The 115,367-nt window shown below is 35.2% G+C and overlaps 5 protein-coding genes and 2 long non-coding RNA genes across 9 annotated transcripts; 2 read left to right on the top strand and 5 right to left on the bottom strand.

The window, feature by feature from the left end:
* Positions 1-10,909: 10,909 nt before the first annotated feature.
* Positions 10,910-20,404, bottom strand: LOC126824277 (uncharacterized). Its single transcript, XM_050553475.2, has 7 exons — positions 19,956-20,404; positions 19,287-19,518; positions 18,287-19,194; positions 17,459-17,693; positions 16,728-17,064; positions 11,277-11,295; positions 10,910-10,954 (listed from the first exon to the last, which is right to left on the bottom strand). Exons 1-7 carry the CDS (start codon positions 20,271-20,273, stop codon positions 10,910-10,912), a joined length of 2,094 nt encoding a protein of 697 aa, XP_050409432.2. The 5' UTR covers positions 20,274-20,404.
* A 1,737-nt stretch (positions 20,405-22,141) lies between these two features.
* LOC130013090 (uncharacterized) lies at positions 22,142-32,274 on the bottom strand. The gene is made up of 3 exons (XR_008788430.1): positions 31,902-32,274; positions 27,007-27,103; positions 22,142-22,306 (listed from the first exon to the last, which is right to left on the bottom strand). It is a non-coding gene; the product is annotated as an uncharacterized LOC130013090 (long non-coding RNA).
* Positions 32,275-38,031: 5,757 nt separating this feature from the next.
* Positions 38,032-51,742, top strand: LOC126825708 (vacuolar protein sorting-associated protein 33A). 2 transcript variants are annotated; one of them, XM_050555466.2, is made up of 16 exons: positions 38,032-38,157; positions 38,608-38,673; positions 39,766-39,893; positions 40,585-40,669; positions 40,849-40,953; positions 41,645-41,761; positions 42,300-42,474; positions 43,173-43,357; positions 43,835-43,925; positions 44,304-44,378; positions 44,930-45,009; positions 45,492-45,578; positions 46,494-46,625; positions 47,155-47,323; positions 48,103-48,225; positions 50,436-51,742. In XM_050555466.2, the coding sequence occupies exons 1-16, from the start codon at positions 38,044-38,046 to the stop codon at positions 50,537-50,539; spliced, it is 1,836 nt and encodes a 611-aa protein (XP_050411423.1). In that variant the 5' UTR covers positions 38,032-38,043; the 3' UTR covers positions 50,540-51,742. The 2 variants fall into 2 exon arrangements, with proteins under 2 accessions (XP_050411423.1, XP_050411424.1); XM_050555467.2 differs by lacking the exon at positions 50,436-51,742 and adding an exon at positions 49,151-49,480.
* A 95-nt stretch (positions 51,743-51,837) lies between these two features.
* LOC126825709 (DNA-directed RNA polymerase II subunit RPB11-a) lies at positions 51,838-55,722 on the bottom strand. The gene is made up of 4 exons (XM_050555468.2): positions 55,609-55,722; positions 54,212-54,301; positions 53,457-53,631; positions 51,838-52,163 (listed from the first exon to the last, which is right to left on the bottom strand). The coding sequence occupies exons 1-4, from the start codon at positions 55,659-55,661 to the stop codon at positions 52,128-52,130; spliced, it is 354 nt and encodes a 117-aa protein (XP_050411425.1). The 5' UTR covers positions 55,662-55,722; the 3' UTR covers positions 51,838-52,127.
* Positions 55,723-55,982: 260 nt separating this feature from the next.
* LOC126825707 (uncharacterized) lies at positions 55,983-79,196 on the top strand. 2 transcript variants are annotated; one of them, XM_050555465.1, is made up of 12 exons: positions 55,983-56,035; positions 59,493-60,369; positions 62,217-62,418; positions 64,301-64,507; positions 65,214-65,353; positions 66,363-66,561; positions 67,876-68,214; positions 69,153-69,382; positions 70,426-70,549; positions 71,590-71,772; positions 72,253-72,425; positions 73,556-79,196. In XM_050555465.1, exons 2-12 carry the CDS (start codon positions 59,557-59,559, stop codon positions 73,718-73,720), a joined length of 2,775 nt encoding a protein of 924 aa, XP_050411422.1. In that variant the 5' UTR covers positions 55,983-56,035; positions 59,493-59,556; the 3' UTR covers positions 73,721-79,196. The 2 variants fall into 2 exon arrangements, with proteins under 2 accessions (XP_050411422.1, XP_050411421.1); XM_050555464.1 differs by having other exon boundaries at positions 65,214-65,443.
* Positions 79,197-80,887: 1,691 nt separating this feature from the next.
* Positions 80,888-91,413, bottom strand: LOC126824304 (uncharacterized). The gene is made up of 6 exons (XR_007681520.1): positions 91,163-91,413; positions 86,528-86,714; positions 85,215-85,315; positions 84,332-84,419; positions 81,356-81,494; positions 80,888-80,988 (listed from the first exon to the last, which is right to left on the bottom strand). It is a non-coding gene; the product is annotated as an uncharacterized LOC126824304 (long non-coding RNA).
* Positions 91,414-92,790: 1,377 nt separating this feature from the next.
* LOC126824589 (atrial natriuretic peptide receptor 1) lies at positions 92,791-103,634 on the bottom strand (the record flags this gene model as incomplete). The annotated part of the gene is made up of 8 exons (XM_050553839.2): positions 92,791-94,223; positions 96,434-96,525; positions 97,390-97,488; positions 99,359-99,533; positions 99,981-100,049; positions 101,164-101,287; positions 101,780-101,926; positions 103,531-103,634. Coding segments are annotated over 8 exons (867 nt in total), but the record flags the coding sequence as incomplete, so codon positions are not given.
* Positions 103,635-115,367: the final 11,733 nt, after the last annotated feature.

Here is a 115,367-nt window from a genome sequence, read left to right as displayed (position 1 = left end):
ATTATACACATGAGAGGACGAATAGGCCCGTTGATAGTAAACCAAAACATACAGTCCGAAAGATGAACGGCGCGTGTTTGTAATTCTTTATATCGGTATTGATGTACTAGGTTTTTAACACTGTGAAGCTATTCTTATAAAATTATAGTTAGGACTAAGTGTTCCGAGTAGTATAGGATAGGGATATAAAAGGACATAATAGCGTAAACGTGATTTAGACATTTCTTATATTTGATTTGAAGAATGTAGAGCAGGTATTAAAGGGGATTATATAACTATCATAAATATGTATTTAGAGCTTAGAGCTGATGCTATTGCCTATTAAGAAACATAAAAATTCTAGCTAGAGTAGAATAAGAAAGTACCGGAGGCGGAATGTGGTCGACATCTTCGTATTTTGTCACCATTTTCTTCTAAAGATATAAATGTTGGCAGTCTTTTCTCTTGGTAACTCATAATTGCTGCAATGATTTAAGAATGATGTAAGATTCAATAAGAATCATAGATTAGGCTAAGTATAAAATTTTGACCCTGAGTCTGATTAGTCTGATTCGGATGTTTTGAGAAGAGCTAGAGTAGAAAAGTAGAAGAAGGGGGCTACAAATTACAAAAGTAGAGTAGACTACCATTTTTTTCACCATTGGCATTTCAATAATTCAGTTTTACTTTTACCAAATACGACCGACATCGTGTTGGCAGTCTAAATTGAAATTTAATTATGAAATGTTAGTGGTTACACAAGTGTGTTTCCCTGGTCACAGACTCACAGCTTGGGTGGTCTGTTGTTGTCACTCTGAACCAGACACACAACAGTCAACACCAGCTTCTGCTGAGCACTGAGTTGAATGAGTTGACTGAGTGTAGCCGCAGACGACTAACGTACTATGCACTTTGACTTAGGCCGTGATGACAATTATTAACATTGCATGCATACTTTACAATAAATTTGTGTTTTAAGTGTAAACAGTCAAAAAGTACCATTTAATTTGATGTAGCAAAATCAAAAATGTTTACGAAAAGAGATTATTGTTGAAAATGGCGGCTTTAGCCTTGACGTCGAAGTACACTCTATGTGCACAACATATGATGACGTCATGAGATTTTTATTTGTCCAAATAATTGATTTGGATCCTCGGAGTTTAACGCGATTGACATTTTTTTCCAATAAGATAAGTCATATTTATGTAGTCTATTGGGTAATGATATATAGTAAAACGATATAATATCTGTGATTTTTAAAATTCTCTTGATGCGGTCGGTTACTTGTTTCTAACATTATCATTAGATTTTTATGAAATTTTAATAACGTGTTTCGCTTGGTAAATTAAGACGCCTTGTTGATTGATTTGCGACGATAGAATGATCTTGATAACACACAAAGGGCGGTAATTGAGTTCAGTAACAGTAGATCTTTATGGAATTTTAACAGTTGTTTAGCCTTTAAACGTAAGATGTCTTTTGATATTGGGTTTATTTCTGAAGATAACTTTATAGCGTTTTTACTCGTTTGTGACAAAACCTTGTTACCATGACAGTTTGGTCGTGTCTATCTTATATGAGATTTAGGATTGATTTTCGGAGATTTCTGAGTATAATTTCCAGAGTTGTCCCCTTTGATTACAAAACCTTACTGATAGTTCATTTGAATAATTTCTACACCCCAGGCAAGTGAAGAATTGCGAAACCATGTTAAAACTCTGAAGGTCCCACGTAAAAAGATTTATCACTTTGACATTTTAATATTGTTTTTTGTTAGGGAAAGCGCTTGTTGGCATTGAACAAGTTCCGACATTTACTTTTCTTGCTTTAAGAAAGATTGTTAATATCCAAGAGGTCCCAATTATGATTGAAACTTTATTAAGGAAGAGAAGATATCTATTTATTGTGAACAATTAAGCTACTCCTAGCGTTATTCCCTGTTAACATTTTGGACAGAAATGATTTGTATCAATCGTTTCCAGCTTATTACAAACTTCCCGGTGGGCACCTACGTCTTATACGCATTCATTGTCACTGGAAACGTTTGTGTTCAATTTTGTTTTTTCGTGTTTCTTTCATTTGTGAATTATTTCACTATTTAATATTTAGACTTATATTTAGTTAGTAGCTCAGACACTGTAGTAGGGCTTTTCAACGTGGTTTGCACTTGACTGGCGCAGAGGGCATGACAAAGGAAAGCGTCTAGTTGCTCAGATGGGACAAAAACCGGTTAAATACTATTCCGTGCTCAAGATGGCTTCAGACATGCTATTTGATTTTTAGAGATTTGGAGGTTTTCATTGAGAGAATATATATGCTACAATCAACGAAAAAGGGATCTGTAGAGGTAAGTTAGACCATGGATGTCGCTGGTGTATGTATATATGCTCAAGATGGCCCCAGATGCCATTTGATTTTTAGAGACTTGTTTTTCATTGAGAGAATAAACAATCAACGAAAGGGGATTTGTAGAGGTAAGTTAGACTGGTGTGTGTATATATATATACTCTTCAAAAAAAAGTAGGGGATATTGAAATGCAAATACCTATGCAGGTTATGATATGATAAATAGTCATGGACATTTGACATGCTTTGAGAGTATGTTCTCACAGATGAAGAACTTATCACCCCAACAGAACCACTGAGCTGCACATGCGACATGCAATAGCGCCATACACGTGGGAGGGGTTCATTGTCAAATTTGACACTTCAAGGAAGAGTTGATGAAAACTGCCGCGTGCTGGTTTATCTATCCATGTTTGCTTTCCTATCGGTTCTTGCATAAGATTTACTGTTTAGCGTATCTGTGCTTTAGTGTGTTACGTTTAATATGATCGGGAGACGTTTTCGTCGACGTCAACGTCAACCGACAACACTGCAAGAATTGGCCGTGGCACTGCAAAAGGAGTGGGTCAGATTGTCCCAAATCGTGATTGGACGGCTGATTAGGACCATGCCACGACAAATTGCTGAATGTCTGAGGATTGGTGGAGCAATTACTCATTATTAAGACAAAAATCAAGAACGTCCATTTTCACTTTTGACAGTGTATCTGTTTGCGAGTGAAATGGGGTCGTCAGATAAGCCGCCCATATGAACTGTTTATGTTCATGTGTAGGCAATTGGCCTGTTATTAACATGCACTGGTTACCTCTAATAAAAACAGCAGTGCCTTTCCGCAGTTTTGTATTGTTTCTGAATATCCCTACTTTTTTTGAAGAGTATATATACTATTCAAAAAAAGTAGGGGATATTTGATTTTTAAGTGTTATTAAAGTCACCTAATGAAACTGACGAAGAAACAAATGACAAAATGAAATGAAGTTCACATTCATCGATTTATTCCAAATGATCGTTAGACTAAGTAAGGCACAGACTGACCATTATAAGGGTAAAATGTTACCCGGGGTCAAACAGCAAAAAAATAGCAAAACTTTACATCTTACTGACCATGATATGTGTTAGCCATTAGGGACTGCAACTAGTAGGAGTACCCATGATGAAAAATGGGAAAACTTCCATGAGCTGAGATTAGGAATATCAAGCCTAAATCCCCAAAATATAATTATTATAACAATTATAAATAAAATTACAACAATCCAGAATAAGACATGATTTTAATGCATGTTAATATGTCTGGTAGCATGATTTACCCAAATCCACCAATATTTCAACGTATATAATAATAATTTATATCTATATTTGATAATATTATACTGTTCTTTATTCCAAATTGTCATTTTAATTTAAAATCATAATGTTTCTGTTTCAAAAATGCAATTTCGTGCAATACACGAGTTATGTCCCTTGGTTACTACTTCAAAACTTGCTTGGTAATTCGCATTTTGAGGGGCATTTTTGACACAAAAATGCTACGATTTTCAATTAAAAATAGCATAAAAAACGGTATATTAATTATTATCAAATATCGATTATTGTGATATGATTAAAATAATGGTGCATTTGGTTACAACTTCCAAACTTGCTTGGAAATCACATTTTTAGGGGCATTTCGACACAAAAATGTTACGATTGTAAACAATCTGATTAAAACACAGATCTTATTTTGTTTCGTTTTTTATAGTTCAAAATTTCATTTTACTTGTCTTTACTATATGAGGATCTGGAAGAGAGGTTATAACTCGCGTTCTGGATGATGTGAGGGATTAACCAATGAAACGATCTGTTACAAAGCGTTTTTGGCATGAGGTGCACATGCTGATTGGTTAATCAAATATCTGATGTCACTTGTATGACCTCCTGATGCGACCTTTCACTACTGGTCAGATCTTCATGCAGTAGAGGCCAAAAAAAGTATAAAAAAAAAACGAAACGAAATATAGATCTGGGCCCTTATTCACGAAAACTTAAACTAAGTTACAATCGAAATTTTAAGAAATACTGCAACTTCATTGGATATATGCAAATTGATTTTACTGGTCAGCCAATCGAATTGCAGTATTTCTTAAAATTTCGATTGTATCTTATACTATTCAAAAAAAGTAGGGGATATTTGATTTTTAAGTGTTATTAAAGTCACCTAATGAAACTGACGAAGAAACAAATGACAAAATGAAATGAAGTTCACATTCATCGATTTATTCCAAATGATCGTTAGACTAAGTAAGGCACAGACTGACCATTATAAGGGTAAAATGTTACCCGGGGTCAAACAGCAAAGTTACCACAGCATCACAACCAAGTCAGTAACGGGTAAATCCTCCTCTGTTTGCCAAACAAGCATTGATCCGACGTGGCATACTCCTAATGAGACGTCTAAGGTCATTTTGGTCCAGATTGTCCCATTCCTGTTGCAACGCAGCAGCAAGTTCTTGGACATTGGCAGGACGTTGTTGACGTTGACGTAACCTCTGTCCAAGCATGTCCCAGACATGCTCGATGGGGGGGAGGTCGGGACTCAGTGCTGGCCAAGGTAATGTGGTGATGTTCTGTTGTTGGAGGTAACCTGTAACGATCCTGACCCTGTGACATCTTGCGTTGTCATCCTGGAAGATGAAACGGCGGCCATGACGTCGTGCGAACGGCACAACATGGACTGCCAAGATGTTGTCCCGGTAGTACTTGCCTGTAACACGCCCTGCAACAACATGTAAAGCCGTTCTTCCAGCAACAGTGATGCCTCCCCACACCATAACAGAACCACCCCCAAATCGATCATGTCTGATGACGTTAACGTCTTGGAAGCGCTCGTTTCGACGACGCCACACCCTCCTACGTTTGTCCAAAAAATCAACAGTGAACCTTGACTCATCTGAAAACATCACATTGCTTCAGCGTCGATTATCCCAGTGTTGACGATCCCTACACCAACGACGTCTTGCCTGAATGTGATGATCTCTCAAACAAGGGATCACGCGAGGACGTCGGGCGCGAAGGTGACCCCTATGCAGTCGATTCCGAATCGTCTGGCCACTCACTCTCACACCAGTGTCTGTTTGAAGACGATCGCTGATCTGATTTGCTGTGATGACACGATTTCTCAAGGCCAAGGTACGGATAAATCGATCCTGGGCTTGAGTTGTCGCCCTTGGTCGACCTGAGCGTGGTCTGTCCTGTACAGATTGTGTATCACGGTATCTGGACCATAGCCTGCTTATGACAGACTGAGAAACATTCATCGTCCGCGCCACAACCGCCTGTGTTGTGCCGATCTGTAGCATGCCAAGGGCACGTAACCTTTCATTTTGGGTAAGCCGACGCATATCAAAATTTGTTTTCTGGTCACTAAAACAATTAAACTGATCTTTCCACCCTGGAATTCAATGCCACAATGAATGTAACATTCAAAGTCAGAGTCGTGCAAATCTTGGGTTGGACCCCCATGATGATCCCAAGCATCACCTGCATTCCATGCGGTAGCTATTGGTGCGTTTGGGCGTCACATGTAACTGGAAATGTTTCTTCTGTTAGGTTCTATAGTGACTTTTTTCGTAGTCATTTGCATATTTTAGTATTATGCCCCCAAAATCAAATATCCCCTACTTTTTTTGAATAGTATATATATTACTAGAACTGAGATAATGCGTAAACCTATCAATCTTCTATGAACAATGAAAGCTCTCACATTAGAACGTAAAAGGTTTCTATGCTGCAGTGTAAGACCTGTGTTACTTATAAACAATTGTCGATGTGTATTATATACACTCCGAAAAAACCCCACCACGGAATTGAATTATTAACAATGCTTTATTATAACAAATAATAACAACCATAAAATTATACAATCTAGGAATACCTTTAAAATAAATTGAACAATATTATTATATAAAATATGGAATCTACATAACAATTATTATAAAATAAAAATGTTTTAGTATGTTAGAGCCAGCCCATTCTTTTTTAATCGTCTTCTTTCTTATTGGTTGAACGATTGTCATTGCATGCAAATTAGAACAGTGGCTCGATCTTGGGCATAGGCGTAGTGCCAGTTAGTCCAAATATTGTATTTATTACATGTGTAATAATGTCATCTTAAAATAATATTAGCTATCACATTTAGGCAGCTTTTCATTAAAATAAAACCTCCATAGAACGACGGGGACCACATAAATACGAATGAGTTCGTATTCTGTTCAAAGCTCCAGTTTGCATTTAGAACGCACACTGGGTGAGGTATTTATGGTGGACAATTTCCATCCCGTCGTTTAATTTCATCAACGGCCACGATTCCTGCTCTATCGTTTCTTTCAGCTTTTATACCGATTCGGAAGGAAGATGACGCTGGTGGTATTAAGGCGTTAGCTACTGTCCAATCATTACTAATGCTAATTGTACGAATCCAGTAAAAACAGTTTGAATATGAATTATTGTTGAATTCTACAATAGTACAAACTGATAGCGTATGTGAGTACGCTGGGTTGATCTTGTATTTAAACGAAAGGCATTTGGGGACAGTAGAATTGATCTCTGGAGAAAGAAGCACTGTTTTCGTTCCTGGTTGTTTATTTGTACCATCAGCTTCTAGATGATGATCTACAAAAATAAAACAACCGTTAAAATACATGTCTACACCATTGTTTTGGTAGTCTGATTCAGGGTAAATCTGACCATAATTTGTACTTTTTGGACAATAGCCACTCTAAAATGTAACCAGATTGATTTATTTAACATTTAATAAAGAAAATGAAATCAAAATATCAATGGTCGATAATCTATCGGTTTTGATTCAAAAATGGTGTCAAAAGATTACAGGTGGCGCTGGCTTGTTTTTACCATGTCCCGTTATATCGTCTGCATAGGATACGGAATTGGACCATCTTTGGACTGATATTTAACTTTCATAATTGTGTACTTTGAAAGGAAATACAAACCCCCGCCAATTACGACACAATACTTTTTAAAATACTTCATTTGAACCAACAGAGATAGAGCGACCAGCTTGGTGGAAACAAAGAAATTTGAAATTACCCTGTTCTCCGGATCTGGCTATATTAGAATCCAAAGGGCTTATTTTGATTTGCCAATCACCGGAATCATCGTTTGATTGTTGATAGTTACACAAGTTTCCACCATCAAAATTACAAGTCAGCTTTGTTACACCTAAAATGAAACGACTGAATTAGTAATAGGGAGTACAGGAAAATCGAACAGAACCCCGGCAGACAAACTCGTGGATATGACACGTAAAGTGCGGATATTGCAAGCAATGAACAATAAGAGAGAGAGAGAGAGATAGAGAGAGAGAGAGAGAGTCTAACGTCCACTCGACACAAACTAGATAAATTCGGGACTAACATATGGTTTAATTTTATTTCAATAATTCGCTTGCGCGTAGGAAAGTGGGAGGAAAGCGGAGGACTCGGAGAAAACCCACGAGGTTAGACAGGCGACCCTACTCCTTGTCACGTATAACCGGGGATTCGAAACCACGCCAGTTGACTCAATGACAGGCTTTATGATACAGCGCGCACGTGCTAACCATTCAGCCATCCAACCCCCCGAACAATAAGAGTACTTTTAAGTCAATTGAAGGGCGATACAAGACGGACTAGTTATAGCACCGGAATCCACAAAGAAGAGGACGACAGAAATCAACATTGGCAAACAAAATTAACGTGCAAAAATGAGTTTTAGAAAGAATTAAGAAGACATACCTAAACAACGTGAAGTAGTTATATGTATCTCATCAATCGCTATTCCATTATTACTCCTCTTTACTGATTGAACAACAAATAACAGTTGTTGTATATCATTATCCAAATCAACTTCAGATAATCTCCAACCAGTAGATATACCATTAAACTGCACCAAAAGAACACCCGATGCATTCAATCGCTGGCCAATAACTTTCAAAATGGCGTCACTTCCGCTATGGAAGTTGAACCAGAAAGTCAAGCAACTGTCAGTTAATAAGTTCAATATGGGTGATGAAAGTGTAGCCGAGTTTCCGATTTCTTCATATGGTACATAACCGTACATATAATATCCTGTACAGAAAAAGAAAACAAATTAAACATTTATTCATTGGCTCGATGAACGTTTGTATGTTGTCCCCACTCTGTTACTAACTTACTAATAACACCAAATTCAACAATAATTTAAATGTTAAAAAATGATAAAGAACCAGGTGACCATGTGCTAAAAAGTATAAGAAATGTCTGAATATTAACTTAACATAACGCTGTGGACCCATTACACATGTACATTCGTTTGGTGTTTGAGGGGTACATGCAACTAAATTCGTCTACTGAAATTGCATATTTTAATACTGGTCAGGATGGAACGTTCTTGGTGTTTTTTTGTAGGGCTTAATCTGTACAATAAGCTATTTTACCTGCTTGGTTTTTCAATGAAACATCAGTTGAAGGTCTAGATGGATAATTTGATCCTCCCGATCTTCTTGTCCACATTAGAGTTGTGTTCGATTGATCTGTATATCCACAAACTGCGACTGTCTCAAAATCACAATCAACACTGGACTCTGAAACAAGGAAGGGCAAATTTAAATCGACGTTTGGAAATACGTTAGTGTTTGTATCTTTAAGAAGCCGTTGCTACCTTTCGGTGGACAAAACTTATAAACTAGAGCTCAGAATAGATCTTCCGAATTATACGGGAAGCCTAATGCAGTTCGCTCAAGATCATCTCCTGGTTGCAACCGACACAAACTTGTATTCAGCTATGCAAACTACAAAAACGTGGGTGTACTTATTTCCAATATGTACGATAAATCCATACATGTAATGATCTCTTAGATAATAACTTTTTTCACCCAGGAACCTTCGAGTTATAACGTTGTTGTGGTTGTTTAAAAATGTTTTTGGATTTGAGAGAGAGAGAAATGGGGGTTTAACGTCCACTCGACACAAACTAGGTCATTTCGGGACTAACACATGGTTCAATTTTATTTCAATCATTCGCTTGGCGTAAGGTTCTTTAGCAGTGGGAGGAAACCGGAGGACCCGGAGAAAACCCACGAGGTTGGACAAGCGATCCTACTCCTTGTCACGTACAACCGGGGAATTTTGGATTTGAATACGGTGTCTTAATTATTGATTCGAAAAAAACCGACACAACGGAGCATGTTTAAGGTAATCTGGAAATAATGCCTTTGGTGTCTCAACTTACGTGGAGTCTGTATTGTTTGTTTTATCCAATCTATATAATGATCAACTCTAGTATAAACACCAGGTTTGTTCATTTCTCCACAGCCTTCACCCCAACTAGTTATACCCACCAACTGCCAGTTATCATCACCTGTACGACACATCAATGGTCCACCACTATCACCCTGTAACAATAATTATACATGTTCACATACATTATCTTTCACAAGAATAAAAATCGGGATCGTCGTTGAAGGGAAATAGTCATTTTAGCCAATGTACATATAACGATCATACTTTCGCATACATCACCGTATCTCTAAATATTCAGATAGCTTCAATATTTCACAGAAATGGTAACAGGATACCAGAGTCTTCGTTGTTATGAAGATGCCAAGGCATATTAGGTATTGCACCAAAAACCGTAAGTAGGAATTGTCACGACTATTAGTGTATTCTTGACAAAGGAAAGAATGCAGGTCTGGCTGTAAAATGAACACGTGTAGCATGCAATTCATCTGTTAAAGATCTCGGTAGCCTCAATAATGGGAGCATTTGTGATGTAGGTGTATAACATTGGAAAAAGATTCCGATAATTCAAGCCCATAGTTGATATTGGCCGACCGATCAACTAGAAATTTAAGGGAGGAATACGAGGAAGCTTTCTGAAACATTGTGAACAATAAATCATTACAACCGGTTTACCGATATGTAGGAAATGAAATGGGGCTTAAAGAACTACGTTTTCTGCAACAACAGGACTGCTTAATTTTAACTGTCGACGAGTACAAGGGTAGACCCACACTAATCATTGATAGGGATGACACCAGTGCGGATTAATGAGCTTGCAATATTAACTGTTTTCCTTGTGCAAATTAATTCTAGAACATTTGTTTTAAGTATTAGAAAAATAAATAAATGTGCTTGAAGTATATATGGATAAAACATATTTCCTATTAAGTGGAAATGGATATAAAAAATGAGTAAAGGCATCATTCTGCCCGGACCAGTAAAAGCAACAACATCTTATGTAATCAATGATTACAGCCATCTAATACAGAGGTATAAGTAGGCATTCACAAACAGATTAGGGTGGTATCTTGATGTTTCGTCCTATCCGATTTTAAGCCGATGGTAGCGACACCACGATTCTCACCTTGCAAGCATCAATGATCCCAGTTTCATATCCAGCACAGATCATAAAATCTTTAAGTTTTTGAGGATAAATAGCTTTGCATTTAGACTGTGGCCACAGTTTAATCTTGGCGTGGTGTAGATTTTCGGACGTTACCTGTAGATGAACATCTGCGAAAAGAAATAAAAAAAATATGTCTGATAGCCAAAATATTTCTCTCTGTGACATCTCACACAGAGGCGTTGGTAGAGTTTGTGAGGCGTTTTTTGTCATTCTGTTGTTCCGACATTAATATTTTATTGATAATGTTTTAATATATAAATGCAGTAGCACAAAAGTTCCGCTAGTTAATTCATCTTTCTGCAGAAGAAACTGGTTATAATTTCTCATACTCACCAGTTTTAGTAACACTGATTAAATTCAACTCAATATTTTCTCTATTGGAGCAAGGGACACACTCGAAATGGATTCATAGCGCTTGGGGATTTATTTTGTTTTTCTTAGTTGCTGCCTATCTAGTATAGAAATACTTTTTTTGTATTTACATCTGTAATAACATGTGTGCAACAAAACGCCCGAAACGAATTGGTAGAGACACTGGTGTTCAGGTTTTTACTTAATATGAGGCTTTATGTTCCACAGAAATAAATTGCAACCTTTATTTTGCCAAAGTTTGAGATTAACATGAACACAAAAGTTTTTAATAAAATAAACGTAACTTACTCTGTGTATGATTAACTCCCCAGCCAGCTATATAACATGGTAAAGATGACGACCAACTGTGTAGACGTGTCGGAAGACATAGTGGTCGTATATTATCAGTAAATACTATAGGTTTCTGCAATCTTAATAAAGCTATATCAGCCCGGTAGATGAAGTTGTGATCTGGATGAACAAGAATTTCGAATACTTTTATTTTCTGCGCACCAACACCTGTCTGATTCAAGTTCACGAGACCAACCGAAACGGATGTTGTTTGAGGGGAATGAGAAATCCTGTAAAAGAAAGTACTATAGAAAATATTGATTTTAACTGATATCCCCAAGACTAAGTATTTAAACTTTTCCTATTTAAATGCTGTACACAAAATGATGCCTCGTGGATTCTAAATAATGGTAATTCAAAATAGTGATAATGTACGTAGGACTGGCTTCCAGTCTAAGGAAATACTCGTTATGTCTTGATACTGTACTAATGTGATCCGTGTATATCTTTTTGTCATCAACTTCTCCGAGTAGCAAGCATGAGATCGTCAGCGGGATTTTATATAATTGCTGTCACCTCAGACGTGTAAATTTCTGACATTATCTGCGATTTAGAGCAAGTAAAATGTGACGATTGTACATAGCAACAACTTTCAATAGTAAAGGTGAATTCCATTATTCTGTCAGTAACAAACAATCAACCAGTGGCATATTTTCGACTACACCTGGACAGTAAATCACACTCTCGCAAAAGTTAGAGTCCTAACCGTTGTATGATAATGTAGGAACTTAAATAAAACGAAACGAAGAATTGCATACATGCCGTGGACATTAATATTGGTTTAAAAAAATAGATTCATCTTACCCTTGAACACAATGTCCGGCAGTAAGTATCCACAGATCAGCTACAATTGTTCCACCACAGATAAGGTTTTTACCCGAATATATGGCTGCAACCCACGGCCATTCACCTCTAACTGACTGACTTCCACCAACAATGAACGCTTGTGGTAGGTTCGTTGGTTTCATACCACAAACTGAAACAATGCAAAAGGTATGGAATCCTTTAGATTTCATAAGATACGAATTATTATGCGCAAAGGAGGGGATACCGATGGGTTTCCATATCTTTGAATTAATAACGTATGATTTGACTCGATCTCTGTGCCCCACTATTCCAAAATCGTAGCCATCAATAAATTGGAGAAACTCCCTATTCCCAGCACATATCTTACTTCAGCAATATCTTCAATGAAATGTTAGATAGGATTCTTATAATTTTATACATTACTTACTGCGATCTTCACAGGACAGGGTAACTGTACTCTTGCTCATACACGTGGTACTGGAAAGAAAATTGGTATGAAATTTATAACGTGCACAAACCATGCAACGAAACAGAATAACTGAAAAAGTACACCTGTATTTAAACTTGTGTCCTTTAAAAACTGTCCTTACCTTAGCTTAAATTTAGAATGAAAATTCACGCCGTCATCAGAAAGCTGTTGGTTAGGTACAGCGAAAGTGACATCAGTTGAAGGAGCCGCTCCAATACTCAGATGGCCGCTGAAATATACGATTAACAGATGTTAGATAGTATTCACCGAAGATCCTAGACCCCCCCCCCCTTAAATTATTCCAAAATGATCCATACCTAATCAATAGCATTATTAATGTGATCATACTTACGGACATCCGGCAGATGTACAAGCATAGTGGGCAAACTCTGTACTCAAGTTTCCTTTATTACACACAGGAAACCATTTCCCAGATTTCATCACCAGTAGATGGCCACTTGCAGATACAGAGGCTGTAATTTAAAAATAAAATTAAATAGAAAATCCACTTGTTTAATATTTGTATAGTTTTCCATATAGGAAGTCCACTATATTTATTAATGTAGCAACGGTGACTCAGTGAGTAAGGCGTTGGCTAACTAATTGACCGTCAAGGGTTGCCCCTTGTCAGTGGTGCAGGACGGAGGGATTGTACACCTATGTGCAAGTAAACGCACCATTGACAGTCGCAATTTAAAGATACATTATGGGAGATTAGATAATGTAAAGGGAATGTGCCGAAAATTTCAGTCAAATTGATCCACTCTGAACCGAGAATTTAGCGATTTTATTTTGGGCCTAGCCTCGATCACCATTACAAAAGTCGGTACGATAAAATACATAGTCTCGATTATCCATTTATTGATTTAATCAGGAATGAGCGTTGATCAGCAGATCGGATCCTAATCCAAGAAATATCGCAAGGTAGCGATGACATCGAGAGTTGATTATGGTCTGGATAAGTTAATTAATGACTAATTAATAATTTAGATAACATTTCAGGCCTAAAGAAAGACCTGCAATAGGAAGATTTAGCTCTTGAATAATGTATGTTTAATATTTGTGTAGTTTCCCAAATAGGAAGTGCACTTATATTTATTAATGTAGCAACGGGGGCTCAGTGAGTAAGGCGTTGGCTCACTAATTGACCGTCCGGTGTTAGCCAAGAACGTTCCCTGGATTTTCCAGCGTGGTTACCCCTTGTCAATGGTGCAAGACGGAGGGCCTGACAAGGAACAGTCTCTAGTCGTTTGGGTACGACGAAAAAACGAGGCCCCTTGTACACCTACACATGCAAGTAAACGAACCATCGACAGTCACAATTTAAGCAATTTAATATAGTTACCATAATATTTCTATACTGGCTTAATTATTTCCATTGTGTATTATTATACTTACTGCACCCGTCCTCATCTTCAGCATCTGTACACTGTGGTATACCATCACATTTCTGATATTCTGGTAAACACGACCCATCAAAACAACTTACTTCATTAGACTTACATAAAGCTATAGATTAGAGATAAAATCACTATAAATATTATATTGTAAATGTAACAAGGTATACAATACATATACTTTGCACTAAAATAAATCCCAGTAAAACGATGTAAATCTTACCCACTTATATTTACAGTTAGCCTTGTTAAAACAAATTTAGATCTAAAACATTTTACTGTTATTAACAATAAAAAAGGAGGAAATATGTTTGGGTTTGTAAATGATATTTATCAAAAAAAAAAAAAAAAAATGTTTGTAATAAATACCACACAAGTTTTCATCTTCGTTATCTAAACAATCTTTTTCTCCATCACAAAGCCATTCTTTAGGTATACACACTCCACTGCTACTACAAGGTACCCAGTCAAAGGAACAGGTTAACGACACTGAAACTACAGAGAGATAATATTGGGGGTATTATCAGCCGTTCATGATAGACTGAATATTGTATTCTATACAAATACACGGCATTGATAAACAGCGTTAAACAATTTTATTTAGATACTTGAAATAGGTCAAATAAAAGGGAAAAAAGAAGAAAATAATGGTATATTTCTTTCTTACAGTTTGTATATTTATAAAGATCCTGGAGCCCCTGCTGAGCAGAAGTGCATCACAATAAAATAGTGATTTATTATGACGATCCCTGCTATATCATTATTTAATTTATATAAATCGCCTCTATTTACTTAAGTTTGATTAATTTGCTGGACTATAACTCTGAGCAGAAGTGCACCACAATAAAACAGTGATTTATTACATGACTATTCCTACTATGTCATTATTTAGTTTATATAAATTGTCTCTGTTTGCTTAAATTTCATTAATTCGCTGGTCTATAACTCCGAAGATTGTGATTAAATATGATAATTATTGATATTAATTTGCTTGATTGAATACCCACAAATTCGCGCTATTTTGTTCAGATTATTTCTGTTGATTGTGTTTCATAACCAGGACATACTCAAAATCAAGTATTTCGTCGAGCAAATCCTTCAAACTTGGCGCATTCTTAATTTTTACATTAATTTCATTCAGTATGCAATTCAAACCAAATGTTATTTTCCTTTATTCAACGTGATTGTATTATACATTGTCAAACTAGCACAGATAAAATTCGCTGAAGCTGTTGACATTTAGACAATTGGGGAGGGTTAAGATTTTCAGTACAGATTAACATCAGAAACATTTTACATTTATATCCATAAGATTAGCAAACTGTGATGTCACACTTACCATTCTGAGATTCCTCAAAAGTATAAATCAGTTTAAACCCCATTTTAGTAACGATTCTATCACTATTAAATTTGACATATAGATCACTTCCAGAAGATGTGATATTTGCTGGAATCGTCCCACCACAGTAAGTACCAATTGGTGTGCCGACTGGTAACGAACCATCATATATAGAAATATGGTCCCATTCACACGATTCCTGATATTCTAAATCCAAGGTTGAGAACACCAGACGTATAACCTGTAATAGTTACAATACGACATGGGTGTTGATTTATTCCTATTAATATTACGTCATATTAATATTCGACAGAGACATTAATTCATCTCCATTAAAGGGGCATTATGTAAGATTTAGATAAAGATTTTGCCGTTCTAGCTTTAATAGTTCGAAAATAGTTAAAGCAAAATGAATATATTGAAAATCTCATTCAAATTACTTTGTTCTGAGCGAAGGTATCAGATGTTTTGACAATATGTGGCATAGATTTTTTATTATCGTAACAATGGTAATTGTTATTTGAGACTTAGCAACGCTTCGTCATTTTTAAATTAAATCATTAAATGACGACCGTTTTCTAATCCGTTTAAATCTCCGCCATCCGATGCTCTGGGTTGATTATAGGCTTGTCATGGGAACAAATGTCTAAATAGTAGTTTATATAACTTTTGAAGCCAAAATAAAGACTTGCAATAGGCAGATTTAGCTCTTTTATAATGCATCTTTAATATTAAAATCGTGTAAGGATATTCTGGACATCATGTTTTGAAGCTTGATAGATATTGCGAACATTGATGTCAATACCTTCAAGTCTCTTGGACAGACATTGATACCATTCCATGAGAAACCCGAATTCATCGCACGACAAATTATTATTATGCAATGGAGAAATATCATTAATCAGTTATAAATAATTCTTAAAACACTCAACAAACCTTGTCCAGATCAGCTTGAATAACCCACTGACAATCCAAATTATTAGCATAGTGTCCTGTATAGTACCCAGGTGAGACAATCTGTCCAGATGATGTTTTCTTTGCCATTGGAACGCCAGAACACGCTACTGCCATAATATCTGCTGTAGTTGAAACTGGTACCAAGGTTGTTGATAAAGCTGCTTTTTGTTGTATCGTTGTTGTTGGAGGTGGTGTCGTTCTTGTTGTTGAAGGTGATATCGTTGTTGTTTTTGAAAGTGGTGTCGTTGTTGTTGTTAAAGGTGGCATCGTTGTTGTTGGTGGCGGTATCGTTGTTGTGGTTGCAGTTGGTAACGTTGATGTTGTCGTGGAAGATGGAATCTGTTTTGTTGCTGCAAGTGGTAGCGTTGTTGATGTTTTTGTTGAAGGCGGTATCGATGTTGTTGTTGGAGGTGGTATCGGTGTTGTTGTTGGAGATGGTATCGTTGTTGTTGTTGGAGGTGGTATCGTTGTTGTTGAAGGTGGTATCGGTGTTATTGTTGGAGGAAGTATCGTTGTTGTTGAAAGTGGTATCGATGTTGTTGTTGGAGGTAGTGTCGTTGTTGTTGTCGATGGCAGCGTTGATAATATTAGTTTGGATGTCGTCGTTAATTTACTAGCTATTTGTACCGTTGATAGTTGTTGTGTTGTTTCTGTTGAAATAAAAATCATAAGATACATATCGCTGAAAATACAAAGACTAAATAAGGTCAAGTTCTTATCAGTTTAAATATTTCACTAAACATATACAGCAACCGAAGTCTTAAAAGTTCAAAAGTACAGAAAATGATTATTTGCCACGCGATTGTCCCAAATAAAGGACAACCACGTATAAGGTAACATAGAAATGAGTAAGCATACACTACGGCACTTGTTGCTGCTTACGGCGAATGTCATAACACGAACTTCAGAAGCAGGTTCTGATGGGTGGATGATAACCACGTTTTATAAGAAAACTAAAACAAATATTAGTTTGGCGTTGGGAACTTCTCAATATAAATTATTCGCACCAGTAATTCACCACCAGTACATTAATTTACAGCTTACCATTCTTAATTTCCCTGGAAACAGTTAAACTAAATCCACTTTTAGGAATAACCCAGTCTGAATGGAAGTGAAGATATAGGAGATTTTGGGTCGATGAATAAGCTGTATTTACGTAGGAACCGCACAGTTTGACTATTTCTTCTGCCGTTGAATTACCATCGCGTAAAGAAAGAAAATCCCACGAACATAGACTGTGCTTTTCTACTTCAAATGTATCCAGACGAACTGTAATATACTGAGAAAATAAAATATTATACACATTATAGGTAAATGCAAGGAGATTCAAAATTCCGTGGCTAGCGACACTATGAAAAATGTCCTTACTATTACCGTAAGGACTGAGATTAACCGACAGAAGTGGGGTCCTTACTCAGTGTCAGTGCATTGCTCCCAGAAAACCGTTTTTTGCTTTCATTTTATTGCCATTTTAAGGATTATCACATATATTTATAATGAAGTATTTGTATTCAAGTTTACCCAGCTCTCATGGCAACTACGCAGGTCTGAAATGGTTGTGGTAGAAATTAGCAAACGATGCTGCAATTTTTCATAGATTTTCAAAGAAAACCTTTTGTGGCCCGCTTTCACATGGGTTACGAATGCCACGGACCGTCCCGAATCCAAACCTTTTCCGATTCGTAGATAAATCGTAGAAGGTTCTTGGAGTTCGTTAGTAATTTTTATTTGGTTTTTACATATTCGTATTGTTCGTAGTTCGTCCACGTCATGTCAAAAACTGTCGTGGTCGGTCTACGAATTTCGATTCGCCACTATTCGTGGCATTCGTAGCCCATGTGAAAGCGGGGCATTAAGGGCATTAAAACTCACCGAATATTTCGTAGCTTCAATCAGAAGTCCACAATCTTTATTAGTAGGATAATGTTGGTTTTGACCGTAGTTTGGTGATATTACAGTGATAGTGTTTTTAATATACACATATTGTTGTTCACAAATAATAACAGTGTCGCTAACCGTTGTGGTACTTGTTTTAGTTGAATCTAATGGTTGGGAAGTTTTTGGTACTGACTGGGACATATCATTAATGAAAGTTATGGTTGGTGGGATTATTGACGTGGATTCGACTGTGGAAATTAATGATGGTGCTGATGATGTTGGTAATGTCGACGATGACAGAGATAGTGATGATGGCGCCGATAATGTTGTTGGTGTTGATGATGTTGATATCTTGGATGTTGATGATCTTGTTGTTGATGTTGGTGATGATGATGTCGCTGATGGTGATGCCAATGATGCTAGTGATATGGGAGATGTTGATGGTGCTGATGATGCAGCTGGTGTTAATGATGTCGCTGATGTTGGTGATGTTGCTGATGCTGGTGATTTTACAGATATTGATGAGGCTGGCGATGTTGATGATGTTGGTGATGTTAGTGAAGTTGGAGATGTTGATGATGTCGATGATGTCAATGATATTGAAGATGTTGTTGATGCTGGTGATCCTTGAGATGTTTGAGGTGCCATTAATGTTGACGACGCTGATGATGTTAGCGATGTTGATGATATGAACGATGTTAATATATTGTATGTTGATGATTTTGGTGCTGTTGGAGATGACGATATTAGTTTTGTTGAAGATGGTAACATTGATATCGTGGATGTTGATGAAGCTGAAGATATTGTAGTTAACGAGTGTGTGGTGGACGACACAAGCCAACTTGTGGAATTTTTAACAGAACTGGAGGTGTTTGAATTTGAGTTAGCTTCACTTACAGCATCTGTAAATATAAAATAATTTTCGATAAGCAAGGAGGTATCTTAAGCAATGTAACCAAACAACAAATACGATTTGGTAGATAAAATATCTTACCGGTGTCAATGACCTCGATTAAAGCTATGAATCCAGTCTTTGTAATCATGAAATCTGAGTTAAAGTGAAATCTTATGGAACTTCCCGTTGAATTGTAGGATACCAGTTTGGTACCACACAAAGTGCCTAACTTGGAACTGGCATCACTGCTTCCATCATAAAGTATTAAGTAATCCCAGGAACAGGCTGAGTTGTATTCAATATCTACTGCTAGAAAGGATACTTTTATAGTCTGAAATATATTTATATACAGATAAATCACAGGTCTGTATTTATTGAGTTAACGGGCCGTCGTAGTAAAGTGGTCTGGGTACTGAACTCTCGGTTTTAATGAACCGGGTTCGAATCACCACGTGGTCGGAGAAGTACCTTAGCAATTTGTCACTTGTCGCCTGTGGGACTAACAAAAAAAGTGTATTTAGTCGTTCAGATGGTAGAAGAACCGAGGTCCAACCGCTAACACATTGGCGTACACATTAAACAACCCTTGACAGAGTCCGGGCAACATCCCATCTCGCATTCAACTGTAGGGACAAAATACCATATACGTGTCTCAAAATAACCATACTGAGTTGGCGAGACATTAAATCGCATTCTAAACTTACCAATGTCATATGGACGTTCATTAGTATTCTAAGATAAACGTTCTTGGCAACTCAATATTCTTACCTTGTTAGAAGTTGTATATATATTAAGTTGAGAGTTAATATTTAATGGATAATGCTGATTATCACCATAATTAGGAGATACTATATATACAGGATTGGTTATTGTTAAAGATTCGTTTGAACACATTTGGTAGGTTGGAGGATTAACACTTGTAGACGTCTGAGGTGTGGAGGTAACTATTGGTGTGGCTTTGGTTGAACTGCTGGAAGTACTCGATTGGGATGACATTAATAAATTTGTTAACAGAGCTGTTTGCGCTCCAGCGGATGTTGTCGCAGGTGAGGTAATACTGGGCTGATATAACGTACTGGTTGGCATAGTGGTGTCCGACGGGGGTTGAGTTGTAGCCGTTTCACTAATCGAATAACTTCCTGTTGAAAAGTTGTCTTCAGCTGTTTGGTTACCATTGTGATTAGATATAATGGTAGTTGCTGCAACCGTAGTATTGGTAACAGAATGTGTACTTGATTCTGTATTCACGGTTAAAGAACTGCTGGTAGATACAGCTGGGTCAAGTTCATTGGGAAAGTTAGAAAATGTTAAAATTGCTCTGAATCCTACTTTGGGAACCACTACATCTGACACAAACACAAACAATGACGACTGTTTGATTTTAAAAGATGGCGGTATTTGATATCCGCAAAGTTTATGTATCACCGGAAATGATTTATCAGTTCCATTGTATATTGTTAGAGAATCGTAGCCACACGATGGGTGAGATTCCACTTCAAAACTTTTGAAAGTGACATTGACACTCTGAAACAAAGAGGATAATTGAGTAAAGGTGTGGATTTGAAAATATAATCCACGTAGCATTTGAATAAAAGACAATAGAGCCATAAGAAGTAGTATTAATAATAGGAGTCATTGGTGTCGTGCACAGGGCAAAGTATGCTGAATCGTTTTGGAGTATCTGGTAACACTTATGACGTGTTTTAAATAAAGAAGTTACTTTGTACGTGTGTATTAAACAAATGTGAGTTTACCGAATAAATGAATAGAATTAATGGTTTCTTGAGATTTTGGGCTTACCTGATTTTGTGGTTTTATCAACCACTGACATATTCTATTATTAGGATAGTATGATTGAGGTCCGTAGTTAGGTGATGTAATATATGATGTTCTACTGATGACGTATGGTGAGGCAGCACATGGCGCATTTGGTATACTTTGGGGAGAAACTTTATCTGCAATGAATAATAAATAAATGGAATAGTGATTCTCTTAGAAGTAAAAAAAGTAACCACGCATACGAAATGCATTACTAAAAGAAGGATTTTTTTTACAAAATGTTCTGGATCCGAATTTCAATGAAGGCCAGACGCGTAGGTCGTTTACGTAAAGAAATCTAAGAGGGACCTTATAAAATACTCCTACCTGAATTGCACATGTAACCACAGAAATAAACAAAAAATCAATAATTTTTCACGGTTGAGGATTCTTTCATGGATTTAATGATCGCCTAAGCCGTTAAAATAAAAATTGCAAGTTGGAAAGAGGGGAGTTTACCTTTAATAACTCTAAAGATGGTGGCATCAAATCCTGGTCTGGCGATGATGATATCAGATTTGAACTCTATACACATTTGACTTGATATTGATGTAATATTTGGAGGTAATGTGGTTCCACAGTAGCTGGTAGATGAACCACCCGAACCGCATGCATCATCATAAACCCGCATATGATCCCATGCACAATCTGAATGATACTCAATATCAATATGATTGACTACAAGTACTACAACCTGAAACATGCGCATTATAAAAAGTATAAATTTCTACTCTCGGTTTGCAAGGTTGTTAATGGAACTATCACTGCGCCTTATCATGTCTTGTCATGTGGCGCAATCACCTAGTTTCCAGACTGGAAATATATCTGACAAAGATTTGGATGAATGTGTGTATTTCCGTACAGGACAAGATCATCGGGAAATCAGGCTGTGGTCTTGACTAAATGTGATTAGCACAATACACTAGATAATTGATACGGGGGGGGGGGGGGCTTAAAATAATAAAATCTGGGACAGAAAACAGATAAAATAACTGCCTTTGTTTAATAGGACGTTAAACATAATTTCCATTGTTCATTTCATTAGATTTTGTGATTAGTTCAAAAAATATTTTATTCAGGATTGAATAACAGATAAAATCTATATATTACATATTATTACATACTTACACTGTTGTTGGTTGAAGAAATGTTCCATTGACAATATGTATTAAGTGGATAGGTTTTATTAGTACCATAGTTTGGTGACGTAATATGACTAGATGGTATGACGTCAGTTAGAATGATATTATCACTACAACATGATACATATTGCACTAGATAAATAAATATTGCCAATAATCCTGAAACATAGAAACAGATATTTAACACTTAAATGACACATACAATAATATGAATATATGTGTAGAAAAGGCAGAGGTTTGTGTTATTCTTTTGTTATATTAACGAAACTAAATGTTTCGAATATATTATATATGCCCGAACCACCACACCGAGGGTTGCTCTTTTCTGAGTTACAATGTCCGTGTATCTCTCTAGTGACCTTGTCTTTGTCGTGTTGGGTTCTAGTTACCTTGAGTTTTGGTGTGACGCTGTGCTATTGCACTTATTATGTACATGTATGGAAAAGACATATTTTATCTTGATATCCTGGTCTGGTGGATAGGTAAATAATGATAATCTATTCCATATACAGGAATAAATGAATTGAAATGAAATGGGGTTTAAGGTTCTTCTTTTCTGCACCGACTGGGCTAATGAAGACGGACATACACCACGCGGTGTGCTATGAGAGACATTTGGCCCGGACAGCGACGCTACGGCATACTGGTATCGAATTCCAACTGCCAAGGGTTTTTCTTTTACGTGCATACCGATGTGAACACAGGACCTCCGTTTTGCGTCCCATCTGAACGAATAGACTCTGTTACACGGTAATAGCGATATTGATCTCAATGAAATATTCGGGAGTGTCAATCTATAGTGTATTATATGGTGTCGCAGATTACGATTATATCGTTAATAAAATAGTTACAATAACCATTCATGATATTTTCAAGCGATAAACACATATAACATTCAAATGCGAGTTTGTTAATTTGAATGAATACTACAATTTAATTGAATTCGAATAATGCATGCTCTCTTCTGATTCACACATATATTCTTAATAATTTTCAATAGCAGAAAATACAAGTGATCATTTTATCAATATTTTCAATGAATGATTGACATGTGCGTGTTTTAATATAATTCTTTTCTTTGTAGAAGAGTCACGAACTATAGAATTATTACAATTTTACTAGATGTGTAGTATGGTGTCTGTATGTCAATGCAAGATGGCCACACCCACACCAAATCAAAAGAAGTTGATATTCAATTTAATATACAAATTGCAATGAAGTGCAAAGAAAGTGACTTCGTGTGTAAATTGCATTTTTTGATCGTGACCATGGAATTAATCTATGATTCACAGCTGATTTTACATTGATTTTATCGGACCAATTTCTTTCTTTGCTAGGGTTGATCATCGCCATTTGAGAGAAGTTGAATCCCTTACAATCAAAAGTGGTTGAAAAGATTTCGCATAGATGTTAAAGCCGCCGATCGCCATTTGAAGAATTTCGAAACTCTTTACACATCTGGGTATCACGTGGCTAAGTGGGTAAGACGCTGGCTCGCTAGCCTGCAGGTCGGGTGTTCGATCCCTGCATTGCCCGAGAAAGTTCTACCAGATTTTCCAGCGTGGTTTCATCTTGTCAGTGATGCAGGATGGCGGGCCTTACAAGGACAGCTGTCTAGTCATTCGGATGGGACGAAAAACCGAGGTCCCGTGTACACATTGGCGTGCACGTAAAAGATCCCTTGGCAGTTGGGATTCGATATAAGAGTAGGCCGTAGCGCCGCTGCCCGGGCAAAATTTCCCCCATAGCACACTGTATGGCGTATGACCGTCATCATTAGCCCAGGTTAGGAGCAGAACAGTAGGACGTTAAACTCCATTTCATTTCATTTCATTTCATTTCTTTACACATCTTCAAAACTGAATATCGGTCCAATATGATCCAATACCGTTGAGAATTTACAAAGATATGGTGAGCCAAAAATAATAGGAAACGCGCACTAAACATAGTGTGATCTGTTGATGAATTAGATAAAATGCTTGTTTAATAGTATTTTCTTTTGGGGATCGCTACAAAAAAGTTAAAAACATATAGACGCCATTTATACATAATAGCACAGAACAAGCCACTCTAAAAACTTCAACACGCTTTTATTTTATTTTTTTTTATTTTTTTTTTATTCTTTTTTTTTATTATTTGTTTCTGCATGATTAAATCAGATTTATAAAATGGGGCGTAATATAGGATTATTCCCCAACTTTTACCTTATACTTATAATAAAATTAAAAAAATAATAATATTAAGATAATAAAGTATGCATAACATTCTTGGCTGATGTTTGTTGTTGTGTATGGAGCGGAATTCTCGGTATTACGGTATTATTTTAACTATGTAATGAATATACTACTATGTTTATTTTAATGTATGTAACTTCTTATCTATCATATTCAAAATTTACACATGTAAATTGTTATTTTACATGAAATATTCATTAAATATTTAGTTTGAATTTGTATTTTGTTCTATTTCATTTCTTACTTTAAAATCATATAATTTAGCATTGCTATACTTAAAGTAGCTAATTCTCTAATTCAATATCATCCAAAATCTTCGACATTGAAAACACGAATTATTTGTCAATTTAAATCAACATTGGTGTTGTGATCTTACGGGGAAAAGATGGGCTTCTGATATCCAATATTTAAGACAAAATAAATATTTTACCGTTGGTACAAGGGACTTGTAGAAAGAGGCTATATATATTCCACAAGTCATATTCTTATCCGTAGAGCATGCGCAATAAATACTATCGGTATAGAGTGGAATAACCAGACGCTACAGAGATTGCCATTGGATTGAGACTTCTGGCGTATTTCGGCGAATATAACTGATTAGAAATTGCAGTAAAAACAGAAACGATTGAATGTAAATCAGTTTATATACATTCACATTACATTATTATATACGTTGCAACCCATTTGTGTCAATTTCTAGATCCAAAATATTAGCGATTTAGCTCCTTTAAGTAAGAGTTTACATGCATTGAAGTAAGCATATACATTAACCATTAAGAGAATTGTGTAGTGAATTCCGCTCCACACTAGAGTTGTTTAACATTTATTGCGTATTTAAGATTCTTTTTGTTTGGGTTTATAGTTAACTACGCTATATTAAAACACCATAATATATTATTCAATAGAAATACTTTTCAAGGACGTTTTGTATTTCATGATAATAAAATTTGTTTAAAGCATTATTGCGTGTGCACTAACAGGATTTAAATACCAATAAAGCATATTGGTACAAAGAACAGTAGTATTTTTTATATTTAATTTTCAAAAATCAAATAATGTTTTCGTTTTAACAAAATACCCCACGAAATCGTCGATACAAAATCTAACCCATAGCCCACTGAATGACGTATGTTTTTCTTCATTAATCCGGACGGTGCAGGAAAGTAGGACGTTAAACCCCCATTTCATTTAGGAGATAAACAGCGACTTTTAGAATTTAGAGGACTTTTATTGTCCATTTGATACCGCTTAAATCATTTCCAATACTTTAATTGACATTGCCGATATCATGCCGATATTATATCTATTACTGACGTTTCATAACTTAAAATCCCGTCTTCATTAGCCCATGCAATCGGAGCAGAACAGTAAGAAATTAAACCCCTCATAACTTAAAAGCGCAATTTTGATATCTTTATTGAGAGAACATAGCTTAAAAGCGTAAAACATTTTAGACGTACCAGGTCGTGGAGACATATTTTTAATAGAACGATGATACCACGAATTACACTATTATTTCCATTTTTTCTGGAAAATTTGATAGGTTCATTGGACGAAAATCTGTAACTAATTGTCTATTGTGTCACCACATGTATTATTTATTAAACAAAGGGGCAAGTACATGTAATTTGATGTCAGCAATGATCGTCTCCTTTTAAAACAAATTCTATTTTTATCACACGGAACTCGTTTACAAAAATATTTTAAAAACAGGATTAACCAAGTATTGTAAGTTATTTTCATCCCAAACGAAAAGTGTGTTGAGATCCGTGCAGAAAGATTAAAGATACATTATGGGAGATTAGATAAAAAGCTGGTAGTTCTCGCTGTAATAGTTAAAAACTAGATAATAGTTAAAAACTATATCCACTATGAACCGAGAATTAAGCGACTGAACTCAGTCTGCTGCTTCTGATGAAAAAAAAATGGATAATGTAGACTATGTTTTTTATCGTACCGACTTTAGTAATGATGATCGAGGCGATGCCCAAAATTCAATCGCTAAATACTCGGTTCAGGGTGGATCAATCTGACTGAAATTTTCAGCGAATTCCCTTTACATTATTTAGTTTTTAACTATTATAGTGAGAACTACCACCTCTTTATCTAATCTCCCATAATGTATCTTTAATTCGGATGTTTATTTATTTTAGAATATGAAGTTCTTTTTTCTTTTGTGGGGGAAGGCGGAGGGGTGTGTAAAAAAAGAATACCATAAATAAACCGGTCAGTGACGTATATCCATGATTTCAAAGGAGTGAGTGTGGCAAAATTTTAAAGCTACGTGATCGTATATTTGAGAACAAAGAATTTTAACTAATTCACTTACTATTATCTCCAATTTACATTTACATTTATAGATCTTTTGCGTTTGATGATTACCCCTTAGGATTTACTATATACCACAGTATATTGATCTATGGCCGCGCCGTTGCATGGAAAACATGTTTGTGTTGTTTAAACACATTATAGAGTGTATGTTGATCTGTTTCCATAGAAATGAACACAACTTTAGGTTGTTTCAATCCAAACTCTTTTTAGATAGCATGTACAGCAATAGATTCATCGGTGGTTGTACCGTTAGATAAAAAAGGCGATATATTAATTCTAAGAATGAATGTATACCTCTTGTTCTTGTATAAATCATCCTTGTAAACTGCATCAGCTATTGTTTAAAATCCCATTTTGATGAAAGTCGAACACCCATCTTTGCTTTTAATTTCTGCAAAACAACAAAAACGCAACAACAATGTTAATTCTTTTTAAAAACTTGTCTAAAAACTAATGCCAAAAAAACGATATTTTCTAGTATTAGAGGTTGTAATTTTGTAACGGTCGCCATCTTGAAATCTAATATGGCCACCATTATTAATGTGCTTTCCAATCTCAACTTCTAATTAGAATAGTCATTTTAGTAACCAACAGGCACTACTTATTAATAAAGAGATCCATCGTAATTTTTTTTTTGTTTTTTTTTTGAGGAAAGCCCATTATCTTTAAATCTAATATGGCCACCATTAAAAATGTACTTTTCAATCTAAGAAACATAGAATATCCATTTTAGTGACTAAAATCGTAGGATGTAGAAGTAGTATTAGTATACCAGTATCTTTAGACGTAATATTAATGGAGAGGGTTATCATTCGTACTCATTTTAGAGGAAAAACCGCCATCCTGAAATCCAATGTGACCGCCATTAATAATGTGATTTCCAATTTCAACATCTAATAAACATCGAATAGCCATTTTAGTGACCAGCATTTAAAAGCATTCTTGTACCTTTTAGGCATTACTTATTAATAGAGGGGTCCGTCATGATTTGTTTTTAGAGAAAAGACCGCCATTTTGAAATCTAAAATGGCTACCATTAAAGTCATTTAAAGAAACGTTTCTAGAAAAGTATTTATCGGGTGTTTATTTCCAATAAAAGTATGGCAATTTTGGTATATATGGAAAGTAGAAATATCCAATCTTACTAGAAAAATACTGGATTCCTGAAAAACTCTCATGGGGCACATACAGGACAAAAATGTAAGGGTTTCCCTAATCGACAGCCCGACGATTAGGAATGTCTGCACGCGTGACGTCAAAGGTTGTACGCGGAGATTGAGCGCTTGGTGTACATGTTGACAAACTTTACGAAGAGTTAAACATTCAACACTTTCTGAGATAAAAATCACGGAAAAAGGCCCCGGCAGTGGATAATCTGAAAATTTAATTAGGCTTCGATATTTGTAATAAATAGTCAGCGATTAAAGACAACGCCGTCTTGTGTGTGCAATGAATTCTCCTCCGACTTCGCACCCGTTGCTAGGTACCGAGAGAGGTATGTCACGTGACACAAACATGACCTCTCTTTTGATCGGTTTTTTATAGCCAGGTATTCCCTGACAATTGCAATGTTTTGAGAAGGATTTGAAGCAAAATTATGATAAATTAATTAGTTTGAATATGTTGTTAGTCCAAATATATTATCAAATGACCCACTTTGTACCCGGGAATGTATATTTAGGTGCACGAAATCGTAGGACACAAGGTACGTTTATATGCATTATTGATTTTATGAACTGATGAGAGTTTTAGTTTTACAAATCAAGAAAGAGTAATCATGGATCAATACCTTAACGAACCTTGTGAAATATAATTAAACGTTCCCAGATGACAAAATGTCTCTTTAACGGATAATAATTAATCTTATGGCATATCTCACGTCATCTTTTGCATCTTAAAAAACAAACTGTTAAGTTTCGTGACATTTTATGATTTTTGATGTTCAGTAGTATAATATGACACTGGACGGTTTCCATTTACCCAATTTTATTCAGCGTTGCTGCATAGTATTAAAGATACGTTCCCAGAAAAGTATTTATCGGGTGGTTATTTCCAATAAAAGTATGGCAATTTTGGTATATATGGAAAGTAGAAATATCCAGTCTTACTAGAAAAATACTGGATTCCCTGAAAAACACTCATGGAACGCATACAGGACAAAACTGTAAGGGTGTCCCTAATCGACAGCCCGACGATTAGGAGTGTCTGCACGCGTGACATCAAAGATTGCACGCGGAGATTGAGCGCTTGATGTACATGTTAATAAAGTTTATGAAGAGTTAGACGTACAACACTTTCTGAGATAAAAATCACGGGAAAAGACGCAGTGGATAATCCTAGAATTTAATTATGCTTCAATATTTGTAATAAATAGTCAGCGATTAAACACAACATCGTCTTGTGTATGCAATGAATTCTTTTGATCGTTTTTCTTATAGCCATATTATTCCCTGACAATTGCAATGTTTTGAGAAGGATCTGAAGCAAAATTATGATAAATTAATTAGTTTGAATATGTTTTTAGTCCAAATATATCATCAAATCACCAAGTTTATACCCGGGAATGTATCTTTAAAAAAGTTTGGTATATTAGTTACGTGATGTCTATTCAATGAGTAAGTAAAGTGGTAATTATTCTGTGGCCCTCGAGAAGTAAAACCGATATCAGATTATTCTTGAACCTCACCTCCTTTTATGTTATTCTGGGTTTTCCAACCTAACCCATCTATTGTTATGCAAATAAAAGACATTCGATCTTTTATGTCGATTTTACATCTAAATTGTGATATTTTGTTCATCCATTACAGTAATTGAGCTCAAATCTAGATTCCTGTGCTATCTAGATGTTTTACCATGTGATCAGAAGCGGGGTGATCTATGTGGTTTTATGTCATTGTGCAAGTAAATTATAACAATTAAATCTGCCTATTGAAGGTTTTTATTTTGGCTTCAAATGTTATATAAATTATTGCTTAGACATTTATTCACACGACAGGCGAATAATCAACTCTCTAGACCATCCGATGGCGGGGGTTAAAATGGGTTAAAATACGATCACTATAATGATTTAATTAAAGAATGAAGAAGCGAGGCTGGGTCTCAATTAACAAGTAACATTGGTGCGATAATAAATTTGTCAAAATTTCAAACAGGGATAACTTCGCTCAGAATAAAGTAGTTTGAATGAAATTTTCAATATAATAATTTTGAATTATCTATTTTGGAACTATGATACCAAGAACGAACAGCTCTTTATCCTTATCTTACATAATGCATCATAAAACGTACAAAAATGAATTTACATTATAAGCATGTTTAAATACTTCTATTTTAAGGTTTGATAGGATAATACAATTGAGTTAAAACTCCTTCTCCGTTGTTTTATTTATATATAGAATACATAAATTATAGTATATTTTTTACATCGTTATAACGGTAATAAAAAATGATATAATTATATAATAACTAATTATTAACTAATTTAATTATTTATTTAAGTTTAACAACTAATTTGCGTTTAATTGTGTTTATTGATTGTTTGGTGTTATACTGTTTAATTGCGATATAGAGAGTGTTTAAGCATCCTGCTTTGTTAGTTAATAATTTTAAGTGGTCGCATTTACTGGAACTGAAAACGGAAAGAAAACAAAATTTAACACTTTAATAATAAAGACGGGGTGTGAGAATATCGTGTATGATTTATGTAAAGATGTCAAAGTTTGTATCTATATGGTAAAGATAAACATTGCGCATATTTTTTTCAGTTTCGTTGTATTTGAAACACATATTATTATGTGACAGTTAATGGGTCATTCGCTTAATCCTTTGTATCTGTTTCAAGATTCTAGTTACTAAACCTGTATCATATGTCAGACGTGACAAGCATCCAGTTTATTATCTATGGATACTATCTAATATACCTAAAGAATGTTGATAATGTTGGTCGAGTCTGGGCAGTCTTAACCCATGAGCAAGCTAAGCAGTTGCCCGGGAGTCTCGCGAGTGTAGGAGCCACATGCTAATCTATGTGAATTAATCTTTGTCGTACACAGGGGCTAAGTGAGAGGGACGCACTGACGAGCTTTGAGTCATGGTTTTTAGTTTTTGTGCCCCCTTGAGTTTTTGTGCCCCCTCGCAAATGGCAAAAAATTCACGCGGTTTCAATGCGGTTTTTAAAAATTGCCCGTGTTTGTTATGATCTCAATCTCTATATTTAACCTTTAATCTAGCACGTGGGGCCTTTAAGTAAGGCTATTAGTATCTGCGCGATGGTTTCAGTCGCACAGGCGCTTATGTCATATAGATCGGCAAGTGTGAGATAGGTCTATCCTATGTATGGGTTTGTTGGGGTTTTTTTGTTGTTTTTTTTTTTACTTTAGGCTACACGTTCTATATATACAAATGTAGACAGTGATATATCATTATCGTTGACCAATAAATATTATCGGCATTTTACATTATTTATATTTACCTATTTACCTATAGGCTTAGTGTGTGTATAAAACATACGTCATCATCATATCAAGCAAAATGACAGGACGGGTAGTGTTTATGGTGTAATTAATAGTTTAAATACTGTTAAACTCCAAGAAAGCTGCATGGTAAAAAGTAATGATTGGTTTACCGTCAATTTATATATATCTGTTCAAAACTTTTTATAGATATCAGCGTGGTTTTCCCTTTTTGGCGGTGTAGGAAATGAAATGAAATGGGGTTTAACGTCCTACTGTTCTGCTCCGAACTGGGCTAATGAAGACGGTGGCGGTGTAGGACGGGTGGCATGGCAAGGAACAGCTTCTAGTCGGTCGGGTGGGACGAAAACCTGAGGTTCCGCGTACACGTTGGTGTGCACGTAAATGATCCACCGAAATAAGAGTAGGCGGAAATGCCGCTGTCCGTGTCAAATAAATCTCATAGCACACAACATGACATATGGCCGTTTTCATTCGGCCGGCTGTTGCAGAAAAGTAGGACGTTAAACCCTATTTCATTTTTTAAATTAAAAAAAAAGGATTACAAAAACATTTCGCAATTTGTAAAAGAAATGTCTCGTGGTGCATTCACGTATAACTAACAGATTGATTCATTTTGACATTTCATCTGTGCTGAATTCTGTTCTGCTTGTACTACATAATTTTATCAAACAATCGGGATGCATTTTCTAGCAAGTCAAAATAAGTTATACTTACCACTGTAATGAGTATAGCTAAGAAAGTATCCCTGCTACATGCCGAGGTTGTAATTTACATGTTCAATAAATGTAATGATAATGCTCCGGGTTCGAACAGTAATACCGCTTTACATTCACTGCTAAAAGTTTTACTTTACAAACCCTCAAAGAACAAGAGCCAAATAAAAGATCTATTATTTAACCGAAAACTCCTGCACATGTATAGGGTATATCGTTCCACGTCACCGCACAGTCCTTAATTATAATACAAATTCCCATGAACTTTGTCCCCTCGGATTTTCCAAATGAACACTTTAATATATGAATAAATAAGTTTATTGCTTATTAGAGTTTACATGGTTGGTTGTCATTTCACCGTCCCTAACACTTAAACACGTCATGTGTCAAAGCGGATTTAAGCCGGCTATATGAATGTAGAATTGATAAAACGTAGAATAGTGAAGGACACAGGGCGGAGATTACCTGTCGAATTTCGTCACGCCTTCATACATCACTCTCCTAAAATAGTCCAATATAGAACGTTTACGTTTCCTCATGCCCCATAACTATACTTTGTATTTTCTGCCATTTTTTGATTTAGATGGTAAATCAGCCTTCGGATCAATAACTATGAAAAGGCAAAAAATTATAACCACTTATCATTTAGGCATTTAAAATATTTACATAATTATCCATTACTCAAAACTATTCATGCATTAAAAACACAGAGAAATGTGCAGATATCATCATTATTATAATTAGGTGTGTGTCCCTATTTATGTATTGAACGCTTCTAGTATAACGGAAGTGATTCTTGCATAGAACAAATATATTTCAGTAGTCTAGATGGTATTGTTATGTATTTGACAAATACCCTTAACCACTGTTTTAAAAACCCTTCATTTTATTACTAAGCGGGTCGTATAATAATCTCTCTTCAAAATATTTGGCATTATTAGCTAATAAATAAATACACTTGTCTCAAATACGGGAGTAAATTTTAATATAAAAGGTTTCAGAACAGATATTATAGTATTTATATACTATTTATATATATACTATTTCATCGGATATGCACTGTGTGCAATATTTCCTGGTAATAAGTAAAGGGTGGCCCTGTTTGACTATATAGTGAACAGTTATCTTAGCATAGGATTCTGTTCCCCCATTTTAGACATAAAGACCCCCTCCGTCCTAAATGATTTGACAAGTGGTGTATATAACGATATAAGTAAAAGTGATATACATACTACAGAACATAATAATTATATCATAAAATGATTGGTATAGAGACTCAGTCAGGCGAAGTTTCTAACTTATACCTACAAGTAATCCCCTGCTTTTGTGTGAAGCAGACCAGAAATTCTTTAATATTATTTGGAATGTTTTTATATACTATGAATATACAACCTGTATTGGACATACATTACTAAAGAGAAGTACGTTATCAATACACAAAAAACCTTTAAAAATACTTTAAGTACTTATATGTCAGAAACTTGTTTTATTTAGTACATTCAAGTATTGATAACCCCAGCGTTTTAATTAAAAGGAATTTTGTCCACATGTTTTGGCAAGAAATTAAATATTTTCTTGGTTTCAGTATTTATTTTTGTAACTTATTATAATGATATTCTGAATGCAGTTCTTTATTGTGATTTCATATTGTGTAAATATACAGTACACGGTGCGCTGTATTCCACTTGTACGCTCTTATTACGAAAATATGCCATATGTGTGACATTTGATAGAAGATAATAATGCGATTTTAGAATTTTATGAATCAACAGTAGATCTATGCTTATAATATAAACGTGGGATCTGTTAAGCTGACTTTTAACAAATCGTTTTTAAAAACGAAAAAGATAACGAATAAGCAGTTTTATAATATGCCAAGCTACTTATGATATCAAGCGTAGGCTTTAAATCATTCGTACACCCAACCCTCCAAATGATACAATATAAAAAAAATGATGAAACGTTGTAAAAAAAAACAACCCAGTAATAACAAGACAATTAATGGTGACCATAGAATAATTGTGTCCTTTGTATTTCCAGTTCAGTTCTAAATACCATTGAAGTAATTTAACTATTATCAATATCACTATAAAAAAATATGTGTGAATTGACGGGAAACTTTGCAGACTATTTGTTTCTTCCACATATAGGGGCGGGTTGGGTAACTCTGGGCCCTCGGACCAACTGGTTTCAGCGGATGCGAAGATGAATTTTGTTTATTTGGAAAAACAATATGTCTGAGACCCAGTCCTACCCTGCTCCTACACAGTAAAATACAGATTCTCTCTATCCAGTTTGTGCGTAGAATGACTGGATATACATGGACTCTTCAATATCAATGGGTTAAAATCAACTCATATAAAAAGTGTTGAATATCTTGTTGGTCTAATCTATATGAAGTCTGAATGACTGACTAGTATGATGTGAAGCCTTACAGTCATTGTTCTCATAAAAATCATGCCCAACTACTCACTAGAATTCATCTCTTAATTGGATAGAGAAGGGGTCAAGACGGGTCAACTGAATAAAAAGTATGGGTGTTGTTAGATTGTATTATAGAGTTCATGTCAATCTTCATGTATGTTACCGCTGAAAATAACAAAAATAAAAAACGAAAAGAAATTAAATGAAAGGGGTTTGAACGGCTTACTTTACTGCACGAACCGGTATAATGTTATGAGGCAAATTTTGCCGGAAAAGTGGGCCACCCCCAGATTTGGTCAAAGGTCACGAGAAGTGATCAGGGCTAGTGCTAAACCTAACTGCAATGTGTAGCCGAGATAATTCTTATCCACGGCTGCAATTGATACACTATTCGAATCTTTGAGCAAGCAAAATTAGGTTCAATTGCAAAATTTTCAACACATATCATCACAGTTTATGTTCCAAATAGTGAAGAGTGGAACACTAAAATCATAATCTTATCTTACCGAACAGTTTTCTGTATTTTCGAGTGGCAATGCCCCCATGTGATTCTGGTTCGGTGGCCATTTTAAATTGAACAGAAATTTCGCATAGCAGTTGGGTTTAATCAATCATATAATTATACCGTAAGGTTTATTATATGTTAAGCTATGTACAGTACAGTTTGGGGTCAGTGTAATTGGCACACAATTCCCAATATTAGACCAACTTTCGTGCAGTAGTTCAAACATAATTTATCTAATTCCATGTAGACAATGTGACAAGCAATACGTAGGGGAGACTCAAAATGCACTTAGGGAAAGAATTAACGGTCACCGGTCAGACATAGTCACAAAAAAAGACAAACCGGTCTCAATTCATTTCAACCAACCAAATCATGAACATTTCTGATCTCATTGTCACGCCAATAGAAAAGACCAAGAGCGACTTTGAAACTACAGAAGAAATTAAAACGTTTAGGCTAACAAGAGAAAAATTCTGGATTGACAAATTGAAAACAACAGCCCCCCCCCCTCAGGTTTGAATATTCATACGACTAGCGCAATAGCCCCTTTTGTAGTTCCATTTAGCGCAACAGCAGCAAGTGCATCCAAAATCATCAGAAAACACTATACTGATCTCCAAGAAAATCACCCGAAAATCTTCACACAGAAACTTATAATTGCACATTCTAAAAATAGAAATCTGAACGACACCCTAGTGCACAGTAAATTAGATTAAATAAGACCAGTCTCCACCCTAACCCAAAGCAAATCATATATTAAGTCCTATCCCTATCCCTAACCGTTAGTAAATAAAATCAACTAGATAGAAGAATCCCTAGCCCTAACCCGGTGATGTGGAACAAACACGATTTTTTAGAAAATCTAATCTGTAGTAAGAAACACACTAATGTGGCTCTCCCCCGAGAGCCTCAAATTTATTCTTTTTCCTTCAGAAACAAAAATACCAGAAGCACCATCCAAGGAAGGCCATCAGCGCCACCAACTCCAAAAAACAGTGAAATCGCCTTTGTATATAAATCTTATGTATTGTATGTATTTTTAATAAAGCTAGGAAATATCACGAACTAATTTTTCATCATCATAGGTCAGTGCTTATGTGGAGACTTAACCTCTCCCCCAAATTCTTAAACCTAACCTAACCATGGACCTATAGCCCTAACCCACAATCTCGTCAACAATCACGTGCTCTAAACTTATTTAGCGACCTTGTCGAAATCTGGAGTTGGCCTTAAGAAATAGATGTAGCCCGACATCGAACTTTTCCGTGCACACCAGTGTATACACAGGGCGCCTATCACAGGGCACCTGTTTTTCAGACTGGTAAATCCCGAAGAACTTTCTCAGTCAATCCCGGGATTGAACACGGGAAATCCTGATTAGTGCGTCAGCATCATACATACCCACTGAGCCGCCGTGCACCCCGAAACAGAAGGGCTGTATAATTTAACTTAGAAGGGGTCCTTCTTGATTTTTAATACACACCTTTGACTGAGATATACCCAATAAGGTTATTTAGTTAAATCTATTCTTTATTTTCAAGTCACGATAAGTACAGAGTTCATAGAATCTTACCCACCAGTATATTATTGAAAGGTTAATTGCCAAAACCGGATCACCACGGTAAAACATATTCTAGATAAAAGCTTCACAAGCACCTATTGCTCGGATAATTACATTAACTGGCTCAGGTGGCCGAATGACGATAATAAAATACAGTATCATCGATCCTAGAGGGTATTCAAGATATTTTATTTTATTCGGGCTGAATATAGTATAATTAGTGAACTCATTTAATGCGCCGTTTAAAAAATTCAGTTGTATTATAACTGAGGGAGCTATTTTCTATTTATCGCTTGATATAATATACACAGTTCGAAAATTTAATGATACAGATCTTGTCCCGTCAGTAATCGACCTGATCAAACCTTAAGAGAAAGACAAGAAAACGGGCCTTGCCAGCGATATCAACCTAGATGAAAGCGGACGTTTAGCCCTGAGTAAGATGATGAAAATAGGATTCACAGCTGTTTAATAATGTGAGATTGTGTTCAGTATTGGTTGCCTATTTGAGAAGCTGGAAGTACATACATACAACCCCCCCCCCCCATCCCAAAAAACCCCCCAAAAAAACCCTCACACATAACCACATCCGTATAAGCGTAAGCTATAGATATCAACGTTTAGTGGTTTTTGTTCTACTTCGTTCCACTTAACGTGGGAATTTTTATTTCTATACAAACAGTTTTGTTTACAGTATTTTTCTTCGGTCTAAAGGCTTTATATTTGTTCACTAGATAAATATTTTGATCAGCTACGATAAACTTATTATTAGGACACAGAATAGTTAACCTCCGCTATTATTGATAAAATATGGCACAGGCCATTATATGCCATTTAATAGAAGAGACGTATGATTTGTGAACAGCTTTTTATTTAGAATTTTATTAATCCACAGTAGGTCTGTGCTTATAATTAAAGGTGTGATCTTTGAAGTAGACCTTTAAAATTTCGTTTTTTAAAATCTAAAAATGACGGAGGTCTTCGTATTCAAGCTGTTACTTACGAACATTGAAATAAGAATTTTACGATGGTCGTTTAGACCTACAGAATAATCAGTTTCTTTTTCTCGGATTGACTGACCTAGCCTACTGTTTACACCCGCCAGCAGCAATACACGTCCATGCTAAATCTAAAATTGTTGTCAACAAATGTCACAGATGTTTTTACAAATATTATTATGAACTCTAGATGTACTTGAAGCAGTAACGGTAAACGGGAAGTACCGGTACCTAAAACGCGTTCGAAACTTACTATCTGGACATTTTGCAATTCAATTTTATAATCTTATGCACAATGAGCAATTTTATTCCGTTTCAAAAAGTCTTACACGATCATAGTCAATAGGGTTCTTCCTTAGCATGCTCTACCGAACAATCCCACCAAGTGTTAATGAATCCGATCAAAAACTTTGTCCAACATTTTGCAATTCAATAATATAATCTTATGCACAATGAGCAATTTTGTCGCGTTTCTAACTAAAAGTCTTACACGATCATAGTCAATAGGAGTCTTCCTAAGCCTACTCTACCGAACAATTCCACCAAGTGTAAATGAATCCAATCAAAAACTTTGTCCAACGTTTTCCTATTTCTAATCATTTTTCGATCCGCAGATTCTGGAAATAGGTGCAAGGGAGGGAACTCCAATTTCAAGATGGCTGCCGCTGGAGCTGCCCACTTGAGTTCTGGAAAGATTAATTTAGGAGTCTTGAGAGATCATTACCGTCGGGAACTGATAGAGTGTATTGATAAATGTACTGGCACCAAGGTATCTATTTATTCCGAAAAACCCAATGGCAGATGAAATCAAGCGGCTAACAATGAAGCAAACAACACCTTCCCCGACTGAACGTCACATGATTTGTATTTCTTAGAAAAGTATAACAGAGCATCAGACAACATAATTTTTGTTATGATACAAAATAACCTTAGACTTGAATAATTGCACAATTGAACAGGCCAACTAAAACTAAAGAGTATTACTATAGGCTAATAATATTAGGCTACATTGTAAGCTATACATGTCAGTCTTAATATCACCTATTATCTCACCTCTTTTAAATTTGGCTTATTTCTTAATTTGATCTGTATTGTCAAAGTTCTTCAATGCAGAAACTTGTGTCAAAAAGGATACACCTATTGAGATCACATGGCTGCAAAAGGTTGAGAGGTTATGGTCTATATTTATAAGTTGCTATAATATTTTCACTTTTTACAGGCTTTAGTGTGGGATGATGCCTTGACGGGACCATTTGGATTGGTGGCTGAATATTCTTTACTAAAGGTAAGAAGTTTACAACTGAAAGATGGGTATTCAGTTTAATACATGCATATTGACACATGTAGTTCCCAAATTGAACAAAACCCAATATCAGTATGGATTTATTAATGTACAAAACATGATCAGGTTTATAGAACACTCTGTGTACTTTGTTGATGTAGAGCACACAATATTTGGTAGTGGTTGATGGAGGATCTGTTTTTTTCTTTCAATCTTTTGAGAGAGAGAGAAATGGGGTTTAAGGTCCACTGGTCCATTCAACACAAAACTAGGTCATTTTTGAACCAACACATGGTTCAATTTTATTTCAATAATTTGCTTGCGCGTAGGGGTCTTTAGCAGTGGGAGGAAACTGGAGGACCTGGAGAAAACCCATGAGGTTGGACAGGCGACCCTACTCCTTAACACGTACAACCGGGGAATCGAAACCACGCCAGCTGACTCAATGACAGACCTTATGATATCAGTCTTTTGAAACAGCTTTTAAAAACATTGACATTTACACTAAACTCAATCAATATTGCTCTGATTTATTCAAATTGTAATATGGTTTTAGACTGGGCTTAATATAGTTTATACTGTATTTATTTCATGAATATTGTACAAGTTAAAGATACCTTATGTAAGATTTATTCTTGCTATAACAGTTCAAAAAAAGATAATTAATGTAAAATGAATGATTTGAAAATTTCATTCAAATTACTCTATTGCGAGCGAAGAAATTAGCCTATGAAGGTTTGACAAGACGTGTGCAATAATTTCAACCACCGTACTCGTTGTTCGAAACTAAGTCTCGCTCCTCCATTTTTGAATTAAATCAAAATATGGCTGAACCAATCTAATCTATTTAATATCGGAGAAATCTGATGCCATCGAGAATTGATTATGGCCTGGATCAGTTAATTTATGTCTAAGTAATAATTTAAAAAAAGATTTCAGGCCTAAAGAAAGACCTACAATGGGCAGATTTAGCTCTTGCATAATGCATGTTTAAACTAAGGTATAACAACTGTTCTTACTGTGAATATTGAACAATTTAATAGCCACAATGATTGTTATTACCATTTTATTTCTTAAAAATTTCAAATGTTTTAGGATCATGAAGTGGAGAAGATGTTTCCTCTTGGTCCAAAGACCCTTCAAGCTAGTAATGTTCAGAATATTATATTTCTTACAAGACCCAAGTTAAAATTAATGGAACTAATAGCTCAGAACTTATTAAAGTGAGTAGGGTAAAGGTATATCAGGAAATGATAAAACATAAATGATGAAATATTTGCACACTATGCATATATTAGTGCTGGCACAATGTATCGTGATTCACCTTCTCACAATTCGTGTATTGAATCGTGAGACACTGAATCTATGTGTCGCATTTCTTTTTTATGTCAGTAAGTAACCTGTCACTCTTGATTATCCATGTCACATGTTTTCTTGGTAAATATTGACCTGGTTATGAATTGTGATACAAATCGTATCGTAGCACCTGAATCGCAATACGTATCGTGACTGCAGTGGCAATACCCAGCACTAGCATACATACATTTAATAGTTTATTCTAATGTTTTTGTGTTTTGGGACATCACAGTGGCTCAGTGGGTATGGTGCTGACTCATTAACCAGTAGGTCCCAGGTTCAATCCCGGTGTTTGTCAATTAAGTTCCTATGTATTTCCCAACCTGATGTCCCTTGACAAGGACATGACAAGGAAAGTATCTAGTTGTTCAGATGGAACAAAAAACCTGAGGTTTCATACATACCCTGCCGTTGGCAACATGTTAATGATCCCCTGACAGGGCAGCTGGCAGAGCAGCATTTCCCTAATAGCACATTGCATGGTATATGTGAGTCTTCATTAGCCTAGTTGGATGAAAAAGGTAAGACATTAAACCCCATTTCATTTTGTTATTTCAGTGAAGATCATAAAGGGCCACAACGAACAGAATTTCACCTGATATTTGTTCCCCGGAAAAGTTTACTTTGTGAAAAAAAATTAAAGGTACCGTAATCAAACTGTCATGTCTTCTGTCTTTACATTTTCTTGAATTAGTGTTACTGTATGCTTTGAAATATTTGAAAAATCTGTGAAGAATAAAATACCTTTACAGACCATCCCAAAATTATGGTAGCTGTTCACTGGGAATTGTTGATATAATGGTTGCAAAATTGTCTTTTCAGGAAATGGGTGTTTTTGGTACATTTACAAGTGTTGAAGAATTTAGTTTAGAATTGATACCATTTGATAATGATCTGCTCTCAATGGAAATAGATACAACATTTAGGGTAAGGTTTTTAACATATATTAGACAATGTAGCATAATGCCTTGACAGCAGTTGGCATATTTTTCGTTGAATGGCAACCTAATTTTAACTGTTTATTAGGTAAAGTAGCAAAACTGTGCATTAAAACTGAGACAAATTGAGCCAATTCTCTTAATTACATGTGTGTGAAAAGGACAATATGAGGGGAACTGATAAGATGAAACTATTTGCAAGTGGTATTATTTGTCTTCTATATATGGGACCTGTCGTAGTCAAAGGGTAAGGGCACTAAACTCTGAACTAGAATCCTGGGGGGACTGGGTAGCTCTGTCCCAATCGTGGGATGTTTCAAGTATTGCTCAGATTTTTCTTAGGTACAGCCTGTGTGACTGACAAATAAACTTACCTAGTTATTTGGATAAGACTAAGAACCGACGCTTACGTATCTACTCTTTGGCATGCAATTAAAATAATTCTTGACAGTTGGAATTCGATAAAGAATGAGTGCCGGTGTCTGAGCCAATTCTCTTCCCTGCCATTCCACACAGAAGATTAAGAAAAATAATCATATGCTGATCTTAAAATGATCAAAGTATTGTGTTGCTGAGACATTAAACTTTTCTTCCATTTGTTCAAATTGATGGGTTATCTATATATATCAATTTGTGAATGTTTCTTTATGTTGACTTTATAGTGTTATTTGTATTTGTAGGAATGCTACTTAGAGAATGATTTTACAACCATGTTTTATGTAGCTCAGTCTATCATGACATTACAAGCATTATATGGCATCATACCGTATATTTATGGTAAAGGAGACTGTGCTAAGGTAAAGTATTATTTTTTTAACTTTCTATAAAATTCATTTTATATCTCTTTTTGCAATTTGTATCTTTAAATCAGAACAAATCTTGGTTATTATGACACTAACCACAAACCTGGGATTGAATCCCGGTTTGGCAGTTCTTTGGGATTTTCCGGTCTTGCAAAGAAAAATGTTTAGTTGTTTGGATTACTGGAAAAGCCAAGTTCCCATATATACCAATGGCAGCACATTAAACATCCCCAGACATTGGAAATCGAAATAAGAGTAGGCAGTAGCACTGCTGTCGGGGTATAATTTCCCTCGTACCACACTGAATGGGGTATGCCCATCTTCATTAGCCTGTTTCGTCCAGAAAAGTTAGATGTTCAAAGAAGTCTTCTTTAATTTCACATTAACTCTGGAAATGATTTCTTGATTCTGAAATACAACTCATAAATTACATTTATGTAATTAATAATCCAACAACCTCTGGTGTCAAATGCCATACAAGGTATATCGACCTCCTTGCTTCAATTAATTGAATAATGTCCTGTATTTTCAGCATGTTGTAGAAATGATGAGAAGAATGAAAGGAGAGTTAGGAGGTCGTGAACCTCAGATAACACCACAGATTGATAATCTGTTAATATTAGATAGAAACGTAGATTTATTAACACCATTATTAACACAATTAACTTATGAAGGTCTCATAGATGAAACATTTGGTCTAAATAATAGTAAGTACAATGTTTATATCATACATTCTTCTGACAATTGAGAGCTTAGGTGGCTCAGTCAGTAAGGTGCTGGCTCCTTAACCAGAAAGTCCAGGTGTTGGATTCCTGTGTTCCAGTGTGGTTTCCCTTTGTCAGTGGTGCAGGACAGAGGGTGTCTAGTCATTATAATGGGACGAAGAACCAAGGTTCTATGTACGCTTTGACGTGCACATAAAAGAATCTTGATAGTAGGAATTTGATATCAGAGTAGGATGTAGCGCTGCCGTCTGGCCAAAAATGGCCCTTAGAGCACCGTATGGCCTATGCCCATCTAAATTATCCCAGTCGGTGCAGAAAAGTAAGAGTTAAACCCCATTTAATTTCATTTCTTTTGACAATTGGGGCTACATAAAAGTTAAAATCCATTTGATATATTTTTTTGCTTGAGCCTAGTTTATAGATACAGACTGTATCATGCTTTGTTTAATCTTAGAGGGTAGCATTCGTAACAAATTAGAATACCATTCTTAACCTCAAGTTGTTACACATCTTTAAATTTTTCTCAGTTTTTTTTCATTCGTATTTTAAAATATTATGACCATTTGATGCAGACTGAATGAAAAAAAAAAATAAGATAAAAAATAAAAAAACCTGAATGAAAGTCAAAAGACTATATTTTTTTATGATCAATTAATCTTTTTCTTTACATTTTATTGCAGCAAGTGTTAAATTACCAGCAGAAAAATTCATTCCTAAAAATCAAAAGCCTGACGAACCATTAGAACCTAAAAAATTTATTCTGAATTCCTCAGATGAACTATATGCTGATTTACGAGATAAAAATTTTAATGCAGTGGGGTCCATTGTTAGTAAAAAAGCTAAAGCTATCACCTTAGAGTTTGATGTATGTACTTTAATTAATCTGTTATTTTAATTTTAAATAATCTGAGATCTGAACCTTGAAAATCATGCATATACGAGCGTATGCAAATGTATTAAATGCAGCATTTGTCTGAAAATATTGAAATGGTCAGAATTAGAAAATGATAAATATTTATTTTTTTTATTACAAGTTTTACAAGAGTTCACAAAGAGAATTTATGTGCATATTTTGGCGTTATAAAAAAAAATAGTCTTGGTCTCACATACTGTAACAAATGCAAGCTTAATGGTACTTGTTTTAGAGAAAAAAACTGTCAATGCAGTTTTATTAGAAATGAGAGATAGGCTGTGCCAAAATTATCTTGAAAACATTTCAAGTTTAAATTGGTACACAGGAATTGTCAGGAATGACATTTGTGTATATCATCAAAATTTTAAGCACACTGACTACTAAAAATTAAAGGGAACATGACTTGTAACATTTTTTTCTGTTACTTAGGAAAGACATCAAGCTAAGACGGTAGGAGAGATGAAACAATTTGTAACCAAGTTACCACATTTACAGAAAGCAAGAGAATCACTAACCACACGTAAATATCATGAAATAGTCTCTGTTTTAACATCTGTTGATACTGATTGTTTCACTGTTTTTGTGATCTTTACATATTATCATATAAACTTCCAAATCAAAACATGGTAGTACTACTATGCATAGAAATAGATATCTTTAAGATATATCTGTCCTAAAGTGGGTCAGTTTTGTTTAGAATTGGGAATAATGTGCAATCAAAATAAACAAGCCAGTGCCACATATAATTGTTGATTGAATCCAAGCTGTGAGATTATCTAAAATTGATATTTTGGTAAAAGTTTGGTATTATCTGAAAAATGCACACAACTATCAATTAAGAATTTGATTTAAAACTGTTTATATAAAAGGGATATCATATTATTTTTGTTTTTTTTAGAGACATCTATTGCTGAGTTAGTTAAAGAAGCAACTAATTCTGATGGTTTTATGGAAACTTTAAGATGTCAACAAGGTCAGTCTATAATCCTGCACATATTTACAGTTACCAATATAAAAAAAGCATGCAACATAAAGTGACATTTTTAAATTCCTTTGATCCAATTTTGGCTGCAATATGAACAATGTTAGCTGCAATATTAACAATGTTGGCTGCAATATTAACAATGTTGGCTGCAGTTGTAACAATCAATGTTGGCTGCAGTTTAACAATCAATGTTGGCTGCAGTTGTAACATTGTTGGCTGCAGTTGTACCGATCAATGTTGACTACAGTTGTAACAATCAATGCTGGCTACAGTTGTAACAATCAATGTTGGCTACAGTTGTAACAATCAATGTTGGCTGCAGTTGTAACGATCGATGTTGGCTACAGTTGTAACGATCAATGTTGGTTGCAGTTGTAACAATCAATGCTGGCTACAGTTGTAACAATTAATGTTGGCTGCAGTTGTAACAATCAATGTTGGCTGTAGTTGTGACAATGTTAGCTGCATTTTTTAAGATTTTGGACACATAGTTTCTTGTAGTTTTAACAATGAAATATCACACTGTTTTTATTTGTCAGATTTTACCAATGGTTTAGAAACTGATAAAATACATCCATATATAGAAGAATGTATAGCTAAAAAAGATTCTATCACAAAAGTAAGTTTTACTATAAATTACACTCAGGCCTAAAAAAAATAATAATTTGAAATTTTATTTCCAACTCAATGACTGACAAAATGACAGGCACGCAAGGAATATTGTCTTAAATTTTGTCTGACACAGTAGCACTTCATGCTTTATATTTTGAGCAGAGTTAATCTGGCTTCACTGATTAGAAGACCATATATGCTTGAGATTTTTATGGATTTGTGGCATTTTTAGAAGATATTCTTAGGGACTTCTTTAGTAGTAAAATGTAGTAAGGTTATGGACAATTATTCTCTTTAGTAGTAAAATGTAGCAAGGTTATGGACAATGGCTCTCTATGAAGAGATAATAGACATCTACATTAATGAGAATACCAAATGAACAAGAGAACTTAATTATTTATGTGTATTTCTGATGGATTAAAAAATTATCAGAGATTCATTGAATCAGGTGTCCTTTATATATCATGCATGTTTATGAATGTTTTTCAGATTTTAAGATTAATATGTATCCAGTCATACTGTAATGATGGATTAAAACCAAAAATATTAGAATACTACAAGAGAGAAATTATTCAGGTAATTTACACAAAATACTCAAATTTTATATTAGAAACAAATTACTCTTCAAATCTATACCTTCAAACATAATTTACACAAAATACTCAAATTTTATATTAGAAACAAATTACTCTTCAAATCTATACCTTCAAACATAATTTACACAAAATACTCAAATTTTATATTAGAAACAAATTACTCTTCAAATCTATACCTTCAAACATAATTTACACAAAATACTCAAATTTTATATTAGAAACAAATTACTCTTCAAATCTATACCTTCAAACATAAATTAGCCGTTATTTTGGTAAATATGTATCAAACCAAACCTATGATTTTTATGTGATATTTAGTAATAGGACACAATGTTTATGGGAAACAGTATTCTCTTATTGTTATCAAACACAATGTTAACAATAAAAGGATACTTAGTGAAATGTGGTACCTATATAATAAACCAGAGATTGTTTCTTCACCTATATTGTGTTCTGTTAACATGGAAAAAACAACAAAAAACTGATATGTAAGGTTTTATTTCTATGAGGGAGCCACGGTGGCTAAGTGAGTAAGATGCTGGCTCACTAGCCTTGAGGTCGTCGGTTCGCTCCTAGTGTTGGCCGAGAAAGTTCATCTCGATTTTTTTTCAGCGTGGTTTTCCCTTGTCAGTGGTGCAGGACGGAGGGCCTGACAAGGACAGCTGTCTAGTTGTTCGGATGGGACTGAAAACCAAGGTCGCGTGTATATATTGGTGTGCACATAAAAGATCCCTTGGCAGTTGGAATTCGATGCAAGAGTATGCTTTAGCGCTGCTATCCAGGCAAATTTCCCTCATAGCACACTGTATGGCATATGCACGTCTTCAATAGCCCAGTTGGAGCAGAATAATAGGACATTAAACCCCATTTCATTTCATTTTATTTCTATGAACAGGCGTATGGTTTTGAACATATGATAACATTGATGAATTTAGAAAAGACAGGATTATTAAAGACACATGGTAACAGAACATATGCCATTATACGTAAATCATTAAAACTGATTGTAGACGATGTAAATGAACAGGTGAATATAGCTGTAGTTTATTGTTTATTTTTTTATAAACAAGAAGTTGGATGGCCGAATGGTTAGCAAATTAGTATCATAAGGTCTGTCCTTGAGTCAACTGGCGTGGTTTCGATTCTCTCTCTCTCTCAAGGCAATGGGTTTATATCATGGCAGACAATATAGAAACAGAAATGTGATCAGCTCTGTATGAATCAAAACACATCTCTGAATAGATTTATGTTCTATATTTGAAGTTCCATAATGTGGTATTTGACCAGGGCATTTACCTGTTAAACAAATATACTGAGATATTTAGATTTGATGAAATGGGTTAGATATTTAGGTTTGATGAGACAGATGAGATATTTAGATCGATGAAATGGTTGAGATATTTAGGTTTAATGAAGGTGTAGATTTAACATAAAGGGCAAATATATTTAGATTTGATGAAATGGATGAGATATGTGGAATTGGATAACCGAAGTGCTGTTGCCTTTAAGAATACTATACTCATGTTTCAGTTAATTTTAGTCTGTCTTTATTACAGGTTCCCAATGACATATCATATGTATATAGTGGTTATGCACCATTAAGTATTCGATTAGCTCAATATTTAGCTAGACCAGGATGGCGTAGTATAACAGAAGTATTAAACTTATTACCTGGTCCTAAAGTAGAAGAAATACAACAAATACCTGTTGCTTTACGTAAAAGAAGTAAGTTTTTATTTACAAAAGTTTAATGTCCTACTTTTTTGTAATAACCAGGTTAATGACGATAGTCATACTGCACCTGACAGAATTGCTACAACCTTTTCTTGTTTAGGAGATCTTAAAGGTACTGGCAGTGGTAAACAAGGGCCCTCATTTTATGTTTCGAGTTTCATGCTGTGTCTGTCACTTTTATAGAATACTAAAATCAAAGATCGGACCCTGAGTCCACAAAGCGTTCTGAGATTTATGTTAAGAATTTACTCAACTTCCAATCACTGTTTCTTATTGATGTATCTGATACAAAAGAACAAAAACAGTTTTTTAAAGGGCTATATTTTAGTTAAAATAAGGTGAACAATTTTGAGTTAACTTAAGTCTGAGAATGGTTTGTGAAGTCATGGCCTGTAATCTTACAACATAAAAGCTTTGCCTTCTATTGGTAAAATTGATTCTTATCGATTTAATAAAACAGCTTAACAACTTTTCCATACAACTTGGATAACAATGTGACTGATGGTCATTTATTTGGATTTTATCATAAAATAGGAATATGAGATTTTTTGATAATAAATTATTTCGCCTCACATAATGTAAATTAATTCCATCCTTCTCTGTCATTGAGGTTAATTTATTTAAGATATCTTCACCAATTAAGTATCAAAATTATTCAGACCTTTGATGCTGGATAATTTAAATTCTTATTTCTTCATGTAACATTTCTCTTTACTAGTGTCAATCCATCAGGCCCTATGTTAGTTCAAGAATTATGTTTCATATTTCAGGAAATTCTATAACTTCATCCCATTCCAGTACAGGTGAACAAAGAGTAACATTAGTATTTTTTCTGGGTGGAGTAACATATGCTGAAATAGCTGCTTTACGTTTCTTAGCACAACAAGACGAAGGTAGGTGTTCATGATCGGTTGATAGATAATATAACATACAGTTTTGGGATTTTAGTTGTTTTTGGAAGGGAAAATGCATTATTTTTCGGTATTTTATGTAAAAATTTGTCAACGTTCATTCGTTACTAGAGTTTATTTCTAGACCACCTGATACCACTTTTATAGTTTGCAATGGTAGTTGAATGGTTAAGCACTGGCCTAGAATGTCCTTGGTTGTAATCCTGGCGTGGCCTGAGAAAAATCTTCAAAATTTGCTCAGAATTTTCCAAGTCTGGTTTCCTGTGTCAGGAGTGACATTGTACATTTCGGTGTTGACAAGGAAAGTGTTCCTAGTTATTTAGATGGTACGGAAAACAAAGCTCCACCCATGAACACATTGCCATGTATTGAGAAGATTCATTGGCAGATCAGTTGGAATTCGAAAAAATATAATAGCAGGAAACAAAATGTTTAAGGCGATAGTGCGTGTAAGAAAGGTCTATGACATTATCAAAAATATTATACACCTTGGCCAGAGGCTGAATAGATTTTGAGGCTCTAGGCTTGAGCCTGCCATGTAGGTATATCTGGTATGTTGTGTACTTTGTTTTATCATAAACACCTCATACCACTTTTAATATATTCTTGGGAAGCCTAAAATCTGTTATACATGTACTTCCTTATGTTCAAAGCTAAGAGAGAGAGAGAAATGGGGTTTAACGTCCACTCAACACAAACTAGGTCATTTCGGGACTAACATATGGTTTAATTTTATTTCAATAATTCGCTTGCGCGTAGGAGTCTTTAGCAGTGGGAGGAAACCCACAAGGTTGGACAGGCAACCCTACTCATTGTCATGTACAAAGCTAATATATAACTATCCCATGGAAAATGTACAATTGTAGTGGATGTGATAGTTTTATTTGTTTTGAATAATTAATTGTAGGTCATACTGAATATATTATAGCCAGTACAAAGATAGTGACAGGAGATACATTACTCCTTGATTTCTTACCATTATCACCAATAACACCACCATAGTTATAACTTGTAACCATAGTTACAGCTACTAATATCACTGGTATTTTCTAATTAGTTTTACCTGAATCACCTTGCCTTGCCCCTTCCTACACACAAGTTATCATATATTTACACCATATAATAAAATAACTGCTGTATGATTTGATCAAATTATTTTTAGTCTAACTTCATTGATGATTTTTGTTTCTTTGATGAGAAAAACTAATTATGTCATATGTCATTTCAAAAAAGTAAAATGTTTTCATAATATGGTTCATCCAAGTGATTTAAAAAAAAGAAAAAAGGTTGAAATAAATTCTAACTCTGATTCTCTGTGCATCCTTGTCATTTTAAGAATTTGTTAATAATTTTAGTATCAGTAGTAATAGGTTCAAATTAATGAAAGTTCCTCTGCCCCATCCTGTGTATTCCTGTGTCTACCTACCATATCCTATATGTCATCAATAAAATTTACTAACACAGTCAACATAAGTAAAGTTGAAAAAGATGCAAATAAATTCAAGAGTCTCTGGCTGTCAAGCTTGGAATTAAGGCACCTGTTGTAGACATTGTCAGACACAAATTCAGTCTTTGTCACACACTATCACTCTGGTAACCGTCACTTTGTTCGGAACAGATATTTTTCCCAATGTCTTTAGTGATATTTATAATACAAGTCCAACACAAGGTTCAAAATGTCAGCTACTAGTTTATTAATACAATATAGCCAACATTTTGTCATGTACCACTAAAATCATTATTTCTTCGTCTGTTACCCCATCTTTTCCCTTCCAGCTTAGCCTATCATATCTTATTTTTAATCACAATTATGTCCTTGTTGTTTATTTTTATTGTTAATTATCATATTTCATCTTTATTCACAATTTATTATTAGCTTCTCTTTTGAAATCAGGGAGCCACAGTGGCTCAGTGAGTAAAATCTTCCTCGCTAACCAGGAGGTCTCTGCTATGCTGAGAAAAGGATGGAGGGTCTGGCAAAGACAATGTGTAGTCGTTCAGGTCCTGTGTACACACTGACATGTAAAAGAATCCTCGATATAAGAGTAGGCCGTAGCGCCACTGTCTAGACAAAATTTCCCTCACAGTATACTGTATAGCGTATGCTTGTCTTCATTAGCCCAGTCGCTGCAGAAAAGTAGGATATTAAACCCTATTTCATTCATTTCTTTTAAAATCTGTTTCTCTTTCAGGTGGGACCGACTATTTGATAGCTACAACTAAAATAATTAATGGAAGTGGGCTAATAGAAACAATGAAAGAAAAAATAGAATCAGTCAAATTAAATCCATTCTAAATTTAATAGGAACTCTGCATGTCTAAATATGAATGGAGGAGGGGTAGAACTTTCTACCAATCTAACAGAGGAGTCTTAATCAAACACTTAAATTTGGAAGTTGTTCCTATCAATACTTATTACTTCCTCTTCTGTTGGTCGGAGGTATGGACCAACTATTAAAAACATAGAAGCTAATTCTGTCTTGTAATACTCAGTAGCATTTTTCAAGACTAAAACAAATCAGCTATTGGTCCATATTCCTTGCAGCTTTTTCCATTCATCATCACACTCTACACAGCTGTACCAAGCTATAAGTTTTGTTTGTTCGTCAAACTATCAGTGAAATTTATTAGCCAATTTCCCTCTCACCTTGTCTACTAATTATGTGAATGGTCCCCACACTGAATATCTCTTATTAGGTAATAATATCATCGTTACCCAAGTGGTCTTCTACTTTGAAATATTGTATAGGATGTATACTGTATGTTACTGAATATATTGTTGAAAGATGTGGACAATTTATATGTAGATAATTTACTTGTATATTATGAAGATTATAATTTACTTGTATATTATGAAGATTATAATTTAATTGTATATAATATTGTTAAATAAATCTGTTATATATTAACATTGTTTTTTTTGTTACAAATGGTTAAAACTTGTACATGATTTATGTGATTGGCAAGGGTAGAAATATTAGATTAGGTTGTTAATATACAAGTGTTCTGATTTAATATTTATCTGATCAAATTACATACATTTTGTTTTGTTAACGCTACTGATTGTCATATGTATTTGTTGGACAATATCTAATTTTTATTGGTTAATCCAGGCTAAAATGTCATAAAATTGATTATCTAATAAGAAGACAAAATATCAACAGTAGATACTTTAGTCTTCCAGCTTGGATTCAATCGTAGTATTACCTTGTTTTCATTGTCTGCAGAATGTGCAATTTTCAATTCATATCTTTGTAAACACTAAATTGAAAAGAACCATTTTAGGCATTCAACTTTCTCAGTATTATATTTTGAAAAGGATTTAAATCCTTCTAAAGATGATCGGTGACTTTTACCGGATACACAAAATTCTGTCAAAAGACTGAGATATTATGTAAAAGTGACCTAATAATGTATGGTATATAGACTGAACATTTTTGAGGCAGGTACTTTCTCAATAAAATTGAACCATTTTGGTTTTGTTTTTATTGAACATTGATCAACTGTTCTGCTTTTTGTTCTGTATCATTTTGAACCGGGGAAGATAGTCTAGGAGAAGGTTTGATATAGTGGTGAAGAATTCAAGAATCGATCTGAATTTATCGATGATATCTATTTACATGATGACATTATATACAAATATATGAACATGACGTGTTACACAGTTTACTTGTTATCTTTCACTTGTTTACATTTTCCATGTTTTCAATCTTACTAGTGCACATTCCATCAATTAACACTTTAGATGTAAATTGATATTAATTTCTTTTAAACCTAGAATAAGATATGATTCATATCTTGTGTCTAATGTGTTTAAAATCCGTCATTGAACAGCGGTTGCCATAGATTGTCATTAGTTGATGTTTCACTGATCACAAAAATATCTAAATTTCTCCTTCTGCTCGTTCTTTCACAGATTCCTGAAATCAAACAATAACAACATTAGTCAATATTGTCAGGGCAGTCAACAAGGTTTGTTGCATATTTTTACTTTTGTCGGTAATGAAACATTTATAATACACTAAAATCTGATTTAGAGTAACAACTTATTAAACATACATTATGCAAGAGCTAAATCTGATTATTGCAAGTCTTAATTTAGGCTTCAGATGTTATAGAAATTATAAATTAGATCTTTATTTAAACAACAAGCCCAAAATCAACTCTGTAGACCCACGGATGGCTCGGCTACAGCTCGGATTTAAATAGGATTTCACTTATTGATTAAATCAAATATGGCGCACCCTGATGAGAATACGTCAGTTAGATCGAGGCTAATTGATAGAGTGTACTTAGCGAGGCTGCTGTAGAGCGTTTCCGCATGCCATTGAAAACTTTACTTGATGATCGAGATATGTAGGTGGAGTTAATGCCTGTCAATCAAACGATCGGCCATGGTTAAGGCACATTTCACTACCATTTCTAGTCAAATATTACAACGATGATAACTATGTTCAGAATAAAGTAATTTGACTGAAATTTTCAATATATTCTTCTTTCATCATCTACTTTTGAACTGTTATAGCAAGAATGGCCAACTCTCTATAAAAATCTCCCATAATGTATCTTTAAGTAATTATCAGAAAATCATTAGAAATTAGAATTTGTTTGGCCCATGCTAATGTTTAGTATACAGAACATTTAATATCATGGATTTAGCTGTTCAAGTTATCAAAAAAAATCAATATACTTGTTTGTCTTGAGACCTTTAACTCTGTGTATCAATCTTATGTCAATCGAAATGATTATATACATGTATAGGCATAAACACAGTGTATAAATACAAAATCAATCAGATGATAACTATGGTCTCTAAAGCAACCACAAGATGTTTCAAAGTGATCAAGGGCTATAACTCTGGCAGTAATTATTGGAAATCATTGAAAATCAATAGGATTCTTCATCTGATGACCTTTACTGTGTATAAATTTAAAGTCAATCGGATATTAGCTTTAGCGAGCGCACACAAGATTTTCAAAGTGATCAAGGGCCATAACTCTGGCAGTAATTATCGGAAATCAGTTAAAATCAATAGGCTTCTTCGTATCATGACCTTAAACACTGTGTATCAGTTTAAAGTCAATCGGATATTAACTTTAGACTCTGGAGCGTCCACAAGCAATTATGGACCCCGACGACAATATACTACCAAATTGTTGTACACAAATGTTAAATAGGAATCAGTGCGTTGGAGCAATAAATAAATACAGTACCTTAAATCTTTCTTCTAGTAGAGATATTTCACTGATTAAATCTGTAATAGCATTCGTAAACGCTTCCTGAGGACTGTAATCAGCTGTAGTTTGGATTCTTACAACAAATTTGTGTTCCAGGGGATGTGGATTTTTATAACCAGCAAACAAAACTTGTGGATCTTTTAATAATTGTCTGAAATGGAGGATAAAACAGACTTGTTTGCAATTATAGTCAAATTTTGTCTCTCATTCAACAACTGTTAAGTCCAGTGCAAGTAATTAACATAAGCAACATATATATGGCAGCTAGCTGGCATGGCTGAAGTTAAATCTTCACAGTATTTGAGTAGCCAATCACAACTAGCCATTTTCAAGTTAATGATAACTGTACTGTCTGTACATCAAGTCAGCCTTTTTATACCAATATTAGCCAATCACAACTAGCAATTCTCCAGTTTTTGATAACTTGTACATCAAGTCCCCCTTTTTATACCCATCAGAACTAGCAATTCTCCCGTTATTGATAACTTGTTAGTACATCAAGTTAGCCTTTTTATACCAATATATGCTTACACCGGTAAGAACAATTTATAAGGTGATGATTATAACAACCATAATACAATCAAAATACTGGAAAAATTATATCAAAGATAAATAATAAAAAATTGGATAAATCAGTATTGGTGATTATCAAAACCTAATAACATATGCTTTCTTTATAACTCACAATAATACTAAAAGGCAATGTACAGGTGAAAAATATATCATCTTACGTTGTGATCATGTTGCCTAATGTATGATCTTCCTTATTCACAGTAAAAAGAGCTGCATTTGGTACCTTTGTATCTTTTTCTATTGTAATTCTGCAACGAAAAACATTAAGACATCATTAGGGTGACCCGTGCACTCTACAGAAAGTTGGTCTCGACACGGCTAAATGTGCACGCTTCAGTTGCGTGTCTCGAACTGATTTCTGACTACCTCGCACTCTCTTTGAGTCGATAAATAGCCATGGCACGTGCAATTCTCTACAAATATATCAACTATTACAGCCGTAAAAAATCTATTGCTGACAATTTTGAATAGCAGTAAAATTTAGCTTCTTGGTTATTACAGCAGCTTTAGAAATTACGTTTGTTTTATTTTTTTTAAATTGCTTTATCATTAACTGTACGGTTAAGAGCAGCATCTTTTGGTTTAGTACAAATAATATCTCTGAATCACTTTCGTTAGCAGGAACATGATACTAGCAGTAGTTTCATTTTACTTTTACAAGTTTCTTAAAACATTTGTTGGGTTGTCTAAAGTGCTAATTTCTAAATTCAATTTCTTGTTCTAGCTTTCTGTTACGTCAATCAGACGTAGAATGGTCGATAGACTGGTTAAGCGAGACTAATTTCAAAACAAGGGCACGTAACCTATCTTTTACTCAAAAGTGTCTGGATGTTATGGACGACACTTGGAACCAGTTTTCAGTCTATTATTTATAGATGATAATTGGTCATAGCTTATTAAGTACAACATGATCGTTTATTTAGTGACTATAATGTGTGAAACTGATTTGAGGCTTGACATATATATAAATATTGTGGAGTAATTGTCGAGATATTTGGAGATAATTATTTATGGTGGGTCACCCTAACATTAGTCTAAAAAATACCTAACTGAAAATTGGTCCAAAATCTAACTAAATTTATTTAAAGTACCGGGGTTAGAATTTATAACTAGGAAAATATTTTCAGGAACACTTTTTATAGTTGTGCATTTGTTTTCGCGACGCCTGGAAAATAAGAGTCAATACGAAACAAAATGAAATATAGGGTTTAACGTCCTATACATGCAGCTTTTCTGCATTGAACAGGTTCAGCATGAGAGTGTTTAACCTGTGGATAATTGGATCATACTCTATTTTATTCACAAATAAGAACAAACGCAACATGCTTTTTTCAAACACATGTATGTAATCTTTCATTTTCTAATGTCATAATATTAAATTTACAATTTATTATATCAAATTTTGACATAGATAGCCGTACTCGTACTGCAGTGTAGGCCTAGTTTTGTACATTGTTCCCTACACACCGTCCTATGAGTCTTGTTAAATCGGTGTTCATTAAGTTACAATCAATGATTTTGACTTATTAATATGTAAAATATTAAGTTTAATTACTTTTTCTCTCCTTCAAAGAGCAGAAATGATTCAAAAGTCGGTGGAGCATTCATTTTTCGTTATTTGTTTTCTTCCAGCACGCTCAACTTCCTGTCATTTCTCTACCGGAAGTCGAAGCTCCATTTGGAATACACTCGGTAATACCTAGGTAACTCTGGCGTTGTTACTTACTATTTTTTTATGACATACATACCTGTGTGTGAAAGTTTAATGTTGCCGAAGGAATATATTTTTAAAATAATATACGGAAATATCTATGGAATTTGAAATAAAATAAAATACATATTCTTTGTATCCATGTAACAGTAATAACATTGAGAAAATATTTCAGTTACGGTAAAAAAAACCAAAATGTGTTACGAATGCAGGTATGTGTCGAGAGTTGTTCAGGCCAATTCCAAAGAAAACAGTTGACCAATTAACAAAGGTTTGCAATCACTAAATAGCATTTATTTAAATATAAAAACCATTTTAACCTTTTAATGCTCGCAAAGTCTAATTCGATATCAAATACCAAGGGATTGAGGAGGTGAGAATGAGTAAATGGACAATGTGGATTACTTGGTTGTTGACGTTTCGCTGACCCATTATATATAGCATAGGCCAATAATTGAGCTCAGACATGACTTTTTACAGTACACTGAGTTGTAAGAGCCAAACTAAGGTTCCTGCAATCAGGCGTGTCATTGGCAACTAGTTTATTAGAAATACATTGACTTTGTAGTTGCATGACTGCTCAAGATTATAATGTCACATGACCTTTTGTAATTATTTTTTTTTTTATATGCATAATTATATAATCATCCATTGTTTATTTATTTGACAATTTGAATTAGACCTTAATTAATGTATAGGTCTATATATAGTCATAGAGTATATTCAGCATGTTATAGACCTCTTTGATTTCGATGAAAGTAATACATTGTTATTTGTAGATTTATTTTTTCGAATGACAATCTGTCTCACTGTGTCTGTTAAAAAAAAATTATGCCAGTAGGGAGTGGGTCTTTTCATCTCACAACAGTTTCACCGTCCCTCCCAGACTGGTTCATCCTAGTTCAGCTCTGAACGAAAGTCTCATTACACTTGGCCTACGTTCAGAGCTGAACTAGTTTCATGCCAGATTTACATGGGTCGTTTCGTCCCACAAATATATAGCACCTATTTATCCCATCAATTAAAAGAAGAGTATTATATGATTTTTTAATATTTGGGATGACACTATTCTTTTATTAACCACGTGCAGATACATGTAGAACAGCTGATCGGGGCCCCAGGAATTCCTTTCTCATAACCCAGTTAATTTACGCTAAAAAATTATATTTTGCGGGAGCTCTATGTAAGATAATCAAGATAAGTTTTCAAATGTGAATCATATTTATAGCTAAGCTAAGGTCAAAGTAATTCAAGATACATTATGTAAGATTCAGATAGAGAGGTAGCCATTCTTGCTGTAATAGTTCGAAAAAAAAATAATGTAAAAGGAATAATTTGAAAATTTCATTCAAATTACTCTTCAAATTAAGATATTAGCCTTTGAAGGTTTGACAAGACGTGTGCAATAATTTCAACCACCGTACTGGTTGTTCGAAGCCAAGTCTCGCTCCTCCAAATTTAGCTTAAATCAAAATATAGCTGAGCTGTTCTAATCTATTTAATATCGGAGAAATCCGATGCCATCAGTTAATTAAAGTCTAATTGATAATTTAGAAAACATTTCAGGCCTAAAGAAAGACCTGCAAATAGGCAGATTTACCTCTTGCATAATGTATGATTAATTAAATTTTATTTATTATTTTTCTGGCTTCCTATTTATGTGAAAATACAACTCACTCTCACTCCACTTATTTACATGTTTTTATTAATAATCCTGTCCATAACAATTAATTACGTGTTTATTTAACAATAAGTAACAGTTTATTTATGGATAGGTTAGAAGTACAACTCAGTTAATTAACTGCTATTACAATAACAAGGGGGTTGAAATATCCTGGAATGAAACTGACCTGCAGCCATACAGTACATGTACCTACAGTACCGTACCGGTATATAAAACTAGTGTTGGGATATTGTATAATCGATTTTGTGTTCGACTGTCAAGTCAGTTAATTAACAAAAACTGACTTTAACAGGAAGTAATGTTTTGAAACAAAAATTTAATCTGTAATTAATGAGCATTGTGACATTGTTTATTTGACTATCAGAGTGGCAAGCATACCGGTATTTACAATTGTTTTTCAACCTAGGTTCATTTATTGGCTTTTTTTCATAAATTTATTCAAAGTTAAAGTCATGGCCCATTAGACGATGTTTATATCTAATGAGCTGTATGCTGATCTGTTAAAATTTTAATATTCCATCCCCTTCATCATACAAGACATGGTATTGGGATACCGTACATGTATGGATATAGACCATGTCAGATTAATTCATTTTACATGTAATGATAATTGTTCTTTCAAAGATATTATGTATTCATTTATTTATACATGTACATCTCAAGTAATATTTTTCTAGATGATTATCAATTTTTATTGAAAACCTACACATACATGTATGTAAGTAAAATGCACAAAAGAAAAGAGAGTTTACAGGGTACGAACATTAAAGAGACTACTACAAAACAATTAACTATAACACATACTTATGGAAGAACAATTACTGATTTATTTATGCAACGTTTCGAGAGAATACTCTTCGAAATACCGCCAAAATAAATCAGTAATTGTTCTTCTATAAGTATGTGTTATAGTTGATTGCTCTATCTAGTTACTAAATGCCTCTAAAAGATTATAAAATAATTGTTTTTGGTTTGTCTGTTTAGGGTTTAAAGATTAAAATATATGTCAAAGTCTGATTTCAAGTGTGGTATTTTTCGCACGTATGTGTCCACATTGAATAGTTTTATTCTGTTGTCTTTATCTTGTCATTGTCTCTGTCATTTTACAATGCCTTGTGGGTACTGTAGTAGACTATACAGTGTAGAACCTAGAGGCTAAAGCTATTATCAGATCACGAGCAAATTATTTCATTGTTTGTTTATATTTAGTATTAATCGGCTTGCCGATTTCTACTGAACACCTGTTTCTATTAATCCTATAAGTTACTATCAGATCTTATTGAAATTGATATTAGGAATATTGAGTCACAAGTTTCTGGTCTTGTTCAATCTACTTGCAATTTATGTGAAAGCTTATCAATTGAAAGTGATGTGGAAGAAACCTATTGAACTTCAGGAATATCTAATAATTACTTGATGTGTTTACCTATAAAAGAATCACAATGCAACATCACTGTCCATATTTGTGAACAAGTTTTATTTCCTGGCCAACTAAGTTTCCCATATGTTTAGATATATATGAGTTTGCTGCATTGAAAAATTGTCTCATTGTAAAATTGTGCAGACTAGTTATTACCAGATCCAGAAGATGTCTGTGTACAACTTTAGTGACTTACATGTACCTGTGCTTTGATCATACCATACAGTCATTGTTTTAGGTGTAGTGAATTTGATCCAAGGAATAGAGTCATCAGCCTTAGCACTTGCAAGAGAATTAATTATTTAAATAAATTTATATTAAATGACCAGATTAGTGTGGTGTAGACATTAAATTAATACATATTTCTTTCTCTGTTTCTCAGTTCTATTTCTATAGAATTACACAGGAAAATTAACTTTTCATATACATGTACACGTCCTATACTGTACATTGACTTTATCTTTATCATAAATTGTATTTTTACTTTATTATTGTTAAGAACACCTGAACACTGTGTTACAGATGTGCTATACAAATATATTAAATAATAATAATGATAAATAATAATTACTTCCCTGAACATAAATCTCACTGTATAATTCTTTTCTTTTTTTCTTTTTTTAGATGAAGTAGTGATGTAAAAAGTGTAAAGATTTTTATAGATAAAGTTGACTGTATAATATTCAAGATGGGATTTCGACGTAGATGTTTCAGTTGTCGTTGTAAGACAAGTTTTGTTTTGATTGTTGTGGCGCTGTGTACAGCAGGATTTATTATATCTTATCAGTTGTTGCGGGAATTGTCCTCATTACGATCAAATACAGTTAAGTCAGTTTATCCAGAGTTAAATGGAAGACTGCCATATAGATATCCAGATAATAAAAATAGAGGTAATATTTTTAATGAAAACATTGGACCAGCTGTTATTGGTAGAGATTTGAGCTCAAAAATTGTCGATCTACGCGGAAACTATGATGCTCGTAGTGTGGATGATGTCAAAGCTTTCTTGGAACAGTTAGAGCCAGAAGATTGGTCAGTTGCTTCCCAACCTGATGAACTTGCCATTGAGTTAAAACATTTATTACTCGATCTAGACTTGGAAAGTCCAATGTCTTGTAAAGAAATTGATAGTTTAAGACTTGGAGTGCCATTAGCTCAATCGAACCGGAAATATGTGGACAGAGGTCAATCGGAAGATAGTCAAAGGTCAGAATATACCATCATCAGTCAGTCGGTCGACCTAGAAACAAAGATTGCCTGCATGAAGAAGATTTACGATGCTGAACATTGTTCTCCGATGGGAAATTATAAACTCTTGAAACAGCTTCTATTACTGTCTGTTTTGAAACACCCTAATATTGTAGAACTAAAGGGTTATTGTGTACGCGGAGATGGAATATCATCCGAAATCAGAAAGAAAGGAATTATTTTAGTCACGGCAGTTGGTGTACCTTTCCACCAAGGTGGATTTTCTATAATACCTTGGAGGAAAAAAATATCTGTAAGTTTAAGTTTGTTGCTAGATTTTAAACCTGGGGCCATTTTCTGTAGATATTCACTAGGGAGCCACGTGGGCTCTGTGAGTACAATGTATGGCACTGGCCCATTAAAGATACATTATGGCTGAGCCTGGGAGATAAGATAAAGATGGCAGTTCTCGCTATAATAGTTAAAAACTAGATAGTGTAACGGTAATTTGCTGAAAATTTCATTCAAATTGATCCACTATGAGCCGAGAACGAAGCGGGTGAAATTTTTGCATAGTCTCGGTGATCATTACTAAAATCATTAATGTAAACAGCATAGTATCGATTATCCACTTATTTTGATTTAATAATCAATGGCTGTTAGCGGCATATAGGAATCTAATTCAGCCAACATCGAAGGCTAACCTTGACATCGAGAGTTTATTATGGTCTGGATAAGTTAATTAATGTCTAATTGATAATTTAGATAACATTTCAGGCCTAAAGAAAGACTTGTAATAAGCAGATTTTGCTCTTGCATAATGCATGTTTAACTAGGAGGTCTCAGGTTCAATCCTGGTGTTGGTCCAGAATGCTCCTTTTGATTTTCTAATCTGTCATTGGTGCCGGATGGAGGCCTGTCAAGGACATGTGTCTTGATGGAACGAAAATATGAGGTCATATATGTATATCATTGGCAGCACATTACAGATCAAATGAGAGTTCAGAATCGAAATAAAAGTATGTACCACTATAGCCCAGTTGGTGCAGAAAAGTAGGCCTTTAAACTCCATTTCATGTACAAGTTTTCACTACCATACATTTGACAGACTGCATTAGCAATGAAGAGAATTGTTGAAATTTTCTTGTGAAATATCATATTCAAAAAAGAAAAATTTCTACACACAATAGTACAATATCAATTTTTAACTGTATGTAAAATGTTATAGGGTGATTTAGAAAGAGAATGGGACTGTACAATATAAAAACATTTATATTTCCATAAAATTTCGTTATTTCTCATAAAATTATCATAAAATGGCAAAATATCATAAAAAATATAAAATATCATAAAAAATATAAAATTTCACTAACAGTATTTCTCATAAAGTTATCATAAAATGAGATAAAACATTTTTTAAAATATAAAATTAACCATAAATCACTACTCAAATAATAAATTTCTATACTAATAAACTGGATGTGAATAAGAAAGTCATTCAGGCATTTATGACCCCCAGCTGGCTGCTCTATTTCATTTTCTATTTAATTGTGTTCAGTCAAGGTTATGTTGGGTATATGAACATTGGAAAATATGACTGCAACCATTAATGCTACCTGTGCTACTGGTGGGACGTTCTTATCCGCACAACACTTGTTGAACACTACTTTTTGGACCAGAGATATGTTATTTACTGTCATTGTAGTTATATAAAAAAAAATCATATTTGATAATGATAAAAACATAAAAAGTCATGAAATGTGATAAAAACATTATAAAAATTTGATTGAAATATATCGTAAAAATCATAAAATTCCACTAGAAGCTTTCATAAGAATATAAATTTTTGATAAAATTTGTATTGTACGGTCCCTGAAAGAGTAAGCATACACCAGCACTGAAGTTAACTTACATGTAATTGACTTGCCATAAAATTACAATTTCAAAGAATTTAACCTGAAAATGCAATAAATACAGTTTAATTGGTATTTTTTTTAAAAACACTAAAAGATATGTAAAATGATAGGGATAATGCTAAATATTGTCATTCTTTGAAAGAAAGATATCTTGCTAATTGAAATGAATCTTTTTACTTGGAATTTAGAAGCTAATCAGTTCAGTTGATACTTGTTTTATCATTTTATTTTATTTTCTTTCCAGCTGGCCATAGAATTGATTGATTTCTTAGATTATATGGAGACTAACCCATTAGGAAGTTTGGGACTTGGTAAAATATCTACGCACGATTTTGTTTTATTCAATAGAGAAGAATTTATACGATTTGTTGATATGGATGATATTCAGATGAAGGAAAGACCTTGTAGCAGCTCTTCCGATTGTTATTATGGTGGTTTAAGTTATGGTAATAATTGAAATCATAAAATTAGAACTTTTGCATTAAAAAGAATTTTTTCTCCTAATACATGTATCATTGAAATTGGCAGGGGCTGTTCTTGTTGAATGCGGAAGTCACGGTGGGTGAGTGAGTAAGACGCTGGCTTGCTAGTCTGGAGGTCGCAGGTTGGATCCCGGTGTTGGCAGAGAAAGTTTATCAAGATTTTCTGGCATGGTTTCCCCTTGTCAGTAGTGCAGGACCAAGTGCCTGACAAGGACAGCTGTCTAGTCTTTCGGATGGGTCGAAAACCTGGGGTTCCGTGTACACATTAGCATGCACGTAAAAGATCCCTTGGCAGTTGGATTTCGATATAAGACTAGGTCGTAGCACCCCTGACCGGGCAAAATTCCCCTCATAGAACACTGTATGGCATATGCCCGTCTTCATTAGCCCAGTCGGAGCCAAACAGTAGGACATTAAACCCCATTTCATTTCATTTCATTCTTATTATTGAATGCATATTTGAGGGAGACTTTTGTGAGCCACTGTAATACTAATAGCAAGATACATGTAGGTTTTGCGAGCCACTGTTATAGCAAGATAGGTTTTGTGAGCCACTGTAATAGCAAGATAGGTTTTGTGAGCCACTGTTATAGCAAGATAGGTTTTTTGAGCCACTGTTATAGCAACATTGGTTTTGTGAGCCACTGTTATAGCAAGATAGGTTTTGTGTAGTTTTGAATGGATAAGACCACACCAATTGAAACTTTTGTTTCCTGTTTCTTTTGGATAAATGAAGTACTTGTTCATTCCCGGAGGAGATTTAAAAGCAACCAAAGTCTCATGTACATGTTGGTGTGAAGATGAAAGAAAACTTGAAAGTTTGAATTTCATACCTCATACCTCTTAAAGCGCACTGCATGCCTGTTTTCATTAGCCTGCTTGGTACAGAAGAGTAGGACATTAATCCAGATTTCATTTCATTTTCTTTTCCACTGGTCTAGAGGACAATCTCTGTAGCTACATGTACTAGAGCTGGGCGATATTTGTAAATTTCCATTATTGCGAAATCAATATAAAAATTGACACTATATTGCCATTCTTGCAATATTACACTGCTTCAAGACAGTAGTCTCAAAAAGTGGTGGAAAACCCTTCAAAGGAATTTCTATAAGAAGCCTGTAAATTCAAATCATTGTACGGTCAATCTTGCATATGTTGAGATAAAATATAATATTCCCTCAGAGAATATTATTATTAGGGAAAGAGATATACAGTCAAGCGATATATTGTATTATTGCGTATCAAAAAATTATTGTGAATAAAATTTACATATTCCGATATATTGATTTATAAAGGTTATTGTCTAGCTCTAGTTAAAAAAAAACCTTATGCCTTAATACAGATCCATCGAGTATGGTTTTACTAAGTATGAATTCTTATGTATGACCAATCTAATTTATATTTTGTTTCAATAAAAAAAACAATATTCTTTGAGAGAATATTGTTGGAGGAATGGCAATAATCTAGAGTCAACCAATATATTGGATTATTACAGTATTTTTAATGGTAACAAACATATTGTCAATAGAACTCACATATTGTGATATACATGTATTGATTTATTGAATTCTTGTGCAGCCCTACAGGGGCCATTTAACTTGACGTATTAGAAATATGTGGATTTTTATGTTGTCAATTGTAATAGAGAGAGAGAGAGAGAAATAGGGTTTAATGTCCACTCAACACAAAGTACAGGTAGGTCAATTTGGGACTAACATATGGTACAATTTGTTTTCAATATGGGAGGAAACTCGGGATTGAAACCACACCACTTAATTTAATGACAGACCTTATGATCTAAAGCGCATGCATTAGACCACTAATTATAATTGTTTATTAATTACAGGTATAGAATGCATCAGTAGTGAATGTCGTGGTTTAAATGCTTTAACAAATCTACAGAAAGTCACAGTATCAGTTATAGATCCTTTATTACGAAATGGTCCTAGTTCATCTAAATCTACAGTCGACGATATTCTAGATAGAGCACGATCCCTTAAATTACCTAAACCCAAACTAAAGGAGGAGTTACAGCAATTGTTGTCAAATCTAGGTAATTGTATATAATTTACAAAAAGTTATTATTCATTTTAAATGTGGTCTATTTTGCCAATAACTTTAAGAATATAATTGAGAAATATATCAATGTACATTTTTATACATGGCACATACTTTGGTAATAATGCAGTTGAGTTGGTTTTGTCAAAATTGCATATATTTTCCATATATTAGACGGCAGTACAAGTTTTAGACCAATCTTTTTTTCCTTGAAATGCTGTAAAATTATAGTTTTATTGTTAATACACTTTATGCAATTTAATAGGTGCTGCATTGTGAAATATTTAATTTTTCAGACAGTGGTGCGCATAGCTATTTCCCTTGATTAGGAGAATTTGTTAACACTTCAGAGGCCACAAATATAATTGGAATGAGATATTTGAAAGGTTGTTCAGATTTAAGAAAGGTCGAATCCTATTGATTTCCAGTGATCTTCAATAATATAACACCAACAGTTATACCCCTTGATAATGCTTCTGTAATTTTAATACCCTTTTTCTGCCATTTGAAAATGAAGACCTCCAGACTACGGAATCTTATGAACAGGAGCTAAAATTGATGTTTTAATAGACTATTCATTTTGATATTTATGCAATTTTAAAAGGGTCTCCTTGTGAAATTTTCATTGATTTCTAACAATAACTCCCAGAGTTATGTCCCTTGATAACTAAACTATTGATTTACCCAATTGTGTGCTTTAGGAACAGAAGATGAAGCAGCTGAAAATAACAATAACAACTGGCATAATAGCAATGACAACTGGCTGAATAACAATGCCAATAACAACCAAGGATATCAAGGGAACCAGGCAAATCAGAACCAACAAGATAATAAAATTAAAGTAAGGACTGATGGCTTTTTCAGTATAGAGCGTATTCGTAGTCATGGTTATGGTGGTGAACGTGATGAAGAACCTCAGGCTTACGTGAGGGTAAAATATTTGTTAATGTACCAGATAAATGTACATTGTAACACTCCTACCTGTTTCTTTTTTTTTTGCACCTTATTAATTTAGGACCAGGATCTTGGCTTCAAGGGCTACTTTACTTGTTCTTCTTGGGTGCAATGGTCTTCGGAAAAAGCCAATTCCATCCTCTCCAGTTCCTGGTTCATATACTACTATCACACTTGTTCTCGGTAAATAGTACAGCATTTAAATAAAAAATATGGTGCTGCCTTAAACCGATATGTTAATTCATGAAAACATTTCCAGAGAATTAAATCTTTAATTAAATCTCTTATAATTATTTAACGGATTACTTCACTTATCTTATATAATTCCACTGCAAACATTTTTCACCCTTGTTTTAAGCTCCTTTATGTAACCTCTATAATTTACGCTTTGTTCAAATGTGCTTATTATATGTTACTTCTATTTAATCTCTATTTTATGTACCCAACAATAATTCATCTTCTTTAACCCGGTTGGTACAGGAAATTCATACCCAACAATTATCTGTCATTCTCTAAGACATGAAACAAATAATTATTTTATTTATAAGTGTTACTTAATTAACTATCTATAAACATACCATTAAATGGCTAGGATTATTTAGTGGATTAGATCATCCATGAAATTTAATTGGCTAACATTAAAACGGAAAATCTAGTATTCATTTATTATTTTAGAAATGACAACCAAAACTACACTATTCATGTCAAAACTTCAAATGTTCATAACTTTGCTGAGAATAAAGTAATTTGACTGAAATCTTCAAAATATTTATTTGTCATTACTTGTTTTGTAATGTTACAGCAAGAACAGCCGGGTCTTTATCGGAATCTTTGTTATATCTTTTTTATTAAAATTTTATTTTTTTAATGACCTATTTTTTTTCTTTTGTTTTTAGAATACACATACAGTGTCTGAATATATGCGTTATGATCAATCCAACTTTCCTGGTCTGTATGACTATAACTGTCCTAACTCGCGGGTATCATGGGGTTGTGTTATTACTACTAGAAGTTTACAGGAAACAAAGTTGAAATGTGATCAAGATATCAACTGTAAATCATTTGTTGTTTTCTCTACTCAGCCAGAAGTTGATAGTAAGTAAAAGTATCTATAATTAGAATACAACCTTACTGTTTTTATTCAATCTGATTAAAACACTGATCCTATTTCTTTTCGTTTTTTTATTGTTCAAAATTTTGTTTTACTTGTCTTCACAACACTAGAATCTGGAAGAGTTGTTATATAAGCCGCGTTGTGGTTGATGTGACGGATTAGCCAATATGAAGCGGTCTGTTATGCCGAGTTCTCAGCGTTCGACGCACGGAACTGTGGGTAAACTACTAGAAACGTTAGCGCTGGTTGATTAATCAATGTCTGATGTCATAGGGTCAAAAGTCGCTTGTATGACCCCTGACACGACTTTCCACTACAACCAGTCAGATCTTCGTGTATTGTAGGCCATCGAAAGTATAATACAACCAAACAAAATATAGATCTGTATTTTAATCAGATTAGGTTTTAATTAAACAGATGTAAATTAGTAACTTCAACTCCTTCACTAATGTTTGTGCTTGTATGCAGCCTTCCTGTTGATTACAATTGTAACCTCCATTACACTGTGTTTAAATTTGTTGGAATAAAATTTAGTTGAAACAGGAGGTCCATCCGATTAAAACGGATCCTATTTCTATGCATTTATTACCTGGCCCGTTTTATATGAGGTAGGATCTGTTTTCCTCCATATTGTATTGCCAATAATAACACCTTTCAAGAAGTGAATTAGCTCCCTTTAAGGGTGTGACACTTTTAGCAGAGAAATGAAATGAAATGGGGTTTAACGTCATATTGTTTTGCTCCAAACTGGGCTAATGAAGACGGGCATACGCCATACAGTGTGCTATGAGGGAAATTTTGCCCAGACAGCTGCACTACGGCCTACTCTTATATCAAATTCCAAATGTCGAGGGATCTGTTCCGTGCACGCCAATGTGTACACAGGACCTCGGTTTTTCGTCCCATATGATTGTTTAGACAGCTGTCCTTGTCAGCCCCTCCGTCCTGCTTCACTGACAAGGGAGAACCACGCCGGAAAATCTGGATGAACTTTCTCGGCCAGTCTTTTAGCAGAGAGACAGACTGACTAGGTCAGTTCAAGATGAACCCATGGTTCAATTTTATTTCAATAATATGTTTGCACAATGTGCATAGGGGTCTTTAGCAGTGGGAGAAACCTGGAGGATCCAGAGAAAATCCATATGGCTGGACAGCGGGGAATCTAAACCAAGACACTTGACTCAATGGCAGACTTTATGATCTAAAGAGTCGTTATACCAAGCACACCCCCAAGTTCTGGAGAAGTAATCACATTGTGATATATAGTGACTTTAATTTTATTTTAATTATTTCAGCTCTTATGACCGTAGTATTCAAGAGTTCTGGATCAACTAAACCACAGCCAAATCCAGGAACAACATTGTTTGTTAGCAGAACTGCAGCGCTATCTGCATTCAAGGCAGATAACAACGATCAGAATGTTATTAAAATGTCAGTGAAAAAAAATGATGATTCACCAAGAAATAATGGGGAAATTAGGAATGTTGGGGAGATAAATGGAAATATTGCCAGCAGTGAACGCATCATCACACCCAGACACAATACAGAATTATGCCTGAAGAAAATATTCAAAGGTCATGAGGAACCAAGAAAGAGTAGAGAAAAACGGCTTATGGCACATTTTGGATTAAAAGGTATTACTTCAATATGGATTATATTATTATTTATCAGTATATGGTGATTTGCTACCATAAAAAAGTAATGAATGAATGAATGAAATGGAGTTTTATTAATCTGGTCTGCCCTCTGTTTGCCCCCCCCCCCCCCCAATAATTTTAGAAAATAAAAAGAGTATTTGTGATACGTTTCGGTAATCAATACCTTCTACGGTGAATAAATCCCACATCCCCACTCAGTCATAAACTTGCATGTTGTAGAGCATTTCCGACAGTCTATTTTTCAAAATTTTCTTGACAAGGTCCCCAATGGACTCGCTACTTTGGCGCTCACAAGGGGAATTCGTTGAGGTTCGCAAGTCCGTTCGTTTGACATTTTGTTCTCTAGTCGGATAAACTAGTGATCAGGCGACGAACGGTATCTGGGCAGATCTATTTATCTCGACGATCGGTGCCTGACAGAATACTGTAAGACAGCATTTCTAAGTAAATATGAATTTAAAATAAATATCACAAAACTTTATGTATATACATTTAAAATATCAAATCAGATTATACTATAATATGTACAATTAAAATTTCCTATAAAAATTTGTCTCTTTTAAAGTGTCTAACACTTTACAATATAGATCTGCTTCGGCACTATACAAGGCCATCAGCTAGTTATGACAGGTTTTGAAAATTGAGATGTCCTCAATGAAAATTACGAATCATTCAGAGTTATGTTTTCTATTACATGATTTCAATACTTACACATTGACATATACATGGTCTACAAAAGCCTTTAACATTTGTCAAATTGTTAACAACCTAGTTGCAGATTACACTGTTGATGTTGATATTAAGTAAACCTGTGTGACTGTTTACCTGAGGATGTGTCAGAGGGATATTAAAAGAGTTCAATATTTCTATTCAAAAATCATATTATGATTAATATTTTTCAATCCAAATTTCAGGCATGAGAGAAATGGACTGGCAAAGATCGGTAAAAAGACAGACAGCTGGAACATTTTCTAATCTAATGGCTGCTAAAGGAACAGTGCCCAAAGGAGGAAAATTCCTTGTTGGGCTCAAGACTGATGATATCAATGAGATTGTATCTAAAGCTATGTTTACAGCTGAAGATGGTCCAAGTCAATATCATATTGCTCAAGCTATGATATATCATCTAGATAGATTATTAGGTGTAAGTATTTATATCATCTAGGTGTATATACATGACTATGGGTACAAATTGGTGTCCATATCATCTATATAGATTACTGGGAGTAAGGATAGCATAATTACTAGGGATTGGTGTAGATCAATCTATGACATATCTAGATTGATAACTAGTAGGGAGAATGATTACTTGGTCAAGATATGGTGCAATCTATAATATATTATCTAGATAGATTACTTGGAACAAGGATAGATTTACTTAGTCTAAATATAGTGCAATCAATATCATCTATATATAGATTGCTAGTGGTAGGTGTAAATAGATTGATAGGAGTGGACTAAAATGATTACTAGGAGTAGATGTAGCTCAATGTATTACATATCATCTAGGTAGATAACTAGAATGATTATTTGGTCTAGATATGGCACAATGTACAATACATCATGTAGGTAGATTACTAGGAGTGTTCATAGAATAATTACTAAGGGTATTGTCTTGATAGATTACTAGGTAGGCTTTAGTATATTATATATGATGTAAATAGAGGATATTTGTCGTTTTAGAGTGAATAACATATTTTATTTCATCGAGAAGCAAGAAAACTTATATAAACGTTTTCTTGCTTAGAGATGAAATAAAATATGTTATTCACGACAAAACGACAAATGTTCTATTTATTTTATGATTTTACAATCATTTTAGGTAAAAACAACATGGACTACTGCTAGCCAGTGGAATAACACTTTTATTTCACTGATAAAACGTGGTATTCCACTACTGATCATAAATAAATAGGGATATTACAGTGAGTATGGGTATAACAAAACTGCTCCTGTGGAGTGTGATGTGTCCGGAGCTAACAGTCTTGGAAATAAAGATAAAGAAGAGATAGGCAACTCTCCTTTGTTAAGTGAAAAATGTGGGACAAGCCAATTAGATCTTTTCATGATAGCAGAAGTCTTGTGAACTGTATATGATCCAATATCTATCAGACCATAGCTAACTCTCTGAAACTGGGAAGGGAATGAATAAATTTGATATTCAAGTATTTTTTTTTATTTTTGTAGTTATATCACACTCCTCCATCAGTTGTTGGAACCATACCATATTCAGTTGTCAGAAAATATCAGAAAAATAATTCCTGGAAAGAAGCCTTTGCTGAGTTAACAGAGGAAGGTGCAGGCCTTAAAGGTAATACAAACTTTATTTCTTGAACATAAATATTTTTTAACGAAAATGAAATGGTTTTTAACGAAAATGAAATGGTTTTTAACGAAAATGAAATGGTTTTTAACGAAAATGAAATGGTTTTTAATGTCCTACTTTTCTGGACCAACAACTGTGTTAATGAAGATCTGCGTACGCCATATGTTGAGTGTACTGTAAGAGAAATTCTCACAGATCTATATTTCATTACATTTTTTTATACTTTCGATGGCCTACACTAAATGAAGATCTGACAAGTTTTACTGGAAGGTCGTGTCAGGGGTGTGTGAGTTAGTTGTATTTTATGTCCGCTTCCACCTAGGTCGTAAGATCAGCTTTAGACCCTATGATTAATCAATCAGCGTTGATGTTTCTAGTGGTTTACCCACAGTTCCGTGCATGGCATGCCAAGAAGTCTTCCAGATCCTAGTGTAGTAAAGACAAGTAAAAGGAAATTTTAAACTAAAAAAAACGAAAGGAAATAGGATCCATGTTTTAATCAGATTGAGAGAAATTTTGCCTGGCATTTCCACCTACATTTCATTACATTTCCAACTGTCAAGGGTTCTCTTACATGTACTCCATCGTGTACACATGGTCTTGTTTTTTTCATCCCATCCAAATGACTAGACACTGTTTCTTGCCAGGCCCTCAGGAAACTGAACTATGAAATCCAGAGGAACTGTCCCGAACCCAGGACCTCCTACTCATCAACGCCTTATTCTCACTGACACACTTTAAAGTCACACTGTTGATCTGCATGAAAAGTTATCGTATTTTTTCGGTGTATTAGGCGCACTTTTTTTTACCAGATATTTTTATTTACAGAAGAGGTGTGCCTAATACATAGTGTTCAGCAAATCTAGGCTTTTCCCTTTGTCAACATCAAAGTCTAAAGTTGATGATGTCAACATTTTTCGTGCAATAAAGATGGGGACCATTTCAGCTACTGCTATTCCGTATACTGATAGTCATAAACGACAATGCTAACACCATGGGCTAATCTATTTATTTATTTTTTTCAGGTTTCTATTCAGCACCTGTTCCACATGTAATGAAACAGGATAAATTATCTATAAAGCCACTCAAGTCAATGGTATCTAAAGTTGTCAAGTTCTCCCGACAGTCTAAACTCCAGTTTGAATATGTGTTTTTATGGTTTTTAGGAAAAATAGTGAAAGATCCCACTGATCATGTTGGTTATAAAGGTAAGATTAAGGACTGAATGAATGGTTTTTAATTTATGAAATGAAATGTTTAACATTTGGACCAGAATTCATTTAATCGGCTTAAGGATGTACCTTAATTCATGGTGAGGTCACTTTGAATCATCAAAATTAATTTTTTAAGTCACAATGTTTGAAATTATGAATGATTTTGTTGGTGACAATTGATGACCTAATAAACCTTGAGGGAACCTAAATATTAAGTTGAAAACTCTGTATTATGTATAAAGTCGGATCGTGGGTTTCTCCGGGTCCTCCGGTTTCCTCCCACTGCTAAAGACACCTATGCGCAAGCAAATTATTGAAATAAAATTAAACCATATGTTAATCCCAAAATGACCAAGTCTGTGTCGAGTGGACGTTAAACCCCATCTCTCTCTCTCTCTCTCTCTCTCTCTTTCATTTGTAGATGAAGTTTGTTTATTATTTCATTTGTACATGAATATTTTTCTATTATTTCAGGACATTTAATACATTTTAATGGTGATGAAGCATTTGGTAATTTGAATTTAGATTTAACAGGTTATTTCAATCACTGCCAATTTCCTAATATAGTATATAAAACATTAAACTGTTTACGATGTCATAATAACCAAGGCTCACAATTATCATCAATCTGTAGTCTTGGACAAGAGGTAAGTCAAATTGATTATTAAAAAAAAATCAAAAAAAATCAACAATATAGATATATGTTACTAAGGTAGATTTTTTTTCTTCCAACATGACGACTGATCATCCATTGCATTTGCATACTACAATTTTGTCAAAGTCGAATCTCAAACAGGCATATTAGTCCAAAATTGGTTAAATTCATTTACAAAGGTATGATGAATTGAAAACTTGTCTTCATTTGGCATCCTCCGCAGACAATATATTATAGTCAACATAAGCTAGCGCCACCTATGATTTAACACATTTAATTCCAAGCCAAGAGACATCTACAATTAATATATAGGAGATAGTCAACACAAGCCAGCACAACCTATGTTTAAATCCAAGCCCGAGATATCTAACATTAATATATAGAAGATAGTCAACATAAGCCAGCACAACCTATGTTTAAATCCAAGCCCGAGATATCGAACATTAATATATAGGAGATAGTCAACACAACTATGATTTAAAACGTTTAAATCTTAATTAAGTGTTATATCATCAGTGTCATCAATGCTTTAACACGTTTAAATCTACCATTGATAGTCTGATTTTCTTAATTAAATGTTATATCATTGATTGATATTCTGATTTTCTTCATTAAATGTTATATCATTAATTCAAGTACATTTTAGTGTAGATTTATCTGTGAAAATTAGATATTGTCTGAAAAATGCAACTTAACAGTCAGTGACTTTAAATATACATTATGGGAGATGAGATAAAGAGCTGGCAGTTCTCACTATAATAGTTAAAAACTAGATAGTGTAAAGACAATTTGCTGAAAATTTCAGTCAAATTGATCCACTACGAACCGAGAATTAAGCGATTGAAATTTCAGCCTGGGCTACATCATCATTACTAAAATTGGTACGATAAAAAACATAGTTGTGATTATCCATTTTTTGATTTAATCAGAAGCAGCAGGCCGTATTCTAATCCAGTAACTATCACAGGCTAGCGATGCCATCGAGAGTTGGTTATTGTCTGGATAAGTTAATTATAATATGTCTAAAATTAATAATTTAGATAACATTTGAGGTCGAAAGAAATTGGCAGATTTAGCTCTTGCATAATGTATGTTTAATTAGATGTTTTCTGTATCTTACAGGTAATGAAGAGAGTAAAAACTGATAAGTTTTCTACCAGTAGTTTAGAGATACAAGGTTTAAATGAGAATGATATAATTGTTAAGATTAATGATGCTGCTAGTATAGCTATTGGTATGGTGGAGGTTTGTATTAAACTATTTGGCAGAGAAGCAGTCCTGTATTAAACCTTCAGCAGACTGGGATCATGTTTTAGTTCAGATGTAGAATTCACCTAGTTGAAATCTAATTATGTTTATTTGTCTTTCAGAATTCTCTGAATGAATATGGAAATTTAAAATCATGTTTTGGATGATTATTTAGTAGAAGAAAAGAGGGAAAAGAGATCTATTACTCAGGGCTCTCATTTCAGTCATATTTGCCAGCCTTGACTAACTCGTAGTTAGATTGACTGGCTGGAAAACTTACCTGTCAGTCAATTTTACATGCAATGGGGGTGGGGGAGGTGGCCGAATGGTTAACACATGCACATTTGATCACAAGGTCTGTCATTGAGTCAAGCGGCGTGGTTTCAAATCCCTGCTTGTACGTCACATTTAGTAGGGTCGCCTGTCCAGCTTCTTGGGTTTTCTCCGGGTCCTTCCATCGCTAAAGAACCCTGTGCGCTATTGAACTAAAATTGAACCATATGTTAGTCCCGAAATGACCTAGTTTGTGTCGAGTGGATGTTAAAACCCATCTCTCTCTCTCTCTTAGAATTTAGAATTTAAAAGAATTTGATCTTAAAACACAATAAATATAGTTAAATTTAAAGTTTTTTGGAAAAACATATTTTTTGTCGAGTGACAGACTGGCAAAATATTGAAGTGAAAGCCCAGGTTTTATTCCCCAAAAGTCTTCTAATATGAATCAGGTACATGTCCTTTGCTTCCATTTGCCTTTTATTATTTATTAGTAAAGGGTACCAGTAATACAAATTCTGATAGCATTTTACTCGAATCTGGATTAAAAGCAAAAAACAAAATGTAAAAAAATCTATATCGGCATAATATTATAGATCTCATAAAATTCACAATCAAAATCATGTTAAAAAAAACCCAGATTCTTCCACAACATGCATAATATATTTTATTGGATATTTTAGTCATTTGTAAGTGTGTTTTAAATAGTGATGTGGTTTAGCCCTGAGTGTTTCAAGGACAATGTTGCTGTTCACGTCGGTCAGTGAATCATCTGTTAGGCTACTTTTGATAGATTAACCTATGTAAAAATGCTGGATGGCAGCATTGCCCTTTAAATGCACAGATATTGTCTGTAGAGAATAGATGAAATATTATATAAAGATAAATGTGCAAGTTATTAATTAATGTGATTCATCTATTTTTGTATTAAGGCGGAGGGCATCAGCATTGCTGTTGGCTTGTTAATTATTCATGATATAATTTATCATCAAATATGCTTCTTTGCCACTCTAAAGTGCCTCTGCCTTATGTTAAATATACATTTTTATTAATAAACTCACTACTGGAGTGAATATACATTTTCATTGTTAAACTCACAACTGGAGTGAATACTAGTATCTGATATCCACAAACTCGTTAAAATCTAATTCTAATTGATTGAATTAATTAGAAAGAAGAATATATTTTTCTAAGAGATGTTTCCAATTTTGGAAGATTTCTGAACACAATTCTTATTGCTCAATGAGGTTTTAGAATTGTTCTGTTGCGAGTAAATTTTGGTAGTTAATCACAGTTTGATTGTAGAGTTTTAGTTGTGAAAACTTTTTTATATGTGAAATATTTTTGTAGAAGTAGTATAATACAACTATCACAATTACATCTAAACACAACATTGAGATTTGCTGCTGCACAATTTGTTTAAATGAATGCTGAAGTTATCATTAATGCTGTGAATTTCTATTACTAAGCAATGATGTAGAAATTGAGAAAAACTTTCAGGAAGGTGAACAAGAATTGCTGCAATTTTGTAGATATTCACAAAAAAAGTTTTAGGGACCATTATCTGGGTACAATTAATAGAATGTACATAGTTTGTACATTAAGCTTACAATATTTAATATTAATATTTTATATATATATTACATGTATATATTTGTCTATTTACCATGTTTTTAATTTGTATATATGTGTGATGTGTGTTCAGTGTTTTAATTAATCAAAACTTACAATAATTGTTCTCAAATGTTTTGCTTTAATTTGAGCATATTGTATAAATATATTTTTTAAATTATATGAATTAGATCTATGTATAGATATTGTTTTAAACTCATATTTTCATATTTTTATTTATATGCACCTGTTGTCAGAGCTATATATAGAGAGAATCTGACCAATTGTTGTTTCAGGGGGGGTGGATGGCCGAATGGTTAGCACGTGCGCGCTGTTTCATTAGGTCTGGCGTGGTTTCGATTCCCTGGTTGTATGTGACAAGGAGTAGGGTCGTCTGTCCAACCTCATGGGTTTTCTCTGGGACCTCCGGTTTCCTTCCACTGCTAAAGTGAATTATTGAAATAAAATTGAACCATGTGTTAGTCCCGAAATTACCTAGTTTGTGTCTAGTGGATGTTAAACCCCATTTCTCCCTCTCTCCAATTGTTGTTTCAAGGGATTGGGTAACAAAATGCCATTTTTGTCCAATCTTCGTGAAGTGCTATTACAGAATTTTACACAGTTCCTGCCTCTAACCCTCTATATATATATATATATATATGCAGAACAAAAAGAGAATATTTTTTTATCTCCTACACTCATAGAAATATTGCCATTTTGGCTCACTCCTCTGTACTTCTATACATGTATTCACCTGAATGAGCAAAAATATTGTCTCAAAACTTTTCAATTTATCATATACAGGGGTAATTCCCCTCGCCCTAACACTGAACATGACGTTCTATCCACCTTGCCAGCCCCTGCTCACACACCTGCTATCATTCCATCTATTTGCACTGCCACCAATTATTTTATATTTGTTTTAATGTTCTTCTATTAAACTTACAGATTGGTTACTATGGCAACAGATGGCCAGACTATCTCTATATATGTGTCTGTCTGTAGTTAGTTTGTTTCACATTAATTACAGTAGTGATATAATATTTATTTCATTTTCACTTTCTTATCATATTTACACGGTATAGTTCTACGACAACAGTCTTATCACCGACTAATGATAGTTACACCAACTAGTTGTTTGGCTAAATATAAGAACAGCCTATCACTGACTACATGTAATATCACTTACACTGTCAAGTTGTTTGTCTATATAAACATGTATAACAACCTCTATTACTCACTAATGGTAGTTACACCAACTAATAAGTTATTTGACTATATATATTGGTGAATGTACTTCTCTAGTTATTGCTATATTACACTTTAATGTTTTCTCCATTTTGTAATGTGATAAATATTTTGTAAGTTTATGATTAACCCTTCGACCAACTTGGCATTTACTCTGGGTTACTGTGACGTCTGGACTTACGGAAGTGCAAGGAAGGAAGTGCAAGGAAGGGATCGCTCATATTGGTGTATCTACAGTATATGACCTTGTAGTGAAGTCCTTGTACTGTCGGACACTACTGTGTCACAGACGGAAATCTTGCATCAAAGGGTTGTATTAATAAAATGGACCCCTGAAGAATAGATTTCAATATACTAGATCTTCATGAAAACAATTTTTTACACCAAAAAATATAATACAAGTTATTCTATGAAATTAAATATAAGTATGTTTTGAAAAATAAATCTCTAGTAATGACTAGAAAATAATTATGTATACTACAGTCATATTGTTGAATTGCTTTCTGTGGAATCATTTGGGATTAATTTATCATTTATTGCTGAAAGTTTAAAAAATGTTGAAGGGACCATGGATTTATTGTTCTATTAATTATAATAATTTATTTTGATTAAAATGTATTATTATTAATAATTTCACTGTCAGTTTACAGTATTAAATTGTTATAATATGATACAATAATACAGTGGATCGAGGTGCCCCTTCCCCCCCCCCCCCAAAAAAAAATCCAGTATAAAATATTCATTTATCCTGTTTTTCAATGAGACATATAATTTTCAGCGTTTATTTGGTTGGGGTGGTGTGGCTGATAAAATTTAATGTTATATTTGGGCCCATATACACACCTCAAACCACCCCAATCTTTTCAAAATTTCTCTAAAGGAAATCCGTGTCCTGCACTTTGTTCATTATATACAATAAGGTACTTACATATAACAAACAGCTGTCTCTACTATTGTTTATTAACATTAATAATACCTACTTCATAATATACTCTCACTCTTATTTCATTTATAATACCAACTTTTCTATTATCAACATTGGACTTAAAGGAGCTAAATCGCTAACATTTGGGACCTAGAAATTGACAAAAGTGGGTCGCAACGCATACAATACTGTAATATGAATGTATATAAACTGATTTACATTCAATGGTTTCCGTTTTTACTCCAATTTCAAATCAGTTATGTTCGGCGAAATAAGCCAGCAGTCTCAAGCGAGTGCAAATTTCTAGGGTCTGGTTATTCTAGTCTACATACGCCGTTTGATTTGGTGCAATGTGTCTAGCCTCGTCCCTCGAGTCTCTTGATACATCTGGGGCTGAAGCACATTATGGTACACGATTCATGTACCAATGGTAAAATGTTTATTTTGTCTTAAATATTGGATATCAAAAGCCCATCTTTTTCCGGTAAGATCATAACATGAATGTTGATTTAATTTGACAAATAATTCATGTTTTCAATGTTGAAGATTTTGGATGATATTGAGTTAGAGACTTAGCTACTTTAAATAACACACTTAATCTACATCAGTTAACCTCATTATTTATAATATAATTATTGTATTAATGAACTAACATATATAATTGTTTTGTTGTTAATTAGGGACCTATCTGCATGCTGTGATCAAATAATTGTAAAGTTTTGCTTAAGTGGTTGTTATAATAAATATCATTAAATTGTAATTAACAATAGTTTTGGACCATTCTTTTATTTTTAAATTGTTAATCTAATTCCAAGTGTTTGCAACTGAAGAATTGAAATTTTGTAACTTCCTTTTGATGCTTACAACCAAAGTATTGAAGAACAAAAATACCTAAATCCAAACATCATTAAACATTCTACCAAAATAAAATCAGTTCATTGTTAATAAATCTTTAATTCTTATTACAATTGTTACTTTCTGGTCTATTGTATATGATTGAATTTAGCATTATATTACATGGATATTGCTTATATTTTTAAAACTGCTTTTGGATTTACTAGTACCACTTTTATAGTGATTATGTAATTGATGTTGCTTTGTATGGATACACTTGTATACATGTTCCTTGTTAAATCATTGGGTTGTATTTGGTGCACAAAACCCATACATCAATATCATTCTAAATACATATTACAATATACAGCAGTTTTAATAAGGAGCTAAATGGTTAAAACCTCATTGTCGGAAACGTCGCTATTTTCATATACTAGTAGAATGGTTGAATTTAAGTATTCATAGCTTAAAACCTGGTTTTAGTTATCTTTCTCAACCATGTCACAGCTTACATATTTATGATTTAATTACTTTAACTTACTGTATCGTTTTCATCAGAAATACATCAATGTATATTATTTCTAAATTTTAATATATAAAAAATAAAATGGTAACAATCTTTTACTTTATGCTGTTTTCTTTTAATTTGTCATTTTGGTGAAGTGAACAATCTTGGTAAAGAGTATGGCACTGGTCAGGTCTAAATAAAAAGACCAACTGCAGATTTCGTTAAGGTCGTGAGATGTAAATAGGGTTAAGGCACATTATTGTTGACAAGATTGTTGGTAAGGGTTAGGGTTATTACTAGTTCTGATTACATCTTTGACCTATGACTCATTCTGCAGTTGGTCTTAATATTTAGACCTAACCGTATGGCACTAGTTCACTAACCAGGAGGTCCCAGATTTCATCACTGTGTTGTCCCAGAAAGTTCTTAAGGATTTTCCGGACAGCTTTCCCCTGGTCTGTGGGTCATACGGAGGGAATGGCAAGTAAAGAAAATCAAGTTGTTTAGATGGGACGAAAAATCGAGGTCTTGTGTACACGTTTGTATGCACGTAAAAGAATTCATAGTAGTTGAAATTCGACGAAATGCAAACGGAAACACCACTATCAAGCAATGTGACAAAGTGTGTTGGCTTATGAAACGGAACATTGAAACACAAATTAAAGATACATTATGGGAGATGAGATAAAGAGATGGCAGTTCTCGCTATAATAGTTAAAAACTAGATAGTGTAAAGGTAATTTGCTGAAAATTTCAGTCAAATTGATCCACTATGAGCCGAGAAAGAAGCGGCTGAAATTTTTGCACAGTCTCGGTCATCATTACTAAAATCATTAATATAAACAGAATACTATAGAATAGTCTCGATTATCCATTTTTATTGATTAATTATCAATAGCCGTTAGCGGCATATAGGAATCTAATCCAGCCAACATCGAAGGCTAGCCTTCACATCGAGAGTTTATTATGGCCTGGATAAGTTAATTAATGTTTAATTGATAATTTAGATAACATTTCAGGCCTAAAGAAAGACTTGTAATAAGCAGATTTTGCTCTTGCATAATGCATGTTTAAAAATATGAAAAGAAGTCCAAACAATAGCTGATTTTCAACCATAATTTCAAGACAATCTTCAAGATAGGATTGAAGATCCCTTCAGATAAAGATTGGCTACTGTTCAATCATAGGACCGAAAAGGGTTACAACACATTACCACACTTTTATAAGTATACAAAGTCTGCTGATTAATGAAACGAAACACAACGTGAAGTCACAGTATTGAAGTCCAGTATTGAAGTCCAACGTGAAGAATAATTCCAGCCATACAATCGAATGAATCCGGGGGGTTGGGTGACCAAATGGTTAGCATGTGCGCGCTCTATCATGAGGCCTGTCATTGAGTCAACTGGCGTGGTTTCGAATCCCGGTTGTTCTGACAAGGAGTAGGGTTGCCTGTCCAACCTCGTGGGTTTTCGCCGGATCCTCCCACTGCTAAAGACCCCCAGGTGCAAACGAATTATTGAAATAAAATTAAACCATATGTTAGTCCCGAAATGACCTAGTCTGTGTCAAGTGGACGTTACCCCCCCCCCCCTCTCTCTCTCTCCAATGAATCTGCAGAATTGACAAACTTTGGTGCTTAATAATTGAAGGTCTCTTCTGATAAGATTGATTGACCCTGGGTTATGGAAGGATCAAAAATGGAGTAAGTAGATGGGAATGCGAACATTACAACAAATTAATACCCTTTTAATTTATCAATATAGGTGTGTATAGTTTTATAGCGATAACATTTGCTGATGCCATATTGTTTAAAACAAATTTTATTCTATAACATTTTGTAAAATACAACAAAGTGAAAACATTAAAACATGTTCCAATCTTTTATTTGCCATAATTGTTCTTTGACTGAAAGGAAGAAATGGATTTAAAATTTACAAACTTGATAATCCTAAATACCATATTTTACGAAAAAAACAAGACATTAATGACTTTACATAATTTTACTTTGCATGCATTAGATTACATAAAAAGGCCTTATTTGAGCCCGGAACTGTGGGTAATCCACGAGTAACATCAATGCTGATTGGTTAATCAAATGTCTGACGTCATAGGTCAAAAGTCGGTCTTTTGACCCCTGACGTGACCTATCGCTGTAACCTGTCAGATCTTCATGTAGTGTAGGCCATCGAAAGTATAAAAATACGAAACGAAATATAGATCTGTATTTTAATCAGATTGTTTTGGTAGAATAAAGATTTTAAAATACACGTACGTAATTACATCTTCCATCTGGACTTTTAATTCTATCAATGGCCTCCAACAATCCCCCATAAAAATGCATCTGTCTAGAGGTGCAACTTTTGTTTTTACCAATTACCGATTTTAGACACGTTCCAACAAGTTTATGGTAACTGTAATATAAAAAATGAATTCTGATTTTTAAAACAAAAATTGTTTTTAAGTAAGCAAACAAAAATATACCCCTTACATTTCATAATAATACGGCCTTGTCTCTCTCGGTTGGGTAAATAGCATAATATACTATTCAAAAAAAGTAGGGGATATTTGATTTTTAAGTGTTATTAAAGTCACCTAATGAAACTGACGAAGAAACAAATGACAAAATGAAATGAAGTTCACATTCATCGATTTATTCCAAATGATCGTTAGACTAAGTAAGGCACAGACTGACCATTATAAGGGTAAAATGATACCCGGGGTCAAAGAGCAAAGTTACCACAGCATCACAACCAAGTCAGTAACGGGTAAATCCTCCTCTGTTTGCCAAACAAGCATTGATCCGACGTGGCATACTCCTAATGAGACGTCTAAGGTCATTTTGGTCCAGATTGTCCCATTCCTGTTGCAACGCAGCAGCAAGTTCTTGGACATTGGCAGGACGTTGTTGACGTTGACGTAACCTCTGTCCAAGCATGTCCCAGACATGCTCGATGGGGGAGAGGTCGGGACTCAGTGCTGGCCAAGGTAATGTGGTGATGTTCTGTTGTTGGAGGTAACCTGTAACGATCCTGGCCCTGTGACATCTTGCGTTGTCATCCTGGAAGATGAAACGGCGGCCATGACGTCGTGCGAACGGCACAACATGGACTGCCAAGATGTTGTCCCGGTAGTACGGGCCTGTAACACGCCCTGCAACAACATGTAAAGCCGTTCTTCCAGCAACAGTGATGCCTCCCCACACCATAACAGAACCACCCCCAAATCGATCATGTCTGATGACGTTAACGTCTTGGAAGCGCTCGTTTCGACGACGCCACACCCTCCTACGTCTGTCCAAAAAATCAACAGTGAACCTTGACTCATCTGAAAACATCACATTGCTCCAGCGTCGATTATCCCAGTGTTGACGATCCCTACACCAACGACGTCTTGCCTGAATGTGATGATCTCTCAAACAAGGGATCACGCGAGGACGTCGGGCGCGAAGGTGACCCCTATGCAGTCGATTCCGAATCGTCTGGCCACTCACTCTCACACCAGTGTCTGTTTGAAGACGAGCGCTGATCTGATTTGCTGTGATGACACGATTTCTCAAGGCCAAGGTACGGATAAATCGATCCTGGGCTTGAGTTGTCGCCCTTGGTCGACCTGACGTGGTCTGTCCTGTACAGATTGTGTATCACGGTATCTGGACCATAGCCTGCTTATGACAGACTGAGAAACATTCATCGTCCGCGCCACAACCGCCTGTGTTGTGCCGATCTGTAGCATGCCAAGGGCACGTAACCTTTCATTTTGGGTAAGCCGACGCATATCAAAATTTGTTTTCTGGTCACTAAAACAATTAAACTGATGTTTCCACCCTGGAATTCAATGCCACAATGACTGTAACATTCAAAGCCAGAGTCGTGCAAATCTTGGGTTGGACCCCCAGGATGATCCAAAGCATCACCTGCATTCCATGCGGTAGCTATTGGTGCGTTTGGGCGTCACATGTAACTGGAAATGTTTCTTCTGTTAGGTTCTATAGTGACTTTTTTCGTAGTCATTTGCATATTTTAGTATTATGCCCCCAAAATCAAATATCCCCTACTTTTTTTGAATAGTATACAACCTGTTGTCTCTCTGTCGGTTGGGTCGTCGGATTTGTATGCACAGAGCCGGGTTAAGGTTTTGTGGGGCACTAGGCCAAAATAATTCATTGGGCCTATTACACAGACACCCATTCATCCATCAGACTTTGCTCTGATATAAGCAAAATCGGATTATTATAAGCAAATTCAAGTTGTCATCCGACCGACCCTGTTGCTTATATCAGGGCTCAACTGTACCAGCATATTTAGAGAAATTACTGAACCAAGCGAGAGCCTAGAGAAACACAGAGAATGATTACGCGGGACCCTTGAAATCGTGGAGCCCTAGGCCATGGCCCAGTTGGCCTGTGCCTTAATTCGGCTCTGACAATGCAATGTCCGTTAGCTCCGCAAAAGCGCACGTAGATGAATGGAATCGTGTAACTGATCAGACTGTAGCCTGTTCGACTGACATTCTGCCGCCTCCCCATTTTGAGCACCAAATGCTGGGAAAATTTGGGCACACAATTGTACTTTGTAAAAGTTGTATAAAAAATATTGTGTTCTTGAATGTGCCCAATTTAACAGCGAATTTATTATTATTATGTAACATACTAAGAACCTAACTACATTTTTTGGGCACCAACCACCATCGCCCCCCCCCCCTCCCCAGTCAAAAATTTGCCCGTACGCCTATGTTGACGACTAGATGAAATAACAAACATTGCCAGACTTTCCATAATGCACCAACGACTAGAGGAAACCAGGTTGGAAAAACACTTGGAACTTTCTCCTCCAACATCAGCATCGAATCCTGATCTTACTGGTTAGTGGGGCAGCGTCATAGGCAGGGTGGTTCCCAAGTTCCTGAAGTAACGACTGCGAATTTTACAACATCTGGCCTTGATAAGGGTACGTAGTTATTTACGAGGTCAAGCCTTCTATTGAAGATGGGTGGCTCCCAATAAATACCATAGGAAGGTATTGATAGTATACTGTATTAGCTACTCTAATATGAATGCCAGTAACAATCGATAGAAATCCCAACTCACCACTCCCAACAACATGAATTTCGTTCGTAGGCCTACAGAAAAGCCCTTGTAACATAATTAATTATTGTCTTAACCAACAAGTTTGGTGTAATATTGCCTGGTTGGAGCTGACGTACAATAAAACTTCATTTCATTCATTCATTCAACAAATATATAACTCACTGGCAACTTCTTTGAATCTTTTTGTCACAAATTGGAGCATCCTCCTTGAATTGGGGACTTCTCCAGCATTTTACCCCAGCAAATAATTCTGGAATTATCAAACACAGACAGAGTTACCTCCCGTTTATGCCTGGTCTAATTAAATAAAATGAGAATCCTTGCAATATTTCGGACTCTGTGCGGGGTACTATAGGGCCCTCGTGACACAAGTCGTTTTGTTTTAATGCTAGTCATCTTATATCAGTAGATTATGAACAAATACCACAAGTAAAATTTACAGTGGCATTGGGTAAGATTAGATAAAGAGCTGACAGTTCTCGTTTAGATAATGAAAAGAGAATATGCTGAAAATGTCAGTCAAATTACTTCACTCTGAGCCAAGCTGTCGGCGATACATTACAAACTCTAGCCTCGATTGTCATTACTATCGTTGTTACGATAATAAACAAAGTCTCGACTATCCAATTTTTCGGTTACTTCATCAACCACAAAACGTATTCAAATCATCTAAGTATCGGAGCCACCCGATGGCATCGAGAGTTGATTATGATATTTGTAAGTTAATTAATGTCTAATTAATAATTTATATAACGTTTCAGGTCTAAAGAAGAATGACCTGCAATGGGCAGATTTAGCTCTTGCAAAATGCATGTTTTACTATGAAAGTTCACCTATAAGAAAATACCAACAGACCAACACGACTGTTCACACACCCCTGGGGACTGCACGTGGAGATCCCTACGCTATGCCTTCACTTTATGGGGTTTTGAAGCTTTGTTTTTGATCATGTTGCTCGTAGGAAAAATTCAGTAGATTTCACCTTGTCAAGATGGATTAAGACCCCCCCCCCCCTCCCCCCCCCCCCCAAAAAAAAAAATCTCACCCCTCCTGTTTCTACAGATCCATTTCATCAATCTAATCTTTGGTGCTAATTCTTTCTTACATCCAGATTCTTTAATACATCCATCACCTGTCCTTAATTCTCTTCAGAGAAATTAATGTAAAAATAAAGGATTATCCATGTGCTTATTAATTATAGGGTTTAAACAAGAAAAACATTTTCAAAATTTAATACGTTTCTTTTTGTTATGATAGGTCAGGAATGGAGTTTAAAGTCTCGTCAACACAATACTCATACTAAACTTCGGCTGCCTGTCTACAGTTAGCTCCGCTTGAAATGAAATGAAATGGGGTTTAACGTCCTACTGTTCTGCTCCGAAATGGGCTAATGAAGACGGGCATACGCCATACAGTGTGCCCGGACAGCGGCACTACGGCCTACTCTTATATCGAATTCCAACTGTCAAGGGATCTTTTACGTGCATTCCAATGTATACACGGGGCCTCGGTTTTTCGTCCCATCCGAACGACTAGACAGTTGTCCTTATCAGGCCCTCCATCCTGCATCACTGACAAGGGTGAACCACGCCGGAAAATCTGGATGAACTTTCTCAGCCAATGCAAGCTCCGCTTGAAAACAGACACTAAGTTAGTTGACCGACATTTTAAGTCCTAAAGCGACGATTTTAGTCAAAAACACTAAGTATACTTCGAGTATTTTGTTAAATATTCTGCTTCCAATTAATAAAATAGAAAAAGTTTATTTAGTCTTTGTGTTGTGACAGATATGAAACGGAGTAGAACCGCATTACATAACAGTATACTAATTTTCGGATATGGCGGCTATTTTCGAAGTATGAAGTAGATGGATCTGTGTGAAGAATGCACAGTACTGTCACCTTGAGCGTTTCCACCCACGCTGTGACAGCCATTGGCCTACGCAGTGTTTGATCCAGGACCCAAATTTCGTACTCCATATCTACTTGATAAAATAGCATTGTTGAATATTGCAGGACATTTTTTAGACCAGCGCAAAATATTAAGGACTATTGCCAGGCAACAGCATACACGACCATTAGTCACATGGGCCTCAACAACAATAAAATAAAGTGTCTATTTTTCTCTAATTTTGTACATTACACGATCTCAGCTTAAAGGGTAATTTTATTACTAACTTCAAAAATGTCAAAGGGTGATAACCCTAGAATTATTTGGACAAGTCCATGAAGTGAACATTGAAAATGGGTGGGCTGATTGTCAATGGACAGACAACCCCAGTGTGCTAATATAATTTGTTAAACCAAGACCAAAAGCGTAATACTACAATATTATAATTTCGTCGTAAAAGGAACTTACGTGCAAGCCAGTTTAACATCATAAGTTGAGAGAAATCCCAGATTATATTGTGTAATGGCTTCGAGTATAAACGTTTCCCTGTGAATACATCTAATTTCTGCTTGCAAACATTTATAATTAAATATTGGAGTATTATAAACTTTGGGCTCTGTATATTTCGCACAACACACAGATAATAATATGGTGACTAAAATAAAAAAGAAATAATAATACATTAAAAGTTACAGGGAGACTCCCCAAAAGCAGTTAAACTTAACCCAAACCCCATCCCCCATACCATTATGTAAAGCGCCTTAGTGGCAGCTGTGTGTGTTTTGTGCTCTGATGTTTTGAGTTTTTTATGTGAGTGAATTCGTTGAATCCAGACTATTTTTGGACTGTAGTCCTATCAAGTGCCTAAGGACGTTTTGTGATTTTCAAATTTTGGTTTTAAGGATTACTTCCTATTTCATTGATGATTTTCATATTTTCCTTTGTTTTATCCTATGAGATCATGAACTGTAATCGGTTCGAGTTGGTTAATCCAGATATCAACAAACAGATTAGTTATCCATTTGAAGTCAGTGACCCGTATAGCCACCCTCATTGTTTTAAAAGGAGAGGTGTGAGAGCCGGTAAGCAATGGGTGAAAAAGATTAAAACACTAACAACACATAGAGTTAATTCAGATAATCAAAAATCTCACAGATGTGTTAACGTCAACAACCTAAAATCAGTGGTAATTAATAACAATAAAGATCAACACAACCATGGCGGTAAACTTAAATTATGTCACCGCAATACTCGCTCTATTTGTAACAAAGTTGACGAAATCAACGACTATATTCAAGAAAATGACTTCGATATATTTATTGCAACAGAAACTTGGCTTAAATCCAAAGACACATTTACTGTTAATAATATATTGCCTAATGATTACAATGCTACTTTGGCTAACCGTTCAGGAAAGTCAGGGGGTGGTATTGCCGTGTTCAGTAAAGATTCACTAAAAATTGAAAAGTTGCCTACAATTTTGTACCAAAGTTTTGAATATCTTCCATGTAGCATAAATATTGGAAAACTCCGACATTTACCTCTTGGTTATATATCGCCTACCGCATGTTAAAAACTGTACAATAAACACATTCCTTGATGAATTCGAAGACCTTCTTCATTCTATATTTAATGGTCATGACCATCTTCTAGTTATTGGCGATTTCAATATCCACTTTCGAAAATCAAACGATCAAAAAGTCAACCAATTCAAAGACATCCTTAAATCTTTTTGATTTAAACAGCATGTGAATGACACAACCCATAGAGTGGACACATTCTGGACCTAATTATTACTCGTGACAATAGCAACCTTCTAAAGTCTACGCAAGTGATTGATGATCTTATATCTGACCACTCGAGTATAATCTCTGAACTTTGTCTGCCTAAACCCACTCCCCTCAGAAAACAGCTCTCATACAGAAGAACCAAACATTTGGATCTAAACCTTTTTAAAGATCAAATCCATCAATTACAGCAGATTGAAAACACACAAAATCTACATAATCAAATTAAGATCTTCAATGAAACTCTGACATGTATCCTTGACGACTTAGCCCCGAAAGTTGTTAGAAATATTATCATTCGACCTAACAAGAAGTGGTTCAATAATGAAATCCGTGAAGCTAAACAGGAACGACGGACAGCTGAAAAACAATAAGACAAATAATCTTATTAGAAACAGTAAGCGTAATTACTACAAGACTTGCCTGCTCGAAAACAGGAGCAACCCTCGTGAAATCTACAAAATAACCAATCGTCTTCTAACTTCTGTCTCGGATGAAAACCTGCCAAATCGACTGTCAAATGCCGAACTTTCAGATTTTTTCAAAGATAAGATAGAAAACATTCGATCTGAGCTTTTTAGGAACAGACCAAATAATCATTCGGACGAGTACCCCTTTAATGGCACTACTCTAGAGGAATTCCCCCAAGCATCATATGAAGAAATTAAAAATCTGATTTTAAAATCCTCATCAAAATCCTGTGACCTCGATCCAATTCCGACCTGGTTAATTAAACACTGTACTGATGAGCTTGTGCCTGTGATTGCTCATATTGTCAATACATCTCTTAAACTTGGTGTCACCCATCTTAAAGTCTGCATTAGTCAACCCTCTCCTAAAAAAGTCAAATCTTGTGTCTAACTTATCATTTCTCTCGAAGATCATTGAAAAAGTGGTTGCTGCTCGCCTAAAAGAACACCTATCAATAAATAATTTAGATGAAGAATTCCAATCCGCATATAAAGCCTTTCATACCACAAAGACAGCATTGCTCCGTGTCCACAACGACATTCTCACCAATATAGATAATAAACAGTCGACAGTTCTAATACTCCTTGATCTAAGTGCGGCGTTCGATACTATTGACTAGTCCCTTCTGATTAACCGTTTGGCGTTAAGATTTGGAATCCAAGGTATTGCCCTCAAGTGGTTTAGATCTTACCTATCAGGCCGTACGCAATCAGTTAAAATAAATGAGTGTCGATCATCTCCAACTTTGCTAAAATATGGATTGCCACAGGGTTCTGTTCTTGGACCTGTCTTATTCACTCTCTACACTACACCTATCGGGGACATAATTCGTAGAAATAATACTAATTATCAATTATACGCAGATGATACACAACTTTATCTGGCATTAAACAAATTCAACGTGGATACTGAAATCGAAAGAATTGAGACGTGTGTTGTGAATATACGTCATTGGATGAAATGTAAATAGAGCGAGTATTGAGGTGACATAATTTAAGTTTACCGCCATGGTTGTGTTGATCTTTATTGTTATTAATTACCACTGATTTTAGGTTGTTGAAGTTAACACCTCTGTGAGATCTTTGATTATCTGAATTAGGCAACAATAAAATTTTGGAGTCCGTCCACCTTGATCATATTTCTATTGGTGATGTTAAAGTAAAACCAATTGAATCTGTAAAGAATTTAGGAGTCTTATTTGACAGTAACTTTCAATTCAACAATCATATTAATTTGACATGTAAGAAAATAAATTTCCATTTATATAATATTGCAAAACTACGTCCATTTATTGACATCGACACTGCTAAAATGTTGGTTAATGCCTTTCTTTTATCGAACTTGGATTACTGTAACTCTCTTCTGTTCAATTTACCTGCTTTACAAATCAACAAACTACAAAAGCTCCAAAACCGAGCAGCTCCGAGCATAGGCGTACGGGGGAATTTTTGACTGGGGGGGGGGGGGGGGCGGTGGTGGTTGGTGCCCCAAAAATGTAGTTAGGTTCTTAGTATGTTACATAATAATCATAATATCTCTTTTGCGATGAGAACTAAATTTTATTTACTTGTAATATACACAACAGTTGTTTATGTAACTGTAATTCGTGGCTTACTGTACTCCAAACAATAGAGGGTTCGAGTCTTAAGATTTCTATTTAATTGCCTAACTATAGACACTCTGAATTTAAATTCGCTGTTAAATTGGACGCATTCAAGAACACAATATTTTTATACAACTTTTACAAAGTACAATTGTGTGCCCAAATTTTCCCAGCATTTGGTGCCCAAAATGAATGGGGGGGGGCGGCCGCCCTCCCAGCCCCCCCCCCCCCCAGCTCGTATGCCTATGGCAGCTCGGATCGTAACTGAAACAAAACCACGTGAACATATTTCTCCTGTGCTAAAACAGCTACACTGGCTCCCGGTTAGAGAAAGGATAATATTTAAGATAAATGTTATTACATATAATACACTGAATAATATGGACTCTCCTAAATACCTTCAAGAAATTATTACACCCTACACTCCCTCTCGCTCACTTCGCTCACAGAATGAGAATCTTCTCGTATGTCCTGTAGTGAAAACTAAAAGTGGTGAAAGAACTTTCGCCCATAGTGGCCCGACATTATGGAATAGGCTATCCAAAAAGACTAAAGACTCTAAAAGCATGACATCTTTTAAGAAATCTCTTAAGACTGAACTCTTTAAATCTGTTTACCCTTAGTGCTAATAACTATTTTCTTTATGGTAATTTTACCAGTTCGGACATTTATTTTGTTCATTCCTTGTGTTTAATGTTTATCGTATCACTACCAATTTGCACCGACTGGGCTAATGAAAACAGGCATACGAAATGAAATGGGCTTTAACATCCTACTGTTCTGCTCCGACTGGGCTAATGAAGAGGGGCATACACCATACAGTGTGCTCTGAGGGAAATTTTGCCCGGGCAGCGGCACTATGGCCTACTCTTATATCGAATTCCAACTGCCAATGGATCTCTTACATGCACGCCAATGTATACACGAGACCTCGGTTCTTCGTATCATTCGAACGACTAGACGGCTGTCCTTGTCAGGCCCTCCGAAGACGGGCATACGCCATACAGTGTTCTATGAGGGAAAGTTTGCCCAGACTTCGGCGCTGCGACCTACTCGTACATTGAATATGACAGAACGACTAGCAGGTGAACTAAACCATTTCGACACGTAACCTTACATAAAATCATTTTGTAAACAAAAAGGGGGAAAAGAATCCCTCCGCCCTCAAAATAAAACCCCAACAAGCACGGCAGCAGACTTTAAAGTTCCCGGAAATAAATAAAAATTCGAAAATGATCTTACCTAAACTAATCAACAGTTTTAAGTTCAAATATGCCATGGTTGTAAGTTAAATGGTTCCCATTAGATGTTTACGCTATCGCTTGGGCGTTTACAAGTATACACTAAGACTGTTCTTTCAAGTAATATATTACACCAGAATAAATTTATAACGTTACCGTACTTATCATAATAGTACATCAATTTTAAATTCAAATAATCTACGGCGGGTTCCCATTAGATGTTGACACTATCGACTGGGGCGTTTACAAGTGTACTGTAAGGTGGTTCTTATAAATAATACCAGAAAATATGTATAATGTCACTTATCATAATAATACATCAATTAAATACAATGAATTTTGACATGGTTGGCAAATATCGGATAATATTACTGCATTTACAAATGTCAAAAACAATAGGTCATAACATTATTTCGACAATTTTCATATTCAATGAAGTTTTTCAGCTATAAAAAAAGGAAAGCCTTGCAGAAACAAATGAATATGATTAATGATAAATGGTGTGGGTGTTGGTAATAAACAGGACGTGCCATTTATTTATGTGTCTGACATAAATGGAAGTGTCATTTTACAGGTTAACTATTTCGAAGCTATTTTGCCCTGGCAGCGGCGATAATGTCAATTATTATTTCGATTTCCAACTGTCAGGGGATGTTTAACGTGCAACATTCGGGTTTTCGTGCCATCCCAACGACTATACTCTTTGTCAGACACCCACCCATCACCTCCCATGGCATCACTGAGAAAGGAAGACCGGGACAACCACTAGGAAGTTTCTGGGTTAAGTCCGTCTTCGAAACGGGATCTCCTAGTCTGTGAGCCAACATCATACCCCATGAGCAACCGTAGCTCCTTATTACGGAAGAATCCCCGATTTCTTTTTAATCACATGGACGCCGCGGCGGCTGAGTGAGTAAACTACTAAAAAAACGTTAACTCGCTAAGCACGTTCCGTCTTCGATCACTGCGTTGGCAGAGAAAGTCCATCGGGATTTCCGGCGTGGTTCCTTCATGTCAATGGTGTAGGACTGTACAGAGGAACTGGCCAGGGACAACGTATAGTCGTTCGGATGGGACCAAAACCCAAGGTCCCGTGTAGGGCCTACAATTTGGCGTACGTTAAAGAACCTTTGACAGTTGGAATTCGAAATTGTCTGGGCAAAATGTCCGTAGGGGCAAAACAGTAGGACTTTAAACTCCATTTCATTTCCTTTTGATCACCAAAACAGTAGGACATTAAACCCCATTTCATTTCATTTCGATCACGAGTTTGTCATTTATGGTGTATGCCCGCCTTCATTACACCAGGTGGTGGTGGTGGGGGGGGGATGTATTTCCATTTTTCGGGCACAAACATCAGAGAATAGGGAATATTAAGTTTTTGGGTTGTTTTTTTTTGCTACTATATTGTAATTAGTTAATGATTGACTCATTCTCAATATTCGGGCGACAAATAGCCTCACCCCACCCAACTAAGATTGCCCCCCCCCTCCCTATGCCTATGTGGCTGAAAAGCATGTCAACTAAATGAAAAGGCGCCTGGACATTTCCAATAAAGGGGACACCGTCATCCGGATAGAACAAAAGTTAACTATACTATTTGACGAGACCTTAAACGCTATTCATATAAATTTTAACAATTTTTTATTCAGTAAATTATCGGTTGATATCTACAATAATAAATTTAACATGAAAGTAAAGGTAAACTAACAACAGCTTAATATATAACATAACAATTTTAAATAAGCGCTTAATTTCATTAAAGGACGGTAGTGTAGAACTCGAGTTTACAATCTAGAAGGAATCTGGAGATATTAGCCGCCAATGCCCCATTCAAAGACAGTTTTGTACGGTGGGGGTCGCCTTATGAGCGTCGAGTCTGCTGGCTTGCTATGGTAACATTCTAACATTTGGATAAATACAGAATCTATGACGGCTCGTAAATGTAGGGAACCGCACTCGGAAGGAATCGTAACCCGTGTTTTTCACTACCAAATTATCTTGTAACCTATTTCAGAAGATGGCTCGTGTCCAAGAGAAGTCATTATACACGCAATGTTTTTGTTTTAAACCTGGAAATAGTTTCTAGTTGATATTAAAGTAGCTAACTTTGATGTTGTGATCTTACCGGGAAACGACGGGCTCCTGATTAAAGACAAAATAAACATTTTACTCTTGGTACATGAATCGTGGACCATAATGCGTTCAGCAACATTTCTAACAAGGGACTCCAAGAATGAGGCTAGACATATTCCACAAGTCATGTCAAACGGTGCGTCATATTTTTTTCTAGAGAGAATGCGCAATAAATACTATCGATGTAGACTGGAATAATCAGACGTTAGAGATTACCATTCGATTGAGACTTCTGGCGTATTTCGCCGAACATAACTGATTTGAAACTACAGTAAAAACGGAAACGATTGAATGTAAATCAGTTTATATACATTCATATATACATTATTATATGCATTGTGACCCATTTGTGTCAATTTCTAGGTCCAAAATATTAGCGATTTAGCTCCTTTAATTCATCTGTTGTCAATGGTTACGCAAGACGATGTTGTATTTAGCCTGAGATCAGTAGTAAAATATCATAAAATTAAGCGATGGCCTTTTACAACAGTTCTAAAATACTAATATAGTATTTATCAAGAATCGACAATGACAAAGAACACCCAACGAACTTTGTCTGCGATACTTTAAAGTAGATTTACCCCCGCCCCCACCGCACCACTACAACTGCTACTAAGATCGGACATTTCCTTGCTCTGGAGTTGGAATTCCTATTTTAAAATGTTAGAATATTATCACAAACAGTTGTTTGATTCTGAGCCAGAATTGGGACTGAAAACTCTGAAATGCGGGAACTTCTTGATTCGATTTCTTCTATCATTAATGTAGATTTAATTGCATTCTTAATGATATTTATGATTCACTAGTGAACATCCGTCATCAAATACAAAATGTAGGTGTTAATAGGCTGTATTACATCATTTACAACATCACGCCTGACTTTCATTTTCTCCTATCAACCAGTACGTTGTCTGTTCACCTTTACCCTGTGAAAAAAACAAAAAAAAAAACAAATAAATTTTAATTTAAAATCGGAACACTGGCGACAGTGTGGATGTCATTAGGAACTATTTCTTTGTTTTCTTAGACAAACAGAGGAAAACTTTAATCTGGTAACTTAAACAATCCAATTTATTGAGTTAATGCAAAACAGGGCGATGGGGTGGGGTGCTGCGGGGCTTAATTAGTTAGGTGCTGGCTCGCTAACCCGGGCGGGGGGGCCATTTCTAGGGTGACCCACCATAAATAAATATCTCCATATATCTCGACAATTTCGCCACAATATTTATATATATGCCAAGCCTCAAATCAGTTTCACACAATTATAGTCACTAAATAAACGATCATGTTGTACTTAATAAGCTATGACCATTAATCATCTATAAATAATAGACTGAAAACTGGTTCCATGTGTCGTCCATAACATCCAGACACTCTTGAGTAAAAAATAGGTTACGTGCCCTTGTTTTGAAATTAGTCTCTCTTAACCAGTCTATCGACCATTCAAGGGCTGATTGACAGGTCGGGATAATCAAGACTACTTTTTTACGAAACATAACACAAAGCTAGAACAAGAAATTGAATTTAGAAATGAGCACGTTAGCTAGCTCAACAATTATTTTAAGATGCTTGTAAAAGTAAAATGAAACTACTGCTAGTATCATGTTCCTGTCTAACCCGAGTGCTTCAGAGATATTATTTGTACTAAACCAAAAGATGCTGCTCTGAACGGTACAGTTAATGATAAAGCGATTTAAAAAATGAAACGAACGTAATTTCTAAATCTGCTGTAATAACCAAGAAGCTTAATTTTACTGCTATTCAAAATCGTCAACAATAATTTTTTTACGGCTGTAATAGTTGATAGATTTGTAGAGAATTGCACGTGCCATGGCTATTTATAGTATCATACTGTCAGAAAGTTGGCCTCGACACGGCGAATGTGCACGCTTCAGTGGTAGTCTCGAACTATCAGCGGTTGACTGTATTTCTGTAGGTGCATGGGCCACCCTACCATTTCGTTCTCAGTGTTGCCCGAGAAAGTCCCTTGGAAATTTCCGGTGTGGTTTTCCCTTGTGCAGTATTATGATCTGGCAAGGAACAGCGTATATCGTTGGAATGGTGAAACGAAAATCCGAGGTCCTGTGTACCCATTGGCGTGCACGTAAAAGAACCCTCGACAGATGGATTTCGAAATAAAAGTATGCCATAGCGCACTTGTCCGGGAAAAATTCCCCTTATATCACATTCAACCGCATGGAGCAAAAAATAGGATGTTAAACCACATTTCATTTCCTTTAGTTTTTGCAACACATGGGATAGAAGGTTTAATCTCACTGTGCCCCCCAATCAACTGGTGTTATAGGGTAGTGGTGTGAAAATTTAAGTAAACAAAGGATTATAGACTGTATCCTTATTAGTACTGTTCACCTAGTTAAAATTTAATTATTTTAATGATTAAAATATATGAGTTAAATTCACGTGTCATCGGTTAACGAGTATCTTAAATATTATTCACCTACCTTTCATTCAGACAGTACTCATAAATCAATCAAATATATGATTAGAAATTCACTATCATTATATAAGGATAGTTGTCACCCCCAATTACATATATCTTTTAAAATGGCTCAAGTTCGCATAGGGTTTATTCCTAATTCTCAAGGAGGTCAAAATTTAGTTAATTTGGGGTATAAGTACAGAGTAAAAAATACGAAACCCAATAGCACCAGCAGACTTTTAATGAAAATACAATAGTTCAATTGGATAACGGGGGACGATTGCCCCCTAAAAGACGAAAATATAAAAGAGTAGAAGATATTAATGATCTAAAAATCAAACAGTTAAATGGAGTAAAAAGTGCAATTGAATATACTGACGCCATATCACATTTAGTAGGGTTATGATTTATGTTTGATACATGTATTTGTTGTTACTTTTATGAAATTTATTGTGAATAAAGTTGTTAATTACTTTAAACCTAGTAGTTTATAAAAACAGACTATACTTTTAACACCATTGTATTCGATAATCCCCTTGCTTGATTAATCCCCCCATGAGAACAATAGCAGGGGACACAGTGAGATGTCCCCGGGATAGAAATCTTTCAATACGGGTTTCTCGACTTCGAACAGCTAACTCTAACCTAAATCCTAATCCATACATCTATTCCAAGAAGATTTTTCTCTTTCCCTACCTTCATTGGTATACTGCCTCTATATTCTGTTATAAAATTCCCAACTTTATCCAGTATTTCCTTTGTCTTCTGGCTCACGTGGATTTTCAAGGCTTTAAAGAAACCATAATGTATAATTCAATCTGTGAAACCTCGAATAAATGTATATAACGTCGGTGAAGTGTCAAAATGGAAATTTTGAAATGCAAAAGGTTCTATTTCTTAATCTTTAGAAATTCTTAGATATACCCTTTTGACACTTCACCGACGATAAACTGTTTTAGTTTAACTAGATATGATTATTTTCATCAATTAAATAGTTCTTAAATCAAATTGTATCATCTCCTTAATATTTTACATTTTAGGTGATCCTTAAGGTAATTTGATGTTCACATCTAGACGATGTGTCATCCTTTTCATTGCTTGATCAAAATTAGAGAAGTGTGTCCAAACTGTTGCTTATTAAAGATACATTATGGGAGATTCGATAACGAGTTGGTATTTCTCACTATAATAGTTAAAAACTAGATAACGTAAAGGGAATTTGCTGAAAATTTCTTTCAAATTGATCCACTATGAACCGAGAACTAAGAGAATGAAATTTCTGCCTAGCCTCGGTCATCATTACTAAAGTCTGTACGATAAACAGCATAGTCTCGATTATCCAATTAATCGATTAATCGTGAAGGAAAGTTATGCAGTAAATCGGCTCACAATCCACTTAAGATCGCAGGCTAGCGATGCCATCTAGAATTGATTATGGTCTGGATAAGTTTATTAATGTCTAATTAATAATTCAGATAACATTTCAGACCTAAAGAAAGACCTGCAATAGACATATTTAGCTCTTGCATAATGTATGTTTAATAAACAGTAATTGGTTTCAATAGGGTTGTGTCCTCTCTGTATGTTGTGATATCAAGGGACCATAAAGGAAAAGGAAATTGCAATAACCATTAGATGATATAATGTTTTACCTTCCCCTGTGGATTCCATTCTAGATGTAGTATTCACTGTATCACCAAATAAACAATATCTCGGCATCTTTAAACCAACAACACCAGATGCGCAGGGACCTGTGAAAAACATTAACTCGATGTTAGACGCATTGTTACAGCGAATCTCTTTTCGGTATTTGTACTAATCCCGTTCGCCTGAAACAGTTATCACGTACCACCAGCCTACCGTCCAAATTAATGTTACACTTCTAGATAGGGTTACCAGATTATTCATCGAAGAAACCAGGACATTTGTTAATATGATCATGACCCCACACTCTTCTCCCCCGAGAATTTTGTTAGTTTTAGAAGCCCGGAGATGTGCCTTCCACCATTTTGTGATGGTACATGTAGTTACACTAAACATACATGTTAGTATTTTGTAAGAGCCCGTTTGTAAATTAGCCAAAGTTAGTATAGTCTTTTTTATTTGTTTTTTTTTACCACGAACACATGTTTTGACGATCTCTTCGAAAACTACAAATACAACGCTTATATTAACAGAAAGGTCCAAATTGATTGACAGGGAAATAGAACCAAACACACTGTTCTTTGATTTTTGACACTTCTTGAATATCTAAACATTTAATTTATATGTTTTGTGTTATTATTTTCAAATGAAAAACACCTGTTTAAAAACTGGTACGTTCAGGTATATGAGAGATATAACGGGACGGGACGGCAAAAAGGATCCCCAACACCAGGGCCAGGGCCGCCGGAACGGTGCGAGGGCCAGGGTACCAAAATATAGGGGGGAGGGCAGGGGGTTCTCTCCCCTCGGCCTCTAGAAAATTTTGAAACTTGTCAATTTCGAGAACGCTGTTTAGAGCGCCTCTAGCATTCCAAATTCCAACATAAAACCCTTTAAAATACATGATAATGAAAGAGACAAAAGCCTGATGATTATTCACAATTTTCGTATCACGAGCAAAAGGTTGAAAACTTTCATCATTAGGGCATGGGTATACATGTATACCCCAGAAAAGGGCAGGGTACCATTTGTATACACTGGTATCCGGGTTCCGGCGCCTCTGACCGGGGCTGTCCAGGTAAAACCGGGACGTATGGTAAACCTCCTTTTACAACAAGAGAAAAAAAACCCTCATCGGATCTGAACACCAGTAAGGTCTAACTTAATTTCTCATCATAGTATTTTTCCTAGTGCAGCTGAAAATTGTGCAGCTGGACCGAGGTACCTAAAACGGGGACCCACAATAAATACTCCCAAAACATAAAGATACACATCAATAATAATTTATTACTATTAGTATCAAATTATAATATTCAATCTAATCTTAAATATAATCACCCCGGAGTTTACGATCAGTAAATCAAGAAAAAAAGCCTCTCTGTAGGTTTTGTTTCATTTCGAAAGATAAAAAAAAGTATGTTACTGTTTAATATCGTTATTATTCGAATTACATTTATATTCGGTCACCACGATCTATTAGAGGCATTTATCAAGCTAACACATACAGTATAATTGCCTAACATTTGTATTACTGTATTAGCTTGATAACGTTGAGAGAATACTCTTCGAAAACGTTGCCCAAATAAAAGTAGCTGTTTTCCATAAGACTGTATAGTATGTGTTATAGTCTATTAATTAATCGTTTCAGTACTCAAGGTCCCTAAAGCTATTAATCCGACCCCGGATTATGCTGATGGTGCTAAAATTTGGCAGATGTGTGTCTAATTCACGGATAATATCGGAATATGTATTTCCTAGAGATTACTCAATGTAGTTTTAATTTCATAGAAATGGAGCATTTCGCGTTACATATTTAGCTGTTGAATTTAGTATCAATCGACGTAGCTGAAGGTATACCTATTCTTAATTTAAGAGTATCGTCCTGTGTTTTAAGAGTATCAATCGACGTAGCTGAAAGTATACCTATACTTAATTTATGAGTATCGTCCTGTATTTTAAGAGTATCAATAGACCCACCTGAATGTATACCTATTCTTAGTTTAAGAGTATCGTCCTGTCGATGTCTAATGCTGAATGTTTTAATACCATCTAATAAAGCTAGAGACATACGACATATCTCTACAGCATGTTGTTCACCATTCCTGATAGGTAAACCAGACGCAACCATATAGGCATCACCTATTGTCTCTACCTGCAATACAAATAATATACTACTTAACATTTAAAACACATGGGGTGGTGATTCATTGAAAACAGAGTCCCATACAAATTTCCATCGGGTAATAACACCACACCCCAGCCCCCTCCAACTCCTTTGCCACCCTCAACCATCCCTTGAAATTCAGAGTTGTTCGATCGCAAGTCACCGAGTTATTTGATCGTTTATGTTATGATTATTTAAATTAGTGAATTCCAAACACAGTCAAAGTTCTCAAAGATCAGAATTTAGTATATCTCTATCACAGTAGAAGAATGGTGTTAAAATTCAATTAATTTCCATCACAGTCGCCCCCACCCGGCCACCCCCTCCAGTCGACCGCATACTGAGTTTGAAGTTAAATAGAGCACTTCTTCAAATGAGCAAGATGCCTTCCATTTCCAAGTGTTTTGAAGTCTAAGAATTTAAAACAATACTCACTTTATATACATCAAAGTTATCAATAACGCCATCAAACAGTGAATACAGATCATTTAAAAAATTCACAATCTGAAAAGTATAAACATAGTCCATTAAATTATCAAATGAAGAGCCCCGAGGAAGAACAATCTAAGTCACTTTTTCAACGAACCCCAGTTAATGGTGCTATCTGGTAGCATGTTGTATACGCTTTCTGTGGAACAATCAATTTCTGGTAAAAACAATTGGAGTCACATCCATCTGAAATGGCCTCCCGGAGAAATACAAGTCCATCGTATTTATTTGACCTTAATTTGGCTGAAAAGTGGAAGTCCGTTGTTGTACTGGTAATTATGATTCGTATTAAACATCATTTTGAAGTTGTAATTAAACCCACTCGTTGTTCTGTTCGCGTCAAGCCTTCTCGTCCAAAAGTCTGTTTTGCCCTTTATGCAAAAAGACAAAAATGTGACTTAGATCTTTCCTCCCCTGTACTCTTCAAATATCATCTTGTACACAACAAAGAATTATTAATAAGGAAATTATCAGACGAATCTCTTTTATTCAAAATAGATGATAGAAATACATGTTTATCTAATATTGCTTTGATATATCAGACATCAGTAAGAACAGTAATATATTGTATCATCACGCAATATTTTTTTTTCTTTAAAAAAGATTATTGAAACGTCTAGCTTTTCTTGGCTAATGGGGCTAATGAATGTGGGTCTTGTTTATGCCATCTGAACGATTAGACGCTGACAAGGGGAAACCTGGTTTAGAAACACCGAGGATACTTCTTGTTCAACACACTTTTTGTACTGCTAGTTTTGAATTCTTAGCCCTAGTGGCTCAGCGAGTAACATGTTGGCTAGCTAACTTGGGGGCCCCGTGTTCGATCCCGGTATTGGCCGAGAAAATTCATCTGGGTTTTCAGGCGTGGTTCCCCTGTGCCAGTGGTGTGGGACTGAAGGGCCTGGCAAGGGACAACGTATAGTCGTTAGGATTTTGACGAAAACCCGTGTACACATTGGCGTGCACGTAAAAGAACCCTTGACAGTTCAAATTCGATATAAAAGTAGGCCATAGCGCCGCATTTGGGGCACAATAATTTCGCTCGTAGCACAATGTATGGCTTATGTCCGTCTTCATTATCCCATTCGAAGCAGAAAAGTTGGAAGTTAAACCCTATTTCATTTCTTACCTCCATAGGTGAACTTTGAGAGGACATGGCAGTAAAACCAACAATATCACTAAAATAAATAGTTACAGATTCATACGTTTCTGGTACAACTGCTTTTCCTTGTTTTAACTGATCGGCTACTGACCTTTAAAACACAATACAAATCAAATATAATATATTTTTTTAAAAATGGTCCTTTTTTAAAAAATAATTTTGCACTTGTAAAGAAATATGGTTATTCATGAATCCAAAATGAAGGTTATTGTGACATTTTCCCGACCACACCTTCTATAATCATGCTATGATCATTTTGATAATAACGAGTTTCTGTTATTACATAACAAGCCTAAATTTAATGTTCTTGTCCGTAAATTTAGAAGTGATGTTGACTGTCTATACTCTTTCTACATCCGTAAAAGACCCATACGCGCAAGCGAATTAATGAAATAATACTGAACCAAATGTTAGTCCCAAAATGACCTAGTTTGTGTCGAGTGGGCATTAAACACCATTTCTTTCTCCATCCGTAAGAATTCAAATTTCACACTGGTTCCCTTTCCCATTGATTTTTGTCCCATTGAGAGGACTGGATTACGGTTGTTGGAATTTTGTAATACGGCTAAACCACTTAACTTACTTGGGAAGTATTTGATATAGTAACGCTTCAGATTTTTTCTTTTCGGCTATAAGTTGTTCAGTTCGATCTGCAACAATATCTTCAAGGTTACTGGCATAATCTTCTAAACGATTTACTAAAGCCTCAACCAGACTTTCATTTTTATTACTGGAAAAGAGATTCATTCACCGTTATCAGCAGTGCTATATACCCGCAACGTCTTCGGTATTCCAATAGATGCAAAAAGGGAAGACGTTTAACCTCACTTCATTTATTCATTAAGATCAACAGTGACAAGTTTACTTCCGGTTACATGCTACTAAGTATATGGGGGTGACGATGGCTAAGTGGGTAAGACGCGGACTCGCTAGCATGGAGGTCGGTTGTTCGATCCCTGCACTGGCCGAGAAAGTTCATCCAGATTTTTCGGTGTCGTTCCCCCCTTATTAGTGATGCAGGACAGAGCGCCTGACAGGAACAGCTGTCTAGTCGTTCGTATGGGACGAAAAATCGAGGTACCGCGTACACATTGGCGTGCACGTAAAAGATCCCTTGCCGTAGTGTTGCTGTTTGGGCAAAATTTCCCTCATAGCATACGGTATGGCGTATGCCCGTCTTCATTAGCCCAGTAGGGCGTTAAACCCCATTTCATTTCATTTCTACAGTATATGGAGGAAGGGTATACATTTCAATTAATGTCAAGTTTTTCAACCAGTTTTAATATGCTGTAAACTGTAATGGTCATTAATTTCTGAATTGTTTGTCTTTCATTCATTCAATATTTCATTCGCTCGGGGGGGGGGGGGGGATGGTTAGCACGTGCGTGCTGTATCATAAAGCCTGTCATTGAGTTAACTGGCGTGGTTTCGAATCCCCGGTTGTACGTGACAAGGAGTAGGGTCGCCTGTCCAACCTCGTGGGCTTTCTCCGGGTCCTCCGGTTTCCTCCCACTGCTAAAGACCCCTACGCGCAAGCGAATTATTGAAATAAAAAAAATAAACCATATGTTAGTCCCGAAATGACCTAGTTTGTGTCGAGTGGACGTTAAACCCCATCTCTCTCTCTCTCTCTCTCTCTCTCTCTCTCTCTCATTCGCTCGGGTTTTTATATTTTAGTTATTTAACCTGATGAGATTTCTAAGTCCTTCATTTCTAAGCAAAGAGCTAATAATCTATGACAGAAATGAAATGAAATGTACAGTGTTATTTTACGTGCCTACCAAGGTGTACACGGGGTGGGGGTGGTGGGGGCACGCCAGAAAATCACGAAGAACGTTCTCGATTAACATCGGGATCGAACACGGGATCTCTAGGTTAGCGTCTTACTCGCTAAATAAGTCACCGCGGCTCCGAAACTATGACAGACATTGCTTTTAACAACTGTTTTATGGGGCTTTTGTTATACATACATTCAAGGTGTATGTATATTCTATAGTTTTACGGTATACCTTTTCCAGGACACAGTTATTCTGCTAGGTAGACGTGCTGTTCTACGGATCTGATATTAATTGTTTTCTGGTGCTAAGTTGTTTGAAGAAGAACTCCAGCGTGCATTTATAACTGGAGAATTAGATTTTAAAAAACGCAATATTCAGTGTGGTATTAAAATATAACGTTATAACGCAATATTCAATGTGGTATTATTATATAACGTTATAACGCAATATTCAGTATAATATAAAGTTGTAACGCAATAATCAGTGTGGTATTATAATATAACGTTATAAAGCAATATTTAGTGCGGTATTATAATATAACGTTAATAATTCTCACCCCTGTAATTCTTTTAACTGTTTGCAGATTGCTTCAAAGTTTGGCCTTTGTTCGAGATCTTCATTCCAGCATTTTGCCATAAGATCTATATACCCCGGTGGCGCTAGACTTGGCGGAACTTTCGGTCGGAAATATGGCGGACTGTTATTTTTCACTTTGTCTATTATATCTGAAAATAATTATGATATAAGTTACACTACGACCGGGATTAGGGTGAACATGTTGAGACGAGTTGTCTCCCCATTTGATCAAATCCGTTCTTCTTAATTTTACCCATTTAATTAGGTTCATCTTGGCATAATATGACGGCGTGGTTCCCCCTTGTCAGTGATGCAGGACGGAGGGGCTGACAAGGACAGCTGTCTAGTCATTCGGATGAGACGAAAAACCGAGGTCCAGTGTGTACATTGGAATGCACGTAAAAGATCCCTTGGCAGTTGGAATTCGATATAAGGGTAGACGATAGTGCCGCTGCCCGGGCAAAATTTCCCTCATAGCACACTGTATGGCGTATGCCCGTCTTCATTAGCCCAGTATAGGAGCAGAACAGTAGGACGTTAAACCCCATTTCATTTCATTCCATTGCATAATATGATTCAAGTTTATGACGTAGATAAACTAAACCTGTCCTCAAATTTTTGGTGGGTTAGTATTGCTTTTCTGTACCAACCGGGACAATGAAATGAAATGAAATGAAATAGGGTTTAACTTCCTACTGTTCTGTCCCGACTGGGATAATGAAGGCGGGCATACACCATACAGTCTGCAATGAGAGAAATTTTGCCCAGACAGCGGCGCTACGGCCTACTCTTATATCGGATTCCAACTGCCAAGGGATCTTTTACGTGTACGCCAATAAGTACACGGGACCTAGGTTTTTCGTCCCATCCGTACGACTAGACAGATGTCCTTGTCAGGCCCTCCGTCCTGCACCACGGACAAGGAGAAACCACGCCGTAAAATCCTGAAGGAATAATTCGGCCAACACCGGGAGAGAACCCGCGACCTCCAACCGGGATAATGAAGACGGGCATACGTAATGTGGGGTGTTATGACGGAAATTTGGCCCAGACATTTTGTCAGTTCTTTCATCAAATCCCAACTATTAAAGGTTCTTTTACAGGGGATCTTGTTGCGTCGTTCCTTCCAAACCACTAGGCGACGGATCGTTGCCATGTTTCCCGTCCCGCACCACTGTTAATAGTGGCGGTGGGGGGGGGGCAACTTTCGAAGAACTTTTTTAGTCAACACCAGGTTCGATTACACAAGTAGCGTTAATTCTCTAACTAATAAGAATAGAAAAGATACTAACCAATTGGATCCATTAAACCCCGATAAGCATCAAAAGGAACGGACCTCATTATTACTTCTTCCATTATTATACCAAAACTATAAACATCACCTTTCTGTGATGACCATTTTACTTTACTTCTTAAATGTTCGGGTGCCATCCATAATAGCTCTAAAAAAACAGTGATAAAGTTTATATTTAATAGTAACTACAGGAGGACCACACTACACACAAACAAAATCCATTAGACAAACATGCGGACACAAAAATTACATAGCCATTGCGAGAAATAAACAACAACTATGTATATCAAATCGAGTGAATGGATCCAGGGACCAGTCGTAAGCGTCATCTGCGTTGTAAATGAAATGAAATGGGGTTTAACGTCCTACTGTTCTGCTCCTAAACTGGGCTAATGAAGATGGGCATACGCCATACAGTGTGCTATGGGGGAAATTTTGCCCGGCCAGCGGTGCTACGGCCTACTCTTATATCGAATTCCAATATGTACACGGGACCTCGGATTTCGTCCCATCCGAACGACTAGACAGCTCTCCTTGTCAGGCCCTCCGTCCTGCATCACTGACAAGGGGAAACCACGCCGGAAAATCTGGATGAACTTCCTCGGCCAATGCAGGGATCGAACACCCCACGGCGTTGTACATTCCCGGTCCTGTAACGATACAGGCTTCACTCAAAATGAAAAACAAGCTCAGAATAAAATAGAGAAAAACTTAGCAATGAATACATAACATATCACAAATGCAAAAGCAGGAAACAGGCGAACAAAAGAAACATTATACAATGGATGTTGTCGTAAAATTTTCCGGCACAATAAACGGTTATTGGTCAACTGACTTCGCCCACGTTATAACCATCGACATTTGACCAATTTTAGTGGTCCACCGTGTCATTTCCCAGGTCACGAAATCTTTTTTCTGTTTGTTATTTCTGTCCAATAGATTACTGGTTTACTTGTGGATTCGAAATGATTGTTATTTTAGGAAGTATTTTGGCCATTTTGTTAAGTGACTAATGAAGACGGACATACGCCATGCAGTGTGCCATTGGTGGGGGGGGGGGCATTTTGCCAGTGTAGCGACGGGACTGTTACTACATGGAATAGGTAGGTTTATGGGTTATATCCTAGTTAAAATCAGGAATAGGGAATTAAGTTCCTATTAACCTAATGGGTGTACGGAATTTTGCTTGCAAAGAGCTCCGATAACAGTCCAAGCTTCAGCTCCCGTCCCCACCCCGAATTTAAGTCATTCAATACTAAACATTGACTGCATAATGAATAATTTTAATGTATAATTCGACTTCCTGTTTCGCCTTACTTTCTATGTTAGTCTTCTCTGTCTTTCTTCTCAGATCTATAAATGTCGGCAAACCAAAGTCGGTGATTTTCAGTACAAATTTACCATCAACAACACAGTTCGATGAGCAAAGATAACCATGCGTTTTAAGAACTGTTCTATGAATGAAAGCCATGCCCTAGAAGTAACAAAAGGTACACCGTATAAATTTGAACGCAACAGAAGTGACACTCCAACAATACACAGTTTTGTGGTAAGCATAGGGTGCCGGGGGTATCATGTAACGATATGCTAGCCCTCAAATACAGCAATATCTAAAGAAGTGGATTGGACAACATTTTGAGCACATAATTCGTGGATGACAAATTCTGGTGTATCATTAAATCCATATAGTACTAGGCACTTCCAGTTTAACATTTTGACAGTATATAAAACTAATAAAACAAATGATCCTAACTAGAAGATAATAGTACGAAGGCCCATTAGTGCCAAACAACAACAAAAATAATCCGTTTGAACGAGTTAGTATATCGTTTGAATGAGTTAGTATCTCGTTTGAACGAGTTAGTATCTTGTTTCAACGAATTAATTATCTCGTTTGAACGAATTAGTATCTCGTTTGAAAGAATTAATATCTCGTTTGAACGCATTAATTATCTCGTTTGAACTAATTAATATCGGGTTTGAAGGAATTAATTATCTCGTTTGAACGAATTAATTATCTCGTTTGAACGGATTAATATACTAACTGTTCAAACAAGATACTAGCCCGTTCAAACGGGATACTAACTCGTTCAAACGAGATACTAACTTGTTCAAGCGGATTAATATTTTTTGTGTATGGCACTAATGGACCTTCGTACAGAAGACAAATCTGGTAAACGAATTTAACAAAACAGAAATATGTGTCGTAGTCCGCGGTCACTAAAAATGAAATAGGATTTTTTAGCGAGGTGGGAAGACATATTCTAAGATCTAAGATGGCCCGATCCATTCCACCCGCCACTGCTATTGTGATTCATTAAAACATCTAATGTTCCAATTTACATCACACTATAATAACGAAAACCTACCTTGGCTACATCCCGCAACATGGACAGACGAAACATCATATCTAACTTTAGATTATCATTTTCGAGAACATCCTGAAATTACATGTAACAGGAGGAAAATAAAGGAAATTAAATGTAATATGAGAGTAATGAAGGAAATAACATGTAATAGGGAGGTAATGAAGGAAATTAAAGGAAATTACATCGAATATGTGTTGATTAGTTTAAGAATTGTCCCGGGGAACCGCCCCCCAGAATCCTAGTTTGCTGACAGGTCCCGCAATGGGAATTTCGTTCCGGGGTGTGTAGATAGGATCATACAATACAGTCTGTGATATGTAATTAATTGTATATTATTACCTGTAAGCTGCCTTTATTACAGTATTCGAATAAAACAAAATTATGTCCTGGTTCAATACAAGCCCCAACAAAACTCACCAGATTTTCATGATGTATATCTCGCACCTATAAATATACAATATAACTATTACTCAAAATTATACAATAAAATTATTACTCAGAATATACAATAATAATATTAATCAAAATATGCAATAAATCTACTACTAAAAAATATACAATAAAATGATTACTAAAAAATATACAATAAAATTATTACTAGAAATTATACAATAAACTTATTACTCAAAATATACAATAAACTTATTACTCAAAATATAAAATAAAATTATTACTCAAAATTATACAATAAAAACTATTACTCAAAATTAAACCTAGGCCCCCGATAACTCAAAATATACACTTAAAGTATTACTCAAAAATATACAATAAACAAATATTACTTAAAATTAATCAAATATCAATTCAAATTGTCGAAATAACAACCAGGTTTGCCGTGATGATTATCGTTGCACTTAGTGACTTCCAGTGTAATTTACGTCTGACTGGTTACTTCGTAGATCTTCCGGAGAGATCGACAGAATTAATAACAATTGGGTTTTTAAAAATGTGTTACCAAAAGATAATTAGTGGAAGCGAGGGTCTAATCTATTTAGAAACAAATTTTTATAGAGAGAGAGAGGAAGAGAGAGAGAGAGAGAGGAGAGAGAGAGAGAGAGAGATTGGGTTTAACGTCCACTCGACAGAAACTAGGTCATTTCGGGACTAACATATGGTTTAATTTTATTTCAATAATTCGCTTGCGCGTAGGGGTCTTTAGCAGTGGGAGGAAACCGGAGGTCCCGGAGAAAACCCACGAGGTTGGACAGGCGACTCTACTCCTTGTCACGTACAACCGGGGATTGGAAACCACGCCAGTCGACTCAATGACAGACTTTACGATACAGCGCGCGCACGCTAACCATTCAGCCATCCAGCCCCCCTCAAATTGTTATACAACATAGTACACAAGAAATCTAAAACACTTTTTAGTAAATGATGACTGCAGGCAAATTACTAACTACTATCAAAATGTATTTGTATTTGGTATAATCTACTTTAAATAGATTATCACCTATGTTTTTTTATTATCAACTGTGGAAACAGATAGGTATCTTTAGAAATGGAAATTGCTGATTATCATTAGTTTTATATAATTCTGTGTTTAAACAGATTTGTTATATTTATGGACAAACAACCTAGTTATTTCCGTTCTATTTTTAAAGAAATAAATGGAGCAGATAATCTATGAAGGCCTATTTCTATTTTTTTCTTTGATTTTTATCAATACATTTTCGGATAAAGCTGGATTACAATAATAAAACCCAGCGTTAGTAATCCCAAAATCCGTTCTAGATCAGACTTGAACGGAAGCTCTACCTGCGACTCCATTTTTCCTTTTTAAGAATTTGTATAACAAAGTGGGATTTTCAGTAATTTATTTTCTAAAGCTCTTAAACTATTCTTTGATACCTAAAATGGACGAAAATGAGACAAAAGGAAGGCATATATTAATGTAATATGAATATATTAAATTCATCTTTTAAAATTTGTTATTGTAGATTCAAATCTAACTGTCGAAATAGTGCAGCACTATCGTCGTTGCGACATTGTTTTTAAATTTATAGACAAAGAATAGAGAAATAAGATGACTTTATATTTCATTAATTAATATATTTGGCAAATTAATAGTTTCACACATATTCACATATATATTATATATAGTGTGTACTAAATCAACTTAGTCTGTAATTGACAGTTGACACATAAAAAGATCTATTTAGCCAAAACAGGTGTCAATAAAATACCACCAAATTACACGTGAGTGGAATTATTCTAATTGCGTCATTGGGTTTAATTTACCCAATCATTTTGTTAATTACACAAGATCAGGGCCACGAACACGCTTTGTTATGCGTGATTTACGTTGAGTGCTATATAAGATATCTATTTGAAAGGTTCAAGTAGACTTCCATTAGATTCCAGAGAGGTTTCATCTGAGTTCCTAGACAGCCGCGAGGCTGGCTAGGGTGGAGAAATGGTTTTAGCGAGTATTGTTATATATTATGCTTGTATCCATATATGTATTCGGCTATGCTATATAAAATGTAGAAGCGAACTGTTGCATTGTTATTCCTGGTAAGATAAACGTCTTAAGAAAACAGTAAGAAGTAAATACACAACGTGAAGCAGAAGTAAAGACAGCTAGAAAGAAATTCTAGACGATCACAAGGCTATAGAAATATGTAGTAAGAAAAGATGCATGGGTCGTATGTAAGGTGTGGCGACCGGTTTTTGGAATTCCCGCTCTCCACGTCTGACAAAAGACCTATGGTGCTACATATTCGATTTGGTGTCGTGCTGAAGTTTCGACCGTTGGGGTAAGAAGTCACTTTAGAAGAAGAATACATATTTGAAGACGTTAAGAAGAAAAAAAAGACCTGTACAATCCAGCAACAGAGGAAAATCTTTGGTGGAAATAGTCGCAAAAGTCGGTAAATACATTTTGTTTGGTAAATTAAATGTGTTAAATTTGTTTACAGACCAAACAATATTAATTTAAAGTTAAATTCCGATTAGTAACTAAATATTTGAAATTTAACTGTTAGAGAATAAATTATAATCATTCATAAGTTGAGATTGATAGGTTTATTAAACAATATAATATCACTGACTATAGGTATGTATATAATCAGGTTAACATGACCTGTAGTAAATTTGAGTAAAATTAAAGTTAAAGTGAGGGTCTCTAGGGAGTAGGTTTTAAAAAAAAATTGTTTTGATATAACTAAGTACAAATAATAATGATAAGGAAACGGAATAGGGAATACAATAAGGAACTAATCTTGTCTCCGGATCGCAGTGGGAAGACAGCAGATCTAAGGACAATGTTTGTGAGTGATTAACGCTAGTTTCCAAGATGGCCGTGCTTTCTACTGTGATTCGTTAATTTTTGTTTTTGTGTCGTTCATATGTGTGGTTAATTAGCTATATAATGCTAATATAATTTTGAGGCTCTAGTCCAAAGTCTCAAGATTTTAGTTTTAGTCGTAGTTTAACTTTTGACTAAAAGGTTGAATTGCTATTATTCCTGTTTTTGTGTCGTCCACGTGGTTAAATAAGTAGATTAGTGTAATTTTGAAGCTCTAGTCCAAGGTTTCAAAATTAAGTAATTTAACTTTTGAATTAAAAGTTAGGTTATGTTAAAAATCCCATATGGTTAATCTAGGGATGTTGGTTATAGTTTTTCTGGGGAGAAAAAAAAATTATTGGCTCGTTAAATTGTGAGATTATCGCAAAGTCATTAATACGAGTTTAATACGAGGTTAAGGTAAGAATACGACACTTTTTAGAAAAGTGGAGGTATACGGTAAATTGTATCCGTATATAATTTTATGTAATTATTTTTTTTTGCTTTAGAAACGTAATATAAACGTTAAATATATATTTGCTACATACTATTTTGTCATTAATTAAATTTTGCTTTAAATTGTTAATGCGAGGTGATTAGAATTTGTAATTTGACGCGAGGCTGGCTAGGGTGGAGAAATGGTTTTAACTAGTATTAATAAATACCATTCTTGTATCCATATATGTATTCGGCTATGCTATATAAATTGTTAATGCGAGGTGATTAGAATTTGTAATTTGACGCGAGGCTGGCTAGGGTGGAGAAATGGTTTTAACTAGTATTAATAAATACCATTCTTGTATCCATATATGTATTCGGCTATGCTATATAAATTGTTAATTCGAGTTGATTAGAATTTGTAATTTGACGCGAGGCTGGCTAGGGTGGAGAAATGGTTTTAACTAGTATTGTTACATATTATGCTTGTATCCATATATGTATTCGGCTATGCTATATAAAATGTAGAAGCGAACTGTTGCATTGTTATTCCTGGTAAGATAAACGTCTTAACAAAACAGAAAGAAGTAAATACACAACGTGAAGCAGAAGTAAAGACAGCTAGAGACAAATTCTAGACGATCACAAGGCTACAGAAATATGTAGTAAGAAAAGGTGCATGGGTCGTATGTAAGATGTGGCGACCGGTTTTTGGAATTCCCGCTCTCCACGTCTGACAAAAGACCTATGGTGTTACAATAGGTGGGGCAGTCCAAATTGAACGGTACAGTCGCTCGCGCCTGTTTAGTCCAGTCAACATCGGGAGCGTGGTTTGACATTTCACTTACGCATTGATGTTTTGCTTCGCTCAACAAGGTGTCTCATTACAAATGACACTCGGGAGCACACAATGCACGCCGTTGTCGACTGATTTTAAACTGTTTACTGTGTCTTAAATATTGGACCTAAATACTGATTGGAACGGACCAATAATTCGTGTTTTTAATGTCGACCGGGCTAATATTGAGTTAGAAATGAAAATGAATGGGTTTAACGTCCAACTGTTCTATTGAGTTAGAGATTTACACCTAATCTATTTCACAGAGGTATTGCGAAAGCCCTCTTCTAACTGTAGCGGCCTAGCGAATATTCACTTCTGATCAGCGTGTTTTACGCCCTTTAATGGGAAAGTAGAGAGAAAATAATAAGCATGCCAGTAGTTTTGTATTGATCGGTTTTTAAAGTTCATAAATATTTTGTCATATCTGATCTAGCCTTTAGTTTCCGACATTGCCATTTTATTTAACAATTTTTTTTTTAGAGAAACATATTACTACAATTATTTCCTTTTTTACGGTTTCACAAAGACACGATCTGTCGTTTCTGAAATCTGTCAACTTTTAAGATCTATACTTTATATGAGATACCAACAAAAACTCGATATAAAAATATATAAGATGATTTTGTATCCACTAATCCCGAAGTCACAATCACTTTTACTTCAAAGATAAATGCAAATTCTTAGAGCTATGCTAATAATTGTTCTAATGCACATGAATTATTTAAGTGCTAATCAATAATCAAATCCTGATGTTCGTGACATTTAGTGACCAGAAATAAAATTGAACTATATATAAACTTCTCTCTCTCTCTCCCTCTCTCTCTCTCTCTCTTTTTTTTAAAGAGACAATTCATACAGGGAGGGTGGGTGTCATTGAGTCAAATGGCGCGGTTTCAGTTTCACCCCTAGAATCCATCACCCAGATCCTCCTAGTCTTCAACGTATTGGTAGAATATTAGTCTGAAAGATAGAGAATATCTCACACTTGTGCGAGACAAGGAGAAGGACTGCTTGCCTAACCTCGTGAGTTTCGTCCGACTGCCCAAGACCCCTATGGGCAAACGAATTACTGAAACAAATTGTACAATGTGCTAGTCACGAACTGACTTACTTTGGATGTTAAACCCCATTAACCTCTTTCATTAAAACAATTGACTAGCACTAGATCGGAACAATCAAGAAAAATAGAAAGACTGCATAAGGGCTATGTTTGGTATCACATCCCCAAGCTACCTTAAACAGTTAGTACAAGAAACTTGCCTGTTTTAACTCCATTAAAACATTTCTGGTTAATTCTATTTTGTCCATCTCCACTTTTTTCACAGCAACTGTTCTGCCCTGTACAATAAGACAATGTTCAAAATATCAGGAAGGACTACATAATATTATGGACAATCCTTGATTGTATGCCCCCCCCCCCCCCCGCCCCCAAGACTAAAGTGCACAGCTCAGAAATGAAATACATTTTAAATATGTAAAAAAAAAGATATAATAAACTTTTTAATCAATTTAAGTAGGGCAGTATTCCCTTTGATTGGATGCACCATTCTCATCTCCTCACGCCCATGAAATGGATGTAAGGAACCATCGCCTTCTGCACGGCACTGCACTGATCGCCCTCCACAACGTAAATATTTACAATACCGTTGCTTAATAATTTTTTGACAAAAAGGTAACCGGTAAATGATTGTCATTAAGGAGATTGGGTTTTAATTTTTAATAGAGTTTTGTCAGTTTAACTTTATAAAAAGGACAGATCCGTGTTCCGATATACTTCTTGTGTTATTTGTGATACCTTGATGTACAGATGTTTTATAATCTTACTGAAAGTGCACATGGAAGTTATATACTAGCAATCTATCAGTGCGATTCACCTGAAATTCTAACTTTGAAATTTATTATATCTTGGTTCAGTTTATTTCCGTACTTCTAACATTGGTTTCCACAGAAAAGACATGGACATCTGGGTTATTTGATTGGGCGAATCGAGGGTCACGGTGGTATGTAGCTTAAGAGTCCAATTATCATTTATCGTTTCCCAATAAAACAGATGAATACTAATCGCTGGGGGTATTCCCATAGATGGCAATAATAATATTCTGGTTTCCGGTAAGGCGCGCAGACTTTTCTTCCTTATTTCTTTGCCTATTTACTTTCCTTTCTACAAATAACGACAAAAAGACACTCGGTAAACCTCAGCAGATTCCAGTACCCTACATCTAGATGGAGAGTAACGGAATCCGCCGAGGGTTGCCGAGTGCATCAAAAGGTGACTAGGGACATTAGGGACCGGTTGTTACAGACTGCAACATACGTACCTTGTACACACCGACAGTAAGAAAACAATCTGTCCCACCAAGTTTCTCGCTATCCGCATCATGGTTATCTGATATTCTAGCCTTAAAATAACACAAATAAATTATAACAATGTTACCATATAAAGTTAACACACTTTTAGTATAACACATGTTAGAAATCAATAATAGACGTAAGTCATCAATTAGGCGTAAGTCATCAATTAGTTTAACACACGTCATCAATCAGACGCAAGTCATCAATATTAGTATAGCACACATAAGTCACTAATATTAGTGTAACACACGTAAGTCATCAATTAGACGTACGTTGTCATTTAGTATGACACACTTAAAGGGCCAATCCCGATAATATTTTGGAGAATAAAATTGCTTAATTTTGTGTTAAAATCCCTCAGAATCCTCTACCTAAGGGCCGAGCAACTAACTCAGTATTTGTGATACGTTTTCAAACAACTTAAACCCGTCAGTCTTTATCTGGAAATGGAGACCGGTGTCCCAAGCTGTATTATGGGGTGTCTGGATGAAACCAGACATTTATTTTATAAAAATAATGTGTAGGTGAAATTTACCTTTCGTTATCATGTACAGCACGTGGGTCATTCACTGCACAGACCTCTAAAGGAACGGGAATCAATTATCAGGTCACCAAACGAAAATGTTGACGCGAAATCCTAAAAGGGTTACGTGTTCGGATAAGCAGCTTTGATGTTCACGTCCAAACGACTCAATATTTTGCGCGGAAATTTTGAGACAAGGTAACTACACCATTCCTCTATATTTTGGCGTTTACATTTCATACGTACTCGGACTTTTATTTTTGAGACTCTGTTCAAATCGGGATAGTCCCTTTAAGTCATGAATTGGACGTACGTTATCAGTTTGGGTATAGCACACGCAAGTCAGCAATAAGACGTACGTTATCAGTTAGTAAAACATATATAAGTCATCAATTGGACGTACATTATCAATTTGCATACGTACACGAGATAATTTTAACAAAACCAGATTAAAAATATCGCAATACTGAATTCAATGGAATAAACATTTTTTGATTCAATCTTACCATAGAGTGTCTACTATTCACACCATCCCGTGGTTTAAAGTTGATATCACCATAATTTACTCTCCACGCCATATTGTTTAAATCTCGTTCCCACATTATTCTCCTATAATACAATAAATTGTTAGGTATTAAGGGACCTGGAATGTATCTAGTACCTTTATAACTACTTCTACTAGGTAACTGTGTAGATATGTGGAAGTAATTT

This window comes from Patella vulgata, chromosome 6, assembly GCF_932274485.2.
Source record: "Patella vulgata chromosome 6, xgPatVulg1.2, whole genome shotgun sequence".
Taxonomy (NCBI): domain Eukaryota; kingdom Metazoa; phylum Mollusca; class Gastropoda; family Patellidae; genus Patella; species Patella vulgata.
The sequence above is the reverse complement of the archived record's forward strand: the minus strand, read 5'-3'. Positions and strand labels throughout refer to the sequence as shown.

Excerpts from the sequence above, each read along its gene's own strand:
- LOC126825708 (XM_050555466.2), top strand. The coding sequence starts at position 38,044 with ATGGCTGCCGCTGGAGCTGCCCACTTGAGTTCTGGAAAGATTAATTTA. Across the intron at positions 39,894-40,584 it reads ATAGCTCAGAACTTATTAAA|TGAAGATCATAAAGGGCCAC; the intron begins GTGAGTAGGGTA and ends TTGTTATTTCAG. Across the intron at positions 45,579-46,493 it reads ACAAGAGAGAAATTATTCAG|GCGTATGGTTTTGAACATAT; the intron begins GTAATTTACACA and ends TTCTATGAACAG.
- LOC126825707 (XM_050555464.1), top strand. The coding sequence starts at position 59,557 with ATGGGATTTCGACGTAGATGTTTCAGTTGTCGTTGTAAGACAAGTTTT. Across the intron at positions 60,370-62,216 it reads CTTGGAGGAAAAAAATATCT|CTGGCCATAGAATTGATTGA; the intron begins GTAAGTTTAAGT and ends TTTTCTTTCCAG. Across the intron at positions 68,215-69,152 it reads GGCACATTTTGGATTAAAAG|GCATGAGAGAAATGGACTGG; the intron begins GTATTACTTCAA and ends TCCAAATTTCAG.
- LOC126824277 (XM_050553475.2), bottom strand. The coding sequence starts at position 20,273 with ATGCCAACCAGTACGTTATATCAGCCCAGTATTACCTCACCTGCGACA. Across the intron at positions 19,519-19,955 it reads TATATACAACTTCTAACAAG|ACTATAAAAGTATCCTTTCT; the intron begins GTAAGAATATTG and ends AATATATTTCAG. Across the intron at positions 17,065-17,458 it reads TTCCAGGGAAATTAAGAATG|AAACAACACAACAACTATCA; the intron begins GTAAGCTGTAAA and ends TTATTTCAACAG.
- LOC126825709 (XM_050555468.2), bottom strand. The coding sequence starts at position 55,661 with ATGAATGCTCCACCGACTTTTGAATCATTTCTGCTCTTTGAAGGAGAG. Across the intron at positions 54,302-55,608 it reads CTCTTTGAAGGAGAGAAAAA|AATTACAATAGAAAAAGATA; the intron begins GTAATTAAACTT and ends TTTTCGTTGCAG. Across the intron at positions 52,164-53,456 it reads TACTAGAAGAAAGATTTAAG|GAATCTGTGAAAGAACGAGC; the intron begins GTACTGTATTTA and ends GTTTGATTTCAG.